At 46.8% G+C, this 143,321-nt stretch overlaps 2 protein-coding genes across 16 annotated transcripts; one reads left to right on the top strand and one right to left on the bottom strand.

Moving 5' to 3' along the window:
• The first annotated feature begins 22,583 nt into the window (after nucleotides 1-22,583).
• TUB (TUB bipartite transcription factor) lies at nucleotides 22,584-85,885 on the top strand. Of its 6 annotated transcripts, XM_072725699.1 has the most exons (13): nucleotides 22,584-23,035; nucleotides 23,541-23,588; nucleotides 71,623-71,674; nucleotides 72,179-72,341; nucleotides 74,254-74,397; nucleotides 75,583-75,750; nucleotides 76,743-76,864; nucleotides 77,286-77,483; nucleotides 77,811-77,923; nucleotides 78,787-78,904; nucleotides 80,411-80,509; nucleotides 80,720-80,891; nucleotides 81,363-85,885. In XM_072725699.1, exons 1-13 carry the CDS (start codon nucleotides 22,968-22,970, stop codon nucleotides 81,494-81,496), a joined length of 1,599 nt encoding a protein of 532 aa, XP_072581800.1. In that variant the 5' UTR covers nucleotides 22,584-22,967; the 3' UTR covers nucleotides 81,497-85,885. The 6 variants fall into 6 exon arrangements, with proteins under 6 accessions (XP_072581800.1, XP_072581802.1, XP_072581803.1 ...); XM_072725701.1 differs by lacking the exon at nucleotides 74,254-74,397; XM_072725702.1 differs by lacking the exon at nucleotides 75,583-75,750.
• On the bottom strand, nucleotides 85,692-142,076 carry RIC3 (RIC3 acetylcholine receptor chaperone). Of its 10 annotated transcripts, none has more exons than XM_026008313.2 (6): nucleotides 137,712-142,076; nucleotides 117,453-117,679; nucleotides 116,069-116,144; nucleotides 113,732-113,825; nucleotides 101,205-101,350; nucleotides 85,692-90,234 (listed from the first exon to the last, which is right to left on the bottom strand). In XM_026008313.2, exons 1-6 carry the CDS (start codon nucleotides 138,550-138,552, stop codon nucleotides 89,762-89,764), a joined length of 1,857 nt encoding a protein of 618 aa, XP_025864098.2. In that variant the 5' UTR covers nucleotides 138,553-142,076; the 3' UTR covers nucleotides 85,692-89,761. The 10 variants fall into 10 exon arrangements, with proteins under 10 accessions (XP_025864098.2, XP_025864100.2, XP_025864099.2 ...); XM_026008315.2 differs by having other exon boundaries at nucleotides 85,692-90,195; nucleotides 137,712-137,933; XM_026008314.2 differs by having other exon boundaries at nucleotides 85,692-90,195; nucleotides 101,205-101,353; nucleotides 137,712-137,890.
• Between the last annotated feature and the right edge of the window lie 1,245 nt (nucleotides 142,077-143,321).

Raw genomic sequence — 143,321 nt, 5'->3', positions numbered from 1 at the left:
CCGCCCCCCTGCCCCTGGTCTCCAGCCTCCCCTACAACAGCTGCACTGAAAGGTCCTTCTTAGGCTTCCACGACCTCTGCAAGAAGATTATACCTGTAAATCCCCGCAGCCAGCAGCCCAGCGTGGGGGAAGGGAAGGCAAGGAGGGGCCGGCCCTCCCTCCCTCCTCACCTCTCAGCCTCTCTCCCCAGGGCCTTCCCCGGCCGCCCTCTGCCAGGTACAGATGACGAAAACACGCTCCGCTAGTTGAGCCAACACAGCTGGATTTTTTCCAAAGTAATTTTAGTAGGAACAAAGGGAAAGCACAAGGAAAATAAACTGAGATGGCCTAGAAATGGGAGTGTTTTCAGAGCTTGGTCCTCCCAACCCGAGGGCGCCACTACATGCTAGATAGTGGGGCCAAGGGAACCCGGCGAGGGAATAGGGAAGGGGAGTGGGTTTTCACTTGGGAAACGAGGGCTGAGTCTCGACACCTTCAGAAGAGGGGGGCAAAGGTAAAGGCCGTAAGTGCTAGGGGGAAAGGGGCTGGCAGACGGCGGAAGCCCTCAAAATTCCGGGGGTGGGCATTCCCATTCCTGAGAGGGGGGGGGTAATTTAAGTGGAAAATTGGAGGGAGTGAATGGATGAGACTCCAGCCGGGAAGGAGGAGGCGTCTGTGCAGCGGGGGGCTGAGGCCGGCGAGAGGAGGGACGGCCTCTTAGCAATCCCTGTCCCGGGAAGGTTTGAAAGCAGCGGTGCCCCAGTGACGCCGGAAAAGATGGAGCAGTTGCCATGGCGACGCGGAGCACACATCGGAAATAAATAAATAAGCCGTCCCGGCTGCCGCAGCCGCGCCCCCGCGGGACTGGAGCGCGGGGGAGGGGGCCCCGCGGGCCCGGGTCCCCGCAGCCCGCGCGTCCCCGCCATTGGCAGAGCCGGAGGGGGGGTCACCCCCCCGGGGGGGCGAATGGTACAGTCCTGCGCCCGCGCCCCGGCCTGGCCCGCAGCGAGCGAGGAGCGCCGAGCCCGCCGCCGCCGCCGCCGCCGCCGCCGCCGCGGGGCCGGGAGCCGAACCCCGAGCCGGCGATGGAGGGAGTCAGCAGCCACCGGACCCTGTCCTACAGCCGCTGGAGCTACGACAGGTAGGGCAGCCGCCTGCAGGGTGGCCCCGGGCCCTGCCCCGCGCCCTCCCCCGCGCGCACCCGGCGGGAGCAGCGGCCCCGGCTGGGAGCCCGGCGGCCCGCGCCCCGACCCCGGGCGGCCCCCGGCCCCGGCCCCCGCGCCCCCCCCCCCCGCCGCGTCCCGGGAGCAGAGGGGAGCGGGAGCCCGAGCCGGAGCCGGAGCCGGAGCCGGAGCCGAGCGGCGGGGTCCTCACACCCGCGGGGCAGAGCCGGCCGAGGAGGGCTGCCCCCCGCCCTGGGTGGCCCCGGCGCGCGGCCGCACGGGGGAGCGTGGAGGGGCTGGGCGCGGGCCGCGCGGGGGGCGGGCGAGCGCGGCGGGGGCAGGCGGAGCGCCCCGCCCGCTGCCCGACCTCGGGCCCCCGCCCGGCCCCAGGCTCCGCGCCCGGCCCCAGGCTCCGCGCCCGGCCCGCGGGGACCCCGAGCGGCTGGCGGCTGGCGGCAGGCGGCGTGGGCGGCGGGCGCCGCGCTCCCCACGCACGCGTCCTGCGGGGAGGCCGCATCCTTCCCGGTGAAGTGAGAAAAACGAGGACGACGGAGTGAGTTGGTCATCGAGCGGAGATTTATTCTGAGATTTTTGTCCTTTCTACCTATTTTTGGTGTGTGTTAAATGTCATCTCGCTTTTTAAAGTGACACCACGGTGATGGTAGTAGATAGGTGGTTGTTGTTGCTTTCAAAGTTCATAACCCCATGAGGATCCCTGGAGCTAGATTTTCTGATCCATGGCCCTAAATGGTGAGGACCGGAGGAGAAGCTTGGTGAACTGGGCTGCTCTCAGCTCCCTCAAGTCCGGCTTCTGGCGCTCTCCTTCCCTCCACTGCTGAAAACCTTCCTGCGTCTCTGACAACAGGTCTCGGAGATTAAGAGGAACAGGTGGCCCTCCTGCCCAGCTGCATCCCCCTAGGACCCTATTAACTCTCCTCCAACTGATCCCATCTTTCTCCCTTTTCACCTTTCCCCTTACTGTTGATCTTTCAGCCTGTAAACCTACACTGGCTTGCCAAGGCGAGTGCAACTGGTCCATGACTTTCTTTGCCTTCAAGGCCTTCTTTGTGGGGATAATGTGATCTGCATTGGTTGACTTTGTTCCCTCCTGAACCCGGCGCTGCACAATCCTAGCCAACTGGTTGCTGTCCACCCTCCAATTCCAGGGAAGGGACCCTTCTGAAAAGTAGTGTTTCCTGTGGAGGGGAACTCTAAAATGATCGGAGTATGAAACTTAAAATTACAAACCCTCCAAGCTTGTGTTCAGATCCCAAACCACACATTCATTCACTTATTCAACAAATATGTATTTACTGCAATCTATGTGTGGGGCCCTGAATATAAGGAGAGAAGAAGACATAATTCCTTCCCCCCAGATGAGTTCACAGTCTACATTCTAGTAGAAACCAGTGGTAGCATATGCCAAAGCCCTAATACATATATAGGAAGAAAATTTCAAATTGACATAATTCTGTGTAGTAACTAAACTTTTTTCCTGCAAAAACAAATAAAAACAGCAAGACTCTGGAATCAGCCTGGGTTCAAATCCTGACTCCACCTAGCTCACCTGGAACAGGTGAGCTACAGGTTACTTTCCCTCTCTAGGCCTCAGTTTTTTTCTGTGAAATGGGAAGGATTATGAGGATTAGAAAAGATAATTTGGTAATAAATGGTACCTATTGCTGTTTTATTCATAAATATTGTAAATGTCTCAGAACAGAGAGGCCGAGTTTGTAAATCATTGTTCTCTTTTTTAGACTCCTAAAGAAAGACCTTTCCTGGGGTTCTGTCCTCAGCATGCTTTTCTTCTTACCCTGACAGTCTCAACACCTGGGAAGCCATGGAAAGAAAGTCACTTTCCTGGCCTGTGTCCAAACTAACTGAATCCAAATCTCCAGACGTGGAACTCTGGAGTCAAGATTTTTGTAAACCTTCCCAGATGATTTGGATATGGCTGGCTTGGCTTTTCCTCTGGAAACATTGATCTATATGACCTACCCCCACTCTCCAGTTAGTACTTAGTTTTTAAAGGTTTTAAAGAATTGAATTATTTAAAATTGCACAGTTTAATAAACTGTTAAAAATACTATATAAGCAGCACATGTAGTAGTACCCGGATATGAAAAGTGAATTCTGTGATCATGCTGCCACCATCCCCATCCGCAGCTCCTAGAAGCAAACTGCTTCATCAACAGTTAACGCTCTGTTCTCTGGCTTCTGCCCCCACCACATCTTAGAAGCCAGGAAACCGCTCTCCTTCACATTCCCATAGAAGGTGACCTCTCTGCATTATATAATCTGTTCTTATCATTTTTTTCCCCCTTTGCTTCTCAGGCACGTATAAATCAGTTATCTATTGCTGTGTAACAAATTACTCTTAAATTTAGTGTCTTAAAATAATTTAGTTAGTGCAAGATTCTGTGGATCAGCGATTTGGGCTGGGCTCAGCTGGGCAGCTTTTGTGGTCTGGCCTAGGCGTGGCTTTTCTTGGCTGCATTTGCTTCCATGTGTGGTCCCTCAGCTATCTGGAGCCTCTTTCCTGAGAGGTCAAGAGAGAGAAATGGTCTCTCATCTTCCAGCAGGCTAGCCCGGGTTTGTTCACATGCTGGTAGAAGATTCCCAGTGAGAAAGCAGAAACTACAAAGCCCCTTGAAGCCTAGGTTTGGGACATGCACATCACTCTGCCACATGGTATTGGTCAAAGACAGAATGTCAGCCCATGTTCAGGAGAGAGGAATAAGCTTCACTTCTTGAAGGGAAGAGCTGTAAAGAATTTGTGGCCATTTTTACAATCTACCACGATATGAGGCCTACATTTCTCTAATTGCTGACTCCTCTTGGTCCTCACTGCCCCAGTGTGAGCACACACCAAAGCTCCCCTCTCTTCCCTTCTATCCTATTCCATTCTGTTCTTGGGTTACACCCTAGTCCCAAGTTATCACCTCAGTGCTTTTAACATAGAAATTCATATCTTCAACTCCAATCTTTTTGCTAAGCCCTAACCACACATCTCTAAATGCCTGTAGACCTCTCCATGTAGATATTCTAAAACCCCTAATTCAGTGTATTCAAAGCCAGACCCTTTGCTGATAACTCTGTTTTCTCTATTCAGCATCCTTCTAGCCAAATTAACTCCAAACTTTGACAGTTTCCTTGAACTCTCAAAGTCTAACCATTTCATCTGTCCATTCTTGTCTATATCACTGAGTTTTATGAAGACAAAATGAACCAACGTATGAAAAATGATCAGAAATGTACCATCAAGTCCATGTGTCCTCAAGAGCTTGGCACTTGGTTAACGTTCTTGCCTCCATTCGAGCTCCAATCATCTATCCCAGAGATTTCAGGGCTTAGTAAGTTACCAACTAGAATGGACCTTCCCATTCTAGAAAATTCCCTTTAGTTATTCACAGGATACATTCCTAGATGTTGCCCCCTGAGATTGCCTCACTTTTGATACCTTACACACTAATATCCCAGCCTCTGGCCTCCTGCACCTCCCTCATACATCCTTCCCACCATATTATCGAACCGTCCAGTGCCTTGGTGTCTGCATTTTCTCCTGCCAGCCTTTTCCTGACCTCTCTTCTTCCTTTCCCAGCCCGGACCACATGGGAGATTATCTGACTTACACTACCATCACTTTCTGTTTTCTTGCACATGCTCACCACAATTCCAGCCCTGGGTGAACCAGCATTAGAATCCCCACCTCCTTTGTCGTCATTGTGTCAGAGCACTACACAAAAAGTACACAACCCTCCTGATTTGTCACCACATTATGGGGCTTCCTCTTCAGCTGTGCTATCAACAGTCTTCCCCTTCTCCCTGCTAAGAAGCTTTACTCCCATTCCCCACAGAGGCTCTTCTTCTGCATCATACTCAAGGCCCCTCTTACTTGACCCTACTCCACACCCCCAAAGCCTAAGCAGATAATTGTGTCTCCTGTTCCTTTGAGAAAAACTGATCACACTGGGCATCACCTTCTGCAACTTCCTGATTCCAACATCACTGCCATGCCACCTCAGTCACTTGTTTTGGGGAGTCCAATTCTTTCTTATAATAAATAATTCCATGATAAACATCCTTATATGCATAATATTCTTCCCTCATGTCTGGTTATCTGATTAGAATGAACTCCTTGAAGAGGGGTTGCTGTTTTTTTTTTTTTTTTGAGGGGTTGCTGGTTTCACATTTGGGTGATTGTGGCCATATGACCCTCCAGAAGAAGTGGATTGATGTGTATTCACAGTCTGAGGCTCTACCTGCATTGTTTCATGGTGATCTCTTTGGAGGCTGGCCCCCCAGACTCTGAGACAATGATGTACATAAGTGCTTGCAACTTGGATTCTGGAAGACACAGTGGCTTGACATTGAAGCCCAGCTCCCTAGTAATTAGTTTTGTGACTTTTGATAAGGAACTTAACATCTACCTGCAGAAAGATAGTAAGAATGGTAGCTGCATTTCACCCAAAATGTATTTTTTGAGCACCTTCTTCTGTATGCTCCACAACGTTATAGGCAGAGCAGCAAACAAGACAACTCTCTAGTCCCACAACTCTTAACTGTCTACTCAGGGGGGATAGACACAGACAGAAATGTGTGTATATGCCATTGCTAAGTGACTTATATGCTAAATGCAAAGAAGAAAAATAGAGCTGAGCAAAATGGAGAGATTCTGATGACGTGGAGTTGGGGTGGGGGTGAATATGTTGTATTATATTGTCTGGTTGGGGAAACCCTTTCTGATAAGGTGATATTTCAGTAAGGGAGTGAGTGTTCCATGGAAGGGGAACAGGAAGTGAAAAGATCCTAAGGTAGGAGTGTGCTTAAGTGTATTTCAGTACAGCAAGGAGGCCAGTGTGTCCTCGTGTCCCTTTATAATACTTATAATACTTCCTTCCTGCTCCTCTGCCAACCCCTACTCTCCTCCTATCCTCAGGGAACCACTGATCTGATTTGTTTGCATATCCTAGAATTTTATATAATTGGAATCATTCAGTGTTCTCTCTCTCTCTCTCTCTCTCTCTCTTTTTTTTTTTTTTTTGGTCTGACTTCTTGCATGCAGCCACAGTTATTTTTATATTTCTCCATGTTGTTGCATGACTGTTCATTTCTTTTTATTGCTAAGTAGTATTCCATTATGTGGAGATACCATACTTTATCCATTTTTCTATTTATGGGCACTTCAGTAGTTTCCACTTTTTGATTATCACAAATACAACTATTATGATTGTTTTATGTACAGGTCTTTGTATGGACATATGTTTTTATTTCTCTTGGATGAATACCTACAAGTGGGATGGCTAGATCACCTGGTAGGCATACATGGGGGGCTTTTTGGTAGGTATACATTTAACTTTTTAAAAAACTGCAACTTTTCCAAAGTGGTTATACCATTTTACATTACCCTCAGCAGTGTATGAGAGTTCCAATTCCTCTATATCCCTGGCACAACTTGGTATGGTCAGTCTTCTAAATTTTGGCTATCTAATAGGTATGTAATAGTGGGTCATTGTGAGTTTATTTGCATTTCCTTAATGATTATTGATATTGAGCATCATTCCATGTGCTTATTTGCCACCCATGCATCTTTTTTGGGGGAAATATCTGTTAAAATCTTTTCCTCATTTGTTATTGGGTAATTTGTGTCCTTACTATGGAGCTTTGAGAATTCTTTGCATATTCTAAATGCACGTCCTTTATCAGACATGTGACTTGCAAATATTTTCTCCAAGTCTGTGGTTTTCTTTCCAGTCTCATATATTTTGAAGAGCAGAAGTTTTGCTTTCAATGCAGCCCAATTTGCCAATATGTTCTCTTATGGACTGTGCTTCTAGTGTCTTATCTAAGAAATCATGGCCTAACTCAAGGCAACAAAGGTTTTCTCTTAGGAATTTCCTAATTTCAGGCTTAACATTTTAGGTCTGCACTTCATTTTTAGTTAACTTTTGTATGTAGAATGAGGTTCATTTCTTCTTATTATTATTTTTTTAATTTGAGAGAGAGAAGGTTCATTTTTTAAAAATGTCTAATTGTTCAAGCACCATTTGTTGAAAGGACTTTACTTTTTTTTTTGCACTTTTATCAAAAACCAATTGTCATTGTATTTATATCTATACTCTCTATTCTGTTCCATTGATCTATTTGCCTTTCTTGTTGCCAATACCACACAATCTGGTTGACTATAGCTTTGTAAAGCGTCTTGAAACCAGGTAGTTTAGGATCTTCAACTTTGTTGTTGCTGAATACCCATTTATTACTCTAGAGTTGTGATGATCTCTTTGCAGTTATTGCAGTGTTTATGGCCCTGCCCAGGGCCCATCCCCAATCCTCAAGCTACTTGGGAAGTAAAATCAAAAGGTTACTTGATGAGTGTGGAATCCAAGCAAAATCAAAGGAATGACAGGGAGAGGCTCTTTCACCCAAGCCCTGACTTCTTCAAAGCTGTTGGGCTTTTCCGGGTCCCTGTTAATTTTACATTCCTTTTACAAAGAGATTTTCAAGCTCTGCAAAAACAAACTAAACAAAAGCATTCTGGGATCTTGATTAGGACTGTGTTGAATCTACAGATCAATTCGGGGAGAGTTGACTCTTGGTCATATTGGGCTTTCCAACCTATAAATGTGATATATCTTTCTGATTATTTAGATCCTCTCTCATTTCTCTCAGGCATGTCTTATAGTTTTCAGAGTATACGTCTTTCACCTCTTCTATAAGATTTATCCTGAAGTATTGCATATTTTTCAGTGATACTGTAAATGATATATTTTTTATTCAGTTCTCAAGAATTAATTGTCAATGTATAGCAGTCAGGTTTTTTTTAATTGTAGCAGTGTATATAGAACAAAAAATATAGAACATAGCAGTATATATAAACATAAAATTTTAAATTAGCCATTTCCTTGATTTCTAAGTGTACATACAGCTCAGTGGCCTCAAGTATATTCACAGTGTTGCATAGCCATCACCACTATCTCCAGATCTTGTTCATTGCTCCACACAAAAACTTTGCACTTAGTAAGAAGTAACTCTTCATTGACCCCTCTCTCTAGGCCCTGGTAACCTCTAATTTCCTTTCTGTCTTCATGATGTTGCCTATTCTAGATATTACATACAAATGGAATCACATGGTATTTTTCCTTTTATGTCTGATCACTTCACTTAGCACAATGTCTTTCGGGTTTCTGCATGTTGTAGTGTACATGAGTCCATCATTCTCCTTTTGACACAATAATGCTGCGCTGTATGCATTTACCACATGTTTCTCTGTTACTCTGTTGATGGCATTTGGGCGGGTTTTGCCTTTTGGCCATCGTGAAAATGCCGCTGGCAACACTGAGGTACAGGTATCTGCTCTAGTCCCTGTTTCCAATTATTTTGCGCATATAATAGTTGTGAAATTGCTGCACCAGGCAGCCTGGGTGGCTCAGTGGTTTAGCGCCACCTTCAGCCCAGGGCCTGATCCTGGAGACCCGAGAACCACGGATCCAGTCCCATGTCGGGCTCCCTGCATGGGGCCTGCTTCTCCCTCTGCCTGTCTCTCTCTCTCTCTCTCTCTCTCTCTCTCTCTCTCGAATAAATAAATAAAATCTTTAAAAAAAGAAAGAAAGAAATTGCTGCACCATATATGGATTCCCTGTTTAGCTTTTTGAGGACCCCGTCCCTCCCGGAGCTGTTTTTCACAAGAACTGCACCATTTTATATTTCCATCAGTGCATGAGGTTCCCATTTCTCTACATCCTTGCCAACACTTGTTATTTTCTGGTTTTAAATCATCCTGGGATGGGTGAAAGGGTTTCTCACTGTGGTTTTGGTTTACATCTCCCTAATGAATAATGTTGAGCATCTCTTTTCATGTGCTTCCTGACCATTCGTTTATCTTCTTTGCAGAAATGTCCATTCAAGTCCTTTGCCTGTGTCTTTTGTTTGTCTTTAGATAAGCTTTTTATTGAAGTATTTAACCTGCATATGAAAAAGTGTACAAGTCATAAGTGAAGAGTTTGGTGAGTTTTCACAAAGTGAATATGCTCTTGTAATCAGAACCCCTCCTATCGATGCCCTCTCACACAAGGACTACCTCCATCCTGACTTCCATTATGCTGATTTCTAACTGGAGAGATTAGTTTTGCCAATTTTTAACTTAATTTAACAGTACAAGAGTTACTCTTCTGTGTTTTTCTTATTTAGTTTAACAGTGGAGTCATCTGTGTTTTTGCATGAAATTGCAGTTTGTTCACTCTCATTGCTGTGTAGTATTCTGTATGGAGTTACCATAACTCATCCATTCCACTGTGATGGGCACTTGAGATGTTTCCTGGCTTCGGTTATTATTAACACTGGACATTTTAATGCATGTCTTTTGCTTGGTCTTTCTTGGTGGTTGATTTTTTTCAGCTTTATTGAGATATAATTGACACATAGAAATTATATGTATTTAAGGAGTACAACTTGATGTTTTTTTGTTTCAACTTGATGTTTTGATATGTGTATACATTGTGAAATGACCACAATCAAGCTAATTAACATACCCATCACCTCACGTTGCCGTTTTTCTTTCTTTCTTTCTTTCTTTCTTTCTTTCTTTCTTTCTTTCTTTCTTTCTTTCTTTCTTTCTTTTCTCTTCTTTCTCTTCTTTTTCTTTTCCTGTATATGTGTGTATGTGTGTGTGATAAGAAAACTTAAGATGTATCCTCATAGCAAACTTCAAGGATACAATACAGTATTGTTGACTACAGTCTCCATGCCATACATCTGATCTCTAGAACTCATTCATCTTGCATGACTGACACTTTGTACCCTCTAACCAATATCTCCCCATTTTCCACATCTGCCCAGCCCCTGGCAACCACAATTCTACTCCTCGCTTCTGTGACTTTGACTATTTTAGATTCCACATAAAGTGAGATCATGCAGTATTTGTCTTTCTCTGTCTGGTATATTTCACGTAGCATCATGTCCTCCAGGTTCATCTGTGTGGTCCCAAATGGCGACTTCTGTATTTTTTCAGGCTGAATACTGTTTCATCATGCATATATACCATATTTTCTTCATCCATTCCTTTGTCAATGGATATTTAAGTTGTCTCCATATCTTGGCAATTGTGAATAATGCTGCAGTGAGCATGGGAGTGGAAATATTCCTTTGAGATCCAGATTTCATTTCCTTTGGAAATATACACTGAAGCGAGATTGCTAGATCATATGGTAGTTCTAGCTCTATTTTTAAATTTTTGAGAAATCTATAATGTTTTCCATAACAGTTGCACCAATTTACCATCCTACCAACAGTGAATGAAGATTCACTTTCTTGATAATGCCCTTTGAAGGACAAGCTTCTAATTTGGAGGAGGTTCAATTTGTCTATTTTTTTCTTTTGCTTATGCTTTTGGTGTCATATTCAAAAATTCATTGCCAAATCCATAGTTGTGACAATTTACCATTTTCTTCTAAGTTGTTTTACAGCATATATTTAGGCCATTGTTCCATTTTGAGTTCATTTTTATGTGAGCTGTGGGTCCAACTCCATTCCTTAGCTTGTGGAAATCCAGTATCCAGTTGTCTCAGCACCATTTGTTAAAGACACTATACAATGGACTTAGCACTCTTGTCAAAAATCAGCTGGCCATAGATGTATGAACTTATTTCTGGACTCTCAGTTGGTCTGTATATCTATCCTTATACCAGTATACCTCACCGTTTGGATTACTGCAGCTTTGTAATGTGTTGTAAAACAAGGTTTTTGTTTTTGTTTTGTTTGTGTGTTTGTGTGTGTGAGCATGGTCCAGGAGGGGCTGAGAGAGAGGGAGAGAGAGAACCTTCATGCTCAGTGTGGAGCCTGACACAGGGTTGAACAGGGGGCTCGATCTCCTGACCCTGAGATAATGACTCTGAGATCATGACCTGAGCCAAAACCAAGAGTCAGAGACTTAGTGGACTGCACCACCCAGGTGCTCCTATAGTAAGTTTTGAATATGAAAGAAGGGCAAGGAAGCAAGATGTGACCTGTACTAAACATATCTAGGGAGAGCTGGGACTCCCAAGAGACTGGGTCGCTGAGATGCCACAAAGGGGGCAGTAGAAAGAGCTTGAGTTTTGTTATTAGACAGAGCTAGTTCATATCCTAGTTCTACTTCTTACTAGCTGTGTAAATGTAGCACAGGGTGGGAAAAATCTTTACCTTTTTTAAAAGATTTTATTTATTCATGAGAGACAGAGAGAGGGAGGCAGAGACATAGGCAGAGGGAGAAGCAGGCTCCCTGTGGGGAGCCCGATGCAGGACTCAATCCCAGGACCCCAGGATCATGACCCGAGCCAAAGGCAAACACTCAACCACTGAGCCACCCAGGTGCCGCAAAAATCTTTATTGTTTTGGTGGATTATAAAAATCATGTGTGCCACTTACAGATCTAAAAGAAGCAATGTCTAAACAGTTTAGAAGTGTATCAAGTAGATAGTTTCTTAATATAATTTAGTCTCAGTTTCCCCATCTGTAAAATGGGGTAATGATTTCCTTACATTGAAAGGTCATTGTGAGAATTGAATTGTGTATTCTTTCAAGTAGGCTGTGAATTAGAAACAGACCATGTGCATATCCACTATAGGATTAGGTTAAGTGCAGTTCCTAATTTAATTGGTCTGGAGTTCATTGGTGACCAGGGACCCACACTGGCCAGGAGTCTCTACAGCACATCCTGGTGCAAGTTTCCTTTGGGCCCTTGGTTTCCACACAGGGCATGTAGTGCTGACGATACTCTCTGCAAAGGTAGGTTTCTGCAAAGTTGAGAAAGTAGCCAAATTCTTATAGTCTAGCCCTTTGTCCTTAGGGCTCACTTCACCATCCCCAGAGTACTTGACATTAACAAAACATGTGCTTCGGTTTTCAAAATATAGGCTCTCTTGTCACAAGAAAAACATTTTTAGGCTTTTCTGGTTGTTAAACCCAACTTGGTGCCAGCAAAGCCACCTACTTTTGGCCGGGGGGGGGGGGGGGGGGGGGCTAGAGTGGAAAGGGAAGCGAGTCAGTGTCTGGCTGTCCCCAAACAATGGCTCTGGATTCTGTTCCCTAATGTTCCAGAAGGCTGTTCCTTCACAGTATTCAAATCACTTGCACAGTGTATGTGTGACCTTGAGAAAGCTACTTAACTGCCTTGAGCCTCCGTGGCCTCATCACTAAAATGGATGTAATAGTACCTGTAGGAAATAGTACCAATATTGTTGTAAGGATTCAATGACTTAAGATTTGTAAGGCTTAATAAATATAGAGTGCTTGAGATAGAACCTGGCACATGGTGAGTGGTGAGTGCTATTTAATGTGCTGGCTGTTTTTATTATGAGCTGGAACAGAGCAAGGCTCCTCTACTAATATTAGGACTTTTCTATCCAGTTGAATCCGAAAGTTAGATCACTCCTAGAACAACAGGGAAAGGTTCAGTGGCCCAGGCAGGCCCTGCCCCAAGGTGGAGCTGTGTGAGGAGAGTGGGCAGGTGAGGGGAAGAGGCTGAGGCACCTAGGCAGGTAGTCCAGGGACTGAAGAAACATGGCTGATGAAGACCTGGCAGGTACCAGTTGGGACCAGTCGGGTGAGAGTGGCACAATTGCAGGACCTCCAGGCTAGGGATGAAAAGCAGGGTCAGTTGGGAACTTGGGGACTGGGGAACTTAGCCAATGCCTGTAACGTGGGTGACAAGGTTCAACCTTCTCCAGAGGGCCAGGTATTTAGCCCCACTGAAGAATTCACGAGTACATCAGGACACTGAACAGATTGTTCTCTTAGGACTTGGACTCAAGTCACAACTGTTAAGAGATCACATAGAGGGAGCCATGGGATGAGCCAGCTAACTCTAGTCCCTCCTGCTAGTGGGTCAGAACCAGCAGAGAAGCTGAGAGACACTGGGAAGTAATGGGGCAGACCGGGCCTGGGCGCAGCCAGACTGACCACTGTGGCAGGTAAGTTCACAAGCAGCTTATTCTGCTATAGAGGTGATGCTTTTTACTGGATTTCATGAAGCAGGGATATATGTTGGAAAGAGCACTGTGGGGGGAGTTCAGAACTCAGGATTTTATCCTGGCTACTCCACTAATTCCCATTCTGGCTCTGGGGAGAGTCACTTGGCTCTCTGGGCCTGTTTCCCCTTGAAGTTGAAGAGGCTGGACCCCAAACACTCTTGGGGTTCTGGTGTTTTGTTGAGTACCTGACCCGTAGCCTTGGCATGTGTTCTGTGATTGGAAAGGCCAGCATGGATGAATGAGAATGGAGCAGGCTGGAATTGAAGGTCCTGACCATGGCAGTGCCAGCCTCAGGGTTGCTGGCAGGGGAGCCTGGGGTGGACACCGAAGATAAGTGATTGGAGGTCCTGCCTTGTTCCAGAGCTTTGGGAACAGAGCTACTTTTCTTTTGACGGATTTATGCCAGTATCGGACCAAAGTGACTGTACTGAAAGTGATGGTACAGGGTCAGTGGAGTAATAGCTCTGGAGGAGGGTGGTATGTGAGGGGTGGTCTGTCTCTCATGCAGTTGATGCGATTGGGGCTCAGGGTGATAAAGGAGTATAGAGAGGAGTAAGTCATGGAAGTGAAGTAAGGATATCTTGCCCACACTGAGGCTTGCAGTCATTAGGCAGTCTAATTTCCCAGGCAGGATGCTTTTTTTTTTTTTTTTTTGGCAGGATTCTTTTAAACAAAAGCAGAAAGACCCTGGAGGAAGGGACATCATTTCTGTGACCAAAGGTGAAAAGAAGGGCACAGCCTGGAGGACAGTTCTAAAGCGGGGACTCACAGGAGCCCCTTGATATCTGACTCCTTCATTCTGAAAAAATCCTGTGGCCTGATGACTTGGGCAAGCCTGGGTCTCATCTGGGGCATTCTGACCCAGCACGGGATGGGGAGAGGTGCACACTTTTTTCTCCATCCCAAGCAGTGTGGGCTGTCCTGAAGTTGGAGCCGTTAGATCTCCTAGCTCAGGTGTGCATTCCAAATTAGTGCCTCCCTTTGAAATTTTGGGCAAATTGTTTTGGTCTCCTCTAATCTGAAAATTAACAAAGAAAACCCTAGGTGTATGTGGGGTGTGTGTGTGTGTGTGTGTGTGTGTGTGGTGGGTCTGCTGATGAGTGCCAGGCCAAGCTGTGAGGAAGTCAGTGGGCATTAGGGAACAGCTTGCCCATGCTGTTGCCAGAGGAGGCTGATTTCTGCACGTGAGCACTGCTCTAGAGTTGTGCCAGCTGACTAGAAGCTAGTGTCAGAATGAGGGGCACGGAGTTCAGGCCAGGAGATGAGGGCCCAGCATCCAAGAACCTTTGGAATCAGGCGGGGCCTGCATCAGGGTAGCAGGGACCCAAGTATTATCTTCTTACAAGGTCGCATTCCTCAGCAAAGATTTAATCCCAACCTGGCTTTACCTCTGGGCCCTCTCCAGCACTGCAGACCCACTAATCACCATGCCAGGAGTGCAACATACACCAGGAGGGCACTGTCCTTGCACTGACCCCCCCCCTCCACAGTCTGGTTCCCCACGCCCCCTCCGTGGAACAGTCTGGCATTCCCTTCTCTCTATCACCCAGTGTCAGAGAGCAGATGCAGTAATGGTTTGGGCTCCTCTGGGAGAAGGCTTTGGAGAATGTGTTTTTCATGCAACTGAGAGTGTGCACCAGTAACTGTGTATCTGGGGTATGAGCATGTTGTGCCAGGGTGTGTGTGCACCCCTGAGTGTATATATGGGTGAGTTTGTGTGCCTCTGCAGGGAGGTGCATGTGTGCCACCTAGAGTGGCTGTGTGGATGTGTGTCCTGTATTGGAGGGGAAGCAGGTGTGGGGGGCAATGGGGAGGAGAGACTGGGTTGCTCTCTCCCTCTCTCTTCTCTTCCCCTGTGCCTTGGGAAGTGGGGGGAGGCAGTATCTGTGCTTCTGGGGGGCTGCAGAAGCCCTGGCTCAGTAAGCCGGGTGCTGGGGTGCAGGAGGGGCCCCTTAGTTATCTAACGGGAGCTGAGAGACCATCTGTGGGACGTTAGGTGATGAAGCTGCAGGGCAGAGGACCCTGCCCCACCCCCATCCCAAGGGAGCAGGGAGCGGGAACCCTGCCTCTGCCACGAGGGGCTCTGGGGCTGCGGGGCAGTCCGGGGCCCCATCAATGTTGGATGAGTCCCTGCTGCCTTCGCGTGGCCTTGATACCATCTTCCATGGTCTCACTTTTAGTGTAACTGGAGAGCCCAGGCTCAGCCCCAGCCTGCAACTGGCCATCTTCTCATCACGGCGCCACCCGAGGGGGACTCCAGGGACCACAGCTGGGGTGGGGAGGCCGGCGCTGGCTCCCGGGGACTGTCCCAGGACGGGGTGGGGGCCGGCTGGCCCAGCCTCTCTGGGGGCAGGGCGTCGGTTCCAGCCTGGACCCTCTGGGGTCCCGGTGGTGCCAGGTTACACCTCCACCTGCCTCAGGCCGCCTCACCCTCTCCGGGGTGTCATCTGTCCAGCGACAGGGCTTTGGGGCAGTTCAGTCCCATCCGCCCGCCTGGCTTTGGGGATTTCCTGCTTGGGAAGGGGCTGGAGGGGCATCAGCTAGCCGGACAGAGACCCCCTAGGGGAAGGAAGGGGAGTAGTGGCGACTGCCCAGAGCCTCCCACTGCAGGTGAGTGTCGGAGCCCTGAATGCTGGGAAAGGGGGAGGGCAGGACTGAGGTCTGGGGGTCCCAGCTGGCCATGCTCCTCACCACCCTGACCTCTTCTGCTCCAGCCCCTGCACCTTTTGCCCTGTGACACCATACCCAGCCTTGCCCTGAGAGACCACACTGGTGAGGTGGGCTGGTGCTCCGTCGAGCATCTGGTACACGTTGGCATGTTGGGCTGTGGCCTCGGGTGGTCCAACATGGACAACCCCTGTGGTGGGCAGTAGGTTGGACTGGATCACCAGCCTGTTTTTTGTAAATAGTTTATTGGAACGCAGGCATGCCTATTTGTTTACATATTGTCTTTGGTGGTTCTCGCACTACAGCCTCACGGTTGAGTATCTCAGCTTGCAAGCCTAGAATATGTACTATCTGGGCCTTTAAGGAAACACTTGCCTCCCCCCGCCCCAAGATACTCCTCAGTCCTTGCTCCTTTTTGCCCTACACCTGGGCTGGTTTCTTCCTGCCTTCCTCCACGTTCCCCAGCCACTGGCTCACCCAGGCCAAGTGCTCTCCAGACCTGGGAACACAGACTTTGGGGACCACCACCTCACATCTGGTCACTACTACTTTCTCTGGCAAGAAAGGAAGAAAATAACAGGGCAACAAGTATTCCCAAATCAAATAGGTTATCTGAGAGCTGCGAGTTGAGCCCCAGCAGCACCCCTGCCTGACCCTACACTGAAAGGCAACCCCCTCCTAAGCCATAGGAGCAAGGCAGGTTAGCTGATGGTGAGCACGGTTTTTCTGAGACCCCTAAACCAGGCACCTGGGAGGCTGGGCAGGTCAGTTCCTAGTGTGGGCTTCCTGTCACCTCTTCCTGTGGGCCAGGCCAGGAGCAGGTGACAGCTGAGGTCCTAGTGGAATGGTAGGGTGACAGTGCTGTGTGAACAGATAAATTATAGGACACCAGCATGCTCTGAGGGGAGCCGGGGAGCTCCAGAGGCAGGGCCCCTCCCCGGCCTGCTGTCCTATAGCTTCCAGACTCTGGGCCCATTGTGCCCTCTCTACTCCAAACCTTCAGCCTTTGTGAACAAAACTAAACCCTTTTCCTCAGTTCCTGTTCACACAGCTGAGTTCAGGGGAGGGAAAGGAGCCAAGGGAAACCCCAAGGCCTGACAACGGAGCTGCATTCCTGCCGTGCCATCACTAGGTGGCACCCTTGAGGTGCCAGTTTCTGCTGAGGAGGGTTCTGGGTGTTGACAGTCACCTGTAGTCTATCTAATCACAGCCTGCGAGGCTGTGCTCCCCCACATTCTGAATCCTGCCAGACCTGACCAGCTCTGTGCCTACTGAGGCAGCTCATCAATACCTCCAGACTCCAGGGCATTTTTACTTGAGAGTCAAAAGGGGTCACTAGGGATGACCTGCAGTCCTAATGATCATTACCTACTTACTTCTCCTCGTCCCCAACAGGGCTCCCCTGAAGGCAGGGACTGTCTTATTCTCTGGACCACAGGGCTCGGCACAGCAGAGAGGGTGTTTGGTGGTGAGTGATGCACAGCAGAGAGAGCATTGCCATCACTGCTCACCACTGGAGCAGGTGTGCTGGAGAGGATTGACTCTGGGCCTGGATGGGGACAGGGGGCGAGAGACTGGCTTGCTTTTTCCCTTCCTCTTCTTCCCCCAGCCTTGGGAAGTGGTGGGGGTGGGGGGAGGATGGGTACACTGCCCCTTCCCCTTGTGCGAGACCAGGTTCCATGGGGGTCCTGAGCCTGCTCTGCCTCGGCCTGGGCAGTTTCACTGTGGCTGTCCTGCTGGGAAGCCCGGTAGGAGCCAGAGATCCAGGCACACGTACCCTAGGAGGGGAGCTGGCTCAGAGACAGGGGTAGCTTTCCACCTTCTGGCCTGCTTCTGTTGGTGCCAGTGTTCTGGGGGGCCTCTAGAGAGAAGGAGGTGCCCAGGCGACACAGGCTCGGGCCATAGGATGCTGCTTGTTCCCAGGGAGAGTTTCCAGGCACACCTGGTGTTGTCTGGCACTGGGAGCAAGCACATACTCACCGGGAACAGAAATAGGGAGTGGGACAGGCTCTAGAATCTATCGTGGCCTTGCCCCTCTCACTTGGCCCCAGCTTGGGCCATTCCAGGAGCTTCCCAGTCTAACAGGGCCCAACTGTGTGGCTCTCCTAGTGTCCCAGATGGAGGGTGGAGGGCTGCATCAGTGTTAGGCAGTGTTAGGACAGCCGCCACCTTACCAAGCGGTGGACAGACAGTGTGAGTGAGGTCTGAGGTCTGGACCCCACCTAGAGACTAAGGATGATTGTCAAGCATCCTTGCCCACTGTAGTTCCTAGGAAGAAGGTTGGAGGCTGTGTCCCATTAAGTCCGTGGAGGCCAGGCCAGCTTGTGCTCTTGGGTGTGACCCTGGGAAGGGACCCCTTGCAGAGTCTCCTCCCTGGTGGACTGACACTGACACACAGGTGCCATTTCCCTGCGTGGAGCAGGCTCCACGGTAAGACTGGCATCGTTCACTAGGGTAATTACTGGTTTGGGTTCGATTTCCATTCAAAACAGTAATCCCAGCCTGAGCTGGGTGTCAGATCTGAAGGTTGATTATTAGTAACATTTATCAACAGCCTCTCTCAGCTTCAGGCAATTACAGCTAATCTGCTGTTCCTGCTCCGTAGCGCGCAGAACTGCCAGCCTCTTCCCTTCCCGCCCCCTCGCCCCCTCCATTCCCTTTTCCCCTCTTTCCTCCTCCCCCCCCTCCCGCCGTGTCCCCCCTTTCCTCCCCTCCCGTCCCCTCCCCTCCATTAAGCAGCCAGCCTGAGGGAGGGCAAGAGATGGGAGCCACCTTCTGAGTCACTGTCACCCCCATGCGTAGGGACCCGTGTGCACGTCGGGCACCTTGCTCATCAATGGCAGTCTTCGTGTTGCAGAATCTCAGGAAATCTGAATCTGATTCTGTCAGAACTGACAGGAATCCCTGCAGTTTGCAGACGTGAACGCTTGTCTCCTGACTTCTTGTCACGTGATGTGTTTTCATCTGCAGCAGAGTCTCTCTTGCCCCTGACTCCTCTGCCCTCCCCTTCAGGCCTGAGACTAGTGTGAGGCACGTGGGGCCTTTACCTCAGGTACAAATTTAAGCAACCACCAAAAATCTCAGTAATTGACACAGCTTATATTTCAGTGCAATACTTTTTAAAAATCAAAATTAATGCAAAAACAGGGGGATCCCTGGGTGGTTCAGCGGTTTGGCGCCTGCCTTTGGCCCAGGGCGCGATCCTGGAGTCCCGGGATCGAGTTCCGCGTCGGGCTCCTGGCGTGGAGCCTGCTTCTCCCTCTGCCTGTGTCTCTGCCTCTCTCTATCATAAATTAATAAAAAATAAAATTTTAAAAAATTAATGCAAAACATCCATAATGAACAAAACCAAAATGTTAATCGAGAAGCCAACCCTCGATTGCAGGATTTGGCCTCACTGCCTCACACTAATTCCAGCCCCAGAGAACCCTGTCTCAGTTTAAAATGTGGATGTTTTGTGTATGGGAGTATTTTTGCATTTAATTTGGCCTAAGTGCTCTCCTGATGGCTGAGTCTTTTGGCCCCTCACGCAACTCCCCCTCACTTCCTGTGGGGCCCTAACTTCTGCCCCCTTCCTTTCTTCCCACCTGCTACCTCTGGTCTGGGCTCAGCTTCTGTCTGAGAGGGGCCCCACCTTACCCTGGCCTTCCTGGTGCTCACCCTCCACGCCAGCCCCCCAGGCCTGCTTCAGCCATCAGACCCCTCCAAAGGCAGCACGTTGCCATGGTAACTGCTGTGGTATGGCCAGACAGAAGAAGCAGGCCTCCCTCCTGCCCCACGTGATCTTGTCCAGCCAGGGCTGGGTGAGTGCCCACGTGCCCAACAGAGTCTCTGATGCATGAAACTCAAAGCTAACACAGTGCCGCGCATGCGTGGACATGGAGAGCGTCCCATCTTTCTGAATCCCTCCCAGGGAGAGGACAGCGTGGAGCTCAAGGAAGCCCATGATGATCTGTTTGTGACAGGGAGGCAACGAGCTGAAGTAAACGTGGGTGCTGGCTGGCCAGCCTCCCGCAGAGGGCAGGTCTACTCCCCTGAAGGGCTTTTGTTCTGCTGAGCAGAATCTGTGAGCTGAGGTGCACCTGCACAGAAGGAGGCCAGCCCCCCTCCCCGCCCTTCCCCCCTGGCCGGCTCAGCTCACCAAGGGGTTAAACCAACATTTCAGGAAGATCAGTGTGGACGGGGTGCCCAAGATGCCAAATCGTACCCAGGACTTAGGGCATTGTCATGTCAAGGTCCAGGCGCTGTAGTTTGGCCACTCAGTGTCTGGTTGCCGTCATGGTAGGAGGCCCGAGGGTCTCAGGGGAAACAGGACCGAAGCACTCCGGCTCTTACCACGCTGCTCCGCGAGCTCCCTTCCGAGGCCTCCACGGCACCAGAGAGCTGGCACGCTCTCCGTCACCCGGCCTGGCAGCCATCCAGGGCCCGCTCTGCCACTTACAGGGCACGACACTTCCTCCCTGGGCCTCAGTTTCCCCTTGTGGGAAATACTGTCGATTATGCCCTCCCAGAGAGTCATGCTCACCATTAAGAGCTAACACATGTAAAAGTGCTTTGAACTGCAAAGCACCGTGACAGACTGAAAAGTCACACTGTGGGGCTCGGGAGGACAGAACTAGAACCAAATGGAAGCGTATTTGGGCTTGAAATGAAGAAGCAATTGAATTGCCAGCCGCTGAGATGGAGGGACAGCTCTAGAAGGAATGAGCTCACCTATGCTGGGAATGTGCATAGAGAGTTTTCATAATCACCTGTCCATCAGCTTAGCTTCCAAAGGACTTCTGACCCCCGGATGTGGCCGTGATGGTGACTTGTCCCAGAGTGTCCTGAGGCTGCTCCCCATTCTGTACCCCACCAGCCTGGAGGTGAGGCAGCTGGCTTCGCTTACAGTGGATGTGGCTTTCCCTGGTCCACATTCCCTGCCTTCTTGTATGGGCCTAAGAGCTTGAGCAGGAGGGAGAACAGGAGCACCTTGCCTTTGAGAAAGTACTGACCTGAGTATTGGTTTGAGACATCCTCTGACTGGAAGGTTCTGTTCTGCCCGCAGTCGGACAGAAGACACTTGCAAGAGAAGTTATGAGAGATGGAGGGATGAGGTCTCTAGTTCCAGGTGGGCACACACTGATGCTCCCCTACCTGGAGCCAGCCCCATGCAGCACATCTGCACACGAACCCTTTGTGCTGACGTCCCCACACGGGCTTTGGAGCTTTGCGGCACATGTCAGAGTGGAGAGAACCACCAGCAGAGTTAGGAGACCTGTCTTGGACCTTTCCTCCCACTGAGCCAGATGTTCCCATCTGACATGAAGGGGTGGGGTTGAGGTGCCCTTGTCAGCTGATGGTCTGTGATCTCCTGCTTTCCGGAAGCCATGAGAGTTGTCTCCCATCTAGGCCATCTACACTGTCTCGATGGGTCTTTCTCTGTCAGCTTCACAGACCAAGGGGCTGAGGTTCTCAGATCTAGTCAGAGCGGAGTCAGCAATGTCTGGTTTTGCATCTAGATGTCATTTTCCCCTCGGAAATTTGAAATTACATCCCAGAGATTCCTAATCATTGATCTAGGCACCTCCTTGAAAGTCTGGGTATCATTTTTGCAAGAACATGGCCAGGACTGGGCAAGAAAGGGGAAGAAGTGGAGTGGAGGTAGGGGAGAGAGGGAGAGGTGATATGACCCCAGAGTTAGCATGGGCACCTGGTCGCAGGGGGCTGGAGGGGCTGCCAGGACTTGGGTGGAGTACATCGGCTTAGCTTCTGTCCTGATGCAGTGGGGATCCTCTGAAGGGCTTCAGCAGGATCAGGAGACAGGACCAGATTTGCATTTAGAACACCTACTCGGGTGCCAGTGGTGGAGGGCCCCGAGAAGAGCACATTGGAGGCGGACAGCATCCTGATGCCATATCCGGGTAACAAGGGTACCAACCGTACCAGGGATGTGGACCTCGGGAAGGGAGTTGACAGATGCCTGCTGGCTGACATCAAAAGGGCTTCATGATAGCCTGCCTGGGCAGGAAAGGTGGACAGGAACAAGCAGGAGGCTATGCTGGCACCTTGGGAGCCCAGTGTGTCACTCACAGAGACCGAATAGATAAGATAAATGCTCAGACTCACAGGAAGTCCCTAAGCTGCATACTTCAGTGTGAGCTGCTGTGAGGGACACTCAGGGGGATGTGTCCAGAGAGCAGGTGGATGGAGGGTTCCGAAGATTAGGAGAGAGGAGTGGGCCCACGATGCAGGCGTGGTTGTTCTTGGCTTGTGGGAGGTGGGAACGTCTGGGTGGCTTGATTGAGCATCCAACTCTTGATTTCGGCTCAGGTCATGATCTCAGGTTGTGAGGCTGAGCCCCACATCAGGCTCTGCACTGGGTGAAGAGCCTGCTTGGGATTCTCCGTCTCCCTCTGCCCTTCCCATCCCATGTGTGCTTGCGCTCTCTCTCTCTCATTTTCTCTCAAAATAGCGGGGGTGGGGGGTTGTGGGAGGTGAAGCCCTGTGAGGGGGAAGATCACTCAGGTGCCCTTTAGAAGGAGTGGGAGAACAAGAGGCTGAGGACACAGACAAGGAAATCCTAGACCCGCGTCAGTCTCTCAACGACCCCATGTGGGCGTCCACTGGCACAGAGCCTGCTACCAACATGGACAGACCACAGAGCAGCAGGGAGTGTGTTTTCTGGCTGTGGCTCCTCCAGAGGGGGCTTTGTGCTCAGTGCACCTGGCCCTGCTGGGGTTGCTATAGTAACCACAGATGCAGGCATACAGGGTCTCTGTGTTCCCGTGGAAACGAGCAGTTGGGTGTCCCTGAGTGGCATGGCCACTGAGGCCTTGGGGACTCAGTCTGGTCCTGAAGGGTTTGGGAGGGGGACCATGACCAGCAGAGAGGGTTTCTGTGTCCTAGTGAATCTGTGGTGGCAGTTGTTAGTGTGACAGTTGCCGTGGTAACAGAGGGAGCCACCCAGGTGGCTTGTGGCAGCTTCGGTCAGGAGCTGAGGAGTATAACTGCAACAGGCTCCAGGTCTTTGTGTGCAGCCTGAAGCAGCACCAGCCTCCAGACTCACCCCAGCCTTTGGCTGCCATGGAGGGCAGGACCCTCTGCTTTCTTCCGGGGTTTGCACCCTTTTGCCGAGACAGGGGTTTTGTTCCCAGGAGGCACTCCCCAGCCCATGGGATCTCAGCATTCAAAGCGACACAGGAAGCCTGGGCCCCTGAAACGGGGCCACCGAAGAGATCGGTAAGCATTCGGCACCCCTGCCTTTAGCCCAAGGACCTCACCCTTGGGTCCCCCCCACCCACCCACCCTCACAGACCTCACCCCTTCCCCATCACTACATGGGGTCCCACAGCCCTCCCATAGCCTCAGGTTCTAGACAGGTGAACAGGGAGGCTCTGTTCCTCCACCTGCCCCAGATTGGAGGGGTTCCCTCTACATGGGAGCAAGGCCTCTGCCCGTGGCAGCTCCGCACTCCTGCCCTCTGTCTCTTCTGGTGGGCTCCTCTTCCCAGTCTCCACCTGGCCCCCTGCTTCGTCCCAGCTCTGCTTATTACTGTCCTCATCCTGGGCTGTCTGCTTGCTGTCCCAGGGCCCCTCCATCCTGATCCCATTGGATTCCCAACTGAAGTGGCCAAGACCCAGGCCCTGAGAGAGGCCCTGACTGACCATGGTCTGGCTAGGCAAGGGGTAGGAATGAAGGAGTCAGGTGACAAGGGCGTGGAGTCACCCCTTCTTTTCCCCCTCAGGAGAACAACCAGGAGGAAGTACTGGAAGGAAGGAAGGGAGATCGCTCGGTGAGCTGCCAGGGGAGGGGGAGTGCTGTCTGGGAGAGGGCTGTTCGCAGGAGCCTGCAGGGAGGTGGAGGGGAGGACATGAGTGAGCAACTCAGTGGCCATGAACCCCATATGTGCTGGGGGTGTGTGAAGTGGGTCCAGGGGAGGGGTGACCCCAGGCAAAGGCTGTACTTGCTGTGGCTCCTGTGGCCTTGGTTTGTTCCTCTTAGATCCTTTGGTGGTCCTTCTGCCCTACTCCAGCCAGGTGGTGCTGCCAAGAGTCCCCAGAGTCCCGGGCTCTGCCCCCCAGCCTGACACGAAACTCTTAGCCAGGCCTTTCCCAGAGAGGAGGGTCCTCAAGCTGTGACCCAGGACCAGTGAAAGAATTCCTTCCCACTGGCCACATACCCAGACCCACACGCTACCTGTACCAGGCTGGCAACCCAGGCCTGTCTTCTGCAGTCAAAAGCGGCTGATGTCAGAGGCCCTAGGATGTGTCACTGGCCCAAAGGATGGACAGAAACAGCTGCCTTGTGAAGGAGAGGGCTCAATCCTGGGTACAGATGAGGCAATATGATGGGATCCCTTCACCAGCTGCCCCATGGGGTGCTGAAGGTGCCTGGTGCCTGAGGAATCTGCCTGCCCTCCATGGACCAGGCCAGAGAAATACGGGGGCATCTGGAGCTCTTATGGATGTTGGTCCTTAGTCTCAGATGGAGTTTGTGATCAACGTGCCCTAAAAGGGAAGCTCTGGGGAGAGCTATGGGTCACTGGTATGGGTCCTGTGTTCCCCTTTTCAACACAGAGCCTCAAAAGGCTCACAGGTTGACTTTTTAGCCTAAAGAAAATCTCATAAAGAGAAAGATGGGGGGCATGGAGGTGCCACTTGAGCTTACTTCAGAGGCTCTCAGGAAGGAGGAGGAGGAGGGGTACAAGGAGTGAACCCCAAGGGGATGACTCTGCATATGACTCTCATGCAGGTTGAAGACTTCTCTGCTCATTGATCTTTTGCAGCTTGTGCATTTTGGGCGCTATGAGCTGATGAGCTTCTCCTTCCTACAGCCATGGCCCATAGACCATCGAGGCTGCAAGAGTCCTTGAGCTCTCATTGCCCTTGTTTTACAGGCAAACTGAGGCCTTGGGGCAGGGTCACACTGCAAGTTCATGGCAGAGTCAGGACTAGAACCCAGGCCCCCTACTCAAGGCTCTTTCTCTGCACTGCAGGCCAGGGCGCCAGCCTCGCTGTATGGGAGTGTGTGATCTTTAGGTTATGACCTTGCTTTATGTGAATGGAGGCTCTGGTCACACTGTGACTGTACATCTACAGCTCCTGGGCCTCCTAGGTTTCTGGGATGACCCATTTCTGGGATCTGGTGCCTCTTACACGGGACTCTCACCACCACTCTGGCTCTTCCATGTTTAAAGGTTTGCCAGTATCCCTTAAAAATTGTGTAATTCAAGATGGTGCCAACGATCATGACGTTTCACCTGTAGCCAATCCTGTAAGGGCACACAAGGCTGTAATTAGGTGGACAAAGGAGGCAAGGAGCCAGGCAGCCTCAGGGATGAAGGCTGACTTATAAGGATATATCTCTGCAGGTTGGGAATAGTCATAATTAATGGCAAAGTTAGATGATCCAGCCATGCAGGGACTCAGACACAGCAAGAGAATCTTGTCACAGTGTTTTTATCCTAAGTTCTACCATCATACCAGGAGCTTCCATGTCTATGAAGACAGCTCCTCCAAATTCTGGTTTCCGAGTTACTTGCTGTCTTCAGCTCACTGACTGTCACCTCTACTTGGGCAACCCATTACCATGATGTTGTCATCATTTGAAACCATTCCACCTCTGAAGTTTTAATCTCCATGTACCTCCTATGTCTCTGTCTCCCTCGCCTCCACCGTATCTGTTCATAGAGACCTTCAGGCTCCTGCCTCTTTTTGCCCTCACCCTGCATCAACTCTTATTCCCCTCCAATCTAGATGCTACTTGAACTGCTCACCATTCACCACCTGGCCCCTTAGCCTCCCACTCCACCTGTAGAACATGATAACTGCCTTCTCCAGTCCTGGCTAATTATAGGGCTGAGATGGGGGGGTGGGAATCCCTTCATGAATTGACACTCATCCAGCTTCATGGTCCATGGCCTCAACTGTGCCCCCAACAATGGCCAGCAGTCCTGTTGCCTATGTCTACTCCAACCCCTGCACCCTTGCCCAGCTGTTTCAGAGCTCTCACATACCCCTCTGCATTTCCATCACCACAGCTTCCCCACTCACTCCTAGCAGACTTTCTCTTTGAAAAGTAAAGGAAACTTGTCAGGAGGTAATTTCTTTAACGTCAGGAGGTAATTTCTTTAACCTCTGCCCTGGGCTCCAAACTGACCTGCATCCATGCGCATCCATGTCTCATACCCATCTATGCCTCTCACCACCATTATTACACTGAGAGATAGGTGTAGCTCTTCCAGTTAGCCTCTCCACCAGATATCTGGTAACCTTCCCCTTGACCCCTGCCCGAGTACCTCCTCTGTTGCTCATTCCTTGTACCCTGTGTCTTCATCGTCTCCACTTTCCTGGCTCCTTCCATTGTAACCCAGTTAAGAAACAAACCAAAATATCTTGATTTTACCACCTCTGATTCTACTCTTCTCAGCCAAGCCTGTTGAAATCAAAATTCGTGTTTATTATCTCATCTCTTCAATTCCTGCTCAGTCCACTGACTTCTGTTCCCAGTATCCACCGGTGCTCCTCATGCCCATGTCTCCATTGATTCTTTCTATAAATCCTGCTGCAGCCTGTGAGGCCCTAGTTTATCTCAGCAGCATTTCATGTAGCTAAGCATTAGTCTGCCTTTTGAAGCACTCTTCCTCTGAGTTCTATGGCCTCACACTCTTGCCTTTCTGCTTCCTATTCTGATAGTTATTTCTCTGTTTGCTTCTTGAGAGTTTTTTCTCTTCACCCTGGCAGTGTTGAAGTGGCCCAGCATTCTGTCCTGATCTCTTTTCTCCCTTACACTTGTTTCTGCTGATCAAACTGATTGCCTTGGCTTCAGCTTCCATCTCTAAGCTGATGACTACAGCTGCTGCCTAGGCATTTCTCTTTCATTTCATTTTTTTTCTTGTCAGGTCTGTCACCTTTTGCATCATGTATTTTGAAGCTCTGTTCTTAGGTGCATAAACATTTAAGGCTGTTGTCTCCTCTCAAGAAGTGAACCCATTCATTTATATGAAATGTTCTTTATCTCTGGTAATATTTCTGATTGGTCTGTGTAATCACTCTGGCTTTCTGTTGATTAGTGTTTGCATGACATATCTTTTTCTATCCTTGTACTTTTAATCTCTCTGACTTTATATTTCAAAAGGGTTTCTTTTAGATACCATGTCATTGTGTCATTTTTATCCAACCTGACAAATTTGACTTTTTAACAGGAGTGTTTAGACCATTTACATATAATGTTATTATCAATATGGTTGAATTTAAAACTACCATCTTGCCATTGGTATTCTATTTGTCCTACTTGCTCTTTGTTCCTTTGTCTTCTTTTTTTTTCCTTTCTTTTAGATTGGGTGCTTTTTAATGAGTTTTGTTTTATCTCCATTCTTAGCTCATTAGTAGTAATTCTTTTTTTGTTAGTTTTTATTAGTGGTTGCTCTAGAGTTTACATTATACATCTTTAACCTTAAGATAATGTTATACATACATGAATTACTAAGAACCTTACAACAGTATACTTTATTCCTCTTTCCTTTCTTTTGAAGTATTGTCATGCGTTTTGCTTTTAGCTATGATATAAACCCAACAATACATTATTATTTTTAAAAATTTTAAACAACCAATTATCTCTTTTTTTTTTAAAATAACATCTTTCTTGGGATGTAATTCATATAGTATACAATTAATCCATATATATTGTACAGGTCAATGGGTTTTAGGTTGTGCAACCATCACTACAATCAGTCTTAGAACATTTTCATTGTCTCCCCCCACCACCTTGAAAAAAAGCTGCAAGCCTGAAAAAAGCTGCAGTCACTCCCCTTTCTTCTACCCACCCCCAGGCCTAGGCAACTGCTATTTTCTCTACAGATTTGCCAATCGTGGACATTTCATATGAATGAAATCATATAATATGTGATCTTTTGTGACTGACTTCTTTCCTTAGCAGAAGGTTTTCAAAGTTCATCTATGTTGCTGTATTCTCAATAGTTCATTTCTTTTCATTGCCAAATAATATTCCATTGTATGGACATACACATTTTGTTTATCCATTCATCAATTGATGAGTATTTATCTTCACCTTTTCGCTGTTATAAATGATGCTACTGTGAAAATTTTGTGGACACGTTTCGTTTCTCTTGAAAATGAAACCTAGGAGTAGAACTTTTGGGAATCTAATGTTCAGCATCTTGAGGAATAGTCAGACTGCTTTCCAAAGTGGCTGCACCATTTCACATTCCCACCAGCAATGTATGAGGTTTCTAATTTCTCTACATCCTTGCCAATAAATGTTTTATTTGTGGCTTTTATTATAGCTATCCTAGTGAGTGTGAAGTGGTATCTCATTGTGGTTCTGACTTCTATTTCCCTGATGACTAATAATGACAAATGATGTGCCTATAAGCCATTTGTATATCTTTGGAAAAGTGTCTATTTGGATCCTTTGTCCATTTTTATAATGGGTTGTCTTTTTATTACTGAGTTGTAACCATTTGTTAGGTATTCTAGATACAAGTCCGTTATCAGATAATGATTTGCTAATGTTTTATCAAATTCTGTGGCTTTTCACTTTCTCGATGTCCTTTGCAACACAAAAATTTTAAATTTTGATGAAGTCTAACTTACTTATTTTTTTCTTTTGTTGCTTAGGCTTTGATGTCATATCTAAGAAATCATTGCTTAATCCAAGGTCACAAAGATTTATGCCTACATTTTCTTCTAAGAGTTTTATAGTTGTAGCACTTACATTTTGGTCTTTGATTCATTTTGAGTTAGTTTTTGTATAGAGTGTGAGGTAGAGGGTGCCAAGTCCTTCTCACTTTAGATATTCAGTTGTCCCAGTGCACCATTTGCTGAAAAAAACTTCTTTCTTCTATCACATGGGCTTGGCATGCTTGCCAAAAATCGATTGTTTTATAATGTGAGTTTATTCCTGGAGTCTTAATTTGCTGCCTTGATTTATATGTCTGTCCTTATACCAGTGCCGCACTATCTTGATTATAGTAGCTTTGTTGTGCGTTTTTGAAGTCGGGAAATGAGAGCTCTCCAAATTTGTTCTTTTTATTTTTTTTTTAAGATTTTATTTATTTATTCATGAGAGACAGAGAGAAAGAGAGAGACAGAGAGACAGAGACACAGGCAGAGGGAGAAGCAGACTCCATGCAGGGAGCCTGATGTGGGACTCCATCCCGGGACTCCAGGATCACACTCCAGGCCAAAGGTAGGCACTAAACTGCTGAGCCACCCAGGGATCTCAAATTTATTCTTTTTAAAGATTGTTTTGTCTCTGCGGGGTCCCTTGAATTTCCATAGGATTTTAGGATCAGCTTGTCAATTTCTGCAGAGAAACCAGTTGGGAAAAAAAAAAGGGGTGGGGGGCATCCCTGGGTGGCTCAGCGGTTTCGCGCCTGCCTTTGGCCCAGGGCGCGATCCTGGAGTCCCGGGATGGAGTACCGGGATCGAGTCCCGCGTTGGGCTCCCAGCATGGAGCCTGCTTCTCCCTCTGCCTGTGTCTCTGCTTCTCTCTCTCTCTCTCTCTCTCTCTCTCTCTATCATAAATAAATAAAAATAAATCTTAAAAAAAAAAAAAGAAAAGAAACCAGTTGGTATCCTGATGCAGATTGTGTTTAATCTGTAGATAAATTTGGGAGTATTGTCATCTTAAAAATATTTAAACATAGAATGCCTTTTTATTTATTTGGGTAGTCTTTCATTTCTTTCAAAGAAGTTTGTAGTTTCCATTGTAAAGTCTTGCACTTCTTTTAAAAAATTTGTTCCTAAGTATTTTACTCTTTTTGATGCATTTATAAATTGTTTTCTTAATTTCATTTTTTGGATTGTTCACTGCGGGTGTAAAGAATTATAACTAACCTTGTGTCCTGTAAGCTTGTGGAACTTGTTTATTAGCTCTAATAGGTTTTGGGGGTAGATACCTTAGATATTCTTTATAAAAAATTAAGTCATCTATGAATACAGATAGTTTTACTTCTTCCTTTTTAATCTGGATGCCTTTTATTTCATTGTCTTGCCTAATCATCTTGGCTAGAACCTCCAGTTTGATGTTGAACAGATTTGTCAAGAGCGAGGATCCTTGTCTTGAACTTAGGGGTGGGTAATGCATTCAGTCTTTCACTATTAAGTATGATTTCAAGGCAGCCTGGGTGGCTCAGAGGTTTAGCGCTGCCTTCAGCCCAGGGCTTGATCCTGGAGACCTGGGATCAAGTCCCATGTCGGGCTCTCTGCATGGAGCCTGCTTCTCCCCTTGCCTGTGTCTCTGCTTCTCTCTGTGTCTCTCATGAATAAATAAATTATATAATAATAAGTATGATTTCAGTTTTTGGTTTTTCACAGGTGCCCCTTACCAGGTTGAGGAAATGCCCTTCTATTCCTAGTTTGTTAAATGATTTTATCATGAAGAGGTATTGAATTTTTTCATCTACTACACAATGATGTAGACTTTGTCCTTTCTTCAACTGATGCTGTATATCATATTAAGACTAATTTTTAGATAAGGCAACTTTGCATCCCTGGAATAACTCCTACTTGGTCAAGATATATTATTCTTTTGTATATATTTCTGAATTAACTTTTGTGGGTTTTTGGTTCTTTGTGGTGTTTTTTATTTTTTTTTTTTTTAAGTTTTATTAGAGAGAGCATGCACAAGCTGCAAGGAGAGGCAGAGGGAGAGGGAGAAGCAGACTCTCCCCGAGCAGGGAGCCAAAGGTGGGGCTCAATCCCAGGACCCGGAGATCATGACCGGAGCCAAAGGAAGCAGCCCAACGGAATGAGCCACCCAGATGCCCCTTTTTGTGTGTTTTTTTTTTAGTGAGAAAAAAAAATTTCATAGGCACCTACATAGTTACCATTTCCAATCCTCTTCGTATGTATATGCAAATTATCCTGTAGCATCATTTTCTTTTTTCCTTGAAGGACTTATTTTAACATTCCTTACAGTGCCGATCTGCTGGTGATGCATTCTCTCAGATTTTTTTTTCAAGATTTTATTTATTTATTCATTAAAGACACATGAAGAAAGGCAGAGACATAGGCAGAGGGAGAAGCAGGCTTCTCGTGGGGAGCCCGATGTGGGTCTTGATCCCATGACCCTAGGATCACCACCTGAGCCGAAGGCAGATGTTCGACCACTGAGCCACTCAGGTGCCCCGCATTCTCTCAGATTTTATTTGTGTTTTACAGTCTTTATGATGCTTTCATTTTTGAAATATACTTTGACCAGAAATAGAATTAAAATGGACTAGGCTTGTTTCCCCCAAGTACTATAAAGATGTTGCTGCACTGTCTTCAGTTTAGTGTTGTTTCATGAGATGTGTGTTGCCTTTCTTTTCTTTGTTCCTGTTTGCAGTGTGTCTTCCCTTCCCCTTTTCTGGCTGCTTTTAAGATTTTTTTCTTTATCAGTGGTTTTCAACAATTTGATTATGAGGTATCTCGGTGTTGTTTTCTGTTTCTTCTGCTTGATGTAGTTTTCTTTATATTTCTTCTGCTTTATATTTCATCTTTGAAGTTGTTGAAACTATGGGTTTATAATTTTCATCCAATTTGAAAAGATTTGGGGCATTATTTCTTCCAATATTTTTTTTTTTTTTGCGTCCCCTCCCCAGGTCCTTTTCTCTCCCCGGAATTCCAATTACATGTATGTTGGACAACATGGTACTGTTCCACAGTTCACTGACAGCTTTTTCCTTCTGTCCTTTTTTCCTGAGTTTTATTTTGGAATATTTCTATTGCTGTGTCTTTGAGTTCATAACCTTTTCTGGGGTATCTAGTTCTACGCAGTGTTATCTTTTGTTTTCAGCTTTGTATTTTTCAACTCGAAGTTTGATTTGAGTCTTAGCTGCATCTTCCATTTCTCTCCTCATTGTAGCCCTATTTTTTTCTGCCTTCTTTCCTATGTGGAATATGTATATAACATCTCTTTTCCCATTCTGGTTTCTGCTACTGTTACCAACTTGGTCATCTCATCTCTTGGTATTCTCCTCGTGACTGGTTTTTCTTCTCATTATGTGTTTGATCCTCCTGCTTTTTTGCATGCCTGGTAATTTTTGATTAAAGGATGGATGCTGTGAATTTGACATTTTTGGGTGCTGGACTTTGTTTTATTCCTTTAAGGAGTGTTGCACTTGGATGCCTGCGTGGCTCAGCGGTTGAGCATCTGCCTTTGGCTTAGGTCCTGACCCTGGGGTCCTGGGATCGAGTCCTGCATCAGGCTCTCTGCAGAGAGCCTGCATCTCCTCTGCCTATGTCCCTGCCTCTCTCTGTGTGTCTCTCATGAATAAGTAAATAAAATCTGGGGGGAAAAAAGTAGCGTTTAGCTTTGTTCTGACACAGTCAGAGATTATTTAGAATTTGGATCCTTTTTGAGGTTTTCTTTTAATCTTTGTTGGGGTAGGTCCAGAGCAGCCTTTAGCCAAGGACTAATTTAACCTCACCACCAAAGCAGTACTCTTGTGAGGACTCCATCTGATGTCCTGTGTATTAGGAGGTCTTTATACTCTGATAGGAACACAAAGTATTCCCAGCCTTCCATGAGTTTCTGGAATTCTTCTCCCTAGGCCTCTCTGGGAATTTGTTACCTAGCCTTACACAGTCTCTTTATATGCAGGTCAGCCACTCAGCCGAAAACTTGATCTCTTTCCCATCTGCACCCATCCTGCAAACTCAGGCTCTGTCTTCCGTTTTAGGACTGTACCTGTGGTTCCTTCCATATCTTCACCTGGTAAACTCCCTATCATCCTCAGAACTTAGTGCCACCTCTGCCAGGAAGCCTACTCAGTCATCCTCAGTCACACTCTATGCTAAAAGTGCTAAACTCTATCATAAGTCTTAGTCAACTTTATATCTAATCATGGGTTATATCTAAATGTGCTAGTTGGCTATGACTCTAAGGGTAAGGACCTGTCTTGCTTGGCTCATACCCTTAGTGGAGGGCCCTGCATAGAGTAGGTGCTCCATACAAGTGCAGTGAATGAATGAAAACTGGGTATGGAGGCATGGCTGGTGGAAACAAGGAGACCCAAGGCCAGCTGCCTTCCAATGACTTGGATGTCTCCAGGGCTCTCGGGCCCAGAGCAGAGGGGCTTAGTGCAGCAGAGCCTTCCTTCCAGAGGTGGACAATACTGGACTTGAGGGTTTATACTATCTCTTTGCTCTGCTGTGTAGGGGCTAGACTTATGTGGGCTTTCCAGTGGCTACATTTATACCTGCTTCAGAGAGAGCTCTGTGACATCATCCCCGCAAGTGTGAGCTAAGCTTCATGGAGAGCCTTAGGGAGACTAGACTTTTGGTTCCTCTGCAGAGCGTTCTCCTGCATGCTGGTCATAAACTGTGCCACAAGAAGCTTGATGTGTCACAGGAAATTCTTATTGGAGGCGATTTTTAGAACAGAGTGTGATGAAAGGCCTTGATGACTGGGATGTGCTGCCATAAAATGTAACTACCAGGAAAGGTTCCACTTGCTCAGCCACTTAAAAAAAAAAGTATATAGTTTACTGTGATTCAGTTATATGCTCCATGAAGGCAGGGGCCATGTCTATCTCTTTTGTTGCTGTGTCCTCAGCTGGCAGTGTATACAGTAAGCACTCATAAATAACTGTTGAAGGGATAACAAGAGCTGAAGTTTACTGAGGACTCACAGCACACCAAGATGGTTCTAAGCCATTTACACGTGTCGTGTGTTAACTCCTACGATAGTAACAACCTCCTTCCAAGGTGGATAATATTATCATTCTCATTTTGCAAATGAAAAAACACTGGGACATGGAGTGGATAAGTAAGTTCTCCAAGGTCAAGATATCACATAAGCAGTAAGGCAAGTTTTCAAAGATCGTACTCTTAACTTCTGTTGATTGAATGAATGAATGAATTTTGATTTATAGCATCTGCAAAAGGAGACTGTGATGGATAAAAGTATATTTCCTAAAACCATCATTAAAACATCAGATTTTCCATAACTTGGGCTATTCATACTCAATACATTTCTCTATACTATATATATATGTCTGAACTGTTGCAGCTTCAGCTCCCCTTCGGTGTGTGTGTGTGTGTGTGTGTGTGTATACAGTTATGTGTATATAGTTGTGTATATAACTATATACACAACTATATAGTTGTGTATATAGTTATATAGTTATATATAACATATAACATTATATAGTTATATGTAATATTAAACATACATATGTAGTAATGCTATAAGTATTGAATATTTCATAATCCTCACACATAGCATATATCATTACTATTAACATTGTGCTGTTACTACATGCCAGGCTTTATATTAAGTATTTTACATACATTATCTTCTTTCATATTGGTAATTTTCTGAAATAGGTGTCAGAATTCCCGTGAGACAGCTAAGGCTCAGAGAGGTTAAGCCCAAGGTCATGGAGCTTATGACAGAGCAGGACTTGAGCCCTTGTCTATTTAACTCCATGTCTGTGATCCTAAGGGCTTTGCTATACCCCTGTCCTGTAGTCTGGCTCAAGCTGGGCTACCTTGGGCTTTCCAAGCTTTCTCTCTCTCCCAGGGAGCCCCCAGATCCTAGGGCATAGTCCTCATTTCCCATCCCTACCAAGGAGGACTGTGGGTGCCCATGCAGGCTTTCCCAGCTCCTGTCCAGTAGGGGGAGCTGAAGCTGCAACAGTTCAGACACTGTGGTGTCGTAGTCCCAGTATTTTAGAGCTTGAAGGATGCCATATTGGAGCCCATCCTAGACCAGCTGAATCCCAGTCTCTGGGAGCGGGGCCTCTGATTGGAATTTTTAAATAGCTACCCCGTTGACTCTGGTGTTGGACAGATTTAGAAACCTTCTTGTCCAGGCCAACTTCACACCATTTTTAGAAGTATGGTGGCATCATGGGATGTGAACACATATTGTAAAATAACATTAAAATATTTTTTAAAACATTCTAGTAAATTTGGAATACATGAAACAATATAAGGAAGAAAAATAAGAGTACCTATAATCTTCAACACCTAGAGATAACTCCTGTTAACTTTTTGATTTATTTCTATCTTTTAACCTTTTTAAAGATTTTATTTATTTATTCATAGAGACACAGAGAGAGAGAGGCAGAGACACAGGCAGAGGGAGAAGCAGGCTCCACGCAGGGAGCCCGATGCGGGACTCGATCCCAGGACTCCAGGATCACACCCTGAGCAGAAGGCAGATGCTCAACCACTGAGCCACCCAGGCGTCCCTATCTATTAACTTTTTGAAGTAATATAGAATATATAAAAGCACAGATCGGGGCACCTGACTGGCTCAGTCAGTGGAACACACAACTCTTAATCTCAGGGTCATGAGTTTGAGCCCCATGTGGAGCCTAGAGTTTACTTAAAATGAAAAATAAATTTTTTTAAAAAGCACAGATTTTTAGAGCACAGCTTATAATGTATTTTCACAACTGAATACAGTCATGTTAACAAAACCAAGACTAAGAAACAGAATGTTGCCAGCACCCTAGAAGCTCCCTTTGAGCCTCTTCTGTTAACTGCCCCCTCCCAAAGCAGTTATCATGACTCCTAACATCATCGATTAATTTTGCTCGTGTTGAGGTTTTATATAAGTGGAATAATGAATTATTTGAGTGCGTCTTATGTTGCTCAGTATTATATTTGGGAGATCTACCTGTGTTAGGTATATAGTTACACTGTAGTTCACTTATTGCTACTGTATAGAATTTAATTGTGTGACTATAGCACAATTTATATATCCATCCTACTGTTGATGGCATTTTGAAATTTTAAAGCATTTAGCGATTGTGAGCACGTGCTATTAGGAATAGACTTGTCCGTGTCCTTTGGTGCACACGTGTGTGCCTTTCCATGGGGCATGTACCCAGGAGCACAATTGCTGAGTTTTATGTTCAGCTTTAGTACATGCTACCAGAGTTTTCCAAAGTGGTTCTACCAATACCATTTCACCAGCAGTACCTAAGGCTGGTTTTAATCTTTTATTTGTACATCCACCCTGGTAACCCCTAGTTCATTAATAGAGAAAAAGAAAGAAAACAAGGTAAACCGTAAAGCAAAAATGCCCAGGTGAAGTCATATGCCATTTTCCCTTTCAGTAAAGTTTGTCATCTTAAAAGTCAATTCTATCTACCTAGACTTTAAAGAAAGTATATGCTCTGCTGCTGTTCTTCTGTCTCTTAGCTCTTTCTTCCTATGCTTTTCTCACCCATTTAATTTTTACTTGTTCCATCAATAGCACTGATATTTTGGGGAAGGATGCGTTTTTAGGAACTTTGCATGAATAGTCTTCAAAGGAAGGCTGCTGTTACAGAGGAGAAGCTTCAACTCAGGGTCAGGAAGGAAGCCTCAGGTAGCTCGTGCCCAGAGCTTATCACTGGCGCTGTGCTGCTGGGAACGGTAGGGAGCTGCTGCACAGAGTAGAGTGGAGTTGTGAGCTCTGCAGAGTAGATGCCAAAAGTAAGGTTGTTTTGTGTTGTTACTTCAGAAAATTGTTCATTAGGAAAAAAATGGGTTTCAGGGGCGCCTGGGTGACTCACTTGGTTAAGTGTCTGACTCTTGATCTCAGCTCAGGTCTTGATCTCAGGGTTGTGAGTTCGAGCCCTTATTGGGCTCCATGCTGGGTGTGGAGCCTACTTAAAACAAAAATGGGTTTCAATTCTCATAAGGTACTATTTTGGAAAAAGATCTCTTTGAGTGTTATCTGGAAAAATGTACAGTATGAATTTGTTCACAGGTGGCAATGACATACGTTAGTGCATGCCTACCTCAACGAAGTTGTGTGGCTGTTTTGTTGTCTAAATTTTTCATGGAGCATTTTACGTATCATTAAACATTGTTAGATGAATATTGTTTTAATGGCTATATATCACGGTTTTTTTATGGACTTATTGGAATTTGTTTAACCATTTTCCTATTTGGGTCATTTCAGTAATTTCAGAATCCTTCACAATGAACGTCTTTGTACATAAATTTCTATACTCACCTGACAACTTCCTTAAAATAGCTTCAGAGAAGTGAAATTCTTGGCTCAAAAAGAATGCCTCAAAGATATCCATTAAAGGTCTTTGGTGCGTTCCCAGGATCACATTTCCTTTCAGAAAGACTGCCTATAAGGACACACCGCCCCCCCACCCCCCTCACACACTGCCTCCCTCAGTGCTGTTTGCCACTTTTGCATTCAATTCCATTCACAGCATCTCTTGCCACACAGGAGACTATTGTTTTTAACCTAATAAAATCTGTATGGCTTCTGGATTTAAGAACATCCTTAGGAAACCTCCTACACACAATTAGAAAAATATCCTCCAACATTTTCTACTTGAAGTCTTCTTGTTTTGTTTTGCTTTGTATAAAAAGTCTTTAATCCATCTGTTACGTGTTCTTGTGTGTGACATGAGGGAGGGATATAACTTTTGCCCCCCAGGTGGATAGCAAGTTGACCTGGAAAACATTTACTAAACAATGCAATGTTTCTTCAGCATTTTGTGAGGCCGTCTTTGTCATAACCCAATTTCTTGTGCAAATGTGGGTGTGTTTCTACATGGCATCGGTCTGTTGGTCAGTCCTGAGCCAGTGCCACTGTTCTGATTATTTCAGGTTCATAGTACAATCTCATAGCTAATGCAGCAAGTCCTTATTCTTTTTCTCTTACCACATTTTCTTGGTTATCTTGGAGAATTATTTTTCCAGATGCATTTTGGAATAAATGTGTCCCGCTGAAAACAAATAAATCCTACTGCGCTTGTGATTAGAATGTTATCGAATCTGTAAATTCATTCAACAAAATTACAGTACCGTACGGGAACAGAGGGGGCGTCTCTTTATCGTAGCTGTTTGCATAGGTAAGATTTCTAGTTTGTTTTATTAGCGTTTTAGTGTTTTCATGTCTGTCTGGGATGCTTCTGTGAGGTTTTCCAGGATCTGTTCTTTCTCCTCTTGCTTTTGTGAGTAAGATCTCTTGTTGTTATCTTTTTAACTAGATGTTTCTGATATGTTGGAAGATTATTTAGAGTCTGTGTGTCAGAGCTGACAGGGCTAGAGTGTAGCCGCGCCCTCACTGAGCCCCGGGGACACCCACACCAAGGATGTGTCATGGCCAAGCCAAGTGTGGAGCCCAGACCTAGAGGCCCAGGCTTTGTCCCCGGGAGACTCCCCAAGCTAAACAGAGGGAAGGACTGGTAACTCATCAATCAAGGACCCAAGTGCTGTTGCCATGGAAACCTGGAAGCAGTGTTTTCTGGGAGGACCAGAATGAGGAGTCCAGAGAGAACATGCTGCACTAGGGTGGGGCCCATCTAGGATGGCCTGTCTCTAGGCCCTGTGTGTGTGTGTGTGTGTGTGTGTGTGTGTGAGAGAGAGAGAGAGAGAGAGAGAGACAGAGACAGAGACAGAGTCAGAGTGCAAGCGTGTGCGCAAGAGCGAGAACAATCACACACTTTCTAAAGAGGAAGGTGCCCACCCCACTACCATCCTTTCAGGCCTGGTCCATTACTCCAGATCATTGCTGGGTGGTTCTGTAAGAAGGGGCAATGTGCCACTGAGATGGCTTCCCTGTGTCTATCAGGGCTGCTCTCAGGGTGAACTGGAATTGCTCTGGACAGAAGTGCTGGCATCTACCTGTCATGGGCCTTGGAGCCCAGCTGGCATCTGCTGGACTCTGGCTCCTTCTCCCTCAGATGATGAGGTGGTCCAGGAGAGAGACCCTCAGCCCAGCCACATGGACAGTGGGGTTGACGGGAGCAGACACAGACCCCTCACCCCAGGACTCATCTCTGCTGCTGATGGGCCAGGAGGCAGGGACAGAACAAGAGTATAGGATGGTGGCCAGGGAGACTGGATGGCTCCTAACCTCCAGATGGAGCTAGAAGTTGGGACAGCAAAAAACAGGATGTGCCTCTGCCACAGTCTCAGTCTGGCATGATACAGAAAGGGGTCATGCCCTGGGGTTCTGAGAGTATCTGTGGGGTTTGTAATTCGGAGCCTTGAGTTCCCTGTTTGCCTTCCTACCAGCTGCTCTCCACCAGGACCCTGTGCCTCTTGCCTTCTGGTCCCTTCCACAAGCCCAGGAGAACTTGAGCTGAGCATTTACTGCACCCTGAACAAGGCCCACATATCCCCATAGAGGTCTCCTGTTGCTGAGTGTGAGAGGAACTTCCAGAAGCAGGGCGGCTTCTTTGTTTGAGAGTGGGGATTCTGGGGAAAGCAGCAATGGGGTGGACTGCTGGGCCCCCCCCCACCATGGTGCCTGAGGTTGGGCCTACAGGAAACCAGGGCATTTAGCCAGCAGGTCATGTCCCATTCCTCCTCCCCACCCCACCTCCCGGTCCTCTTATTTCCCCCTGGATCTCAGACCAGAACCTGACCTCCAGGGAAGCAAGCTGTCACCCCAGGGAAGCTCACTCCAGCTCTCCCAACTCCTGCTGCCTGGATCCTCCTCATGATCCTTGATCAGGGAGTAGGTTTAGGGGCCGGCAGAGGGGTCTTCTGTCTTGGAACATGGGGGTAATATGGGAATGTGTTGAGTGTGAGAGCTCAGTGTATGGGGTGGCATGTGTGGATGCCTGTGTGATACATGAGTGAAGAGAGAAAGAGAGGTAGGTGGCGGTATATACGTATGCATGGCGTGTATGTATGTTTGTGGAAGGCAGGAACTCTGTGTGGTATGTCTGGAGTGATGGGAGCCATGTGCTGGGTAGGGTAAGGTGTCCGCTGATGTGTGAAATGCCTTGAATTGAAGGGTGATAGGTACTTGGTGGGGGACGTGCATGTTTGAAGTATGTAAAGGAGTTTCAAGTACACATGCATGTGTGAATATGTGTGGTGGTTTGGGTGGGTGAGTGTGAGATGCAGTTGGAAGCAAATATGTTAGTGGAGTGTCTGGGGTAATATATGGGAGGGAGCTGTGTACATGTGAACTTGTCTGTGCCTGCTAGAGGAGGGGCTGATATGTTAGTGTATGTGGGTTCAAAACATGTGCATGGTATGTCTGAGGTGCTGTGTGTATTTGGGGGAAGTGATGCAAACGAACTGATGCATGAGTGTACGGAGTATGTTGCAGAAGGGACATGTGGGCATAATCCTCCCTATACCTTGAGAGTTGGTGGGCATGATTTTCCCCCTAAAAGTTGAAGAACCTGAGGCTCATAGAGGGGACCCCAACTCTGGCAGCCCACAACCTAGACTCTAGAGGGCAGGGGGATAGAATTGGCCCGCTGGTGGCTCAGTGGATTAAAGCAGGTCGTGTTCAGTTCTTCTGGGTTCCTGGACTGAAGCTGGTCCGCATGGTCTCAGGGGCAGTAAAGAAAAGCTTTAGTGAGCCAGTTGTTAAATATAGCTGCTATTAGGAATTAAACTCTAGGGCAGCCCCAGGTGGCTCAGCGGTTTAGCACTGCCTTCGGCCCAGGGTGATCCTGGAGACCCAGGATCGAGTCCCACGTCAGGCTCCCTGCATGGAGCCTGCTTCTCCCTCTGCCTGTGTCTGTGCCTCGCTCTATCTCTGTGTCTCTCATGAATAAATAAAATCTTAAAAAATAAATAAAAATGATTTTTCAAAAAAGGAATTAAACTCTATAAACTTAAATTTATTTTTTAAAATTTTAAGATTTTATTTACTGGAGAGAGAGAGAGAGAGACAGAGAGAACATGAGCTTGGTGGGGAGGCAGAGAAGAGGGAGAAGCAGGCTCCTTGATGAGCAGGGGGCCTGATGTGGGGCTCAGGGTCCTGGGATCAGGACCATCTGCAGATGCTGAACTGGCTGAACCACCCAGAGACCCCTTAAATAAATTTAAAACAAAGGTAATAAATACACAAAACTCACTCACTTTTTTTTTTTTTTAAACTACATTTGACTACGTCTGTGTTCTTGAGGTGTTTCATGTCTGTTGTATCCGTGCGGTAGAAATACTCTTTCCAGCTCCATGTTGTGTCACAAAACTGGCCAGAGAGGGTGTATTTATTCTGCCCTAGTCAGGAAATGCTACAAATCAAGACTTGATTTATTTTGTTAATTGTTTAGACAATAGTCGTATAGCTAAACTTCAAAGCTGGTCATGTCTGTGGCTGCTGTGTTGTGTTCACTTGTGTTGAGTGCAGCTCTCTAGCACAAAATATTGAAGAACTATTCTCCCAGTATGCAAAAGCTGTTAACCAAGTCAGCAGAGAAGTCACTCAGCTCACTAATGAATGAGTGAAGCTCTGACATACTTTCCTTGTTTTGCTTTCATCTTAAATGAAAATATCAACAAACGCTCAAGTTGGAACTACACTCATTTGTCATTGCAACCGTAGGTGGGCTCCAGATAAACAGGCAAAAATCAATGAACACATTGATTGCTGGGACAGTTAATGGGCTATGTGGTATTTTTATTTGTAAATTATGTGCTATCCATTCTTCAGATTAGTAAAATTTATAATAAACCTGCATATGTATGACTGCAAACATTATTTGGAGAGCCGGGTATGAAGCATCACTGTTTCTTTCTTTCTTTTTTTTTTTTTTTTTAAGATTTTTATTTATTTATTCATGAGAGACAGAGAGAGACTATCAGAGACACAGGCAGAGGGAGAAGCAGGCTCCATGCAGGGAGCCTGATATGGGACTCGATCCTGGGACTCCAGGATCACGCCCTCAGCCAAAGGCAGACGCTCAACCACTGAGCCATCCAGGTGTCCTAGCATCACTGTTTCAAGCTCTCACTAGGCCCTAGTTACCCACAACTCCCGAAAGGTCTCCTTTATCCTGCAGGAGAGGAGGCAAAGGAGGGCAGGTACAACTTAGAGGCATGGGAGCAGCTTCTCAGATTTCCAGAAAAGCTGTGGCTTGTTACCCCAGCTCAGCTGCGACTTCCTCCCTGTCCTGGGCCAGGTGTGCAGGGCTCACCCTTCTCTGGGCCTGGTGCTAGGGATTCATGGGTAGGGGAAGATGTGCTCACTGCCTGCATGGAACTCGTGGCCCAGAGGAGGAGACACCCAGTGACAGCCAGTCAATCCCTGGAGAGTGTGGGGCAGGTAGGAGATGCTTTGCCCAGCTGGAGAAGGAGGCAGGATGGGACAGAGACTTGGAATGGATGTGTTCCATCTGGAGCAGTCATCCTTGGCATTGAGTGTGCAGCCTCTTTGGGATCTCTGTTAAAAATGCAGTGACTCTCTCCAGGCAGGGCAGTGCCCGGGAGTCTGCAGTATGCTAGGGGATGGGGAAGCAGGTGGCCCTCAGGCCACAGTTGGAGAAACACTGTTCCATCGAGATGAGAAAGATAATGAAGTTGCGTTGGGAGGTCAGGGCGGCTGGAGCAGAGTTGGGCCAGCCTGGTGGGTGGGCAAAGAGGAGCAGGTGGCGGAGGAAGGCGGCTCACATGGCCTCGCAGCCCTGGCGAAGGGGGTTGCATTCTATCCTGTGGAATGAGGGGCTGTCGAAGGATCCTTGTCAGCGGACAGATGATAGGTTCAGATTGACTTTAGAAAGTGTGTGCCCTTGGAGAGGGCAGGACAGCACAGAGGAGCCAGGAAGAGGCTGGAGACACAGGGCCTCTAAAGCCAGACAGAGGTGGGGACAAAGGGAGGGGCCCAGAGAGGGGGCTGCAGGTCCAATAAACTGGGCTAGGAGGAAGGGGAAGTAGGGTGGATCTGGGCCTCTGGGCTAGTGACAGAGTGCATGGCGGGGCTGTAATGTTGCCAGAAACAGGAAGAAGAGCAGATCTGGAGTGAGAAACATTCTGGTTTAGACCTGGAGGAGGAGCCCAGAAGCCTTAGGAACTCAGGGGAGCCACCAGGAAGTAGATTTGGGAGCCCCTGCTGATAGGTGGGGGAGCTGTGGGGTGGACAGGTCACCTGGGAGAGCACAGAATGAGAAGCGTCTCAAACAGCTGTCCAGATTTGGTCTCAAAGGGCCAGGAACTCAGGTCTGTCTTGGTCTCATTTCTGGAAGGGGGCCCCAGTTGCCAGGTCCCTGCATGCAGGAGAGCCAGAGAGTGGGCTGGAGAGGGTCGAAGGAGTTCAGAACCACGGGCAGGCGGCGGGCTGCCTTTAGTGAAGAGCTGGAAGCCACGGTGGTTAGGAGTCATGGGGCCCCGTTTCTAGCTCCAGTCCTGGCTCTGCTACCAACTTGCTGTGTGACCTTTGACAGATCACTACTCACTCTGGGCCCCCGCTTCTTCATCTGCAAAAGAGAAGGTTGGACCAGACCAGTGACTTTGAATTGACATTTAGAGTCCCAGGGTCACCCAGAAGTACCCATGGGGATGTGCTAGGCAGGGAGGGGTGCAGCCAAGGGTAGGGTCCTCCAGCCCCTGCCCCACCCACAGCTTCATCCCAGCTGCTTGCTTGCTTTCTGTGTTGGCTGCCGGGCTAAAAACCCCTGGGTCAGAGGATGCCAAGTCTGTGAAGCCTTGTCAGCAGAGACACTGATGGAGACGGAAGAGTAATAAGACACAGTGAGGAAGCCAAGTGCCCTCCTGCAGACTCTCGTGGGCCTCAGTGCTCCTTGCCCATGTAGCTGAGTCCAGGGCAGACCCACAGTCACAGAGGACCCAGCTCTGCCTGCTTGTAGAGGATTTCAGTGGTTGTCACTGGTGGGTTCTGTGTGACACGTCCGTGCTTCACTGCTCCCCGGGCACATGCAGTGTGAGGCTGGCTGTAAGCAGCGAGTCAGCCTCACTCCCTTGACGTTCTCTGCCTGCGGTCTCTACAGAGACAAAGCAAAGGGTCTCAGAACAGGACATGAAACACATCAGTGTCTCAGTGATGATGCCCTCTGTGTGCCGGAGGCCTTGGCAGGGTCGCACCCTGGCTGCCCTCCAGCCCCACCAGGCTTCCGCCAAACATCCCTGACAGCCAGGCACTGTCCACATGCTAGAGGCACGGCTGCGTCTGGACCAGAAAGAGGAGGCCCCGAGGTGGGAGCAGGCCTCCAGAGTGAAAACGGGACCTTTAGGCTTGGGTGACTTCACATCTGCAGGAAGCCCATGTCTGGTTCTCCTCCCTCTGGGTGGGACCTCGGAGCTGTGGGAGGACAGCCTTGGGGGGTGGGCAGCCCGCTCTGCCATCCTGCCTCCTGCGATGAACTCACAGGGGCCACAGATCCCATGACCACTTCGGCCCAAACTCATGTCCCACCATATATGACCCTCCCTTTACTCGGAAGGTGGCTCTGCCCCTGCCCCTACCCCCATAAGGGATCCAGTTCCCTCAAACCAGGGCACATGGGATCCCAAATCCCAGGTTTGAAGTGTGCCTTTGGGGATCCCTAGGGTCTCTTGTGCCTTAGGAACAGTTTGGAGAAAGATCTCAGCAGAAGGGGCTCCCACCCTGTCCTCTCCCCAGTATCCTATATGGGCTCAGAAAGTTTCTCCAAGGCTCCTGAGAGGAGCCCCCTCCAGGAGTCCCTCCCCTGTCCCCTCATGTGCTCTGGGTTCCCCAGGACCGCAGAGGCCACATGGATGGTTCTCACTTGGCAGGGTGTTTGCATGGGGGCAGGGGTGACGACTCTCGGTGTTTCCTGACAACAGGCTGGGGGACTCAAGCACCAATGTGAAGCTGAAGAGTGTCGTGGAGACAGGGGGCGGTGACACCGAGTCTGCCCAGGCCATGCCCGTGGCCGGGGTGTGGCCCTGGGCCTGGGGAGGGTCGCTGTTTGAGAGGAGGACGCAGCTTTATAAAATGACTCCGTAAGTATGGCCTGGGCAGGCGGGCCCACAGGCCCCCACTGCTCCCCCCGGGACGCGGGCACAGACCAGGAGCACCTGCAGCAGGCCACCCTGCAGCGGGCAGTGGGGGACCCCAGAGAGCTGGGAGGCTACCAGTGTCAGGGAAACACAGGTGCTTGGGCCCAGGCAGAGCCTCTGGGCCTCTGGGGAATGAGGGACCTGTGCTCTTAGGGGCCTGTGGCAGACCCTCCCTGATATTCTAGACCACCAGGCTGGGGTCTTCCCTTGAGCACTGTGTGTGTGTGTTTGTGTGTGTGTGCACGCACAATGAGGGGCTGTGGTCTCTGCCATGATTACTGACTTCATTGGCCCAAATTAAGAACTCTGTGAACTCAGGAGCTCAGGAATGCAGACCCGTGTCTTCTTCCTTGGGCATCAGTGTCTCTAGAAAAGTGATTTGTCTCATGTGAACCTCTGGGGAGATTTTAAAAATACATATTCCCAGGCCCGACCAGCAAAGAGTCTGGGATGGGGCCCAGGATTCTCTTTTTTTAAAACCCCCTCATGATTTAGATAGATAGTTTAGCTGGGTGAGAAAAAAACCCTCGTGATTTCAATAGACAGTTTAGCTGGGTGAGAACAGCATTGCTGTAGGGGGACGCCTATCCCGGGCCAGTCTTATCGTAGGCGTGTGGAGGGCCAGAGGCCCCTGCCTGCAGTACCACCATTAGGCACTCATGCCTTGACCCTTCCAAATGGTTCTGACCATCCGGAATCTCATGCAAGGGGAAGACCCAATGTGCTCTGGGGCATGAGAGGAGAAAGGATGGTGAACCGGGTGGGCCCTTGAGGGAGAGACTCCAGAGGGAGAGGGATGCAGGCCTAGAAGCCTAAGGAGGAAGGGCCCTTGCACATCCCGGTGTATGGAATCCATGCACAGGCCTGTGGCTGAGTGTGAGACAGCAGGAGCCACCCCCACCCCCACACTACCCTGTCCAGCCCCATGGGTGAGCCTGGCTTTTCTGTACACACGTCATGAGGAAGGAGAATAGGGGTCAGAGAGCGGACTTCTTGGAAGGCAGGCATGCCAAGGGTATTTGTTGATGGAGTTGCTTTTTAACATTTTTGATGTATTTTTAAAGAAGGATCCACTTAATTTAAAATGACCCTGAAGGCCCTCATCATTACCACACAGGCTACTGATTTAACTGACCTGAAGTGACTGCGTGGGCCTTTATGCGATGCAGCTGGAGTCTGAGCTGGCCCAAGCCAGTTCCTTTCCAGTCCGGCTGGGCGCCCCTTCCCTCTGCCTCCTGGCTGTGGAGCATCCGCGGTGCTTGCTCGACCCAGTTCGCTGCATCAGTCCCCAAGTGCTGAACCTTTGGGCTCTTTCCAATTCCTTGCTATTATAAATATCACTGCTATGAATATCTCTGTACAAATTACTTTCTTAGTGTTTTACTGGGAAGCATTCCCCAAGTGGAATTACTAAGTCAAAGGGCATGAGCAATTTTATAGCTCTTGTCACATCTTACTAGATGGTTCTTCAGAAATGTTGAACCTGTTTACCACGACACCAATTATGTACGGCTGTCCCTACAGCCCTCCAAGAGTAAGGTCCATTGTTTTTCTTTATTTGGAGCTGCATGATTTTGTTTTGACTTTTCCCATTGCCATGTTGGTCAGGAGTGGTGCTCTAAAGTTGTTTGCAGCGTGAGTTACTGTAATGACTGCTGAGGCTGAGTGTCCTCTGAAGGACCCCAAGAACCTGATGGGCATCATTTGCCCCATGAGGATTATGGTGGGGTCAGCTCTGAGTCAGAGGGCTGGGCCAGCGCCAGGAAACAGAGTTTGGGTACTGTCAGCATCCTCAGTCCCTAGCCCCCGCAGTAGGCCAGCATGCATCTGGGGCCACTGTCCCAAATGCTCTGATCCTGAGTGCACTTTGGAAGCAGAGGCACTTATCCAGGGGAGAAGGCTGAAATGAAGGGGAGAGGGAAACCCTGTGGCTCCTCACTCCTCCCTGGCCTGGCACACTCTGCTGGGGGACTCCACAGCCACCTGCTCAGCTGTGGCCTTCTGGGCACACAGATTAGCCATGCTGTGCTTGTGGCTGTGGACATTGAGGGAACCCAGATTTGAGGCTTTGTAGTACACTTTAGCTGTTGTCTTGATCCTGAAGATCATTAGGGTTGCTGCACCAAGAGTTTGCCCATTGCCTGTCAAACCAGGGCTTTGACTAGAGGCCAGCTGGGTCAGACCAGGAGTGTTTATTGAAGTCTGGGCCCTTGTGTCTTCCTGGGGTCCAAGCATGGGGAGTTTGGAACAAGAAGGGTGTTAGGGAACATTGCCTCAAGTCAGGACCCAACACAGTGGCCTGCAGATCATGCAGAGAGGGGCCAGCAATGCAGTCAGGGACTCGAGGCAAGTGGTTCAGGGACATGGTACCCAGTCGTGAAACCTGGCTGCCACGGCTGTTGCAGGCAGGGCTCTGATCTCAGAACAGACCGGCCAGATGAGGGAGGAGAGTGCAAGCAGACGTGGCTGGTGGGCAAGGGGGAACCAGCAGAGCAGGAGCAGGCTGAGGTAACAGGGCCAAAGGACTCGGAAAATTTGAGAATGGAGAGGCAGATATGGACATTCTAGGGTGTTCTGGGCAGGATGGAGCAGTTTGTACAACCAAAGGGATTTAGACTTTCTGTACCAAGAGCCTCTCCGTGTGGAAGCAGGCTGCTGGGGCAGGGGTGGGTCAGTATGTGGTGCAGACAGAAGGGCTCAGCCTCTTGGAGGCGAATTGGCAGAAGGGGATCAGGGGATCTACATTCCAGCCCAACAGCTGCATTTGGCCAGGGCTCGTGTGTGTGCGGAGGGCAAGCCCAGACCGAGGGCATCAGGCTGAAGGTGAAGCATGCATGTTGTTCGGTAGCGGGGAGCTCCTATGGACCCACCTAGGTCCCCCAGGCTTCAAGCAGGCAGCAGATCCCCTTTCCCTCACATTCCTGGCCTGCTGCTCACGGGGCCAGCTTGGGAGGGGCTGGTGCAGGAGGAGGAGGAGGAGGAGGACGGAGGAGACAGGGTAGATGCCCGAGGACCCCCAAACGGCAACTAGAGAGAGTTGAGAAGTGGCTTGGTGCAGCAGAAGCATGGGCTTGACATTCACACGACCTGGTCCCGTCCCGGTGCCACCTGTTACTGTGTGACCTCAGTGCAAACATCGCTGAATCTCAGTCTCCTGTTCTATAAGATGGAGATACTCAGTGTAGCGTGGCCGAAAAGATGAAGTTAGAAAAGAATATGGGAAAGCGCTCAGCAGAGTTAGCTGTTGCTCAGCAAATGCCAGTCTCCTTCCCTCTGCTTCCACAAGCGCCCAGAGCAGAGTCGAGCGTCTGTGTGCGCCCAGGTATCTTCCTCCCCGGGTCTCCACGGTCCCTGCGCTGGGGAGTAGGGGGGCAGCATGCCGTCTGCTAAGCTGGACTAGAACCTCACTGTTGGGTTAGTTTGACCTGAGGGTCCTGGTAGGTGCACCACACGGGAAGCAGCAAGTTGGTGAGTTAAATCCTAGCAAGTTTCTGAACCTCTGTTTCCTTATTTTAAAAAATGGGTATATTCAGCCTTCACTTCCAGAGGTTGTGTGAAGAATAGAGACTACATGGAAAGCACTAGCACCTCTCATGCACATACTCTTGTGACGGGGTGGTTTCTGTGGCTGCTGGCACCCCTGTTGACTGCGGAATCATATCCATGTGGGGAGTTTCCCTCTGTGACCTCAGAGTCCAGCTTGGGGTTTGACAGACATGGAAGAGGGCATATGCTGTGGTTAGTGCTCTGGTTCAATCGGTGCCTGATGGTGTCATCCTAGAGTTGGCTGAGGAGGGAGGGCCCAGCAGGAAGCCACCCTGAGGGCCCTGGGACCTGTGGGTGTGTGCTGGGGACACACAGTAGTTCTTTCTTACACAGGGCCAGGCGGGTGTTGGACAGGGGCAGGTGCCTGCCAGTCTGCTCAGGCACCAGGCTGGATGGCTTTTTCCCTGCAGGAGCCATTACCAGAGGCAAAGAGATGAGAGATTCAGGGGGTGCCCAGCCTGGGTCAGTAGTGGGTGAGGATGGAGGGGCCTAGCAACTCCATGCAGTCCCAGGGGAGCTGGCTCCAGGTTCGGTCCCTGGACAGGTCAGCTGCCTGTGGCCCAGCCCTGATCCCAGGCCTGATCCATCACCATGCATAGGGGTTGGACCTTAACCCTCTCTGGGGGCAGGAGGACCATGCAAAGGATGCAGACACTGGGGTAGAGTCAGGCCCTAGCTGCTTCAGCCTTTCCCCAGAGCCACCTGCTCTGCACACCATAGCTGTGGGCCCAGAGTCTTCTTGGGTTCTCAGTCCCATTTTGTCCCCTGCAAGCTGGAGACCTGGGCTGCTCTAGCTTTCTGGAAAACGCCCTCATGTGTTAGGTGCTGTGCTTGTGCTAGGCGTGCAGCAGGGGGCAGAGTTGGACCTGTCCCGTGGAGTTTGTGCTCTAGGAACTAGACTACTTGTTAACACCAATGATGCTGGGGGTGATTGGGGACTTTAGCCATGGTTAGAGAAGCACTCTGAGGTGGTGTAAAGCCACCTGCACAGGCCTCACCCCTGCCCGGCATACAGTCCTGCATCTTGCAAATGGCTGAGGACCACCCAGACAGACTGCCTGGATCCCCTGGGCAGCCCCCACCCCTCCCCAGCATGTGCACACCCATGCACACCCACACACTACCATCACAGTGTGAGGACGGGCCTCTTCACTCTCCTTCTGTTGCCAATGTCCATTCTGGACCTCAAACCCCCACGATATTTTCTCCCGCTTCATCTGCTCCCCATTCTTCCAGCAGCAGCCTCACAAGACACTGGTCTATCAGCAGCCCCACTGAGTCTGACACTAACTAGGTCCTGCTTCTCCGGCTCATGCTTCTGGCTTCTTCTTCCACCAACAAGATTAGTAACACTCACTCTTTACTGAGCACTGGGGCACTAGCACAGCGGGATTGTTCAGGAGCTGTTTTGTTTTTGATTTTTCCCAGTTTCCTTCCTGCTCAGCCAGTGTCAAGGAGAGCACCTCCAGGGATCACAGAGCCCTGGGTTCGGACCCTGGCTCTGCACCTTACCAGCCATGTCAGAACTCCGGGAAGCTGTGACACCTTTGGGAACCTGTCTCCTCATCTATAAAATGGGAACCTTCCCTGTAGGGCTGCCCTAAACATTAAATGAGACCTGGCACGTGCAGCTTTTAGCACATAATAGGTGTTCAGTACACGCTAGCTTCTGTTATTACTTTGTGCCTAATATTTGGAGTAGATGACTGCAAGAAAGATGCTTATTTATTCACTCAGCAAATTTGTATCAATCTTCTGCCTTGTTCCAGGCACCATCCCAGGTCCAGGGGGACATAGCAAGGAGCAAAACAGGGGAAAGGCCTGCCCTCGGGGGAGCTCAGATTCTTCTTGCTTCCACAGCTACAAACTCCAGCCTCTGCCGTGAGCCCTCCCCTCCTCCTAGTCTGCACCTTCCCTGCAGGACCCCTGAATTGCTGTCTCCTAACCCCTCCTCTCACTGAGCTCTGAGGGCCTGTTGAGCGTGTCCTAGGGAGGCTGGAACCTAGCACCACCAAGCAGGGATTCAAAGCTGCCCCCCAGAGGGGGTCTCAGTGCCCTCCAGTTCCCCCCACCCCCACCCCGCACAAGTGCAGACACCCTGCATCACCGTCTTTACTGCGGCATCACTGCTCTCACCGAACTCAGGCCCCGACAGGCACGGTTCTGAAGCCTTTCGTTTATTAATCTCTTGACATGCCTAAGAAATAGTTCCTTTTATTTGCATAGGAGGACACTGAGGCCAGGATGCTTAAATAAATACCTCAAGGCCCTGCCACAGCAAAGGGCAGAGCCAGGGCGAGAAGCCCAGGCAGTCTGGCCTCAGAAGCTGTCTCCAAAGGCTGTGCTCTCCCTGCCCCCGGGTGCTCCTGCCTTGTGTCCTGTGGGCTCACCTGGACCCCTCACCCTGTCCCCTTCTTTGCCATCGGCCTGGCCACCCTGGCCTGGGCTTCTGAGGAGCCCTCCTGCAGCATCCCTGCTCCAGGTGCTGCCTGTGAGCTCCTCCCTCACAGGGCGTGACCCTGTCCTTTCCCCAAAGCCAGCAACCCCAGGACTTCCCTTTTTAGGAGATCAAGGCCAAACACTCAGCCTGGCACCAGATGACCTCCCCTCCTTCCCCCCACTCAGTTCCTGCTCACTGGCAGGTCCCAGTCAGACCACCCACCTCACACGCTCCTGCCTCCTGTGCCACCCCCTGGACCTTTATAAACCAGTCCAGCCTCAAATGCCAGCTCTGCTGCAGAGCCCTGCCCAGCCCCTCACCCCCACCCCAGCCAGGCCAATCCCCACTGTCCTCTCCCCTGCACCCTCTCCCCTGCACTTCCAGGCTGAGTGCAGAGTGAGCCTCAACACTGAAATGACCGGAGCCGGCCTACAATGTCACCTGGTGATTTGGGGCAGGAAAGGCCCGAATGTCTTGCTGTTCTCCCGTGTCGTCCTGCCGCAGGAACCAGAGGTGGGGAGTGAGTCCCGCATTGTCAGATCCCAGAATGACTGAGCTGAAGGGCCAGTGGAGGTCATCTGCGTCAGTCCTTTATCTCTGAGGCATTGGATGGAGACCCTGGAAGGGGAGAGCCATGGCCGAGGAGAAGCCGAGACTGGAATTCAGACCCCAGCCTCGTGCCCAGAGTCCTTGTGTGGTCGCTGAACTGCTCTGTCTTCTCTTTGCTCTTTGCCTCCATAAACTGCGTGCTGGGCTAACAGTTACTGCAGATCAGCCCACGGGCTCCTAGCTGTGCGTCCTCCTCCTCTCCAGATCACTGTGTGCACACTCCACACCTTTGTGATCCCCGTTCTGCATTCTCATTTTCTTATTTAGCATTCTTTTTTGGTAATTGACATTTAAATTCAGTTCTTGTGGAGAATGGGGCATATTTCTGGGTCGCTTATTTTCTTCCCTCAATGTGTGATTCATGGCCATCACCACACAGTTTTAGTTGTGGTAGCTTTATAATATGTTTTACTGTCTGGTGGGACTGGTCCTCCTCTCACTAACCATCATTATCAGAATATTCTTTGTTTTCTTACCTACGTTTGTTTTTTTCTTCCAGAATATCTTTACCTAGGTTACCTAGAAGAATGAAGGGCAGTGAATAGTTTATCCCAGGCTGCCCTTATCGTGGCTGTTGACATAGGTCAAAGGAATTGACCATTCTTAACTCCTGGCTCTGACAATGGAAGAGGCCCATTGATGGGGTGAAATAGGCAAACAGGGAAGTAGTGTCACCAACTCTTTGCCCCCCCCCCCACCTCATCACTGTCCCCAGTTCTGCTGTCCCGGGACTGTGGCTTTCCTGAGACTAGGGCCCCTTGGGCAGCTTTGGGTGTAGGGGCCAATCGGGGAGCAGGCCTGGCTCATGGGTGCTCTGAACCGGCACCACTGTGCCCGCCACATTTCCTCCTGCCATCAAGGACCCAGGCTTCCCAAGGAGTCTGTCTCCACCCCTAGATCTTTTTGCTTTGGTGGAAGAGTCTGCCTCTCATTGGCCACTCTCCCAGAGGGTTGTTACCTCAAACATACCTTACCTCTTCTTAGCCTATTTACTCCTTAGAAACACTCAGTTGAGCTACAGAGTAGACACGTCATCACATCACTGACCCAACTACTCTGTGAGACAAAATTTAGGAACACTGTTGACTGATGTCTGCAAGTCAGGGTGGTCCCTTCAGCTTTCTTCTCTTAGAGCCCATGTTCACAGACCAACTTGTGCACCTCCTTTCTTTAGATCATCATCCCAGGGAACCTTATGAGATCCCTGTACTTTATCAAGTTTCAGAATCCCTGTGGTATTTTGCTTTGAACTAAATGGAATCTAATTTAGGAAGAATTACTGTCTTTAAAATAGTCTCCTTATCACATAGGAATATACTAGGAATCTCCACTTATTCAAGTTCTTTTTCTAAATCTCAAGTATTTTATCATCTTCATATGAATCACAAATAAGTCTCACTAAAATTATTTTAAAACACTTCACACATAGTCTTCCCATTGTAAGTGAGATATCTTCTTCATTTGCATTCTGTAAAACATTATTATTTTATAATAATAACAGAAATGTTACCGGATAGCTCCTTTTTATCTTTTTATCTGGCAATTTCATTGAACTTTCTGATTCTAGAGATTTTCTCATTGATCCCCCTTATGTTTTCTCGATCCTCCATACAGTGAATCACTTATAATATAAATTGTGGCTCCTCCTTTCTACTATAGCAGACTAATGACTGTTCATCAGTGTTGGCCACAGGAACTTTTTAAAAATGCAGGTAGTGGCGCCCATTCCATCCCCATGGAACTCCAGCAGTGGGCTCTGCATCAGGGCTGGGGACTGGGAGAGGCGGGGTGGGAGGTAGCTTCCAGACCAAGGAGATGGCACCCGCAGAGCTGGAGAGGGCGTGAGCATGCCTTGTCTGAAAGCAGACCAGTGGGGAGAACAACCTGATCGGCTTTGTAGACACTTAAAAATTTTTGGTCTATGAGCAAGTGAAGTTTTGAAGTAGCAGGTGCAATGGCAGATTTGCACGGTGAAAAGATCACTCTCGCTGCCATGTGAGAACAGACTGCAGGGCGGCCAGAGGGAAAGGGGGTGCACGTCATTATGTAACAACAGCTAAGTCATACACCTCCTCCTGGCGTACCAGGTGCTGTTGGCAGTGGCTCATGTATATTAACTAAGGAGGCCCCAGGCACACAGGTAGTTTGTGGTGGAGCCTGGCTTGGAACCAGCAGATCTGGCTCAGAGGCCCCTCTGAAGCACCCCAGCTCATCCCATGCCACAGATGGAGTAGTTAGGAGCATGGTGTTGGCATTGGAGGTGGGGAGAAGGGGACCAATTAAAGATACACTTAGTCTTTAACAGGACCTGGCGATGGATTGGAAACCAGGATGGGGGAGAAATCAAGGTACCCATTTTCCCACACAATTGTGGCCATTTGGAATTTCTCCAGGACTTGTCTCTTCCATTGGGCTGTTCATATGTGCACATCACCTCTATTCTTGTTCACATGGAAGGTGGAGGTTACTTCAGACTCACCCACTCAGGTGCATTCTGCACCTTCCATCTGTCCCCTGGGTGTGTGACTGGGTAAGGGATAGGTCTCTGCTCATCATACCTTTTGTTTGGGGTGTATGAGAGCAAGGTGAGCCTGATCCGAGTGTCCTCCACTCTGTTCTCCAAGGGCAGTTGGGGTAGGAGGTGTGCTTTTCGTGTAGATTATCTGATAAGGCTCTAGATAATGGAACTCTAGTGATACTGGGGGCCCCAGACATTAACCCACCCCTCATCCTATAAAATGAGACATTGAGCCAAAGAAAACTGGGGCAGGACTTGTCTATTGTCATGTAGGAGGCCAGGGACTGACACCTGGCTCTCAGGTTTCCCAACATCCAGACATTAGTGGCATCTTCAGTGCCAGGGAGGGTGTGGCCAGCAAGTGTCTGGCCTCCTGTCCTGGTGGGCCAGGGGAGGATCCTGCTGTGTGTCACAGCCCAGAGGTGGGGTAAAGCAGAGCTAAGAACAGGCTGGGGGAGCTAGAGGAAGGGGTACGGACAGATAGCTGAGTTCGGGGAGCTGGGGGATTTGGGAGCAGGAGGCTGAAGCAGAGTGGTTGAGTGACTGGGCACGCCCAGGGTCCTGGGCCCTGCAGAACGGAGGCCTCCGAAGTTCATCTGAAGAGTAGGCCCAGCTTGCCCGTCTCCAGGGAGACTCCAGAAGTCCTGACAAGCGTGAGGGCCAGAACAGGGCCAACTGGCCTCCGATGACCAGTTCGGAATCCAGGGCCTTGTCCTGCTGAATGGAACCCCTGTCCCCAAGGCACCCCTCACTGGCAGCCTCAAGGTGGCCCCAGGGAGAGCGGTACCTGCAGAGGAGCCGTGCAGGAAGGTAGGCTGTGATGGGGACCAGGAATCAGAGAGATGCAGAGAGGTCCGAAGCAGCCCAGAGCTGGAGAAAGGCCCAAGTGGACCCCACCTCGCCCCACTGACCGGCCCAAGGCTCATCTGGGGAAACCCAGACCCGGCTCAGCAGGGCCTCCTCCCTGTGCCGGAGCTGGCGATCTCTGCAGGGGCCCAGGCGGGCGTCCTCCCTCCTAGAGCCCAGGCAAGGCAGTGCCCATCCTCAGCCAAGACGGGGCCCTCTGGCCGGGCCTGGGGAAATCCTGGCTGTGGGGGCCGGGGTGCTTCTGCCTCCTGCTGCCTGCTGGCTCTGCAGGGCGCTGTGAGCGGTCAGTGAGATCACACTAGATCCCCGTGCTAGGCGCCACTCACCCGGCAGAGCTCCACTTGCTCATCCTGTCACCTCCACGGTGCTCTGGACTTCCTACAGGGGGACACAGGTCCACACGCCCCCTCTCAGTTCAGCCACACACACCCCACATATTAGGCAAGACGCGCATTGTCCCCACTTAACAGGTGAGGAAACTGAGGCAAGTCTGGGCCAGTGGTCCCTGGCCACCCAGTGAGTTGGCAGCAGAGAGCACAAGAGTTCAGCTCTCCTCTATTTAGCATGCTTTCACTCTTGTGTGTTTCTTCCAGAAAATACAAGACTTCTATCCTTATTTCAGATTTGAGCAAGCCGTAACTGTCTCTTATCTCCTCTAACAGCCCTGCTGTAAAGTCAAAATACCAGAGAAATTTAGTGCTGGGAGGGAGCCTTTAAGATGGTTCCACCCCTGATTTCCATGAGACACAGAGGAGGCTACATCCTCACTCAAGGTCACACAGCAATTAGTGATAGAACCAGCCCTGGAACCTAGGCCTAGTGTCCTTTCCTCTATACTGATGACTGTTAGAGGCCTTGGAACTTCTGTCCCCATTTCAGAGATGGGAAAAACTGAGCCAGAGAGGCAAACTATTGACTCCAGTCCCATAGCACTGCCTTTCAGGACGCTGCTTCCTCAGTGACCTGGTGGGTCTAGTGTGACATTTATGAACCATCCTTAGCAAAAGGGAAGGGCAGGGAGCGAAATATTGGCATATTGGGAATAATAACCTTGCAAACAGTTTGAATTGCTTTTCAGGGTCTGATTCCTCTTGCTAGAGAGATTGGTTTATGAATTCAGAGTAGGATTGTTTAAAATGCATTTCACATTTTAAATAACCACGGTTTTCTTGGGTGAGGAAGAGTAACAGGTCAAAAATGCACACTCATAGGCTTTTCTGAAAGGTTACAAAATAAAATGTTCTTTGCTGGAGGATATGAAGGCCCTGGCTCTCTGTTTGACAAAGGAGAGGACTCTGCTAGATAAATCCTGCATTATGAACAAATGAGAGCTCTGTCCCTCTCTTCCTGATCAGCTTAATTCCTTGTTGCTTATCTGCAAATCCAATAATGCTGGTAAAACAGACCCCTCCCGCAGGCTGAGCACAGGCCTGGCCGCCCATCCTCAGAAGCCTTTTTGTGTTTATAACCTCGGCCCCACTCCCTGGAGAGCAGGGCCTGGAGCCGGGTCTGGAAGTGGGCTGGAGGACTCAGTCTGGGAGTGACAGCCTCTCCAGGACAGGGCCTCTGTGCTTTGGCACCGGGCGTCCCTGCCCCCAGTCCGGGGCCCTCCCACCTGAAACTGAGCAGATTCTAGAGTGGAGCCCACGAAGGGGGCGCAGGGCAGGTGTTAAGATTCAGCCAATGAATTATTGAACGCTACACCTGAAACTACTGATGTACTATATGTTGGCTAATTGAATTTAAATGGGAAAAAAAAGGTTCAGCATCCTTCCCCCACATCCCGTGTGCCCCTCCAAGGGGAATAACCTGGCCCCAAATTGCAGGTGTTTTCCAGCTCCCACACACGTTACAGTGTGGCCACTTGGGTATCGTCTGGGTGTCGTCTTGGTGATAGCTCACACTCCACTAGGTGACTAAAGATATTTCAACTGCACAGCCTTTACAATATTTATTTGCTTACTTACAAAATCTGTACACAGACAGTATTTGTTTGCTGGCCCCCTCCCCCGACCTGGGGTCAGGGGTGTGGTCTGGGCTCTTTAGGGGTTACTAGGCCCTCACAGGAGCCGAAAAGGAAGAGGAAGCCCAGCACCTAGAAGGAGATGCCACCTGCAGAGGGGATGTGGCCCTCAGGTGGCCTGGCTGATGACACTGAGCCATGTCTCCCTCATCCCAGGCAGCCTTTTATGAGACCACATGTGCATGTGCCAGCACGTCGGGCTTCTTGAGAGCACATTATTTCCAGCAATGTCGTATTCCGGCTCATAAACCTGCTCCTGCCTCGTTAAAACCTCCCCGTAAAGGATGCTTAATGATCCATCCTGTGAACACAGAATTCTTTACTTAAAACCACGTCCCAACAGATAGACATCCTGTACCCCCTACTCCTGCCAATTTCTCCTGCTAGAAATGAAGCGATGGGGATGATCTTTGTTCGTAAACTTCTGACTCTGTTGTGTATTTCCCTTGGTTAGATTTCTAGAACAGGAATTAATGAGTCAAAGGGCTAAGGCTCTCATCTGGTTTTCTCTAGAGGTTTGCAGTTAGGCCTGTGGCTAAAGAACTCTCTGGTGCCTGAGATTGAATTTGAACTCTCCCACTTATTGTCTGTGTGACTTTGAGCAGGTTATATAACCTCCCACTTCACCTGTAAAATGGGGGTAATAATAGTACCTACCTCATAGTGGTGTTGTGAGCAGAGCCGTGTGTAACTGTTAGGTTGAATAGGCATGACTCATGAGATATAATCATAAAGCAAACTTTATTTTTGTCTCCCATGGTCTCTTTCATTTTATTCTGTGGGGCTTTCTTCTACCCCCCACCCCTCAGACCTAGATGAAATTGAGGGGAAGTTCCAGAACTTCTTTGGCCATTTCCAGGTAACCAAAGGTTATCCTGTCAATAATTAATGTGTTTTGTCTATTGTAATAAAAAATTTTTAAATTTCAAAGTTATATCAACTCTTCTTTCCTATCATGGTGTGCTGTGAGCCAGCTGCCTGTGGGAGAGGGGCCAGCTTATAGTTCTGACCCTTTCCAGGGTCCAGTGTAAAGGGAAGGAGGGGAGGGGAAGAAGAGAGGAGAAGAGTGGAAAAATCCTACCTCTCCAGTCATGTTGGTGCATTTTGAGGTTCTTGGAGACCACTCCATCACTTGGGGTATCTCCATAAGCTCAGTTCCCTTGATGTGGGTGATGCTTATTCTCCATAGGACACTGAACCCTGAGGCTCTCTCTAAAATTCTCAGGCCCTGGGAATGGGAAGCCTGGGCTCATCTCCTCTGCCTACTGTCACCTCCTCCCACAACGATTGCTTCTGGGTTAAGATCTAAGATAACCACATCTAGCCCTCATGCTGGGACCCACATTGATCCAGAGGAAAAACTCACATTTCTTTTGCCCACAGACCTGACCCTGAAACAGCCATCAGGGCAGCCACCTGCCACCTGCTCTTTGGATTTGTAGGCATGGATCCTTTGCCTGTGCCCTATGACCTCAGGACAATTGTGGCCACATACTAAGCCATCCTAGGGGGTCTCTTTCAAGCCCCACTCTCTGGATTTGAGGCAAAGGCCATGTCCCCTTCCACGCTTCCAATGAGGGACCACTGGACCCTGAGGCTCTCTCTAAAATTCCTCTTTAACCTCTAACAACCAGCAGTAGGTGCCTGGCACAGAGCATGTACTCAACAAGTGATGGTCACGTGTGATCCCATCCATAGCCCCCCACTTGCACTCACTCCATCATAATTATATTTGGCTTTAGCCCAATTTTATGTTTTCTTTAGATTAATGCTTGTTGTGGTGATGGTGGAGGTAGTAGAGATTTAATTTTTTTTATTTTTATTTTTTTAAGATTTTATTTATTTATTCATAAGAGACACAGAAGAGAAGCAGGCTTCATGCAGGAAGCCTGATGTGGGACTCGATCCCGGGACTCCAGGATCACACCCTGGGCCAAAGGCAGGCGCCAAACTGCTGAGCCACCCAGGGATCCTCGGTAGTAGAGACTTTAATTTGCTATTATCTCCTGCAGTTATTTGGAAAATCGATGTATTGCTTTTAATTCTGCGAGTGCTTAGCCTACATTTTTTCAAATATATCAGTAAGCCTATGTATCTCACTTGAGTCATGTAGAAATGGGGCAGTGGTCTTTGTATTTTCTGCAGTTCTTTAAATGGGAATTTCAGTGGGCACCGTCTGGCCACTGACACTTATGTTACCCTTTTGCCATCATGTCTGCTCCACAGCTTTGAAACAGCACTGAGCTCTGGCTTACGGCCTGCTCATCTCTGTCCTGGACTTTTCCAAGAGCCAGCCAGCAGCTGTCAATATGTCTGGCCTTGTCTCCCTCTGTCCTCCATTTCGTTCCCTATTTATATCTTTCTACAAGTACATCTGGGCAGGTGACTCTTGGCTTGAAACCCTTTGGTGGTTCCCTGGTGGTTATAGATAAAAATCAGACTCTTCAGCCTGGTGTTCAGGGTGCTCTGTGATCTGGCCCTACCTTAACATTCTAGGCCCTTCTGCCACTTGGAACCATTCACCTACATGCTCTCATATGGGTTTGCATTTTGGTTAGCAACTGCATTGGTCACTTGTTCTCATATCCCCATGGCTTGCTCACGGCATCTTCTCTGTCTAGAATGCCCTTGGTAAGAGAGCCCAGCTTGGCACTGGGCCAGTTGTAGAATCTCAGTAACCGGTAAGCTTCCCTCTTCCTTTCTTATCAGTCTATTAAGATCCACTCATCCTTCAAGAACCAATTCCAATGTCGTCTTTGTCACTCTCAGGAGAGACCTGCCCTACCCTGACTTCCCTCCCGCTGGTACCACTAGCTGTGCCTCCTCTGTGCCCCCAGCACGTTATACACCTGTGTTGTAACCCTAGCACCTTGGAGTTTTCCATCTCTCCTGCCAGGCTGAAGGCTCCCTGAGAGCAGAGCTGGGCCTGATGCCTGCCACAGCCCTGTGCGCCCAGGCTGGTCTAGTCCACGTCTGATTGACTTGAATCGCCTTCCTCGGCCTGCAGAGTTGCAACACTAGGCAACCAGGCAGGGCTTCTTGGGACTTGGTGCCCAATCTGAATAGATACTTATTATCCATATACTGCTGCTTCCAAAATGGATTAGAGGTGGGCCACACTCAATAAAACTGTTAAATTAGAAACGGAAAAATCTAAGGCTCCACGTGGAAGTAGCAAGGTGCCAAAAAAAGGTGCTAACCTCCTTCCTTGGGTGAAATAGTCTTGCTGAGAGGACCTCAGGCGTCCTCTAGCTGGGGTGGCAGATGTGAGGGTCTCTTTTGGGCTAAACTCTTGCACTCCCCTCACAAACTGTGATCATGTTTGAGAATGCTAAAAGGCAACAAGGAGAATTTAATTCACCCTTGGAGGATTTGGAGAGGTGGTGAGGTGGGCGTTGGGTTTGCCATGTGGCAGCACTTTGGTAGAGATCACCTCATTCTGCAGGCTAAATTTGAAAAGCTTAGGCCCTTTCTCAAGGGTCACTGCATAGCACAGCTGTATTTTAAGCATGGCCTAGTACAATATACCTCATGTGGCTTTCTGGAGTGGCTTTTCGATGGACACCAAGGGCATACTCTTAAAATGTCAACCACGGAAGCTATTGGAGCAGGAAAACCCATCGCCAGTTCTGAGTTGAGTGGGAACACTTACACACCCCTAGAACTCATGGAAGCACATACTTAGATCCTCCCCATGCACACCAACACACCATCCAACAAATGTTCTTGTGCAGACCCATTCAGATGCAGGGACGCCCCTCACACACATGCTCATGGGTACATGGCACACAGTCCCAGTGGCTCTCATATATCCCATGGGCACGCACAGCCTCTGCAGGAAGAGACATGGGGAGCTGTCTTATTTCTGCACCTCACTCTGCCTCCAGATTTTGCTCCCTTAGGACAGAGCCTAAAGTTTCTATTTAATAGATTCAATTACTTTAGGCTCCTGAGACCTTCCAGCTTGATTCTGATTGCTTTAAGGTGTCAGATCATTTGGGAAGAATTGGGGAGAGCAGCCTCAAATTCTGGAAGGGGAAGTCTTCCAGGCTCTAGGTGTCACGGAAGTGGTAGCTGCTGACTGCAGTTTGGGGAAGGATGGTCTGGAGTGTGGACCAGCCTCTTGTTGCTAAGTCCTAAAGGACAGAGGCCCTGAGGGTAGTGCTTTGGCCTCCAAGGCAAGAACCAGTCCCTTTCTGCTGATCTTCCTGGGAACCCGACAAGTGGAACCAAGGCCCATGCCAAGTGTCCCAGCAGGCAAGGAAACAGCTCTGTTTTCTGCCCTCTGCACCTCATTCTGGAGTGATTTCTTTGGTCTGCTCTCTGTCCCCTTGACAGTGATAGCTCTTGGAGGTTGATAAATAATCTGAGATAACAGCCTTCAGAGAGTATGGATGTTGTGCCAGGCAGAGGTGGATCTGTCCTGTCCTGCGCTCCAGAAACCTGCAGAAAGAGGCATGTGCGCTACGTGAACCATGCTAGGCAGAAAGGAGGCTAAGGGCAGGGGCTGTGGGCCCAGACTGTGTGAATCTTAGCTTCACCACTGGACAGCTCTATGACTTTGGGCAAGATCTTTGCCTTCTCTGTGCCCCAGTTTCTTCTGCTATGAAATGGGTATGATAATAGCATCCACCTCCTAGGGTGGTTGTGGATGAAATGAGTTATAGTGTAGAGAGCACCTGGAGCTCAGCAAATGCTCCAGACATTTTGGTTATTGTTTTTACAGTTAATAGCAAAGGCCAGGTGGGAAGGCAGGGAGAGTCCTGGGGTGGGGAGTCCTGGCTGTGGACCTAGGGCAGCAGGATGGGGCCTTCCCTCAGCCCAGCTGGTTCTTCTCTCACCCTCTCCCACCCGGTCGTGCAGTCATGCTGGCCTGTTTTGCACCAGAGGATCCCCACATGGACCCTCTCTGGCATGGTTGCAGGGGGCGCATGAGGACACCCACCTGGAGCATGGGGACTGTGCCCCTCGGCAGATCCCTGGCCCCTTTCCTGTCCTCTCCTCCCCAGCTGGGGATTCTCTATCTCTCGGCTATCATCATGCCATAGCTTGCTTTATAAGTTGGTGTGAGTCACAGCCAAGACCTCCTTAGTACTCAGAGACTTTAAGATGACCTTTGTTAAGAAGTTTTTGCCTCCTTTTACGTATGGCCTCTAGAAAGCACTTTGGAGGACAGAGACCTTGGTTCCGTTTCAGCTCCATCGCTTTGTAGCTTTATGTCCTTGGGCATCTTAGCATTACTGACGCTTTATTCTCCGGAAGTAGGAATAAAATACATGCCTCTCAAGGCTGTTGTGGAGCTTAAATAATATGAATTTATGAGGGCTGGGAATTCAATAGACAGCATATGTTATTCTTCTCTTGACTGCTACGGCTTAGAGGGGGGAAAAACCCGCTGCTGCGAGGAAGCAGCTCCCTTAACCAAAAAAAAAAAAAAGCCAAAGGTCCCCGTCCCCCCCCCCCCCCCCCCCCCCCCCCCCGGCCCGTGAAGACGGGGGTGGGGGAGTGGAAGGGGCAGAGCGGGGAAGGCCAGCCCAGCCTCCAGGCTTCGGACCTGCAGGTTTCCCGGGACCTCCCTCCGGGTCCTTTCAGGCCTCAGCCCCTTTCCGCACCGAAAGATCCCAGCCCCGCTGCCCCGCCAGCCCCCATCTGCGCCGCGGTTCCCATCCCTCAGGGGCGCTAGGTAAGCCGGGAGGCAGGTGGGAGCTAGAAACAGCCCCGCTGGGCGGGGAAACAAACTGAGGCTGGGCGGTCGGGGCGGCCGCCGGGGCCCAGGGTGGGCGCGGGCGCGGGCGCGGCCACGTGGGCGGGGCGGGCGCCCCGGGGTTGGGGGGGCGGGGCGGGGCGGCCCGGGGGGGGTCTCGGCCGCAGGCGGGCAGGGGCGGGGCGGGGCGGGGGGGGGGTCTCGGCCGCAGGCGGGCAGGGGCGGGGCGGGCGCCCCGGGGTTGGGGGCGCGGGGCGGGGCGGGGCGGCCCGGGGGCGGGGTTCTCGGCCGCAGGCGGGCAGGGGCGGGGCGGAAGCCGTCCCGGGGGCGGGGCCTCCGCCGCCACGCAGCGCTCCGGCCCCTGGGCGCGGGCTCGAGCCCCTCCGGCGGCGCCGGGCGGTGCGGTGCGGTGCGGAGCGGGCCGGGCCGGCCGCCTCCCGGGCCTCCCCCTGCCCCTGCACCCCCCGCCCCCCGCCCCCGCCCCCACGCGCGCACTCGCCCGCCGCGGGCCCGCGCACTCCGCCGAGTCGCCCATCGCGCCGCGCAGGCAGCCGCTCGCCGAGCCCGCGGCCGGGGCCCTGGCGTGCAGTGCGGGCCTCGGCGGGGCCCAGCGCCCCGGCCCGGGAGGATGCGGCCCGGGGCGGCCCGGGAGCTGAGCAGGGCCCCCGCGCCGGCCCCCGCGGGCCCCGGCTTCCAGAGCCGCAGCCGCCCCGCGCCCGGGAGACATGACTTCCAAGCCGCATTCCGACTGGATCCCCTACAGGTACGCGGGCGCCCGTCCACCTCCCCTTGAGCTCCGGGGCGCGGGCTCGGGGCCCCCGCGCAGCCCACACTGCGGGCGCGGGCTGGGGGCGCCGGGCCTTCCCTCCCCAACTTTGGGCCGCGGGCGGACCGGGCCGGGGGCGCCGGAGGGGCCGGACGCGGCCTGTGTGGGCCGCGCTGGGCCGGGCAGCGCCATGTGGCCGCCCGGGGAGCAGCGCGCAGCCCCGAGCCCCCGGGCCCAGCGCGCCGGGCCACACGCCAGTGCAGCCGAGCAGACTCCCTTGCGGCTGCAGGCGTGCACCCCCCCCCCCCCCCGGGGTGCGTTCGGGCCAGGGATGCTCCTGCTGGTCTGTTCACACCTCAGAGCGTGAATTCCTGGAGACCGTTATTCTGAACCAAGGGCACGGGCTGCTCATACACACATGCGCCCTGCACGTCCACACAGACGCCTGGGCGCACACAGGTGTACTCCTGCTCTCTGTGCACGTACACGACCTGTGTTCGGACAGTAGCTGACGCCCCCTCCCCACTCACAGGTACCATTCACATCGGAGACTCCGGTGCCCTCCATCTATCCCTGGACGCATACCAACTCCCCGCGCCAGACTGCCTGTGCAAGCACAGGAGCACTCACGAAAGCTCGGCTGCCCTGTGTTCCCAGACTCCGTGCTCTGTCCCAAGGATAGATGGGCCTTGCCAAGTGCCTGGGGGCCGGGGTGGGGGAGGGGTGTTGGGGGGCTTCTCACATAGGTGCAAGCCTTTTCCCCATCCACTCTTCATTCTCTCCATTACCCCTGGAATAGAGCTCATCGTCATGGCAGCACCAGATCCTTGGCCACCTATTGGCTCCTGGTTGCCACGGGCTACGGGGCTGTCGCTAGGCCTCCCAGAGAGGCATGTGTGTAAAATGGGTGCTGAACTGCTAAGGGCCACTATGTTATTGCCGGCAGAGGTGCACATGCCTGTGGGTTGTAGGAACAGACCCTCAGGACCTGCCCTGTAACACAGCCAGCTCTTGGGAAGGGACCTGATTCTACTCACGGATGGAAAATACTTCTGACAGAGCTCCTTGAGGAGTCTGTCCAGACAGCATCCAAAATGGAAACCGGCCGAAACCGCCTGAAGCTTGTTAAAAGCAGATCCTTTTGCAAACAGGCACCTGCCACTGACCTGAGGATTCAGGGTTTCTCTTGAGAACTGTTGTCTCTAAGCTCTTTGGGGGTTTTAGGGCTTCCTAAGTTAGAATTCGTGGGTGCCCCTCCCGCCAACATGCACACGTGCACACACACACGAGTTGCCCATAGGGTTTCCAGCAGACATCATGCAGTCACATTTCCCGAGTCTCCCATAGATCAGGGAGGTATTCCCATCGGGAGACTGGGGCTTTGCTGACTCAGAAGAGCTGCTACCCTGCCCCCGGCATCTAGGGCTAGGGGCGCAGGTAGTTTCTGGAGCATCCTGGCTTGACACATCTGTGCTGAGGACCTCCTAGAAGACCGTGCAGCCCCATGGGGTTAACCTTTCCTAGCCACCCAGCAGAAGTGCCTGTGTGGCGCCTTTGGGCTGAGTAGCCTCCTATGCTGTGGAAGTGTGAGTGTGGGGGAACACGTGGCAGGGTGGTGGCCACAGACTGACTTAGAACAGAGGGAAGGGACGGCACTTGTGGCTGTCGATACGATGGCGTGTTTAGGATTTGGCACACTAGGGGCCAGGCCAGATCATGGTTCAAGGAAGCCTCTTCCAGGAGCCAAAGACCAAAACGATGTGTAGATTAAGTGCACAAGTCTTAGAGAAAGCCTTCCTCTAGGAAAGGGGTCCCTTGGGAGGTAGGGTGGTCTCTGGGAAATGGCTTTGTCCTTCAGAGGTGCCCAGTGCACTGGCATCCTTGAAGGGGGTGATTTGGCACTTGCCTCAGCCTAGGCCCAACCACCTTGTCCCCCCATTCCTTTCTTGGGCCCATACATGCCCCCTGGAGCACAGAATCTTATCACCATGGAAGCCCATCCCTGAGGAGCAGCTTGGCACCCTGTGATCCTACCTGCTTGCTTTCCCATTGCTGTCACCCCTGCCTTCTTGCTCTATGGCAAGGAGGATGGTTCTCAAGCGGGGGGGTGGGGGTGGGGGGGGGTGGGGGGGGCAGGCCATGGTCCGAAGTTGCCAGAATCTCTCCTGCCTTGCTGGGGTCTTTCTGAGCCTGCACTGGACTTTGGGTGTAGACTTTCAGAGTGGGGAGACCTGCCTGAGCTGAGAAGAGGAGATGCAAATTGCCTCTCGCATGAACTGGGCTGCTGATTGCAGTAGAAGCCACATGCCTGTGTGATCACAGAAAACTGGGGCAGAAGACAGACAAGGCCGTTTACTTGCAGCTGAGGGGGATGGGCACGTGTGCATGTGCTCTGGTATGAGGTGTCCCCAGTGTCACAGCGTGTCAGAACTGGAATGTGGCATTTGGTTGAGGGGAGAGAGGTTGGTCGATTTCTCGTTAGCTCTCCTGGTGGGGATTTCCCTCCCTCTGGGGTGGCTGCACCTGCGTTCACTAGGCCTGGCTCATTTTCTTTGAAGCAACTGCCAGTTGGTGATAATCTTCTTAAGGGTAATTGTGGCTCAGTTTATAATGATCATGGATTAATCTCACATTCTGACTCAGAAGGGAGGCATTTAGTTTATAAAGTTGAACAATTGGAATTTTGTTTTGCCTTTTGTTTTTTTTTTTTTCTGTTATTACGACTGTTAATAATTTTCACTTTTGCCATTTTTCTCTTCGTCCGAGTTCTTCTTGCGTGTTAAATGCCCCTCGTTCCTGGCTTCACAGCCATTTAGGATTTGCAGGTGGAACGTTAAGAGCAAGGGAGTGATGGGCGGCCCTGTCCTCAGTGCTCTGTCTCCATGATCCTGTGGCCATTGCCCCCCATCAGGCCCTGAACTCCTGGAGAGCAGGGACCCCCTCTGGTCCTTGGCTGTGTGCCTGGCGTGACCCAGCATAGACAAGATGCTTACTACTTTGAATCAAAGAGACATCCCCAGATAGCTTTGAGGGCTTTCTGGCTTTCCCGGCTCCACACCTGGATTCTCAGCACGCCCAAGGGATGTAGTACTCTGCCCTCAGAAAAAGGAGTACTGCTAGAAAAGCATGGGCCTCGTCAGAGAATGAGAATCTCAGCTGGAAGGGCCCTTCCAGGCTGCCAGGCCCCATGTGAATGCTCTCTTCCATCACATGGCTGTGACCATGAGGAAGCTCTTCCTTGGGGTGAGCCTCAGCATGCCTCCGGGTTTTCCCTCCTCTAGGCTCTTGTTAGGGTCCTCCCACCACTTCAGACTATGCTTTGGGGGAGTAGAAAGACTGCTGACCAAGCAAGACCTGGCTCTTTCAGTTCTGCTGTGTGGGAAACCTCGGGGTACCCTGGATGCAAGGCCGGCCGCTTCTCCTCTGGCAACAGGGAGGAGGAGCAGAATCACACTACTCCCGTCCCAAGCCTGCTCCTTCCCGCGGGAGGAGCAGGAAACACAGGGTTGGTAGAGAGGCCTCGGGGAGCAGGGGCCCTGTGGGTACCCTCGGGTTGGTCTCTGCCCTTCTCAGGCACTGGTCTGGAGCCACATGCAGCATGGGGGGGGGGGGGGCAAGGGGGAGGCTATTACTTCCTTGCTTGGCTCCTGTTGTTGACCTTGAGTCCTCAGTGTCGTGAGGGACGGCTTTGGCTCACTGACTAGTCACCTTGAGGCCTCTGTAAATAGAACCCCAAAGCCTCATCAGGCTGATGTCAAGCCCTGTGTCCCCCACTCTGCCTGTGTAGGGAAGACCTGGGTTTGGGGACCCATATGTAAGACAATGACCTCCTCCTTTTAGGTTTCCATTGGCTAGACTCTGCTAGCTCTCCAGTGTTGTCTGAAGTTGTACTGTCCTCATGAATGGCGGTTTAGTATCGCTTCTATTTCGTGTCACCTCTAAGTCTGCTGAGAGACCTGCCTTGTCTTTAGGTCATCAATAAACACACTAAGCAAGGGTTGCTGGAAACCTCTGATTATGGCATGCTTTATTGTTGCAAAAATCTTTGAGCGTCATCTCATTGGAGGGGCGTGCCATTCACATTGCTTTATCTTGCCCACAAGTGACTGTCACTGGTCCTTGCGATTCCCTATGGAAGCCTGGCCATGCTGTCCTCCCAGTTTCCCCAGAGAGGTCTGAGGGCATGTGCCTGGACTTGCTGGTGGACTGGGCTTGCTCCTGGGGACCACTGGGTCTTCTAGCTCTTCAGCTAACCTGTCTTGTGATCTTACCTGGGGCCTACTAAGACTGGTTGATCTACAGGCTATGATTTCTTCCCCCATCCGAACAGAAGGCTGCATTTGCATACTTTCAACAACTCTCAAGTTTCCTTTTTGTTCCTTAGAGAGCACCAGCTGTGGCTCATGGTCCTCATTTGCATGACTGAACATTAAAATTATCTATGTTTCTTGCTTTAAAAGAGAAAGTGAGGTGAGGGATCAATTCTGGGATAACTTCCCTAGCAGTTCTGAGTCACCAAGTCAGGGCTGAGAGCCCAAAGCAGTTGTAATGCACTGGTTTGGGAGCCCGTGGCTGGAATGGGCTCATCTTGGGAGGCGGGGACTCCTTTCAGCACTGTGGGCCTCTTCCTTCTGGGGTGCTCCTGTTTTCACACCTGCTGTGTTCCCTGATGTTCCAAGCCGTCACTAGGCACAGATCTGGGCGTGCTGGGGTGAGGAGGGGTCTGGCACGGGTATGGGTCAGGTTGGGCCTGACCCTTTGGGTGGCCTTCCCTGCTCTGACAGGACATTTGCTTGCCTCCCTGGGTCCAGCAGGGGCAGAATCTTCTGTGAGTGGAAAGAATGAGGGCCTGAAAGGGTAGGGTGAATTGGGCATGAAGTCTGAGCCTGTCTCTAGGTAGCCTGGCCCCCAGGCTTCTGGTTGGTCAGCTCTTGTGGCCTAGCCGAGCTCACAGGGTGGAGTCTTGAGAGGCAGGGACCCGGCTTCCTAAATGTGTTGTCTGTGTCTGGCTTTTCCATCCCGGGAGAGGAGTGCCTCTGCTCTCATTTGTTTTCAAGCATGGTTTTCTCTCCAGACATCTGTTGGGCAACTTGGTGGAAGCAAGGGGATACGGAGTTGCTGTCTGCCTGGGAGGCCAAGGGGCCACCTCGTTGGCCCTGGGCAGGGTGGCTGGATCTATGGACACAGCAGACCGAGTTTCTGTGACCCCACAAGCCAGTGGCCGGTGCTTCCCTGGATCTCCCCGGTCTGGTCCCCAGCAGGAGGCGACTGTGATGAAGATGCCGCCAGGGTCAGCTGGAGGACCCATCCATCAGTGCCCTGTCTCCTGTCCGAGTCTCCTGGCGGGGCTGCAGCTGGCAGCCTGGGCTTGGCAGTGATTCCATAATTGGAGCCCGAGTTGTTAAAAAGCCATTACTGTCTCCTCTGTGGTTATCATTTAGTGCTGCCCAGAACGGTGCCCATCGGGCAGAGACAGGCGGGAGACAGTGTCAGAGAGAAAGGAAGGTGCTCCAGTGGGAGCTGAGGGGCAGGGCCGCCCGGGGGAGGGGGGCTGGGGCGGGGGCCTTCGCAGCCGGTTCTCCGCAGCCAGCCGCTGGGGCTAGCGGGGATTTGTTATCCGCCGGGGACAGACGTCCGCTTCAGACACGGTGCTGACAGGCAGGCCAAGCTCGTCCCTGCTGGGAGACCGTGGTCTCCTCGGACTCTGGCCGCTTTCCTAGAAACCAGGCCGGAGCAGGAACCTGCCCCACTGTACGGGGCCAGCGCACGCAGGTGCATGGACTCCCGGCCCTTCTGCGTGGGGCCTGCTCAGGCACGTTCTTACTCCCTGGGCACAGGTTGCTTCTCCCAGCTGCGCCCCCCCAGCCTGCATCCCCCCAGCCTGCATCCCCCCACCCCCAACCTTGCTGCTCCAGTGTGCCTGGGGGTGAGCGAGGCGGGGGTGGCTCTCTAGACACTTCTGGGGTCTCTTAGTTTTTGGACTCTCACCGGAAGCTTACCCCTTGTTCATCCATCTTTCTGTGAAGGCCATTGGTGAAGTCCATTCCACCTAAAATCCTTCCGGATAACCAGCAGTACTGAAACCTGCGGCTCTAGGTCTTTCTGCCCCACCAGCGAATGGGGGTGGGGCCAGAGAAAGAAGAAAGCAGCCTTCTTGCCTAAGCGTGACAGGTGGAAAGTCCATGGCAGTGGGACAGTAGCCTGGAGTAGGAATGTGCCCCCCACCCACCGTGCAGATTAGGACACTAGAGGCACTGGGCAGCAAGGCCACCACGGCTGGAGCTGCCTCTGTCCCATCGAGCTGCCACCGTGACCCGGCAGTTCTGGAGGCAGCTCTGCTCATGTCAGTGTAACTCTCAGGTGGATGTCCCCTGTCCTGCATGCCCCTAGATGTTTGCGTCAGCACCATAGAAGGCGTCGTCTTTGCCCTGCTCACCAAGCTCAGTACCGGGATGACCCAGACGACTGGCCCTGGCCCTGCCCTACAAAAGTGCAAGTGACTCACATGCTCCCAGTGCGCCCCGGAGCGGCCTCCTGCTAGCAGGAAGCGGAGCTGGCAGGCTCGTGGAGGTGACATGGGCTCCTGTGGCCCGGCCACTAGCACATGACTGGGATCACAGGCTACCGTGTGTGTACCCAGCCCCGGAGCTTGGCAAGCGGAGTGCAGTTGGCTGTCAGGCCCCGTCCTTCCTGTCAGCCAGGTGCCGCGTGGAGTTCAGACGGCGGTTCCTGTCCATGTCCTGCGGGTTTTAAATGCATACGTGTTGCTCGTGCAGCAGACCCCGGCAGACGGTGGTGTTTGCAGAGCCTCTGAAGTCTGTGGGAGCAGATGATTTGCCCTGGCGTCACTCAGTCGGGCCAGTGACTTGAGGTGCAGACACCAGTGGCAGGGTTACAGCCCTCAGACCTGGCGGGGCCCCCGGGCATCTTGCTCCCTCCAGTAAATGCATCCTTCAGAACTCTGGCTGCCGCCCTCCGGCCTGTGGCGTCTGCTTTCCCTGATGTGGCACTCACTAGCCCAGCCAGCCTGAATTTTGAGGAGCTGGTTCCCTGTCGCCTGGTCCTGGCAGTGCCCTCGGGGTCCCTCGTGCAGCTCTGGACTCTTTAAGGTGGACTGGAACCTTGACTTAGAAGCACGTCTGTTTAGTAGCATTTTCTCTCGTGTTCTGGCAGCCAAGCATTTTGGAGAATAAGCCTGGGAACAGCCCCGGATCACAGGCGAGGCTCCTCTTGAATGCAGAGCAGCCCGTGGGTATCGGGGAAGGTGTCCAAGTCGGCGGCACAGCTGCCAGTTACAAGCATCCAGTTGTCCTAGGTGGTGGCCCGGGAGGCGGGTGGTGGGCTGAGTAATCCACCGACTTCCTGCCACCCTCAGCTGGCTCCCCCAGCACGCGGACACACAGCTAGTTTGGATGAGCTGAAGGGACATTGCAGGTCAACGATCCTTCCGGCCAGAAAGAGCCGCTGTTGTCAGGAGGAGGCGGAACTGGCCATTACCTTGTCTTCAGGGCTGCTTGCCCTCATCTCTCCTCCTTACACACATACCATACTCACCTGCTCACAAGCACACCCACCTCTTGCGCAGGTGTTCGTATGCATAGACATGCAGGTGTGTGCTCACAGGTTGATGTACTCCTATATCTGGACACCTCCCAGTGTGCGCGCACACATGAGATATACTTAGGGCTTCACGTGCAGACCTCATGTACTCCGGCTGCCTATGCAGGTACCTACACAAGGCCTGGTTCAGAGGCAGGCTTCAGTATAACTGGGCCAGGGGTAGTCTGGGGGTTCCCAGGGCTCAGATCCTCAGGCTCCATCCCTACTCCCTAACCTTGGCTTTTTAGAATTTGGGCCTACGTGTCTCGTGTGTGTGTCTTGGACTAGAAGGAATGCTAAGTGGTTGGAGCTCCCTAATTGCGCTTATCTTCCGGGGAGGCAGGTCCAGTCTATGTGAGATGACACTGCCCGTTCCAGGACCTTTAGGGACTCAGGAGTTTAATGCCCTGGTGCCCCCACACCATATTGGCTGGTTGCTGGGCAGTGCACTGAGGTGCTGCGTCTGCCTGCAGACATCCCCACCGGCCCTAGTCCTGCCCGCAGGGACTGGCTGGTCGTTTAGCTTCACTCTCCCAAATGAGGGGCCCTCTTTTAGAGGGGACATTCCACTACCTGGAGAGCCAGGAGGTTGACTACAAAAGAGTCTGCCTGAAAGGATCCAGCCTCCTCCAAAAAGGATGGAAAGACAAGGGAGGAGCTGGTGAGATCAAGAGGGCCTAGAGCAGATAGGCACCTAGGTCTGAAGCCCAGCCTTGGGGCTCGCTTGCACCTGATGCCTCTGGACAGGCTTCCCTGGGTCTTAGTCATGTCCCTGCTCGTAGGCCCAAAGGGAAAGTCTACTCCTGTACTTCCGGGCTGAGCTAATTCCGTGGATCAGTGGGGTTCCCAGCAAGAGAAAGCTCCTAAGGTGGCAAAGATATAGCACACACCTCTGTCTGTAGCCGGATAGTGGCTCCACCCTTCTTGCCTCTCCTGTGTACCTGGGAGTCATGATGAGAGAGGTTTAAAGAACCCAGATGTGCCAGGGGCGGGCTCTGGACTCCTTCCTGGCAGCCTACGGGCAAGTCCTGAGTGCCCCCCTCTCCCTCCGCAGTGTCTTAGATGATGAGGGCAGCAACCTGAGGCAGCAGAAGCTGGACCGGCAGGTGAGTGGGGCCGGGGCCACGTGGCCGGACAGTCAGCACTTACCATTCTGGCCAGAATCTCCAAGGGTGAAGAGGGAGGACTGTCTCCTTTCCGGGAGGTGACCCAAGCTAGTGGGAATGGGGGTGGGGGGTGAGGACAGGCTTTTGCAGAAGAAAGCAAGCTCTCTACCAGCTCAGCATCAGCACTGCCCCAGAAGCCAGGGCTTTTCCGGGCAGGCAGCTGGGTCCCTGTAGTCAGAGCACTGGACGTCTGTGCCGTGGTCCTGCCAAGGCAGCTGCCTGGGCCGACTTCTGCCTCCTTTTCCTGGACCCTGAGTCTCCAGGTGCTGAGGGCATGAAGCCGTGGCCCATAGAGGGCCGTGGACCCCATTGCAACCTCTAGGACCGAGCTGAGTGAGCAGGGCCTTCTCTTTGGTCCCCGTCGGGAGCCTGCCCTCTGGGTGGAAGTGACAGGCTGCCCTCTCAGGGCCCGCCAACTTCTGTGCCTGTCCGGTGCCTCTGTAGCGGGCCCTGCTGGAGCAGAAGCAGAAGAAGAAGCGTCAAGAGCCCCTGATGGTGCAGGCCAATGCGGACGGGCGGCCCAAGAGCCGGCGGGCCCGGCAGTCGGAGGAGCAGGCCCCCCTGGTGGAGTCCTACCTCAGCAGCAGCGGCAGCACCAGCTACCAAGGTACGGCCTGCCCTTGGGGCAGCCTGGGGAGGCCCCGGTGCCCTGGCCTCACACCCTGACACTGCTTTGGGGCCCCCCGGGGATTTCCTGCCGGCCGGGGCAGGTGAAGGGCTCCTCCATTCCCCATCAGAGAATGCTCGGGCCCAGAACCCCCTCCAAGCCCAGGCAGAGGGCTGCGGGCCCAGGGAGGCTGGGGCCCCTGCATGCGCTCGGGCATCCGGAGGCCTTGGGAGTTGCAGAAGTAACTGCTGTGCAGTTGCTTTGACAGGTGTCTCTTGAGCACCGACTGTGTGCCCGGGGCAGGGCCAGGCCTGCAGAAAGACTGCAGCCCCCCTGCAGAGTGGGTACCACCCAAGTCAGGAGACTGTTTCTGGTCACGCCCCTGTGGGGCACCTGCTCACTCGTGACTGTGCGCAAGTCTCCTCCCCTCTCTGGGCCAATTTTCTCCCTTTGTCAAGTCGAGGAAATCTCTGTTTTGGGGCTTTGCAAACTGAAGCTGCCATGGTGTGTTCCGCGGTCCAGTCAGCTGAACGCTGATCCCCGCCACCGAGACTCCAGGCCATGGGGGGTTAAGGGGGCTGGGGGGCTTGGGGGGGTGGTGCTGCTCCTGCTCCGGGGCTCTGACCTGAGCACCGCCCACCCCCACCTGCGGCTTTAGCCGCCTCTGCTCTGCCCTCTGCTGGCTCTTGGCGTTAAACACAAGGGCACCATTTCCAGAGGATGATGGGGGAGTTTGACCTGAGTCAGAGCGGTTTACCCCGGCAGGCAGTTTTTCATTGACCATGCTCGTTCATATATTCACTTCTTAAATATTTGTTGAGGGGTCACTTTGTGTCAGGCTCTGGATTAGAGGCTGAGGGTCCTGGGTAAGCACAAAGTGTGGTCTCTGTTCGTTCAGGGACCTGAAGGTCTGGGGGGGCGGGGAGTTAAACAGGTAGTCACAGGTGTGCTTTGCAGGAAGAAACCAGGCTCTGTAAGTGAACAGCAGAGAACCTGCTCCCAGACTAGGGCCAGGGAAGGCCTCCCTGAGGAAGTGACGCCTGAGCTGGAATCTGCAGGTCGAGTGGGAGTTTAGTTGGGGCCAGAGGGCCGACGTCAATAGGACAGCCCAGGCAGTGGGACAACTAGAGCAAAGCCCCGGTGGCAGGAGGGAGTACAGTGTGAAGAGCCTGGTGGGGCTGGGGCTTGGAGTACTTGAGAGATGAGGGGTGCGTAGTTAAGGCCAAGTGGAAGGGAGCTGGAGGGGCCAGACTTGCAGGAGAATGTTGGTTTTCATCTTATGAGCAATGAGAAGTCGTTCAAAGACTTGGAGCAGGTTGGAGTTCTGATGTGTGGAGACTTTGGAGGCCACCCAGCTGTGACTCTGTCAGTGTGTGCAGCCCCTTGTAGCCCGGAGTTGGTCTCCTGCTTGGGGGCGGGGGGGGATAGCGGGGCATCCCAGGCTCCCCTGGGCCTGTCCCATGTGGGCCAGCACAGGCTCCCTGGAGTGCTGGCCATACTAGTTCTGGCTCTTCTAGGAGATGCAGCCTTGTCTGTCTTCACCACCGTGAGTGGCCCACATTCTCCCAGGCTTAAACAGTTTGCTGGTCCAGAGTTTTGACTGTAGTGCTTCTAGGTTGATCCTGGTGTGGGTCAGCCTTTTGACTGGATCACACCGGGCTGGGGGAGCCACCTCCTTCCAGCCCGGCCTGCCTTGGGCGCCTTTGCCTTGTGGAGATGGGTGGTACAGAGGCCCCTGTAGGGCTTGTGTGGTGGTGGGGCCCTCGGAAATGTGCTGAGAAGTGAGTTCCACTGGAGTTCTGGTCTCACCTTGGGCCCATGTCTGTCTCTCTTTCTATCTCTCCCTCTCCTTCCTCCCCCCCTTATCTCTCTCCCCCCTCCCTCTCCCTCCTTTGGGCTCTCTCCTGAGCAGTTCAAGAGGCCGACTCGCTTACCAATGCACAGCTGGGAGCTGCCCGCCCAACAGCACCAGCCTCAGCCAAGAGAACCAAGGCAGCAGCGGCAACGGGGGGCCAGGGCGGGGCCTCCAGGAAGGAGAAAAAGGGGAAGCACAAAGGTTGGCTGGCCTCCACTACAGCCCTCCTCAGGAGGCCTGGCTCCCACTGGAGGGTTGGGGGGAGGTTTCCCCTCCAGACTTGGAGGTACAGGATGGAGTGGGAAGCCTCAGTGAAGGCACAGATGGCACCCAGGCCCTCACCCAGCTGCCTCAGGCTTCATGTGGCTCCTGGGGTTCCTGGGCTGGCTCCCCATGGTGCCAGGAAGTGAGGTGCACTTGACTGTATACGGCCCAGGAAGTCCCTCTGCCACCCCACCTGAGCACCCCCCTCCCTCTGGCAGGTCTCCCTGCCTCCCTAACAGCCTGCCCCACACGTGTGCGGTTCTCACCGTGGCCATGTGGGTTTTCTTGACTCTGTTCTAGTCCTAAGTCTGCTTGCTGGGCCCCCAGACCAGTCTATTCTCTCTCTTCCTCTCTCTCCAGCAAAGATCCCTAGAGATTAAGGTGGCTCCTGCCACAGGTCCTGTTTGTGTCCCCATCCCTTGGGCATGGGCAGTGACTCCCAGGCCTCTGGGACTTGGTTGGACAGTGCTGTGTCAGGGTTCCTGGGCTTCTGGAGCTCCCTGCAGCATTTGGGGCCTAGCCTAGCCAGGCAGGGCGGCTGCCACCTGTGTGGGCCAGGCCTTCTGTTACGTGGGCACCTTGGGCAGACGGAGATGGGATGAGCGATCTTCCATTTGGGAAGGAGCATGGATGCCGACCCCCGTCTTTTTGAAGAGGCCCCCATATGTTTTGAACGATGTCTGTGAGTTACGGTTTGTGTGTATTTGTCCGTGTGAGAGACGATCAGCGCTGACAACCAGGAGCTGGCCGCGTCTGCGAGCGAGTGGTGGCCTTGGCCGTGGTCGTGATCCATCCTTGTTGGCCGTCTTGTCTCTTTCACCGTGCAGTTGGCTTTGTAGATGGCTGTCTTCTGCCTGGGGATCGAGGCACTGCGACCCTCAGCGACTAATCTGGGGGGACAGCAGAAGAAACGAAGCCCGTGTCCCTTTGTAGCTTATCAATCATTAAGAGGCTGACGGCAGTCATTAGTTTTTTAAAAATGTTTTGCAAATAAAATTTTGCAGAGGATTCCCCCCCCATCCCTCACCCACTGCAAGGGTGGGTGTCTGGGAGTCCGGGCTCTCCCCCCTCCCCCACCCCACCCCCTCCCCCACGGGACTCAGGAGTGTCCGTGGCCTGCAGGCACCAGCGGGCCAGCAGTACTGGCAGAAGAGAAGTCTGAGGCCCCAGGCCCGGTGCAGATCCTGACTGTGGGCCGGTCGGACCACGCCCAGGACGCGGGGGAGACGGCAGCCGGTGGGGGCGCGCAGCCCAGCGGGCAGGACCTCCGTGCCACGATGCAGAGGAAGGGTGAGCCCCGTGGGGGTTCAGTGACACCCCCAAAGCTCAGTCCCAGATTCTCAGGTGCACCCCTCTTGGGAAACATGGCCCTGGTAGGGGGCACAGTTGGAGATCCGTGAGCAACGGGCATAGGGGCCCCTGATAAGGCCACATTAGGGAAAGCGTGAACTAGGGAAAGCAACCATTGGGCAGCCCGGCCCTGTCTCGCCGCCTCCGTCTCCTGTTCCCGGGGACGCGCAGGTTTGGAGGCAGAGTTCCTTTTCCTTTAGTTTCTTTGAGAAAGGTCCTCTTACAGAGTGTTTCCCCAACATCTGCTGAGCTCGGGGAGCCAGGCCAGAATGCCAAGGGACAGGGCAGGTCCTCCTGGGAAACCTGCTGCCCAGAGAGTTTCCCCACCATGAGCCCTGCCCCAGGGACCCACCAACACAGGGTGGCAGGGCGAAGCCCGGCAGTGCCACAGGTCCCAAGAGGTGAGGTCAGGGCCAGCTTCCTGGAGAAAGGGCCATTGGGGCAGCGTGAGGCTGGGGGCAGCATTCCAGGTGGGGAGACCTGTGGAGCCGAAGGCTGCAGGCAAGCTGGGGAGGAGCCCGTGGGCCATGCACTGCAGGCTGGGCGCGGAGGGAGCTGGCGCCTCCAGCCGGATTGCACGGCACGGGCCGCCGGAGCCTCTACTAGAAATGAAGCCTCCCAGCGCAGGGTCCGCTCCACTCACGCCTCGCTACCCAGGAGATGGGCACTGACTGCTGCAGAGGGGGGTGTCCTGGGAGGACTGAGCTAAAGCTGGGGAGGGGAGAGGGGGTTACCCCCTAGGGATGGTGACCCACCTCAGCTCATGCATGCCCTTGAGAGAACGTGTCCTTGCATATATTTGGATGTGTGTGTGTGTGTACGCACGTGTGTACATATGGCCGTGTGTGTACGGGTGACTCAGGGCTTCTGAATGGGTATCTGGGCATGTGTGTGTGACCACTTGTCCCTTCCCATTCCTCTGCCTGGCCCAGGTGTCTCTAGCAGCATGAGCTTCGAAGAGGAAGAGGAAGAGGAGGATGAAAATAGCTCCAGCTCCTCCCAGCTAAACAGCAACACCCGCCCCAGCTCGGCTACCAGCAGGAAGTCCACCAGGGTGAGGCACTTCCCTGCCCAGCAGGAGTGTGGACAGCAGGCTTCAGAGGTCCGATCGTCCAGGTTGGAGGGGAATGGGAGTGAAGAAATGGAGAGTTGGCTCTCTCAGCACCGGGCCTAGGTACTCTCAGGAGCTTTTCTGGGTGGGTCCCTCCTGTCCTCCTGTCCTGCCTCCCCTTCTCTTCAGCCTGGCCAGGAGTGGACAGGATGGCCCGGAGAACCTGCTCACGTCCTCCATCTCTGCCCAGGGATTGCTGAGGTGGGGGGAGGGCCAAGGAGCTAGCTAGCTAATGGCTGACCCCAGGGCCAGGATGGCCAGACCCACGCCCCAGGAACCCTGCAAGATGGGTTCCCACCATATCAGGGGGCAGCTTTGGATCCCAGACCACCAGCTGCAGTTGCTCGGGGTCTCTCCCCTGTAGGAGGCAGCCTCGGCCCCAAGCCCGACAGCCCCAGAACCCTCGGCAGATGTTGAGGTCCAGGATCTCGAGGAGTTTGCACTGAGGCCGGCCCCCCAAGGTATCACCATCAAGTGCCGCATTACGCGGGACAAGAAGGGGATGGACCGGGGGATGTACCCCACCTACTTCTTGCACCTGGACCGCGAGGATGGGAAGAAGGTGAGGTTGGCTTGAGCCTGCGGTTTCACCTAGGCAGGCTTGAGGTGCTGTGGGCTGGAATGTGACTGGAGGCCTCAGGTCCAGCACTGTCCTTTCAGTTCACCAGAGGGACAGAAGTCTCCGTGCCTGGCTAGGGCATACCTTTGTGTTTACTGGGGCATCCTTGTTCGTGTAGCACACGTGCATACACTCAGGAGCTGAAGCAGGGAGAGGCGTGGGTGGGAGTGGCACCCAGGATGGTACCTGACCAGAGGCTGGGCCTGGAAAAGAGGTCACCTTTGGGAGGCAGCCCGAATCTCTTCAAATGACCTTGCTCCATTCCCCAAGGTGTTCCTCTTGGCGGGAAGGAAGAGAAAGAAGAGTAAAACTTCCAATTACCTCATCTCTGTGGACCCAACAGACTTGTCTCGAGGAGGGGACAGCTACATCGGGAAACTGCGGTACTAGTGCTCCCCCAGGAAGCTGGTCGGGGGGAAGGCAGGGCCACACTCCAGAGAGGGCATGTCTTGTCCCTGAGGGAGATCTAGGTCGGGGTCAGACCCTCTCCTAGAATCCTCTCTGTCCATCAGCTCCAACCATAGGCCCAGGTCTATGCCAGCCTAGAGCACACTTGGAGATGGAGCTCACATACCCTACCGAGCTGCTTCTAGACAAGTAGGACACAGGCCCACCAGGAGGGACAGGTCAGACCTCAGGAAGTCACTGAAGATGTAGGCCACCAGGGAAGAGCTGCCTTGGCCTATGCCCCACGGTCAGTGCCAGAGGGAAGGGCTGTGAGTGAGCCCTTGAGGGAAGAGAGAGCAAGCTTGGGGTTGAGGGAAGGTTCTGAGTTAGGCCTCGGGGAACAGAGTGCCAGATTTGGGGAGCATAAGTCCAGTTTGGAGGCAAGGATCTAATGCTAGAGATGGGGCTGGATCAACAGTCACAGGCTGGACCCGAGACAGGAGGTCATCTCCACTTTCCATGGGATGGTGAGTGTCCTCTACGGTCTTGCCAGATGCCCTTCTGCTTGCTCGCCTCCCAGGAGGGGAACGCTCCTGTTCCTCCAGGGAAACCTGTGGAACCCAGATTTATCTCCTGGAATTTCCTTCTCTGAACTAAGATGCCCACTGATTCTGTTCAGAGCAAGTCCAGGCCTTCTGCCCATGAAGCACCTTCAGAGATGGAATTCAGTGTGCAGTGGGCTCCCGGTCTGCTCCTGGCCCAACCTAGAATTTTGCAGGCTTCTCTTGGGGCAGACTGAGCTGTTCCCTGCCCCAGGGCAGAGGGTGCATGATCATCTATTGATTGCCTGTCCCTTCAGGTCCAACCTCATGGGCACTAAGTTCACTGTTTATGACAATGGAGTCAATCCTCAGAAGGCATCATCCTCGACTGTGGAAAGTGGAACCTTGCGTCAGGAGTTGGCAGCCGTGTGCTACGTGAGTTGTGCATTCCTGGGTCTCTGGTCTCCCAAGTTAGACATGACACTGAGGACTTGCCCACTCTGTGAGCTGTCCCATCGGTCTTTGTGAGTAGACAGCACTTTACAGAGTTGGGCTGCCCTGTGTTGGAGTGGCCCATGCGTGTCCTCAGAGCTCAGCCCACAGATGACCATCTGCTCCGGGAGCTCCGGGGAACCTGGCTGAGCTCTATGCAGCCCAGACTGGGAGTCTCCAGGAAAGGAAGCAGGAGGCCTGAGTTCTTGTTGGTACATCCTTCTACCCCTCCCTTCAGTGCCTGGGCCCTGCGCGTAATCATCTCACGGAATTCCTGACCTGAGAGCTCAGTCCTATTTCCTTCTTTCATATAGATGAGGAAGCTGAAGCTCAGAGGTTGGGTCACTTGCCGGTGTCACAGCTAAGTGACCAAACTGGAATGTAAATGCAGGGAATTTCTCTACCTTATTTTAAAGTGAGAGATCGGTACCCCCATTAACCTGGGCATGGGTACTTCTTAGGGGCCAGTTGGAGAAGCCATAGCTTGTTCTGTGTGAGCCTCTGATGCCACCTGCTGGTCACCTTTGGGAGGCAGCCCGAATCTCTTCAAATGCTTGTTGAGCCCCGAGGCACCGAGGAGAGGGGTAAACAGGAGACATGGATTTATACCCTTATGGGACCTAAACCCCTAGTGAGGGAGACAAGCTAAAAAAAAAAACAAAACAAAACATTTATAAGCAAAATAACGTTCCTGATAAACATGAAGAAGAGACCGTAAAGCAAGGGTGTGAAATGTTCAGGTGTGTGTGAGCTTTTCGTGCAGATGGCAGGGAGGGCCTCCCTGAGGTAGCACCTGGGTGAAGCCCAGGAGGAGGGGAGAGCCAGCCACGGAGGCATAGTGGGAAACACGGCCAGTGCTGATGGCCTGTGACTGGCATGCCTGGGGAATCTGGGGCGGGGGGGGGTGGCGAGGGGGGCAAGTGCCGGGGAGAGGAGAGGGGCTGTACCACAGGAGCCTCACAGTCAAGGTAAGACCTTCAGTTTTTAACCTGAGTGAACAGTGGAGGCAAAAGCTGTGACAGCGGGCCTCCTTGCTGCTTTGTGAACAGACGGGGCCGGGGCAAGGTCAGAAATAAGGAATCCCGGTGATGGCTGTTACTGTGACCTCGGGTGGAGAGGTGCTGGTAAAAAAGTGGTCACATTCAAGAGAGTCTGAAGGTAGAGTTGACATCATCTTCTGCTGGGTCAGAAGTGGGTTGTGAGAACGACTCAAATACATCACCTGAGCACACAGAAGAACTGAGCTGTCAACTGAAGCCAGGGAGACTAAGAGGAGCTTAGAGATTCGGGAGCTCGGTTCCAGACAAGTAAACTTTAGAGATGCCGGTTAGACGTTCAGGTGGCAGTGGTACAGACTAGCCCATCAGCTTTAGTCCCTTCCACCTGGTAGGTAAGTAGAGTCCCTGGTAGGTAAGTAGGGGCACCACTGTTGCATTCTCTATTTCCCAGGAGACAAACGTCTTGGGCTTCAAGGGGCCACGGAAGATGAGCGTGATTGTCCCAGGCATGAACATGGTTCACGAGAGAGTCTCTATCCGGCCCCGAAACGTGAGTCTCCCCCCAACCCCGCCTGCTGCCGCCCCGGCGTCTGGGTGCACGTCTGGGAGCAGAACTGAGCTGCTGGGGGTGGGGCGGGGGCACATGGCATAAGAGCCCGAGCTCTAGGTGGAGGTCTAGGGAAACTAGGGATCCTACCCCGGGTGGTGGTGCTGCCCCGGCTCGGGGCCGGGCCTGACTGCGGCAACGCTGCCTTCCCAGGAGCATGAGACGCTGCTGGCCCGCTGGCAGAACAAGAACACAGAGAGCATCATCGAGCTGCAGAACAAGACCCCGGTCTGGAACGACGACACACAGTCCTATGTACTCAACTTCCACGGGCGCGTCACGCAGGCCTCTGTGAAGAACTTCCAGATCATCCACGGCAATGACCGTGAGTGCTTCTGCCCTTACTCCTTACGGTCCCCGTGACACCCAGGGCCTTTAGCTCAGGGGTCAGGTCACCCAGCCCTGCCTTTATAGGCCAAGCTCAAGGACGTGGGTTATACGGCTTCCATCGCAGGTCAAGGACTCTGACCCTGGGACGGTGGGGGGCCCCTGGAAGAACCTTCCTTAGAGCCCTGACCCTGGATTCCGTGGACTCAGCAGAGTCTCAGGTGTGGGAATACCCTCTGAACGGACTTTCTCTCTTCTCTGTCTCCTGATATTCCTGTGCCTCTTGTTCTCCTTTGTGTTCTCCCTCTTTCCCACCACTTCTCCCACTTGTTTGACCTCCTTTGGGCATCTCTGCTCCTCACCTTCGCTTCCCACTTGTGATTTGAGTGTGTGTGTCCCTCCTCCCCTGCACCATCCCTGCTCTGTCCTGTGTGTGTGTGTGTGTGTGCATGCCCGTGCCTGGCTGCAGCGGACTACATCGTGATGCAGTTTGGCCGTGTAGCAGAGGACGTGTTCACCATGGATTACAACTACCCACTGTGTGCACTGCAGGCCTTTGCCATCGCCCTGTCCAGCTTTGACAGCAAGCTGGCCTGCGAGTAGAGGGCTCCTTGGGCCCTTTGGGGTTGCCCAGCCTGGAGTGGAGCTGCCTGCCTGCAGAGACAGCCCTGCCTACCCTCTGTACATAGGCCTCCTGCCAGATGAACCTTCGGCTCTCGGTGGCTCCCTGGCCAAGGGAGATCTGGCTCCTCTGCCTCCACTGCTGGGACAGAGGACGAGCTGGGGGAGGTGTGTGTGTGAAGGGACCAGAGTGCATTCTTCCCATGCCCCAAGGTCTGCACACACATCCCCACTCTTGAGTTAGTATCTTGCTGCGATCATGTTTGCCAAGCTGGGCAGCCTTTACACTGGGAAGGTGGGAAGTATAGAGGGAGAGGAAGCACAACGCAGGGCTGCTGTGGCCCAGCCATCTGCTCAGCCTAGGGGTCCGGGACGGTAGGGCCCCCACAGTGCAGGGCACGGTGTGCATGTGTGTGTTGGGTACATCAATTTTACGTAGAAGGGCTAGGATTAGCTAGCAGGTCCTTTGCTAACTACAGAAAGTCTTCTGATTTCAGAAGGCCTCAGCCAGGCTAGGAGAAGTTATGGGGGTTTGGGAAAGGTAGATGAGTGGCAAGACCTTGTCAGGACCGTGGGGGCCTGGCTCTGGCTATGGGAATTGGTCGGCAGCCGAGGGTTCCCACCCATTTGATTCTCTAGGTTTTCTCTGCACAGAGGCAGTTGAAGCCAGAGGTTTTAGAGGACAGGCCCTGCAGGACACAGGCTCAGCATGCGGAACAGGCTCCTGGAACAGGTCCCCTGGACCAGGGCTATGTCAGGAGTCCTGTCAGCTGCCTGAGGAGCTTTCTGCTGAGCGACTCCCACACAGTGCCCGAGTCACCAGCCTCAGAGTGCACCAGGTAGGCGTGTCTGGGCCTCTAGCTGGTAGAGCACTATCCCTAGGACGTAGCATGCTCCAGGAAGAAGTTCTAGCTCCTGGTGCTTCAGCACCCAGGGTGGTCAGCCTGGGTCGTGGCTGCTGAGGATTTGTATATGTGGTTCTTCCAAGGTGGCAATGGAGCAGGGTAAAGAAGAGCAGGGAATATTTTAGAAAGGAGAGGTGGCAGGAGCCTCACAGTCCAGTGTGTCCTGTTAGGTGAAGCACATTGAGAAAACTGGGACTTGCACCGCGTCACGTCACTGGTCAGTGGCAGAGTTCAGAACTTCCGCTCCCTCAATTTCTTTGTTCCTTCCCTCCCCCTGGGAAACTACTCTCTGGTTCTCTGGCCTTCCTGGGACCTGGTCTGCATGCCCTCCCCCTTTTGCCTGATGACAGAGACTTAGAAATGTTGGAGTTGATGTAGGAAATTGAAACCATTTCGGTGGGAAATGAGGTAGTTCCCTACTGAAAGCTTCTTGAGCATGTTTGCTCAGAACTGCTCTGGGTGTGGCTTCTCCTCAAGGGCCGGCCTTCCCAAGGCTGTGGTCCCTTTCTCTATTTGGGTGTGATGGGTGAGGTGCCTGACCTCTCCCGTCCATCCTCTTCCTTGGGTGGCACCCTCTACCCCAAAGATGTAGGAACGCTAAGCCCTGGCTGGTCTGTCACTTACCCTGGCAGAGGCTCCTTGCCCAGACAGAGGTCAGAGATCAGTGGGAGGCAAGCAGTTGTTCCTCCTTTCAGAGGAGATATACTTGGAAAGGCTGTGTGGAGACTTTTTCAAGTCTACCTTAAACATTCTGTTGAGGCTCTGTATTGAGGTGGAGTTGTTTTGATCTAAGTAGAAGTAGTGTGTTCTCATTTCCTTATAATTGAAGATTTGCTGTGTTGAGTGCTTAAAGCAAGGATCTTTAGGATCTGTGGAGAGGCCCCTCCACTGGTCTAGACTCTGGACCACTCTTGGGGTCATCTGAGGGCTCTAGACTTTCTTATGCTGGGGCCAGTCCACTTCCCGGCGAGTGTGCCATCCTCCTTCTCACAGCCCTAGGCTGGCTTGCTCTCTCTTCTGACTGGGAAGAGACCTGAAGTTTAGGATGATGGAAAGTAGATGTCTAAAGTCTGGGTCTATAATTTTAAAGTGGGACAGGCTGATTTTAGAGTGTAGTGACAGGGAGGTAATCCTGGGGCAGCATGGAAAAGGTAGAAGCACAATGGCAAACTTTTGGACCCTGCCCTCTGTCAAGTACGCAGGAGAGCAGGGCGGTTGGATAGCTTGGTGGGATCAGGAACATGGGTTGAGCTTCCCGGCCTGGCTATGGGGAAGGCAGCTCAGCAGCAAAACTCTGTTGGGCACTGAGTGACAGGCAAGAGCAGTTGAGTCACCTGCTCGAGACCCATCTTCACAAGGTCTGTTCTTCAGACCCCCTTCCTGGTGATGCTGGTTTTGCCTGACCACTGGCCTCCTAGCCATGGGCCCAAAGACTCAAAAAGCTGCCAGGGCCCCTGGAGACCACCTGGGCTCAGCCTCTCCCTAGGAAGAGCTCTTACCCTTCATACCTTCTACTCAGATGCTCCTTGAGTGGGCAGGGGACTGGATGATGGGATGAGTAAGCCCTAACGGTGGCGGGCAGCTGGGGCCTGGGCAGCTCCTCTGTCACTGCCCCCTGGGGCCACACTCCAAAACTCCACACCCTTTTTGCCCAAACGGCTCTTCTGTAGAGCAGTGATGTTCACTTCCCCACTCTTCTCCAATTCTAGCTTTTCTTTCCTTCTGGCTCCAAGGTGCTCTGTGTCTGTCTGTGTGTCTATGTGTCTGTGTGTACTTGGGGAAAAGGGCAATCTGCAAATCACCAACTGAGGTTTCTTATTACGATCTTATTTCTAAGGATGAGTAGGAAAGGAATAAGGATGTTATGATCACCTGTGGATTTTGTTCATTTCATGCTCTTTGATCAGAAAGTAAACGTGGGAAAGTACCAGTTCTTTCTCCCAAGGATTCTGATTAGGAGGATACCATCCAAGAAATTTTAGTTTTTCAGTTTCATTTTGCATTACCTGAAGAAATTGGTGTGTTACACATGCATGCTTTTGGATGGATTTGAACATACTCTAGTGAATGTGCCTTAAAAATCACAACACTAGTTCAGAAGGAGCAGGTAAAGGTCCAGATCCTGCTGGAGACAGGTGTGAGAAACCAGAGAATGTGAAAATCACTAGCTGAAGAGAACCTTTGGAGCCTGTATCCTTCAGGAACAAAAAGGGCAACAGCACTACAGAAGCAGAAGCTTGTCTGGAAATGGAGCATTTACCTCTAAGTAAGTCTGCATTTAGAGGCCGTTCTAAATTTAATAAGCAATGGTGAGGATTTCAAACCTAGTAAGTGCACGCTTTCCTCACAGCGGGGTCTGCAGTGAGCGGAGATGCTGGGCTGGCCAGGGCTGTTACGCAAGCACAAATTCTATCTCCTAGCTGGAGTCCCTAGTTTTCCCTTACCGCAGTAACACTGGCCTTCCCCCTCCCTAGGATTCTTTGCCCCAGCTGAGACCTCAGGATGCCAGGTGGCCCTCAGAGCACACTTTTCCAGATAGCTGAGTGCTGTGTTGTGGTGCCCAGTACTGAAACGTAGCCACCCCCAGGAACAGGCTGAGGGATGGGCTCTTGTTTGAGTGTATTGGTTACCTGTCTGTCTGTACCTCCAGTTTGCAATTCTGTCATCTCAGGATATGGGGGGAGAGGCATAGCAGAAGTGTTGGGATAGATATAACTTTCTGACCAAGTTGAGAGGCAAGTTGTCTTATAGAGAGCACTATTGCACTTAGTAGCTATGTGATTCTGAGCAAACCACATGATTTTTCTAGGTTTTCTAGGTTTTTTTCATCTACAAACTTGAGGAGGTGGGGCTGTCAAAACTTTCAGTAAGAATCAGGGTGAATGAAAATTGATCCTTGCTTTCATCACTATCTTTTCTGGCTCATCACTGTGCCTTTTTTTTCTTTCCTAAGAAACACATCACATCTCTTTCTTCTGTCCTCCTGCCCCTTTCCCTATCAAGGTCCAGGCAGATTAGGCCAAGATCCAGAGTTTCCTGGAGTGTAATTTCGAGTTGCTTAGAAAGGGAAGCCTGACTCTGGCCTCTTTAATCCTGCAGAGTTTCAAAGGGGACTTGGTCAGGGTGGGCGGCACTTCTCTTGCTGGGAGCATCCATTTAGCCAGTTTTCCTAACGCCTAGAATGTGTATGTCCATTTGCACAAGATTGTCTTTTCCTATTCTGGAGTGGTCATTTTATTTTTGTTCAAAATTATCTGGAGTTTTAGACAAACTTGCAAAACTGTGCTTTTATTAAGTGACTTTTTGAATAAACTCTTTGGTATTCTTGAGCAAATGTATTTATTTACTGGTATGTGCAATGACAAAATTGGTATTTTCCCATGTTGACATTACGTATGTTGTAGAACTTAGTGTTTGTCTAAGTACAGACCATATAGCAACAAATTAAACTTGAACTGTTTCAACACTGCTGTGCACTTTTTTTTTTCTCCTACAAAAAACATTTCTTACCTATAAGTTTTTCCTATACCATTCATTCCGTCTGTCCTAAGAGCCTGCAAGGGGCGGGGGGGGGGGGGGGGGCGGTGATTGGAAGGGTTGACAGCTTTAGAAGCACTATCACGTGGGCTGAAGCTGTCCTCCCTCTGGCCACATACCAGGCTGAGAAGGGCTGAAGAATAGTTAAGGATAGAAGATACTTAGGAACTAAACTACGCATTCCTGCAGAGGGCTTCTCTAACCGAAGTATGCCTGGGGGGTGGGGACTGGTTCTTAGGAACAAAAGTAAGCAGAGTTTTTTTTTTTTTTTTTACCCTCAATTTGGAGGTTTTATGTGGCCAAGATGCTGCCATTACCATGGCCCAAGTCCTTGGCTCTGCCTCTGTGGGAAACCATATGCAAGTTCTTATCAGAGATTTTTGTTGGGTTAGTGGCCAGGTTAAAGACAAATCTTTTAAATAGTCATAGCCAGGGTGACCATATATCCAAGGCAGTCCTGGTTTATACCTATTGTCCTGGCATAATTATAATTAAAGTTCTAACCTTTTCTCAAGGTGTCTTAGTTTGGACCATGGGTTATTTGATCACCTAAACCATAGAAAGTAGAGAGTGGTTTTCATAGACCACTTCTTCTAACAGTTAAAAATACCTCCATTCTTCAACATGCCTTCCTTCCTGGGCCTAGTTTGTGGGTTTTTTTTTCTTTTCTCTAAGATTTATTCATGAGAGTGAGAGAGAGGATCAGAGAAGCAGGCTCCATACAGGGAGCCCAACTCGGAACTCAATCCCGAGTCTCCAGGATCAGGCCCTGAGCTAAAGGTGGTGCTAAACCGCTGAGCCACCGGGCTGCCCCTGGGCCTAGTTTTTTAGAGCATGTGCACCGCTAGTCCTGGAGTTCACAAGGCACTTTCCTTATGCTCCTATTATGACCAGGAAAGAGGCTCTCCTGACTGGTTCACCCACCTGACCAAGCATGGTTCCAGGAAAGGACCATGGACAGGAAAATAAGGTGAGGCCCTTAGTTCCAAGGCTATTTATCCCAAGAACTAGGACAGAGCACTGTGCACGGTGCTCAAAGATCACTGAGGACCTAGTACCTGATCAGGCTCACAGTTCAGACCATTTTTGAGAAGAAAGACATTAAGAAAAGAGCACACATGACAACAAAAGCCAGTCCTATGATTTTGGTCATCCCAGGTTGTATATACATATAATTGTTCTCTCTGAAGGACAAAATAATTTTGGAAAATCCAAAAAGTACTAATCTAAATGACTGATGAATACATCAGTCATTTCTGAAATAGAAATATGCTAATATATCCCTGCTGTATAAGCCAGCCAAGAGCTTGGGCAGTGAGAGCCATCCAGAGCTCTTAGTACTTCTGGAAGGACCTAGTTCCATAAGCCAGTTTCTCCCAAAGATCAACATTCAAAATAAAGACTTGGTTATACAACACCTTATGTACCAGCCTCATAAAAATACCTGAACATCCATATACTTTTCACACTTGTCACTGTTTCATCCAATACCACCTTTTCTGCCAAGAATGACCATTCTGTTCCTCAGCCACCTGGAGAAGTTCTTAGCATGCCTGAAGATCCAGCTCCCCAGGAAAGCTTCTTGGAAGTACTTTGGCAAAAATGATCTTTGTGTTCTTGTAGATCTGGGTCCAAATCTCAATTACAATGTAAAACTTTGCACAATAAGAGTAAATTAGCTAACAGTGAGTAGTTACCACGTAGGAGGGTAGGAGGGCAAATGCTGTTTTACTGGCACTGATGATTCACATTCATTCCTCCTACCCACCGTGTGAGAGCTGGACTTCTACTCTCCTGCATCAGATGGGAGAAAGCCAAGGCTCAGCACAGGTAAGGAGCCGACAAGAGTCTACAGATAGAAAAGGCAGGGATGGAATCCTGACCAACATTTCTCTGCCTGCAAAAGTCACAATCTCAAGCCCTTTTATAGTTAATTCTTCATTTAAACAAATTGGACAAAGCTTCCACACTAAACTTTTGTTTCTTAAAAGGAGGAATTGAGCCTCTGTTCCTACCAGCTAGCTCTGGACAGTGCCTGCAAAATGAATAACTGAATGCATAAGTTAGAAACAAACACACATCTCTAATAAGGAACCATACATACTAAGGCAAAAAAAGGAACGAGGGACCCAGGACTCCTTACAAATCAACCGCTTACAGTGAATGAAGGGGAAATAACAGGGAAAACAATTTATCGAAACAGTAAAGAGCACCTACATTATTTTTTTACCTTGGGCATTACATTACATCTAGATCATTTCCAGTACATTTTAAGCTGTACTCTTTAAAATGAATCAAAGGTTCTACACACAGATGCAATATACTTCTACAGACTCAATCTTCAATGACTTTTCTCTGTAACAAGAAATGTTAATTTTATTAATAAGAAATGCCTACTAGTCACTGATGTGTTATCTTAATATGATCCTGTACCTTCTGACAGCAGTCTCTATGCTTATGTGTGGGATTTAAACTTTTCCTGGCATCTCAGTCGACCAGGAATAATGGAATTCCAAAAGCCCTTATCTACCTTTACATCATTTCTTAGTTTTCAAGTTTTCCACATTTCATGACTAGGGATGATCTTGGAAATGTGTCCTCTTTAAATTCTCAGGTCTTACATGTAAACTGAATTCACTCATCCTTACTCGACAGGATATATGGGTGCCATCTTATCTCAAGAAGACACATGACAGGTGGCACCTTACAGATGAGGCCTTTAGTTTGGTCAAAATCCTCCCAGTCTTAACCTAACTCCTGCTTCCCTCCAGCTTTCTCAAAAGACCCAGTTACCTGAATATAGAATAGTCTCTTCCCCTGGGAACTGCTATATTGGTTCTCTGCAACAGACATACACTGCAACTTTCCTTGCAGGCTGGTGCTTTGTCTATAAGCTCAGTCCTCATTTCTGTTTCAGTTCATGTGGTAAGAATAGATTTCCCAGAGGGCACAACATTTAGAAATTGCTTCTAGGCAAGGCTTGTGATTAAGTACATGGATTCTCTCCCTAGCTCTGACCCTCTGGCCTGAGGGTCTCACGGAGGAGCACCACCCTTACACAGGCTTTCATGTAGCCTTAACAGCCTCCAGCACTGGCTCTGCAGGGCAAGGACTGTGTCTATTTAAAGCTCCCTCTGGCCACTGAAGGCCAGAGGTACAAAGGTGCTTCTGGGCTGACAGTTCTGTGAAACAGAACAGGGATAAAGGAAGCTAGAGATCCAGCAATACCAGAGTAACAGTCTCCCAACAGGTCTCTGGACACATTCCCTGGTGATCGGGGCAGCAACAGTGCTCCTAAAAAGGCCCTCACTGAGAAGGGGCTTCAGTTCACACAGCGGAGGCTTACCCTGCCTCTGGCCCCATCATACCCACTAACAAAATGTTCTCTTGAATCAGGGGACCACTAACCTGCCCAAGGCCTGCAGAGTAAGGCATCTCGGACTCTGAAACCTTCACTTTTGCAACGTTAAGTCCTCATGATGTATAAACTGATGTTTGTTCACAGGTAAACCATCTGCTATTCCTGGCATGAAGAGTCAGACCTCTGCCCCTGAGTGTACAATAGCTCAAACATATTTACTCAGTGGATCAACTCTGGTGGAGGGAAAGCATGAAGAGACAGTGAAGCTGTACTGTATTCATACTAATTGCTATGGTGTTTTACAAGGTGACAGGTGTGTGAGCACCAGGAAGGATATATGATATCCATGGTAGTGGCCTGATTAGCTAAGATACTTAAACACAGAATGAAGTTCAGGGCACAGGGCCAAGGATGAAATCAGAGGAGAGAGAGGTCACCTTGGGACTAGAGTAATGGATACTTCCCCAAACCAGTAGTTTTCAACTCAAAACCCTGGGGGTTCCGCTTCCTCAAGGTGGCACCTGTATGTGCTTTATCAGGGCTGATGCCTAGGCCTTCATCTCTGAAGTCTTGGGCCCATACTTCCTTGGTGATTTCCTCTTGCTCAGTGTAAGTGTCTGCACTGAATCCAGCATTCTCTGCCAAGACTGCGGGATCCTCTTCTTCATTAGAACAGCAGGAACAGGTTTCTGGCTTTGGGTCACATGAGGTAAGAGAATTCTCCTCATGGGCTCTGGGGTCAGTGGGTATTTCCCAACCCAAATGGTCTGATTCTTCACCTTCTAGGACTCCCATTCTTTCCGCTATTTCTTCAGCAGAGGGCTCCCTGGGGTCAGGATAATCCACCAGGATTGTTTCTTGCCTACGCTTGATGCAATCTGAAAGGTCATAAATTGGATAAGTCTCTTCAGGGTAACCTAGAGAAAAAAGTAGCACAAATTTTTACAAAGAACATCTCTTCAACAAAAAGTATCAGGCTGTAAGAGGCTTCTCAGGCAGCAGCTATCCTATCCCAACAAATCTAGCTAAGAAACCTCTAAGATGACTCTAGCAGTTCTACAGTTTTACTTGAGTAAATCCTTAGTGCTCTAGAACACTATCCCAGTGTTTTCTGAAATACAACAGCTCAGAAGAAAATTCCTTCTTAAGTGCAGGTTGGTTAGGGCAGAAGAGACATCTCACCCCTCTGGCTTCTGCAGTAGTGATGAAGATTAAACAAGCAACATGAGTCTTCAGTTAAAAAAAAAAAAAAGTACTGAACACCAGATGGAGAGAGCATAGCTCAAGGCTAATGTTTATAATTTCTATTTGGATCCATTTCCAAATCTTCCTGGGGCAGGGAGAAGACGACGACTAAGCTCTTTGAAAAGAAATACCATGAAGGCTTCTACTAATCGAAACAACTGAAATGGCTCGCAAGTGTCAGAAAGAGCGAGCACACTTCAGCAAGACCTGCCCAAGGTCCCGAAAGACAAGCCCCATGCTTCCATAAGACAGAATTCCCATTGTTGGCTTCTTAGTCTTCACAAAATGGGACAAAAGACGACAACAAACCGGTAAACAAAATGAGTAATACTGGTGCTGAATCCCAGCTATGATAATGAGGAAAAACGAAATGTTGCCAAATTAAAGAATGAAATGAAATAAATCTGTGTCAGCCAAGCTACGCTGGAGCAGCAGATGGGCCTCGCTGGAGCTCATATGCCAGTGCTGGCAACAGCAGCTATGCATCCTACACAATGTAAAAGGCAGGAGAATTTAAAATCCATTTGCGCATTATGATAATTGGCAAGTTCAACCCTAACGCAAACTACTCTTTGCCTGCAAATTCTGAAAAGCAGAAGTCTTTTTTGATGCAGTGTAGTGTGTGTGGAGAGACATATTTTAACAACATTTACAGTTTTTTTTTCTGATTATAAAAGTCATACAGACTCATTGTAAAAAAAATTTTTAAAAACAAAGTTTTAAAAAGAAAACACAAGTCACCCAGAATCCCATCACTGATAACAATTTGTCATGTTACTTCTGGCCTTTTATCATATATAAACATACTATGCATAAAATGTTATACCCTGATTTTTTTCATTCAGCTTCTATCACGAGCATTTCTCCATACCATTAGGCATTTTAAAATTGGCTGCAAAATATCCCATCATACGGCTACATAACTCACATGACTGGCCATGCTTCTTATATAAAACATGTAGATTGTCTCCAATTTCCCCTTATTCTAAATAACATGGAAGTTAAGATCTCTGAATATACATCTATGTTCATTTCCCTATTTCTTTAAGATATACCACTAGAAATGTAAGAACCAATGGGACCAGACCTTTTCAAAGCCTGTTTTCACACTCCACCAAATTACTTTCCAGAAAAATGTATACTTTTAGTCTTACCAGTGATGTAAAAAACTGTCCATCTTATCACACCCTCATCATCACTGCCAGTAGCATGTGAAGAATCTCGCTGAGTCAGTCTCAGTTCACTTGCTTATTAACTCACTGTGGACAGAATGCTAGGTAAAACAGAGCTTAGTCACCCAAGGCCCTCACAGCCTCCGTGGTCTCCAGCAGGGGCTGGAGAAGCTTACTTGCTGGACTTGCTGCAAAATGGACTGAATACTTAAGAGAAGTCCATTTTCTGACATGTTCCTGCCTTCTCCCCACACCAAGGACAAAGCTTACCTTTGAAGTCCCATGGCTATCTGCTTTGGCTTAAGAGGGGAAGATCTGCTGAAGAAAACCAGTGACTCACAAATGGGCTGCTGAGGTATCCCATTTTCAGCCAACATCACTGGTTATTCAAGAACTTCATTAAAAATATGAGCAAGCTACAAAACTCATTGATCCTATGAAGAAGTCAGCAAGGGAACCAAACTAAGCAAACTATGTAAACAGCCCCTAAAAAAAAAAAGTCAATGTTGGAAACAGGAATTAATATCAATCAACTTGTAATTGATATTCCCAGCAATCAAAATACTACCAATACTGATAAAACCCAACCAGGCTTCAATATAAAAAGGGGAGCAAATAGAAAATGAGAGTTATTAGAAATAGAAAATCTTTAAACTTGAGAAAGGGAGAAAATAGATTAAAATGAGCATGGATTGCTAAAAGCCAAATTAGTATATTAGAAATCCAACTACAGAAATTCTTTTTAAAAAAAATAAGAAATAAATAAAAATTAAAATTAAAAAAAAATTCTTTTAAGACAGAGGTAAAAATGACAAAGAAATGGAAATTGTGAGAAAAAAATAGACTATACTGAAAACTGTTCCAGGAGGGATCCCTGGGTGGCGTAGCGGTTTAGCGCCTGCCTTTGGCCCAGGGCGTGATCCTAGAGACCCGGGATCGAATCCCACATCGGGCTCCCGGTGCGTGGAGCCTGCTTCTCCCTTTCCTGTGTCTCTGCCTCTCTCTCTCTCTCTCTCTCTGTGTGACTATCATAAAAAAATTAAAATTAAAATTAAAATTAAAATTAAAAATAAATAAATAAATAAATAAAAACCACTGTTCCAGGATATCCAATCTCAGAGTTACCGGAATTCCAGAATGAGGGCATAGTGGGTTAAATGGAAGCAATAACCAAAAAAAAAAAAATAGAAAAGATCCTTTAGCTGAAGAAAAACTCGTCTTCACATGGAAAAGACTCACTAAATGCTAGGCAAAAATACTATGAAAAATCCACACACTCATACACACTCAGATATAGGCCAATGAACTTGCCCAAATTCAAATGTTTAAGTATTAAAAGATTATAAGTTTCCAGCCAGAAAACAAATTAGCTGACTAAAAGCAGATTGCCTATTGAGAAAAAGAATCAGACTGCTAAGATTTCTCATTTTCAACATCAAATGAAAGATAATATAGCAATGTTTTCAGACTTATAAAAAAATTGCATGATCAAATAATTATTTGTATAAAAGTGAAAAACGGTATGTGTAGATATCCAAGTACTCAAAGTACACCAATCTATAAGGGGTTACATGAGAGGGTAGGAAGTGGAGGTACTTAAGAACACTGACAAATACAAAAAAATAAAATAATTTGAGAAAAAACATACCATATGTGAGAAAGTGGTGAACAATGAAGAATTACCAATGTAAACTAATTATTGATAATGTGATTAGAACTTTGATGCCACTGTTGAATACTTAAAATAGGCTATATAAAATTCTATATAATTTCAACAACCTTAAGAGTCAGACAGAAAATAAATGTGATGAAGATTTTACCTTATTTGGGAATAAGGTTATATAAAAAGATTTGCAATTTGGAGGAGAAAAATTCCAAATTTCCATTTCTTTGATTACTAAGAGAGACTGAAAGACTTTTTAATGTTTTACAGTAGGGTGCATTTTTTTTTTCTTTTCTGTACTGCTTACAAAGGAGGAGATCAGTTTATAAAGTATAGAACTCCTTATATACTAAAGATACCAACTTTTCAGTCATTTGTCACATATATTTTTTTCTAGTTTAGTGTTGGCTTTAAATTGTATGGTATTTTCTAGTCTATAGAAAGTAAAGGTTTTATATATTCAGGCTACATTATCCTTTCCCTTAAAATTTTCTTCATTGCTTTTAAAAAATGTAATTGTAGATTCACCTATAGTTGTAAAAAAAAAAAATCCTGCATGCCCTTTACCCAGTTAATATCTTTCTAAACTATATGACAGAACCACAACTAGGACATTAATATTGATAGTTAATACACAGAACATAGCTATCACCACCACCAGGATCCTGTATGCTCTTTCACTGCCACACCTACTCTGGCCTACCCCTATTTCCTCCTTAAACCTTTGGCAACTACCAGTCTGTTCTCCATCTCTATTTTGCCATTTCAAGAATGTTATATAATTGTGCAGTATGGAACCTTTTGGAATTAGACTTTTTCACTCAGTATAATTATCTGGAAATTCATCCAGGTGGTTGCGTGTATCCATAATTTCTTCTTATTGCTGAGTAACCGTTCACCTGTTATAGGATGTTTGGGTTGTTTGCAGTTTGGGGCTACTACAAATAAAGCTGCCATAAATATTCATGTTCAAGTTTTATGTGAACCTCAGTCTTCATTTCTGTAATAAATGCCCAGGAGTGCAACTGCAAGGTTGTATAGAATTGGAGGTTTATGAAACTGCCATAATATTTCACAGAGTAAGTATACATCCCCACTAGCAATGTATGAATGGATCTAGTTTCTCCATATTCTTGCCAGCATTTGATGTTGTTACTGTTTTTTATTTTAGCCATTCTGATAGAGATGTAGTGGTATTTCACTGTTATTTTAATCTGTATTTCCCTAGTGGCTAATGATGTTTAGATCTTTTTGTGTGCTTATTGCCATCTGTATGTCCTCTTTGGTGACAGTCTGTTCATATCTTTTGCACATTTCCTAACTGTTTTCTACTGTTGAGTTTTGAGAGTTCTTGTATACTCTTAAAAAAAAAAAAAGGACTTATATCTAAAGATTTTATTTATTCATGAGAGACATAGAGAGACAGAGGCAGAGACATAGGCAGAGGGAGAAGCAGGCTCCATGCAGAGAGTCTGACGCAGGACTTGATCCTGGGACTCTAGGATCATGCCCTGGGCTGAAGGCGGCGCTAAACCACTGAGTCACCCAGGAATCCCTAGATATAAGTCCTTTATTGGATATGTGATTTGCAAATATCTTCTCCCACTATGTAGAGCTTGTCTTTTTATTATCTTAACAGGGTCTTTTACAGAGCAAAAGTTTTAGATTTTGATGACATCCAATTTATCAATTTTTCCTCTTGTGAATTGGATTTATGATGTCAAGTCTAAAAATTCTTTGCTTAACCACAGATCCAAGATTTTCTATGTATTTTTCAAAAAAGGTTTATAGTTTTATCATTTACATTTATGTTTATGATCTATTTTTAGTTAATTTTTGTGTAATATGTAGAACTTAGTTTGAGGATTTATTTTTTACTACAAATATCTGATTGCTAGAGCACCATTTGTTAAAAAGGCTATCTTTCTTCTGTTGAACTGCTTTTGTACCTTTGTCAAAAATCAGTTGTACATGTTTGTGTGGTTCTGGGTTCTCGGCTCTCTTCCTTTGATTTATAGGTCTATTCCTATACCAGTATCACACAGTTTTGATTACTGTAGCTATATATAGTAAGTCTTGGAATCAGATAAGCTAATTCCTCCCACTTTCCAAATTTATTTAGCACTTCTATTTTCTCTGCCCCTCTCTCTATATTTTAGAATAACCTCATCTGTATCTACCCAAAAAAAATGTTGCTGAGATTTTAAAGGGGTTGCATTAATGCATTTGTCAATGTGGGAATGGATATTTGTACTATGTTGAGTCTTCTAATATATGAACATGATAGATCTCCCCCTTTAGACCTTTGATTTCTTTCATCAGGGCCATATAGCTTTCAGCAAACACGTCTCATACATGTTTCACTAAATTTATACCTAAGTCTTCCATTTTTTTATTAAAAATTTTGAATCAAATTTACAATTGATATCAATGCATTCATTGCTAGCATGTAGAAATAATGATTTTTGTATATTTATCTTGTAACCTACAACCTTGCTGAACACTGGGAGTTTTTTAAGTAGGCTTCACACCCAGCATGGAGCCCAACACAGAGCTTGAATTCATGACCCTGAGATCAAGACAGGAGCTGAGATCAAGAGTCAGATGCTCTTAACAAACTGAGCCATCCAGGCACTCCAACTCTGGGACTTTTAAAAATGGATTCCTTGGGGTTTTCTACATAGGCAATCATGTAATCTTCAAAGATGAGCAGTTTTGTTTCTTCCTTTTTAATCTGTATGCCATTTCCTTTACTTGCCTTACTGCATTACCTATAATTTTTAGTATTATGCTAAATAAGAGTAGTCACTCTTGCCTGTTCCCAATCTCAGGAGGAAAGCATTCATCTTTGACTATTGAAAATAATGTTAGCTATAGGTTTTTGTAGATTCTCTTTACCAAGTTGATAAAATTCCTCTCTATTCCTATTTTTCTGAGAGTTTTTATTATGAATGGATCTTGCATTGCTTTTATGCTCAAGAAATCCTTTCCTGCAAAGGGCCAGTATATATTCACAACCATTTTTCTATTTTTTAAAGGTTCCTCTTCTCCATCCCTAGCTACTTAGTATATCTGGAATTATTTCACTGTTAAATGTGTAAGTTCTTACTTCTGCTCAAGCAATGATGGAAACATGGGGACCTCTTTCTTTAAATAACTAGAAAACCAAATGAAATATAGGAAGCACCAATTTTCAAACATTAATAGGTAGTATAGCATGGTCCCTGAGAAAAGAGAAAAGAGCCCAGTGGTCTCATTGAGTTGAGACGACAGACTAAAATTAAAATGTAAAGGAGGCCAGGGCAGCTAGAATTTGCAGGGAAAATACTAGAAAGAAAGGAGCTTTGTAGAGAAAGAGTTCCAGGGATCTTCAGATAGAATTCTTCATATTTTTTTTAGCTGAATTCTGCTCTATGCATATATATATGAAAGAATTACCGAAGGCCAGGAAAAGAACTACTGAAAGCATTAGGCCTAAATATTCTTGGAGTTCATATATAACTGGGAATAGCTCCCATTTCTACTAGCCAGAGTAGAAAAACACCATGGAGCATCAGGCTGACTCCTAAGAAGGGTATCGTCTTACTAGTGGGGCTAACTTAGCCAGATTAAAGGCTGCTCTGGACCCAGTCTCACTAATCTTAAAATTAAGCCTTAAAGGAATCCAACTAATTTCTGGTAACCTAACTGTGTGTTAAAAAGAAGTCCGACAACTACTTATAGTACTAAAATAAAATCCAGAATCCAATAATGTAAAGTTTGCAATATCCATCATCCAGTCAAAATTTACTAGGCATGCAAAAAGGGCATGAAATTATGGTCCACAGTAAAGAAAAAAATTAGTCACTACAAATAGACCCAGATGATAAGATCAGCAGCTAAGTCTATTAAAAAGCTATTACAAAAAAAAAAAGCTATTACAAATATGCCTATTTTTAAGAAGGTATAAGAATATATGAATATAGAGAAATGAAATATTTAAAAATGAAAGATATAAAAAAGACCCAAATAGAACTCTAGAAATGACCATACATGAGTTAAAAATACATTAAATGAGACTAAGAGCAGATCATATACTGCTGAAGAAAAGATTAAACCTAAAGACACAGCAAGAAAAATTATCCAAAATTAAGCATGGCATGAATAAAAGATCAGACTATACATGACCTGTAGGGCAATTTCAAAGGTCTAACAAATGTGTAACTGGAGAATCAAAAGTGGGGAGGAGGGAAGACAGAGAGAGAGCGAGCGAAAGAGAGAGAGAAAATATATCATTAATAAAATAGTGGCCAAAGTGGTTGAGGGATGGAAATCAATCAAGGATCTAGGCTTGTACCTTGAGAAACTAGAACAAGAAATAGCAAATTAAACCAAAAGTAAGCAGAAGGAAGGAAATAGTAAAGAACATAAATCAAGGAAATAGGAAACGGAAAAGTAGAAAAACAACAAATAAAGCCAAAATATAGTTCTTTAAAAAGATATAAACCTCTGGCTAGTCTGATCAGGAAAATATTCAGAGAAATAACAAATTACCAGTATCAGGAACAGAACCAAAAACATCCCTACAGACCTATGCATGTTAAAAGAATAAGGGAATATAAACAACTTTATACTAATAAATTTGATGATTTAGATGAAATACATAAGTTCCTTGAAAAGAAACAATCAAAGCTCAGTCAAGAAGAAATAACTTGAAGCACTATATCTGTTAAGAAAATCAATTAGCAGTTCTGTAAGTCTTACCAATAAGAAAACTTTAGGCCCTGACAGTATCACTGGAAAATTCCATACTTAAGAAAAAAAAATAGCAATTCTATACAGAGTCTTCCAGAAAATATAAGAAACACACTGCAATGCATCACCATGAAATCAAAACCAAAAAGATTATTAAAAAAAGCAAAATCACAAACCAATAGCCTTCATAAATGCAAAAATAAAGTCCTTAGCAAACTAGCCATATACAACATCATGACAAAGTAAAGTTTATCCCAGAAATGTAAAATTGTTTAAATATTCAAAAAGGAAATCAATGTAATTCACTGGGTTAACAGATGAAAACAAAAATATGATCTCAGTTAACAAAAGGCCTTCTCCAAAATGCAATATCCATTCATGATTGAAAACTCTTAAAGTAACACTAGAAGGAAGCTTCCTCAACCTAAAAAAGAGCATCCATGAAAAACCAACAGCTCACATCATACTAATGGAGAACGTGTGAGTGCTTCCTCCTATCAGAAAAGCAAAGATGTCTGCTCTCAACACTTCAGTATTGTGTTAGAATTTCTGACTAGTGCAATAAGGCAAGAAAAATAAAAGACATATAGATAGATTGGAAAGTTAGAAGTATATCTGTGTATTCACAATTTGACTATATAGAAAATTCTCTGAAATTTAATCATAAGAAATCCAAAGAAAAAAAGCTACTAGAACTAAGTGTGTTTAGAAAGATGACTGGAAATGAGGTCAGAATACAAAAATAAATTGTATTTCTATATATTAGCAGTAAGCAATTAGAAATTTAAAAATAAACACATTGTCTTAAAAATATGAAGTACTTAAGCATAACATGTACATTACAAAACATGTACAAGACCTATATGCTAAAAACTATAAACTGCTGAGAAATTAAAGATCTAGTAAGTGGTGATATATAAAATGTTCATGGATTGGAAGATTCAATATTGCTATGATGTTAATTCTTCCAAACTGATCTATAGGTTCAATGTGATGCCAATCAAAATGCCACTAGGCTTTTTCATAGAAACTGACATACTGATTCTACATTTATGTGAAAATAAGGGCCTAGAATAACCAAATTATTTTGAAATAAAAGGAAAAATAAAGTTGAATTTGTAATACCTGATTTTAAGACTTAATAAACAGAGTGACAAAGACATTGTGTCATTGGCGTAAGTAAATATAGACAGGATTTCACTCCTATGTGAAATTTAAGAAACGAAACAAATGAAGAAAAAAGGAGAAACAAAAAAAACAGACTCTTAAATATAGAGAACTGGTGGTTGCCAGAAAGGTGGGTGGGATGGATGAAATAGGTGAAATCAAATTAAGAGTATACTTATCATGATGAATAATATATAGAATTATTGAATCATTATATTGTACACCTGAAACAACACTGTATGTTAATCATACTTGAATAAAAAAATTTTAAGAAAATCCAGAATAGACCTACACATACATGGTCAACTGATTTTCAATTAACATGCCAAAGTAATTAAATATAGTCCTAATGCCTCACACCATATATAAAAACTAGTTCAAAATGGCTCCTAGGCCTAAACATAAGCTAAAACTATATAACTCTTCTAGAAGAAGAAAACATAGGAGGAGTTAGGCAAAGATCATAAAAGAGAAAAATGATTAAACTTCATCAAAATAAAACTTCTGCTCTTTGAAAGATGCCACTAGGAAAATAAAAGAGAAAGCCACAGTGTAAGAGAAAATATTGGCAAAATACATAGCTGATAATAAACTTCTATCCAGAACATATAAAGAACTCCTGTAACTAAAAACAAAACAAAACAAAACAAAAACAAAACAACAAAAAACACCATAATCAACCCAATTAAAAAACTGGCAAGCAATGTAAACAGACACTTCACTAAAGATATATAGATGGTAAATAGGGACATTAAAAAATGACCCTTGAGACGCCTGGATGGCTCAGTGGTTGAGCACCTGCCTTTGGCTCAGGGTATGATCCCAGGATTGAGTCCCACATCAGGCTCCCTGCATGGAGCCTGCTTCTCCCTCTGCCTGTGTCTCTGCCTCTCTCTGTGTTTCTCTCCTGAATAAATAAGTAAAATCTTAAAAAAAAATTCTCATTAGTCACTGGGGAAATGCAAATTAAAATCGTAACTGAGATACCACTATACACACTAGCACGATTAAAAGTAAAAAGATGGACAATACCCATTGTTACCAAGGATGTGGCATAACTATAATACTCATAAGTTGCTGGCAGAAGGCAAAATAGCAAAGCCACTCTGGAAAGCAGGTTGACAGTTTCTAAAAATGTTGAACATACACTTAACATAAAAGCCCAGAAATAAATCTCACTCCTAGGTATATACCCAAAAGAAATAAAAATATATGTCCAAACAAAGATGTGTATGCAGAAGTTCATAGCAGCTTGATTCGTAATAGCTCAAAACTGGAGACAACACAAATGTTCCTAAAATAGTGAGTGGAGAAACAACATATCCATATAACAGAATACTACTCAGCAATTAAAAAAAATACTGATACATTCAATGCAGGACTCTCAAAATCATTATGCTAAATCATTAGAAGCCAGAGACCAAAAAAATGTGCAACATGATCCATTTATATAGAAAAGGTAAAATTGTCAGGGCAGAAAGTGGTTATGTTGATGCCAGGGCATCAGGAAGGGATTCACTGTGAAGGGGAAGGGAACTGAGACAGTGTAAATGTTCTAGATATACCACTCTACATATCTGTCAAAACTCATCCAACCACACACTTAAAACTGGTTAATTTAGGGCACTCAGGTGGCTCAGGTGGTTAAGTGTTTACCTTCAGCTCAGGTCATGATCCCAGGGTCCTGGATTTGAGTTCCACATTGGGCTTCCTGCTCAGCAGGTGTCTGCTTCTCCCTCTACCCCTCCCCCTGCTGTGATATCTCTCTCTCTCTCTCTCTCATGCTCTAATAAAATCTTTTTAAAAACTGGTCAATTTTATTATATATACATATAACTTTTTAAAAGCTTGTAAGTTCTCTTTTCTGGGCTGACAGCTAACTAAGAAATGACAAGACACTGTTTACCTTCCCAGTCCTCCATGTAAGGGGCCTCTTCAGCTTCTTTCTCTGGAGTGGGTCTGTCTGTGAATTTTCCTTCTTTCATGACCCTGGTGATTTCTCGGAGCTGATGCAGCAACCGTTTTTCTTGGTCAGAAGTCACAGTCTGTGCTCTGCTTAGAAATATCAGACAACCCAGCCATTTAATAGTAAATGAACTCCTGGGCAATGAACACAGACATCACTAAGATCTGTCTGGATCCTAGAAGAGGAAGTCCAACAGCAGCAGGTAAGTGTTCTAGGAATTGGTCCTGGGTATGCATAGCTGATAACTGGATATGTTAATTCAATGTTCTGATTTTATAAGGTGGGGAAATGAAGGCCCAGAAAAGATCAAGTGATTGACCAAGGTCGCATAATGAATTAAGGTCAATAATGGGACCAGACCACAGATGCTTACGCTGTTAGTTCAGCGGTCCTTCAGTATACCTCACTGCCCTGATTGTCTCATCTCCAAGAGATTTCACTATTACTCTTATTACCCATTTACTATAGGCCACTCTTCTCCAAAGCAAGGTCATCAAAAGAAAATATGCTGAGCTATTAGCCTCAACTACAGAAAAATATCCTACTAGCCCAACCCTGGAATTGCCAGACTACATCTACTTCTGCAGAAATAAAGAAATACCCTAAAATTTCAAAGCTGGATCATTCTGACAAATCAGTCATTTAAACCAGAGAAACTGAGGTCCATAGAAGGGCAATTCTACATTTATTCCTATTGCTAGTTAATGTCAGCACTTGAACTACAACTAAAGTCTGACTTCTGATGGCAATTCTTAAAATGCTCAAGTTCCAATTTAGAAAACCTGGGTTTGAGTATCAATTTAGCTGGAAAACTGGGCAAAATGTCTACAAAAATAAGATGAGGCTCAAGATTAATGGTAGGACTATTTTGAGAAGCATGGCATCTCAGTCACAGGCAGAAAAAGCTCTACTCAAGAGACTGAGAACTGGTTTTATCTAGTGGCAGGATTTAACAGAAGCTACTTCTGCACCTCTTAGAAATCCAAAACATTTGAAGGCAATGTAAATTCATGAAGGAAAAAAGACATTTAATATTAGCCTTGTGGAGATGCCATCAATTTTTCTAAGCAGCCGGTCTCAAGCCTGTGTTCCTTTTTCTGCTTAGCCTACAAACTTAAGCCTTAATGACTAACAGAGGAAAAACAGAGGAAAGAAGTATTCCTCCCTCCAATGTTAAGACGGTAAGTGAAGAAAAAGAAGGTACAACATTTCTACAGATTTCAGTGAGAAGACAACAAAAGCACCTCAAATGGCCTCAAAGCCATAAACTGAAGAAGCTGGTCTGTTCCACATTCAGCTAAAATCTTACATATATTGGGCCTCTTATAGTTCTGTTTTTCCTATCAGTACAGGAGTCCTGCCTTGTCACAACTGTTCATCTGCTCTCTATAATTCCTAATTCTTACTATTATAACAACCCACCTTGTGCAGGGCTTCTGATGCAGCTAGGGCATCCCTAGATAAAACAGCCTACTTGCTAGTATCCAATATATATAAAGAACTTATCAAACACCCAAAAGATAAATAACCCAGTTAGAAAACATGAAACAGACATTTTTCCAAAGAAGATGTATAAATGGCCAACAGGCACATGAAAAGATGCTCAACATCGCTCATCAGGGAAATGCAAATTAAAACCCCAATGAGATAGGACCTCATATCTGTCAGAATGGCTAAAATCAACAACACAGGAAACAAGTGTTGGCAAGGATTTGGAGAAAGGGAAACCCTCTTACACAGTGGGTTGGAATGCAAACTGGTTTAGCCACTTTGGAAAAAAGTATGGAGGTTCTTCAACAAGTTAAAAATAGAACTAATCCATGATCCAGCAATTGCACTACTGACTACCCAAAGGATACAAAAATACTGATTCAAAGGGGTACATGCACCCTGATATTTATGGCAGCATTATCACCGATAGCCAAATTATAGAAAGAGCCCAAATGTCCATTGACTGATGAATGGATAAAGATGATGTGGTATATGTATCAATGGAATATTACCCAACCATGAAAAATAATTTAATCTTGCCACTTACAATGACATGAATGGAGCTAGAGAGTATTATGCTAAGCAAAGTAAGTTAGAGAAAGACAAATACTATATGATTTCACTCATATGTGGAATATAAGAAACAAAACATAAACATAGGAGGAAAAAAGACAAACCAAGAAACAGACTCTTAAACTATACAGAACAAACTGAGGGTTGCTGGAGGGGAGGTGGGAGAGATGGGTTAAATGGGTGATGAGGATTAAGGATAGCACTTGTGATGAGCTCTGGGTGTTGTATGTAAGTGATAAATCACTAAATCCTATACCTGAAACTAATATTACACTGTATGTTAACTAACTGGAATTTAAATTAAAACTTGAAAGGAGGGGATCCCTCCCTGGGTGGCTCAGCGGTTTAGCACCTGCCTTTGGCCCAGGGCGCAATCCTGGAGTCCCGGGATCGAGTCCCACATCAGGCTCCAGGCATGGAGCCTGCTTCTCGCTCCTCCTGTGTCTCTGCCTCTCTCTCTCTCTCTCTTTCTCTCTCTCTCTCTGTCTATGATAAATAAATAAATAAATCTTAAAAAAAAAACTTGAAAGGAAAAAAAAAGAACCTACTACATGTTTATCACAAAGCTCTGGCTTTGGGCTGCACATGTTACTTCTCTGGGCTGTCCTCAGTGCCTTCTCATTTTTACTGAATGAAATAGTCTTGACTCTGTTTCCTAACTCATGGGAAACCAGAACCCCTGATTTTAAAAGGGATGGCTAGGAGAAGCAGAAACAGGCAAGTGAAGCATTCGCAGAGAATTCTAAGTTAAAGCATCCTCCTTTACCTCTGAACAAGCATATTCCCATTGTCCATATCATACATTAGGCAATTAATCATGGTCTACCTTACATCTTCTGGATTTATGTAATAAATATTTTTTGTAGATTCCTTATTGTCTCAACTTGGTTTGATAGTCCTTGAGGGCACTTATATAAGTTCAGGACAGTACAGGCACAGTGCCATGAACATTACAAGTGCTCAATAAATATGTGTTAATTTAATTGGTCCCTATTTCTTTACCATCTATTTTCTCCCACCTCTCTGAAATCTGGCTTCTACTCCATCTTTACCAAAACTTTTGAAAATCATCAATAAAGCTTTACTCTCAAGTCCAAGAATCTTTTTTTTCCCCACATTTCATTCTTCTTGACCTCTCTGTACTTTGGGCCATCCTCTCCTTAAAATGTTCTCTTCCCTTGACTATTGAGACCTTTGTATTCCTCCTACTTCTTTAATCAATCCTTGGATCTCTGATCCTGGCTCACTTTCCCCAATCTGCCTCCTAAACACATGGTTTTTCTGAAGGCTCAATCCTTGGGCTCTTACTGGTCCATTCTTACAGTCATGCCCTCAGGAAGCTGACCCAGTATCACAAATTAAACCACTACTTCTACACTGGTGATACCCACACTCTACCTGTAATCTTGACTTTTCACATGAAAACCAGTCTTATAACTCCAGTGATCTAGGCATTTCCACTTAGAGGCCTTGCCATTACTGATGGTAACCTTAAATTCACTCTTCAAAACCAGATCCCAGTTGGCCCAGGATGAGGAACAGCTGCATGAGCAGCCACATTTTGTAAGGTTGGGTATGGCAGATTCCAAGATGCTAGAAAAATAGAAGGTCAAGTTAGAAGATTTCTGATCAGACTTTTGAATGCTATAAACCCAGAGGAATCATCAAGTTCTGAATCCAAAAGTAAAGTATAGAGAGAATGAAATAGTTTCTTTCAAACACTATTCACGATTGGAACAGAATTCAGATCAGCAAAAGATTGCAGGCTACTGCCATACGGTAGGATATGCCTCAAGAATTTGATCTCACCTTTCTACGTGGCTCTGACCTCCAGCCGAATAACTTCCAAACTTGTGTCCTTAGTCCTGACTTCAGTACCCCAATTTCCTATTATTATTTTTTTATCATACATGGATATTCTGATGGCACCTCAAACATACTCAAAGCTGAACTCATGATCCTTATACCAAAGCCTTATCTTCTTTCTCCTATTCTGTGTTTTTATCTTGGTTGATATAATCTTGTAGTCTGGGCCACAAATATCTAACTCATCTTTACCTCTTTCTTCTCCTTCAATTGCTCTTACCTAGCTTTCCTTTTGGGGGAACTAAACCCTCTTCTGCTCATAGTGCAGAGGTTAGAGTGAAGCTATCCAACCCTTTACCTCTCCTTCAAGAGTGGCCATGGCCCATAGCCAATCATCACACTCCATCCTTTGGCTGGAGTGACTGATTCAGTGATATATACAGGATCCAAACTGGGCCAATTGTACTTTTTCCTAAAACTGGGTCTTGAATGCAGTGAAACCAGATCTGAAAACTTTTCACGTTAATTCATTCTGACAGTAGTCCTTGAAGAACCTGTCCATTTGTTTCTCTCCTCTGAATCCTCAGAGCTGCTCTGGTTTCCCCTCTTTCTGAAACCTGGATCTTTAGCTATTCCTTTGATACTGTGAGCTATCCCATAAATGCCTCAAGAATTTGATCTCCAACAAATTTTCCAATAAATTTTGTCTTCCAATAAATTCTGTCACCTTCTCCAAATTTCTGCTACCTAGAATCGGCTGTTTGCTACCAAGGAATCCTGAAAATAGCCTGTGATTTTTAACTTTATATTTATTCATTTATTTAAACCTCTATACCCAACATGGGGCTCAAACTCACGACCCTGAGATCAAAAGCCACATGCTCTTCTGACTGAGCTAACCAGCTTGCGATTTTCTTCCTCTTCCATCAAGTCCCCTTGATTTGGCCCCTCATTTCCACTCTCACTAGCCTATTTATTACCTTTTGCTAGAACTTTCCCTGTAATCTTCTAGCATGTAGCCACTCTGCATATCACACTAGAAGACTTACTTTTCTAAAGTACAGCAGATCATGACATTTCTCCTCAAAAGCCTTTAGAGGCATCCCACTATAAAACAATGAATTTCAAACTTCTCAGTCTACCATTCAAGACCTTCCAGTCTAGGCCAAGCTTACTTTTCTAGTTTTTCTCCCTTTACCTACCTCCCTATGCATTTATCCCAGCCCTGATACGTTCCATTCCAGTGACTCATGACTACCTGCTGTTCCAAAAACATGCCATGACTTTTTTTTTTTAAACCTCATTTGCTGCTTGTGCTACTCTGAAATGTTTTTTCCCTGCCAAATTGTGCCTAAGGTGTCCTGCAAGGCTTATTCAAATCCCTGCTTTTCTACAGAGCTTCTTTGGTAGACAGAATACGCTCCCTTCCCCACTCCCCAAAGAAATGCACATCTTAAGTCTTGGAACCTATAATGTTACCTTACGTATAGGAGACTTACAGTTGCGACAGATTTAAAGTACAGATCAGCTGGTCTTAAAATACAGCTTACCCTGGATTATCTATGAGCGTACATGGAATTACTAGGGTCCTTAAAGATGGAAGACAGAGGCAGAAGAGGTCAGAGTAATAGGATGTAGGAAGGTCCCAACCCACTGTCACTGGCCTTGAAGATGGAGGAAAGGGTCCGCTGAGCCAAGGAACATGGGTAGCTTCTAAAACTTGAAAAAGGCAAAGAGCCTCCAGCAGGGAATATAGTCCTGCCACCTTGATTTTAGCCCAGTGTAGGATGTGTAACAGAGAACTGTGAGATGACAATTATGTGTTGTTTTAAGGTAATACGTTTGTGTAATTTGTAACATCAGCCACAGAAAACTAATACCATCTTTGGAATACACTTGCTCTGAGATACAGTTTCTTAGAGAGAAAATAATACCTGCCATTGACCTCCACACAGGGCTACACAAAGCAAAATCAAACTAGGTGCCAAAGAAGATATTCTTATTGCTGAAACAGCCTGCATTATCTGAAGTACTTTCCTTATATCTACCTCATTCATTCTTTCAACATGTACTGACACTGTCAATGTACCAGCACCAGGAATACAAATTTGAACGATGAAAATTTCCTATCTTCAAGATTACAGGGTGTTTGAGTGCACAGAAAAGTTAACAGAAGATCAGAAAGTAATACGATGCTTACAATATCAGTGAATGCAGGTGGCATGGGAGCACATCAGAGGAACACCTAACCAAGTCTGAAGTTCAGGCTAAGATGTTAAGAGAAGATAATGTCTAAGGGATACCTACAAGAAAGAGTTAAAATAAGGGTGTGTGGGATAGGAGTCAAAGAGACAGTCAACAAAGGAAAAAGTTATATGCAAAGTCCTAGAAGCAAAGGCAGATGGGCATTTTAGAGAAGTAGTCCATGTGGATGGAGCACAGACAGAGTAATGAAGATAAAGCAACAAAGGTATGTAAGGGCCATGTCACCCAAGACCAGGTAAGCCAAGTTAAAGAATTCTATACTTTACCAAGAGTAACAGAGACCGGTTACAGGGTTAAAGCAAAACAAAACACCATAATCCATTTGTTTGGAAGAGAAAATGAATTGAAGAGAGGCAAAATTAGAGAAAAGAAAAACACATGAGCTACCACATGAGACAGTCCTGACCTAGGTCAGAAGTAAAGACCTCAGGGTAAATATCCCTGATGAACAAAGATGCAAAAATCATCAGCAAAATATTAGCAAACCAAATCCATCCATACACTAAAAGAATCATTCACTATGATCAAGTGGGATTTACTCCAGGATGTAAGTCAATATCCACAAATCAACATGATAAACCATATTAACAAAACAAAGGATAAAATCCATAGGATCATCTCAATAAATGCAGAAAAATTATTTGACAAAATTCAACATCTATTCATGATAAACTCTCAACAGTGAGCTTAGAGGGAGCATAACTCAATATAAGCAAGGCTATATATGATGAACCCATCATATATAGATGGGTTAGATGTTAGCTAACATTCTCAATAGTGAAAAACTGAAAGTTTTTCCTCTAGATCAGGACCAAGACAAGGATGTTCTTTCATGCCCCTTTGTTCAACATAGTACTGGAAGTTCTAAGCCAAGGCAATCAGACAAGAAAAATAAATAAAATACATCCAGACTGGTAAGGAACAAGTAAAACTGTCACTCTTTGCAGAGGACATGATACTATACAAAGAAAACTCTAAAGGCTCCACCAAAGAACTATTATACCTAATAAATGAATGTGGTAAAGCTGCAAGGTACAACACTAATATATAGAAATCTATTGTATATAGATTTCTATATACATTTGTATATAGTAATAATGAAGCAACACAAAGAAAAATTAGAACAGTCCCATTTACAATTCCACTAAAAGGAATATATACCTAGGAATAAATTTAGCCAAGGGAGTGTGTGTGAACATGACTAATACTATCTTGCACAAATCCACCATGATGACCACTCTGTGACCTGAAGCCTCCTTCAGTATAGCACTCCCCTCAATGCATGCTCTTTTTTGTTTGACCACACCCTTAAATATACCTTTGGGGTATAAGGTCCTTGATCTTCTCTGGAGCTATGACTGTGATTCTGAAACATTTCCTCCCAGGTCTCCCAGTATGTATTCCCCAATATCTAGGGCTATAAAAGCAGAACTTATGACAGGTGGGGTTATGGAGATCTACTTGTTTTGCAGATACCCACAGCACACTTCTGCTCATAAGTCCCTTTATTAAGTCACTTGTTGACAAACAGGATTCTTCAGCCTTTTTTCTTCTATCTTATGGCTCTTTAGGGCTTTAGAAATCATTTTGCGTTATACCCCCCTTTCAGAGAACAAGGTAAAAGACCCATACTCTGAAAACTATAAGGCAGCAATGAAAGAAACTGAAGATACCACAAATGGAAAGATATACCACATTTGTGGGCTGAAAGAATATTATAGATCTACAGATTCAATGCAATCTCCATCAAAACACCAACAGCATTTTTCACAGAACTACAACACATGCTAAAATATGTACAGAACCACAGAACACCCCCAAATAGCCAAAGGCATCTTGAGAAGAAAGAACAAAGCTGGAAGTATCACAATTGCAGATTTCAAGATAAACTACAAAGTTGTAGTTATATACTTTGGTACAGTAAGGTACTGGCACAAAAACAGACAAACAGATCACTGGAATAGGAGAGAGAGCCCAGAAATAAATGCACACCTATGTGGTCAATTACTCTACAACAAAGGAGACAAGAATATACCCTGGAGAAAAGATGGTCTTTTTAATAAATGGTGTTGGGAAAACTGAAGAGCTACATGCAAAAGAATACAACTGGAACACTTTCTTACATCATACACAAAAATAAACTCAAGATGGATTAAAGATAATGTGAGACCTGAAACCATAAACTCCTAGAAGAAAACATAAGTAATGTCTTTGACATCAGCCTTAGTGACATTCTTCTTGCTATATCTTCTCACACAAGGAAAACAGAAGTAAAAATAAATTATTGGGATGACACTGAAATAAAAAGCTTTTGCACAGTGAAGGAAATCATCAACCAAATGAAAAGGCAATCTACTGAATGTGAGAAGATATTTATAAATGATATTTCTGATAAGTGGTTAGTATCCAAAATATATAAAGAACTTCTAAATTCAACACCAAATGGCCCCCAACAAATAATCCAATTAAAAATAGGCAGAGGACTTGAACAGATATTTTCCAAAGAAGACAGACAGATGGCCAATCGATACATGAAATGATGTTCAACATCACTAATCATTGGGGAAATACAAATCAAAACCATAATAAGGTATCATCTCACACCTATCAGAATGGCTAGAACCAAAAAAACAACAAGTGTTGGCGAGGATATAGAGAAAAAGGAACCCTTGTACACTGTTGGTAGGAATTTAAATTGTTGCAGCCACTGTGGAAAACAGTATGGAGGTGGTTCAAAAAATTAAAAATAGGACTATTATATGATCTAGTTATTCCACTACTGGGCATTTACCAAAAAAGAACAGCAACACTAATTCAGAAGTATGCACCCTGTGTTTATTGCAGCATTATTTACAGTAGCCAAGACATGGAAGCAACCCAAGTGTCATCCACTTGGGAAGAATGGATAAAGATTTGTTGTGTACACACACACACACACACACACACACACACATGCATGTGCATGCACGTGCACTGGAATGCTATTACTAAGCATAAAAATGAATGAGATCTTGCCATTCACAACATGGATGGACTTACAGGGTATCATGCTAAATGAAATAAGTCAGACAGAGAAAAATATTAAAATACCATGATATCACTTACATGTGAAATCTAAAACAAACACACACAGAAATAGACTCAAATACAGAGAACAAGCTGATGGTTGCTGGTGGGGAGAATGGGAAAAATAGGTAAAGGACAGTAAGAGGTACAAACTTTCAGTTATAAAACAAGTAGGTCACATAGGTAAAAAATACCACAGAGAATATAGTCAATAATACTGAGATAATGTATGGTGACAGATGATAATTACACTTATTGTGGTAAGCACTATGTAAGATATACTGAAACTAACAGAACACTGTATGTCAACTATAATTTTTTTAAAAAGGCATTCATTCTCTAATGCATTCTTCCATTTCAACTAACACTTTTTTAGAGCCTACTGTTGGCCTGTGCTAGGCTCTGGGAATAATACAGATAATCCCTATCCTAGCAGAGCTTAGAGTCTTTTGCAGGGAGACAGACTTATTAATTAGGAAGAAATAACAAGACAGGGTGATTGATGAGATATAGGAAGTGAAGAAAAAGGTAAATCAAGGATAATATCAGATTTCTGCTTTGGGCAATTAAGTAGATGGTGGGAGCCACTTGCCAAGATGGAGAATATTAAAAGTGGAGTAGAGTCAGCTGGAGATAGATAATGATTTTCATTTTGCACATTCTTTCAAAAGACATTTATCAACTGAAGAAGGGCAGATAATCTATGAGACATAGGACCCTGAATATAAAGGTCAGGAAATGAAGAGAAGGATCTTAGCAAAGAATGCCATGATTACCTCTTCTACCCATGATTCATGTACAAATGCTTGTCTCAAAAGTGACTATCTACCCTTTTTCAACAATAAGAACTTCCTTAGTATCTATTATGTGAACAATGAACTAAACGGACTAAGTCTGTCCTCAGTAAGTTTATATCCCAGGAATGCATGCCATAAATCTACAGTTTCATATGCATCCTCAACATGCCTTCTCTGGCTGTTTTCTGCCTGGGTTGCACCCCACTTCTCCCTCAGGCCGTGCCATGCTTCCAGGAGGTGAATGATTACAACTAGACATGCTGCTTCAGTTGTAATTCCTAGGTTAAGTTTCAGAAACCACATATTTCTGGAATTTTAAGAAAACCTTATAATTATGGAATTAACATTCCCTAAAAGGACTTAGAAGGTTGTAAATGAACATGGTTTCTGTGTCTTTAATCCCCTCCTAGACTCTCAGAGCCTGGAGATGTGTTAAATTTTGATCTACTAGAAAAATACCGGGGTATTTGAGGCTCTTCTAATAATCACAGAAACACAGAGAAAAACAAATGCCACAGACACTAAGGTTAAAGGATATAAGCGTAAAAAAGGAAATCACGTAAAACATGGGGCTAGTTAGCCCTTTGAGTTTGAGGGTGAAGTCCCATAAGGCCTACCTGTAAGGATAGAAGGTACTAGATCATAAGTGACAGGGAGAAAGTCATCTTTTTAGAACTGGAAGATGAGAGATTTGAGAAAGGGAGCTACAAGCTATTTTCTCTTCAGTGGAAGGAGAGTCAATCCACAGTTTCTGAGAAGTACTGTAAAATGTTTTACAATCATTGCCATGTGGCAAGCTGGATTCAACAGGCAAGGAGTTCATACCTTACTTAGCATCTTACAAAGAGTAAACATTCTGAGCTAGGACCTGTGGCCCCAGAAACAATGAGATGGCACAACTCTAGCTGCAGGGTGGGGACCACTCATCTACCTTACAGAGAAGTAATCCTGGCACAAAGCATAAAGTAGTTAGAGTCACAGTACTACATCACTGGCTTACGCAATGGACAGATGATATGCACAGGTTGGAAAGCAAAGCTATATGATTTGAACTAAGGGAGTGTGAACAGCAGTAATAGAAAATATCTTCCTCTTGTTTCTTACTTCAAGGCCCAGGGGCTTAGTCTCCCAGATGGGAAGCCCTGCCCACAGGTTTTCATCTATGGTTTTCATGACCCTTAGGTGTGGCATGGGTCTTCAAATGGACCAGGGAACAGATACTCTTTGAGGCTTGAGGGTCCATAAAAGGCTGGTAGTTCCCCACCTAGACTGCGAGTAGTACAAGTTAAGGGCAGAAAAGACCAGAAAAGTATAGCTGTACAAATTGGTTTAGTCACACTCCGACAAATACTTCTACATTAGATAATGATAAGGTATTTCTCTCAGAGCTTTGTTCTTCATAAGTGCTCAACAAGTATCAAGTTTTATTACACACTTCCAGAGATATACTCATGTGTAAGTATGTACACATTCCTCTACCTCTATGGGAACAGTCCGGATAGTCACTCTGCCTTCTGAACCAAAAAGTGAAGCCTCCTGGGTGAAGACAGGCAAGGTTCATTCTCATCCTCATTTCAGCATCATTTTAGATGTTGTAGGAAAAAAGTCAAGCCAAGGAGCTGCAATCTGAGAATGTTTACTCTTGCCTTATCTAGCCAAAGATGCGCAAGGCTGGATCCAAGGAGCGGAGAAGGATATGAGGCACTAGCACCACCAACATGGCAAACAGAGGCCATGGTGCAACAGCAGTTTTCTTGGATGCAGAGACTCCACAGTGAGCCCACAGGACGGACCTCTTAACACCTGGGATTCTGCCACTCAACCTCAGTTTTTCCTTCATCTTTGTCAGAAGGTCTTGCTAAGACTGAATCCCTCTCCTTTCTCAAGCTGACATTCTGGCTTTTCCTCCGTGGCCTTCCTACATCTATATTTTCTTAGTTTTTTGCCCACTTTCATCAACCTCCTGAAGTCACCTTTTCAGATTCTCAGCCAGCCCAGTAGCAGGAGGGTGGTCTTCCCTGTAAGGCATCCTAAAGGGCTAGCTGAACTTTGGACCCCACTTTACATGTCTAATCCTGTTCTGGAATAGAAAACACAAAATACAAATGCCTAATCACCCTTATCCTCTTCTTTTTGTCTCAAGCAGATTTAAGAAGGCATAATTTAAAGTAAAACCAAATTATTAGACAGCTATGAAATTATCTTCCTTAGAACCTGGTTATTTCACTGGGCAAGACTGCTCATAAACTTCCCCTCACAATAATGATAATGTGTACAATACTCAACAAAGACTCTTGAAAGCAGATGGTATGAAAATGGAAATACTTAGTAAAAACTAATATGTAAATGACAAATAAGTTGACAGTTATATAAAATGAAAATAAATGGTCCAGAAATCAAAGTAAAGCAAAATGCTAAATGGATTCTCTAAATGGGAAATAGTCTGAGTCCTGTTATGTGAAAACCTACCTCTCACCATTAGGTCCCACTCTGTTGATTAATTTTTCCATGGCTTCCTCTGTCTCTTTCAGTTTTTCTTGCAGTTGAACAAGCTCGAAATTGGCTGAAAAATAAGCATCAATCTAAGGAACCATTATACATAACTCCCAAAGCTCTTTTCTGAAACTGTCTGGCTGTGATACCCTACAAATAATCCTAGCTGGTTTAGAGATTCAGAGAAGAGCCTCATGTCTCTCCAGCTGGTCCAATCAGGACACAAAAGGTACCAAGGTGTGGCCACTGAGATCTAAAGGATATAGGTTTTGGGAGTAATAAACAAATCACTCTCTCTTACATGGAAACACAGCAGGACCAGCTAAAAAAAAAATACCTAGGAGAAGAGAAAACAAATAAAACACCCCACTCAACATGATCACCCAAGAAGAAATGAAGAAGATAAACGTATCCTTTCTAATCCAATGATGCTTGAGGGGAAAAGTACCAAACACACAAGGTACTTTAGAAAAGGAGGTAACACCCTGAAATGAGCAGTATTTCACCTGAACCCAAAGTCTGAAAACATATCTAGAGGATCATGATTTTAATACTATCCTTTCTTCACAGAGGAAGTCTTGAACTAGGGCTGAAGCCTCCCTGACCAACGTTTCCTACCCTCATCATTTGGGATGAAGTGGTGTACTTGGTCCCCAGTATTCTCAACAAAGGTCAACAGAGATCACATCTATCTACTGAAATTAAGACCCTAAAAGTAGAGTAGAAAAAAAAAATCAATTAGTACATGAAATGAACTTTAAGGCAGCAGGAAAACAAAATGCTGTTCACTATGCAGATAATCCAGTTTTTCTGTTTCACACACGAGTATCCTTCTAACCAGATATATTTAGAAGGCCACCGTAAAATATAGTATTTCAAAGGCCTTTTAATACTTTTAGAACAAATTCTTATGCATGCGGTTAACATCTGCAGTGTCTAGAGGACTGTGCCACATAAATGCTTAGGTTATTTTAATTGTCTGCATTATTCAAAATTGAAGGATAAGAAGCAGATATAACTGCTATATTACAAGATAGCTGTTCTTAAGAATTCATTTTATTTATATCTGTTTTAAATGCATTATGTGACTGGATACAGAACTTGCTATTCTTTGAGAGTCCAAAAATCTTTTCAAAATTATTTTACTGATGCATTTACCATCACTGTTGGTTAGACATTATCTCAATTAAGAACGCAGGACCTAGGGGATCCCTGGGTGGTGTAGCAGTTTAGTGCCTGCCTTTGGCCCAGGGCGTGATCTTGGAGTCCCGCATGGGGCTCCCTGCATGGAGCCTGCTTCTCCCTCTGCCTGTGTCTCTGCCTCTGTGTCTCTCATGAATAAATAAATAAAATCTTTTAAAAACAAAACAAAACAAAAAAACTCAAGCGCTTTCTTTAAGAATTCCTTGAATATTTAAGATTTCTAAAAAGGATGCAGACTATGACTGGGATATCTACTTCCCAGAGAATTCTGAGTATATCCAAAAAGCGGTTATGGCCAAAGGCAGATGCTTCAGTGGCTCAGCCTCACTTCACTTTGCTGCTTTCTCTTAAAAACTTCTGATGAGGCTTCATTATCCACAGGATAAAGCCGTTTCGCCTCCAAGGCCTTCAGTGACATGGCTTAACCTACCTGCTCCCCCAGCCTTCTTTCCCACAGCCATCCTGTATCAGGCTGTGTCTTCCTTAAGCCATCTCATCTATCTGACAGGACCCAGCTTCGTGTCATTTCCCGTAAGGCCTTCATCAAGTCCCCTTCTAGATAATAAACTTTGCACAAGTTATTTTTCCTGACATTCATCCTAGACTATGGATTCTTAGAAGAAAGAGCCATGCCATACACATTTCATTTCTCCAGAAGGCACAGAATACTCCACTTGGTCAGTAAATATTTGATGACCGTGTTATTTCATGAGTCAAAAGTGTTAAACACTGTCCCTAGATTTAATAACCTATTTTGGCCATGACTTGATCTTTCTTCCTTAGTTTTCCTGTCTGTGAAATAAAGGTATCTGCTACAAATATTCTAAAGTCTGGAATGAGAAGTAACCCATTCTAAATGTGAAATATTAATTTGCTAATATAAAAAAAGTAAACAGGTAGTTTTATAGTTTTTGGAACTCTTTCTCTTAAAAGCTCAACATCAATTTGGAAACTCAAGACTTCCCAGAGCTTAGGTAAAAATGGCATTGGATTAATTTGGGGAAATTTTTAAGAAATTATTTTAAGACTTTTCCATAAATTGCCCCTCTGACCATATTATGGCAGTCTGACTCAATAAAACCTGTGCATATACTGAGAAGGGGCACTTACTAATTTTCCTGTGGGTGTTTCCAGCTGTGGCAGTAGAGCATTTCCGATCCTCTGCAGTAGTTTTCCCCTTTGAAAGCTGAGAATTGAAGGAGGTACAGCACATCAACAGCAGCTCAGAACCTCAAAGTCATGGAACCCCTCATATTAAATGAAAAAAAAAGATTGGGAGATAAAAATTAAGTCAGAAATCAAATCAAATACCAATATCAGAGAAACATTTCAAAAGAGAGAGGGGAAGGGAGGGGAGGGAGACAGAGAGAGAGAAAGAGAGAGAGAACCAAAAGAAGGCCCCCAAATGAAAACCCATCAAGTCACAAAGACAAAAAAAAATCTCTTTCCAGGTCATCTGCCTTTCCCACACTCATCTAAAAGGGGATGTACAGCCCTCAGGGGTGTTCTTACAGAGGCAACTCGGGTCCCTTACAGAGTTCCTGAGCAAGAAGAAACTTGTTTCTTATTCTGATTAGAAGGGCACAGTGAATATTTAAGATTTCCAAAAAGGATACAGAATGTGACTTCTGTTCCACTTCAGTGTCTAGGCCCATAGCTCACTGAAGTCCACCTGGAGGGGGAACTTAACTGGGAGTTGCTTTTGAAGAACCCAAACCATGTCTCCCCAGAGCTACGAGACATCAGGCTTAGTTTCAGGATTGGCAGTTTTGTTTCAGCAAACTACAGCAGATGTTAAAAACATCACTTCACACTCCTGGAGGGGGAAAAGGAGGACAAAGTGGTGTTGGTATGGTCATTATTTGGTCTCACAGTGGGCTACTTGGAAATCACTGTGCCAATCCTAGTAATAAAGTTCTCCTTAAAATAGCTTTACACCTTTTAAGCTTGCAAAGGCATCCAGTCAAAGAAACAGAAACAAAAAAACTGGAGTGGGAGGAGCTTTGATCTTTATTGCTCACTGCATTAGCAACTAGAAGACCCAGGCTCAAGACGTGATTCTACAGTTCTAGTTGTGACTTCTAGGACAAACCATTTAAGCTTTGAGCGAAAATCTCCTCTTCTATAAAACAGAGGTAACAATTATCCTAAATACCTCATAAAGAGCAAGCAAGGTTTAAAAAGAATTTGAATAAAGGTTATGAACTGTAAAGAGTTTTAATGCCGGGGATCCCTGGGTGGCGCAGCGGTTTGGCGCCTGCCTTTGGCCCAGGGCGCGATCCTGGAGACCCGGGATCGAATCCCACATCAGGCTCCCGGTGCATGGAGCCTGCTTCTTCCTCTGCCTGTGTCTCTGCCTCTCTCTCTCTCTCTCTGTGACTATCATAAATAAATAAAAATTAAAGGAAAAAAAAAGAGTTTTAATGCCAACAAATGATTTTTATTAGGATACCAAATTTTCTTGATATAATATGATCAAGGTGATTCCACTTACCTTAAATAGAATATATAATATATATAAAAAAATCCCAAAACCATAGATTGGAATAATCTGTCCCATCAGGCCTCTTCCACTACCTCCTCCTCCAGTGCCTCCACCAGATCCTTTGGCCTTTGCAAATGCCTCTGCAAGGTGAGACCTCTGGAAACGAGCCCCAGGGGTCTGGCCATCTGCGGGTGGCTGGTGATGATGCATCATCGGTGGAAATCGACCCAACTTTCCTGAGAAAATAATCAGTATTTATTTCTTCTACTATTTTAAAGATAGCTCTTATGAAACTACCTCATACACTGAGGCATAAAGAACAGAAGCCAACTCAAACAAGTTAAGAAAAAAACAGGAACTTGACTTTAAGGATACAGAGGTATCACACAGATAATAAATATGACGTAGCAATCTACCTGTTCTCCAAACCCTTTTAGGTCCATAGCCTGATAAGATTTTTCAGCTTCCTATGCAGTTAAAGGTAGTCATGAGATAGAGTTCTAGCCAGAGGAATGGGAGTGGTGTGTGCTGATTCAAGGCCTGGCCTATAAAACTTCTCCTGTATTAAACTCCATTCATTTCCCATCTGCAGGCTTCATACTGACCTAGGGAGACCTTTGAAGTCATGTGATAAAAATGGCAGAGCCTCCATTAGTGTAGGTTTCTGAATAACTGTGTGGCACAGAGCCCTCCAATGCTGCTACTCCACCAACTTAGAACCATCTGGATCTGTTTATGTGAGCAAGAAATAAACTTCCATTGTGTTAGAGCCATTAAACCCTTTCGAGTCTGTTACAGAGTTAGCCACCCCTAACTAATACAGAAAAGGAAATGCAATCTGGTCTCAGAAGAGAAAAGAACCAGAAGCTGGAAAGCCATCAGGATCCAGGACAGCTACTCTCATGTTCTACAGTCTCCCTCTCCATGGGGCCAGAGGCTTCTTCCTGTGCTTCTCCATGCCTATTTCCTTTATTCTCCCTTCTGTGCAGACCATTTCTCTAGCTTCTTTGTGAACATGGAGAAATATGGGTCACCCCAAAACCCCTCAGTCTGCATGTCCTTCAAGAGGCCAACAGAGACTAGTCACAATTCCAAGTTCCTTGGAAGATTTGATCACTCTGCTTGGGTAGGTATGCATCCCTTTCCCCACTGGCTATCGCTTGTGCAGACAGGATTCATACAGCACAAACAGGGTCACCGGGTCCTGTGAGTAGAAGCATAAGGCTTAGAAAAGGAGTGTGCAATTTTCTTGCATCTTTTTCCTCCATCAGGGGCAGTCAAACATTAATACCAACTGCCAAGCCTCCTGAGAGCCATAGGTGAGAAGGGAAAGCCCTCTCTTCAAAAGGCCATGTAAACAGGTTTGTGGGGGAAAACCACTGGGAGCTAACATTACAGAGAAGAAAGACTTCATAAAATCAGACTCTAAAAATACAAATTATACAGTGAAATACTGTTAGATTTGACTTCAACACAACTGTAGATTTCTGTTCAATACAGAATACCACAAAAAGAGTTTTAAAATAGAGGACAGACAAGGAAAAGCTCCTGAAACATCTAAAGTTGCCAAGAGACTAAATGTCTAGAATAGATAAGGAATCTCTACAATTTGATATAAAAATCACAAGAAACCCGACAGAAAAATAGTCAAAAGCTACAGGAAGGGAACCTACAGAAAGAGAAGGTGAAATGATTAGCAAGTAAATGAAGAGATGACCAAACTCAGAGTAAAAGCAAATACAAATTCTAATAACCAGATAGCATTGTTCATACTGTTCAGAAGGGCTTAAAAGTTAGAATAGTGGTTTCAGTAAAGGTTGGCAAAGATGTAAAGAAGTTAAGTGGATATAGCCATTTTGCTAAGAGTCCTTAGTGACTGAAGTATGTCTGTGTCCTATGTGATGCAGTGATCCCACTCTGGTGGATAAATTCAAGAGACATTCCAAGTAGAATGGTCTAGATGCAAGTTATACACATTAGAGACCTATGTAAGAATGTCTGCTGTGATGATAATGTAGTAGGGAATATTGAAGTAACTTTGATTTCAATAACTGGAAAAATGGAAACTCAAAATGGAGTGGATACAAATATGGAATTCTATGTAACTTCTAGAAATCACTTTAAATGTACTTACAGCAATACGAATACATCTTAAAAAGCACAGCACTGAGTAAAAAATAGACAAACCACTACGTAAGCTGAAGGCACCATAATTATGCTACGTATTTCTCAAGCAAATCACAGTAGGCACATATAAATGGGGAAGGGAATGGGCATGTGGATTGAAGACAAAGGGTTAAAAAGAAAGGAACAAGAAAGGAAACTTGCGTTAACAATGTTAATAAGGTGGTATAAACTGATGACTACCTTTAAGTCAACTGTGCTCCTGAGCTAAGAAAGAAGACAGGAAGGTAACATAGCTAGACACAAGGTCTGGAAGCTGCCTTCTGCCTTGAATCCCCTCGCTCAGCCAACTCCACTCCGGTAATCCTCCTTTCCCTCCCATTACTGACTTTGAAGGACATGGAAATTATGGGAAGAAATGCTTTTTAAGAGTAGGTTAGCAACAAAAGCAGAGCTTCATACAGTAGAAGGAAATCAGGTCAACACTCTTTATTCTTTTATTCTGGGTTCTGGTGACTATATAGCTATTAAATTGTCAAGGATCTTAATATATTAAATGGTGAGTAATGGCTTTAAGGCCAAAATGCACCTTCAAAAAATGCCCAGCCAGCATCCAAGAAGCTAACCTTTCTCTTGAGAGAATCTGATATATCAGATGGCTAGTGTTCAATAAATTAGATTTAATATTTTGTAGTAGTATATGTTGTTAAACTTCATTTTACTGTTGTACTGAGAGCACAGTCTCCAAAACTTGGTATAAAACAAAAAAATTAAAAATCAGGTAATGGCACAAAAGGTATTATTTTGCATTTCTAAAATTAAAAAATGATGACAATGCTAAACACTACATTTCTCCCCAAAACTTTTATAGTCTATCAGCCAGGAAGATTTACTGGACAACTATTATGTCCAGGACTCTGCTATAGGTAGGAGTGAGCTATAAATAAAATAAAAACAATAGTTCCCACATTGAATGATGCTTTTAAAAAGCAGTATACTCAAAACAACAAAAAAGGACAGGGTATCATGGACCTTATTACTAGACAAACTAAATCTCTAAGCATTAAAAGAATGCAAAGAAGGAAAAAAAGGAGTCAAATGGGATCAATCACTGAGGGGAAGGAGACACAATAGCAAAGAAGCAAAAGCATGGCAGGAGGAAAGAACACCTCTGCAACAAGAAAGAGAGGAGAACAAAGAAACAAGAACAAAGAATAAAGAAGGCTAACTACCAATTAGTTTGGCTCCATTTAGGGAAATAAGAGATAAGGAGAGAGAAGTGGAGGTGGAGGGTTTAAATGCTAATTTGTGATGTATAAATTTGATACTGTGGGTCTAAGATCAGAGAAATGACTTCATGAGAAGGGTGCCTGAGAAGGATTAAATCTAGTATTTGAGTATAGGGTCTAATGCAGAGAGAAACTAGGGTTTAAAAAAATCAGCAAGAAGGCAGTAATTAAGCTCAGAGATGAGGCGCTGGCTCTAGCTATAAAGAGGAAGCAACAGATCCAAAAGCCCTTGGCATGGAATGATCAGCAGCATTTCATACTGGACAGAACATAGAAATAATGAGGAAAGGGGTCAGAAAACTCCAAGGTTAGGAGTTTAATACACTAAGAAAAGATAATGACAAAGACATGACAAGGGGAAGACCGAGTACCCATTTTTCACACACATTCAGAAGAAATTTTTATTAGAGACTACAGTTAGGCTTGGGAAGAAACTATAAGCTACCTAAATGGAAAAGCTAGTTCAAAAAATAGAGTGAGTGAAGTATTCCCATACTAGAAGTATTGGTGGGATAGGTGTACTTATGTGCAAAAAGAGGGAGAAAAATGGAACTGTCAAAGACCAGAAGCAAACTAGTATCCTAAAAAAGAAAGGCAGAACTGAAAGCAACTGAGAAGTCTTGAAGAAACTGATAAAGGACTAATGGCAATCCCTGTTTTTAGACACAATGTATTCTTGGGAAAAAGATGGCCATCCTATGAAATCTTGACTATCCACCTATTTAGACAATAGCAGAAACCAATGTACTACAAAGCATCATATAATCTTCAGAGTAAGAAGAAGCCTTAAAAATCATCCAATCTTCTAACAAATAGTATGGAGACAACTAAATATCTACCTGTAAAAGAATGCAGTTGGACCCCTACCCACACTATTTTTAAAAATTAACTCAAAATTCATTAAAGACCTAAATGTAAAAAAATTATACAACTCTTAGAAGAAAACAGACATAAATCTTTGTGACCTTGGATTAGACAATGGTTTCTTAGATAGGACACCAAAACCACAAATAGACAGGAAGAAATAGGTAAACTAAACTTCATCAAATTTTAAAACTTTTGTGCTGCAAAGGATACCACAAAAAAGTTAAGACAACATACTGAATGGGAGCAAATATTTGTAAATCATAGATCTGATAAGGTTCAAGTATCCAAAATATATAAAGAACTCTTGCCACTCAACAATAAAAAAAATAACCCAGGATGCCTGAGTGGCTCAGCGGTTGAGAATCTGCCTGGCAGTTCTTCAAAAGGGTAAACACCTTTTGACCCTATGACCCAGTAATTCTACTTTTAGCTATATACCCAAGAATATGCTCACACAAAAATTTGCACAAAAATGTTAATAGTAGCATTTTTCATAATTACCGAAAAACTCCATCAACTGACAATAAATGGGTAAGTACAATGTGGTACACCCATGCAATAGAATATTACCTGGCCATAAAAAAGAATGAAGTACTGCTACATCCTATAGTAGGGATGAACTTTGCAAACATTATGCTAAGTAAAAACACACAAGAAAAAGCCAATCATACAAGATCATATATTACATGATTCTATGAACATGAAATGTCCAGAACAGGCAAATCTTTGGAGACAAAAAGTAGATTACAGCTTGCTTGAGGCTGAGGAGTGGGGTGGGGGGGTAACTGCTAATGGGTATGGAGTTTTTTGTGTGTATGTAGAAGAGGTGATAAAAAGGTTCTAAAATAAAAAAAAAGGTTCTAAAATTGTAGTGATAGTTGCACAAATCTGTGACTATATTAAAAACCACTGACTGTACATTTTAAGTAGATAAATTACCTAGTATGTGAATTACATCTCAAAGTTTTTTAAAAAGTCATCCAGTCTAACCACCTGTGTTCAATATCCTCACACCTTCCTTAAGTGGAGGTCCTGACCTTGCTGAATATCATTTATCATTTATTTTTCCTTGCAGGAAATTCAGTATTGTCCCCGGGAAGCTCATGCCACCTCTGAACAGTTCTGTTAGAGTAGTCTTTATTTTTTTGTTTTATTTTATTTTTATTTATTTTTTAAGAAAGATTTTATTTATTCATGAGAGACACACAGGGGGCGGGGGGTAGAGACTACAGGCGAGGGAGAAGCAGGATCCATGCAGGGAACCCGACTTGATCCCAGGTCTCCAGGATCATGCCCCAAGCTTAAGGCTGCGCTAAACCACTGAGCCACCTGGGCTGCCCAGTAGTCTTCTTTATATTGAGTTAATGAGTGAGTGATGGGAGTAAGAAAGGAAATAAAATGTAGGGTTTCAAAAGGCAACACTGAATGTGACATGGTAAGAAGTGGGGAAGCATGACTGATAAAGAGCTTGTCAGACTGGAATCAAAGAGGAGCTGAGGGGATCCCTGGGTGGCTCAACGGTTTAGAGCCTGCCTTCGGCCCAGGGCCGCATCAGGCTCCCTGCATGGAGCCTGCTTTTCCCTCTACTGGTGTCTCTGCCTCTCTCTCTCTCTCTCTCTCTCTCTCATGAATAAATAAATAAAGTCTTTTTAAAAAAAATAGAGGAGCTGAGAAGTAGAGGAATGTACTATTTTCAAAGGTAAGAAAGGAATTGGAGAGCAATGGAACAGATAGGGTAGATGGTAAAAATAGGTTTTATATCCTAGGAGAAAGCTCAGCATTTTTTATTTGGTATAATACTTTACATATTTACTACCAAACAACAACTTAGTGCTAGACACCAATTAAAATGATAAAACAGGGGCGCCTAGGTAGTGCAGTCTGTTAAGCATCCAACTCTTGGTTTCAGCTCAGGTCATGATCTTGAAGTCGTGGGATTGAGCACTGCAACCTTCCCCATCCATGCCCAGAATGGAGTCTACCTGAGATTCTCTCCTCCCTCTGCCCCTCCCACTCATGTGAGCTCTCTCCATCCCTAAAATAAATCTTTAAAAAATAATAATATAAAATAGTCCTTGTCTTTAAAGAGTTTACAGAGGAGCAATATAGTCCCAGCAATGACTTAACTGTGCCTTAACCATCAAATCTGATAGTTTTTTCCCCTCAGGTCTCACTCTTAAGACTATCTCTGAGGTGCCTGGCTGGCTTAGTCAGTTAAGTGTCTGCCTTCAGCTCAGGTCATGATCTCAGGGGTCCTAAGATCAAGCCCCGGGTCAGGCTCTCTGCTCAGCAAGGAGTCTGCTTGTCTCTTTCCCCCTGCTTGGGCACTCTGTCAAATAAGTAAAGTCTTAAAAAAAAAAAAAAAAGGCTCATCTGCAACACAAGAAAGTGATTTATCACTTATTTCCCATTTAACAAATATGGAACTAATCTGAAATCCCTGCCAAAGTCTCCTGCCTTAATTTCAGGCACATTACTCTCCTGAGCATTCTTTTCCTACTGACTGGTCTTTTATTTATTTACTTTTTAAAAAGATTTTATTTATTTATTCATGAGAGACACAGAGAGAGTGAGAGAGAGGGGCAGAGACACAGGCAGAGGGGGTAGCAGGCGCCATGCAAGGAGCCTGACATGGGACTCGATCCTCGGTCTCTAGGATCAGGCCCTGCCCTGAAGGCGGCACTAAACCACTGAGCCACCCAGACTGCCCTGATTGGTCTTTTAATCTATTCTTTCTCAGTCCCTTGCACGGGTTCTTCATTCATCCCCTCCCTGAGATTTTTATATCAATGTGTTTCTTCTTTATACTTTTTCCTTTCACAAATTCATTCATTTTCATGGATCCATTATAAGTTCCAAAATGTACAGCTCTACTTCTGACCCTTCCTCTCAAGCTCCTCTTATCTCTAAATTCCATTAGTATGTATGTCTCTTTGTCAGACTATCATGTCAAATCCAAAAATTAAACTCATTTTCACTTTACAAAACCTGCCCTCCTCCTGTGTATTTTTTCTTATAGAGTCATTCTCTCAGACTGTTAGGCTTGAGACCTACAACCTCAGCCACTTGTGACCGAGGAAGTTCTTGACAGGGTAGGCTGGGGTCAGAATGCTCAATTTGGAAGAGATGTCCCCCCCCCCAACAAAGTTAACTGTCCTCAACAGGGAAAAACCTCACCTCTTGGATCTTGGTACCATATTTCTTAGAACTGAAGCCAGGATGTTTGAAAATTCAATGGCTATAAAACATCTGGAAGTGTCTAGTTGAAAAAAAATTTTTTTAATTATTTCAAGTGAAATACTTCAAGTGTACAAAGAAGTATAAATGATAACATAGAAGCACTTGTATACCTCTCAACCACATAGATGTAATTAGAAGACCTGTGTCCTCTGTCTCTCCCTGAGATAGAGCTCTGAATTTGGCGATTATCAGAATATGCGCTTTGTACTTTACTAAGTATGCATTTATAAACCATGGATATGGTCTTTGAGTTTTAAAATTTTATATAATGGATAGTAGTGACAGTTGTATAGCAATACAAATATACTTAATGCCACTGAACTGTGTACCTAAGATTAAAATGATAAATTTTATAACAAAAACAAAAAAAAACCTGGGCGGCTTAGTTGGTGAAGCGTCTGCCTTTGGCTCAGGTCAGGACCCCAGGGTTCTGGGATCGAGTCTTGCATCAGGCTTCCTACTCAGCGCAAAGCCTGTTTTTCCTTCTTCTTCTGCTTGTGCACTCTCTGTCAAACAAAACCTTTAAATAAGTAAATAATTTTAAAAGTCTTTATATTATGGTATTCTACCGCACTTATTCTTCTGCAACTTCCCTTTTCTGCCCTTTTTCTGGGTAAGGATTAATATTTTGGCCTAGAAATGTAACATGTTGATTTGATATATGTAGCTTGAGTTCATTTACTCAAATTGTTACGTAGCTCCTTGTATTTCCATTATCACAATTTATCACCTCTGTAGCTGATGAGTATTTAGGTTATTTTCTCTTTCATTATTATAAATGTTTTACTTTATAGCTACATTACAATGAAAATCTATGGTTTTTAAAAACTTTGCTTAAAAAACAGCTCAAGAGGGGTGCCTGGGTGGCTCAGTCAGTTAAGTGTCTGCTTTCAGCTAAGGTCATGATCCCATGGGCCTGGGATTGAGTCCTGCTTCAGGCTCCCGGCTCAGGGGTGAGCCTGCTTCTCCCTCTCCCTCTGCTCCTCCTCACCACCTTGCACTCTGAAATAAAATTTAAAAAAAAAATCTCAAGAGATCAGTCTATTAAAGTTATTATAACATTAAAATTGTGCTTTTCAAAATAAAACACAGCTGTGTTCACTATCTCTATATACACTTAAGTATTCTCTAAAATGGGACTTGATAAATCTAATTGTTCAGTGAAAGCTTTCCCTATATTTAGAATTATTAAAATTTCATTTAGCATATCATTTAAGCTTGACTACAAACTTAATGGACTTTACAGAGTGAAGCTCTACTTGTCCTTGTCAATAACCATCCTTACTGCTAAAAACAAAAACTCTAGCACTGTTAACAAAAGAGCTTTCTGAAAGCAGCATTAAACCATCTGCAACACTTGATTCTTAAGACAAATCAATAGAGAACTGTATGTGTTTATATTTGATTACTGCAGCTTAAGAAAGATCCTTATGGGCCAATTCCTTAAGATATATACACTTCTCCCTAAATACTGAGGAAATTCTACAGGCCAAATTTAATTTGGCATTACTTAAAATGGAACCTGGGACCACAGCTGAGTGGTCCTCATCTGTCTCCTCCAAGGGCCCTCGTCTCGTTACATTCCCCTCCTACCTGTGCTCTGCCTACCACTGCTTTGATGTTTTCTGCTAGTTTAACCATATCTTTTCTTCACCTCCCCACTTCCAAATCACCCTACATACTACTAAGAGATACTTACGTGTCTAAGTTGCTTAACACAGAGCCTAGTCTATATACTCTACGCATGTTAATTACTACTGTTTTGTTAGGAGTCATCTTCCTAAAGCATTATTCTAACTGGTCTTGCCATTTCTCTGATCAAAAGCTTTCAATGGTTCCCACAGAGGACAAGAGACTTGTTACACAGTAAGGCAGCAGAGTAAAATCAGTACTATCTTTTTAGTCAGTTATTAGTTAAGATACTGGCCAATACAAAAAAAAAAAAAGAGAGATACTGGCCGGGCCTCCAACTATTTAAGTGGATGTTAAATGAGCCTTTCTAAAGTTCATTTTCATCATCTGAAAAGTGGATATAGATGGGATCATTAAAAGGACTGTTCAGGGTTGTTACAAGGATTACAGGTTAAAAATCATATACAAAGCACCCTGCATGCACAATGGGTATTTAACAAGTTCTGGTTTTGCCTTTCCTCCAAACTGAATTTCTAAACAACTGAACTCTATAATCTAGCCCAAAAGTACCTCTTCACATTTCTTTCTCATTATATACTCCTGATTCAACCTAACTAGACTTCTCACCATGCTCTGAGTCAGCCTTGTAATTTCTTACTACCAAGCCTTTGCTTTTTGCTGACTCCAGTGGTTTTGCTTTTCTCTCCAACTCTACATGTTTACATCCAGCTTATTCAGGGCCCAGGCCAAATACTGCCCTCACCCCCAATGCTTTTTCTCACGTCACCCCCATGCACTTAGAACATACTGCTTGAACCTCTTTAATTGCACTTATCACAACTGGCCTTATTCAAGAGTTGTATTTATGTGCCTTACAGCCTCTACTTGAATGGACTGAGAAACAGATGAAATCTTCCACTAAGTACCATTTCTACCCCATTTTATTCAGTGCTGACCAAAACTTATAAATCCTATCAGAGCACCAGAAAAGATGCCTGTGACATCAGAAGCTGGCCTGGTACTATCAGCTAGGCCTTAGTGTTGGTAGGAGCTGGCTCGGCACTCACAGTTAGGTTTTGGTATCCTCCTGTTAAACGTCAGCAATTTCAGAGCATTAACATTAGACAAGGCCATTCTGTGACTACCGTGGATCAAGACAAAGAGTCAGACCACTCTGTAATCTGTCTGAACACAGATAAAACATGAATATTGTCTAAGGTAAAAAGTTCCAAATAGCCCCCATTCCTGGATAATGAGTGACTGCTGCTTCTTCACCAACTATAGCTTCAGCCTTTCTGTAGTCTGCTCTCCCTTTAGATAAATTCTATTAAGATACTCAGCCATAGAATTTGCCTCCCTACCTGATGGCATCCAATCCAGAGTGAACCCCCACATCCTTAAGCCTTCTTCAAATTCACCTAACACATTTCCATACCCTATAATAAAGCTTTTCTCACATTCTTAATGTGATGCCACATGCTTCCTCATGCTGTGCATTCTCCCTTGCTACAAATAATAAATCCAACTTATTTAACTATAGGTATTCCTTGTGCTCTGTGGCTGAAGTTCAGTGTTTTCTCCATGCTTGCGTCCCTTCAGGGTATGCTCTGGGTCTTGCATGCTATATACTCTGCTGAATTGATGTGGATGACTTGTACAGGGCCTGCTGGCCTTTACTGGAATCTCAAGACCCAGCACAGTTAGTTATGCTCAGAGCTAAAAATAATTTTTTACATCATTATCCTGAATGGTTTTTAGTTTTAAGAATAGAAAATGACATTCAGGGTAACTGGTAAAGGTGCTCTACACCCACCACTCTGCTCCATACTCTCTCCTCTAAAAGTTTCTGAACTTGAAAAAGTACCTAATCTTCATGCACTCACAGGCTCTCAAATGGTCTTCTCCCTTCTCTGACATGCTTTCAGAGCAGATACTTGAGGTTTCATTACGAGAAAAGAAAAGGTAAGGGACCAAAATAATACACTCATCCTCAAGCACTTATATATCAAAACATAAAGAGCTAAGATTACAAAGAATTACATATATGTGTCACACACACACACAAACACACACACATATATGGACACATAACTATACATATAGGAGTACATATTTCCATATCTCAGATAGCTCAAGACCCAGTGGGCAGAACTCACCTGAGGAGAACGTGGTGACATAAGAGTCTGAGCTATTTCGGAGGAATGGGGCCACTGGGAAGGTACTCATAAGGAACACTACCTATAATACTCAAAGTAAGCCACTCACTGGAAAATATGGGCAGGTAGGATCAGGAGGAGAGATGCCAGATATCACATTATCGTGGAAGCACTACAGGATCCAGCTATGGAAGTGCTGAGCAGGGCTATCCTGAAGCTGACTCAAGCACAGAAGCAGCATACAGTTGTCATCTTGGAAGGCTTCACCTACTCTGGCACCTGTCCAAAGCCTCAGTAAGCTAACTTTGGAATGGCTGACAAGTTCCTCATCTCATATGCTGGTATTTTCACATTACACAGGTATATATGGTAAGAGTAGGGGAACTGCTACTTTGGCCAAAGAAAAAACTGGTTGGTGTAATGAAGAGAACGATAGGAGAAAGGGACCATGCCAACTTAGTATTTGTGGCATCCAGGTAGGGGTTGTGTGGCACAGGCTCCAGAAAGGCAGAATTAAGTTCTGAAAATAGCCCCATGGCATGAAACACTTTTTAAGAGGAAAGCTCTTAAAATGCAGTATTGCTTGGGCATTTCAAAAATTGTCAAGCAGGTAGGAAAGGCAGAGTGGGGGAAAGCAGATGTACAGGTAGCTCCTCTAAAAGAGAAAAGATGAACAGAACGACACATACGTGAATGAGTGGCAAGACTTGGAAGAACCACTTGAGGCCAAGGTCCAAAATAAATTAAGAATTACAAAAAGGCTAGCCAAAGCAAAAAGGGTATTTTTAGAGTAAAAAAAGGGGGGGGGGGATTTACCGGATTATAAAATGTAATGCTAAGGAAGCAGAATTTCTGAACTTCTATTTTGCTTCCATACTGTCTTTCAAAGGGTATGAATTTTGGGTTAAATGAAAGAGAATCAGCAATCCTAAGGATAAATATAAAGTCCCAGATGGGTGAGGAGGATAAGTCCATCCACCAAATAATTTCTACTCACACTGGAAAACTTGCAAGAAAGGTCATTAAACTAAAATTTTAAGAAATTATGTTGATAGAGGAAAATTTTAAAGAATGGAATAGGTGACTATTGTTCCAGTTTGCAAAAGGTGGATGGTGGACTTTTCAACTACAAAGAAGTGAGCACACTGTATAGCTCTTGGGCTAGATTCTAAGAAGGATTCTTCAGGAGATTGTGAGGAAGATGGCAAAGTAGGAGAATCCTGACCTTAACTCATCCATGCACACGGAAATAACAGCTGTAACTGTGCTACTAACTTTGAAAATGCCCAAGAACTGGCAGAACAGTGCTTCCACATTTATTTTTTTTTTATTTTTTTATTTTTTTTTATTTTTATTTATGATAGTCATATATATAGAGAGAGGCAGAGACAAGGCAGATATAAAGGCAGAGGGAGAAGCAGGCTCCACGCACCTGGAGCCCGACATGGGATTCGATCCCGGGTCTCCAGGATCGCGCCCTGGGCCAAAGGCAGGCGCCAAACCGCTGCACCACCCAGGGATCCCAGTGCTTCCACATTTAATCCTAGGGAGAAATTAAGGAGGAAAGCCACAAAGATAAAGGGCGGAGGCACAGAGCAGAGATTGGGAAACAAACCCAGACAGGACTAACCACAAATGGAAAGATGCCACAAGTATCCTTAGAGGAGACGTTAGAGGATGACACCCCACCCCAGGCTATGGGGACCCACACTGGGAAGATGAGTCCCCATTAACATCTATCTGGCTTTGAAAAAAAATCAGTGGGGCTTATTTGGCTTTAAAAATCAGCAGGGTTTAACTGTGGGTACTTAAAAAAAATCAACTGGGCTTAACTCAGGAGAGCTGAAGGGAGATAGGAAACGGAGTCCTCACCCTAAAGCATAATAAATAACCCGACTTTAAACACAGCATAGAAACAAGTTTGAAAAGTGCCTGAGGTATATGTGAAGAAGATGTATTTACTACTCTCAGAACATGTGCTGGAGGCGCAGGAATCTTCAGGATACTTCAACAACAAAAGTGCTGGCAAGCGCCATTTCTCTTCCCTTCCCTAAACCTAGAAAGCCAGACACTTGGAAAAACCAGCATAAACGCTCTCCACCTATTTTGCTAGCACCATGTACACGGCACCAGCTTCCCCTGCACAACGTTGGCAGACGTCTCTGTAAAGAGGCTCCAGCCCCACCATATTCTGTAAACACCCCCAGCAAAGACCAGCACCAATCCAAAGTGAATCCTGTGCTGGAGAGAGTGAAAGATAACCCCACACACCAGCACCCCCGCAGTTCCAGCAACCAAGCCTTTTCACTGGCCACAAAAGAAGAATCCCCCACCTTCTGTTGTGTCTGCAACTGTGAGAAAGAGACTAAGTGCAGAAATTGAGGCTGATTGCTAAACCTCCCCCCACCTATGCTCCAAAACAAAGTGAAAAGTACAAAATGGACAAAACCTAGATGAGCAGCAATCAAAAAAAAAAAAAAAGTCAGCTTAGGATTCTAATATATCACAAGGTCAGTAAGTAAAATGCAAATTATCTAAAGTAATCCTCAAGATGCACAAAAAGAAGTAGAGAGTTTTTAAAAGGAGGATGGGGGAGGCAACAGGTTGCTCTTTCATGATTTAATAGGCTTCCACTTGCTATCATCTGCCTTCTAAGAAGGCTGTGTTGAGATACTTGAAACTAGGTCATAGGAGGAATGGATGAACTCCTAGAGAAGTCAACAAAGAAAAAAGACTGAAGAAAGGGACATGCTGCTAGTCTTCATTCCTGAACTCACCATTTTTCCCTTTGATCTACTGTTCCTCCATTCCTATTGTGATGAAGGGCATTACCAACTGCCTACTCACCCAAGCCAATAACCTGAGACTAATCCAAGATGTCTCCCTCCCCTTCACCTTCCAATTCTTCTTAAAAATGGCTCACATGGGGTACCTGGATAACTCAGTTGGTTAAGCACCCAACTCTTGGTTTCAGCTCACTATCTCAGGGCCATGAGATGGGGCCTTGTGTCAGGCTCCACTCTTAGCATGGAGCCTCCCTCTCCCTCTGCTCCTCCCCCCACCCATGCATGTGCACACACACACGTGCATTCTCTCAAATCCTAAAGAAATAGCTCTTAAAACTGAAATTTCTGACAATGTTAAATACATCTCAAATCATTAAACATGAAAATAATACCAGAGAAATATAATAAAAATAGCTCTTAAAATTGTTCTTACCCGGGCAGCCCAGGTGGCTCAGCGGTTTAGCGCCACCTTCAGCCTAGGGCCTGATCCTGGAGACCCAGGATCAATTTCCATGTTGGGCTCCCTGCATGGAGCCTGCTTCTCCCTCTGCCTGTGTCTCTGCCTCTCTCTCTCTCTCTCTCTCTCTGTCTCTCATCAATGAATAAATAAAATCTTTTAAAAAAAATTGAAGACAGCCCCCCTGCTCTCCTTCCTCCAGTACCCCCATATCCCTTCGGGAATCATTATCAACTTCAGAGTGATTAATCAGCATATTCTTTCTACCCAAAACACTGCAAGTAACTTAATTCAAGCTATTAAGATGCATGGATAAGTTAGCTGGAACTACTAGGGAAGAATAAGGGGGTAGGGGTACAGGGTGGATAAGAATGAGGTGGGAGTGAAGGAAGAGTTTAAAAGAAAAGATATGCTCCTTCTCTGAACCATGGAATGTGAGAAGTGATGTCTTGTACTGTTGCAACCATTGTTGCTATCCTGAGAGAGCAGTCAGAGGACAGAGCCAACTTGAGAAGGAACTGGGAAGTTTGTTTTTTTAAAGATTTTATTTATTCATGAGACACACACACACACACACACACACACACACACACACAGGGGCGGGGGGGGGGGGGGGGGTGGAGGCAGAGACATAGGCAGACATAGGCAGAGGGAGAAGCAGGCTCCAGGCAGGAAGACTGATGTGGGATCACGCCCCGGGCTGAAGACGGTGCTAAACCTCTGAGCCACCAGGGCTGCCTGGAACTAGGAAGTTAAATGAACACAGAAAATCAGAGCTGGAGCCCAGATGAGATTGGGAATCTCTGGATTAAACAACACTGAAGGCCAGTTCTAACACAGGGTCTTTTCATTTATACAAAGCAATGCATCCCTTTTTTGTCATAATGCCACTGAGATTAAATCTTCTGCCATTTGTCACGAAGATCCTAACTGATGAGCTCAACAACACTGACTTAATGATGCTCCTGTGGTCCCAACTGGAGTACTGTAACTATCTTCACCGTAAAGAAATCCTCACAATGCATCTCCTATACTGCTGCCAGGATGTCCTTTCTAAAACCACACTGGATGGTTCTCTTCTACTTACCAACTTACAATGGCCTCTTCTACTCTTGGAATAAAATCCAACCTCCTTAAGTATTTTTTTTAATTTTTTTTTATTGGAGTGGAATTTTCCAACATATAGCCTAACACCCAGTGCTCATCCCGCCAAGTGCCCCCCTCAGCGCCCATTACCCAGTCACCCCTGGACTGGGTCCACCTCCCCTTCCACTACCCCTTGTTCATTTCCTTTCCCAGAGTTACAACCTCCTTAAGTATGAGAGGGAAAAACAGTTCCTCACAGTTTGGCCCCTGCCAACATCTCTGGTCTCCTCTCTCATCACAATGAAAAATTCTTCTTAAAGGACACCAGCATGAAAACGAAGACAACCCACTAAATGCGAGAAAATATTTGTAAATTATGTACCTGAATAGAGACTTATCTGGAGAACTCTTAATAAACAATAAACTCAAAAATAAAAAGTAACCCAATTTAAAAATGGGCACAAGATCTGAAGACACTTCCCCAAAAGTGATATACAAATAGCCAATACACACACAAGAAGCAGCCAAGGACAGTAGTCATCAGGGAAATACAAATAAAACTACAATGAGGTGTCACTTCATACCCACTCAGATAGCTATGATCAAAAAGGCAGGCAATTAAGTGTTGGCAAGATGTAGAGCAACTGGAACGCTTATACACTGCTGGTAGGAATGTTAAATGGTGCAGCCACTTTGAAAAACAGTCTAGTAGTTCCTCAAAAGGTTAAATATAGAGTAATCACATGACCTAGAAATTTCACTCTTCATTCCAGCCACTAAAATGCTCATATTTCCGAAATGTATACACCCGAGAAAAATGAAAACATGTCTACATAAGTTTGTATTCAAATGGTAATAGCATTATGCATAATAAAAAATATAAATAATCCAAATGTCCATCAACAGATGAATGAATAAAATATGGTACATCGACACAATGGAATATTATTCAGCTATAAAAAAGTAATGAAGTACTGGGATGCCTGGGTGGCGTGGCTGGTTAGGTATCCAATTCTTGGTCTTGGCTTAGGTCATTATCTCAGTGTCATGAGACTGAACCCTGGGTCGAGCACCGTACCAGGCTCTGCACTCAGCATGGAGTTGGCCTGGGTTTCTTTCTCCTTCTCTGCTCCTCCCTCTCACTCTCTCTTGCTCTACAATAAATCTTTAAAAAAAAGTAATGTAGTACTAATACATGCTACAACATGGATGAGTCTTGAAAACATACAGAGCAAGAGAAGCTAGTCACAAAAGATCACATGTCCTATGATTCCATTTATATGAAATTTCTGGGACAGAAAAACTTATATTGACAGAAAGTAGACTAGTGGTTACCCAGGGCTGAAGGGGGTAGGGCAGGTTGGAGGGTGATAGCTAAAGAATATCGGGATTTCATGAGGGAAATGTTCTAACATTGACTGTGGTGATGGTTGCACAAATCTGAATATAACAGACTCCACTGAACTGTACACTTTAAGCAGGTGAACTGTATGTGAATTATATCTCAAGAAAGTTGTTAGGGAGGAAAAAAAGACTCTCCTGTTCTAGGACACTTTTCTTGTCCCCAATAAAACTGACTGTTCTAACCATGAGTCCCCATTGTTCCCTGCAAAGACTTTGAGTACATGCAACTGACACACACTTACTGTCAGTCTTCCTCTACTAAACTATGAATCTCAGGCAAGATTTGGTTCATTTTTCTTAGAATCCTTGGTTATCTGTATACTGTGTATATACTATGTGAATACATCATAAGTATTTACTAAAAGAATGTCTTAACAACTGTCACGTGGAAAAGGGACTGTAGTTGTTTCACATATTCCAATGGGCAGAAATGAAAGTTACAATGACAGATTTCAAGAATTTTCAAGTAACTGAGGCTGTCTCTTTCTCCAAAACAAGGGTTTCGGGTTATGTGAATTCTCTAAATTGATACTCAAATTCTGAATGTCAGCATAAATGGTATGTGAATTTTTCTAGGGAGAAACTCCATAACTTTCATCAGATTCTCAAAGGGGTAAATAACCCCAAAATGGCTAGGAATCACTACTTTTAAAATGTCAGCATACCAGCCCAGGGATTTTAAGTAATTTGGTTTTTTTTAAAGGTTTATTTATTTATTTATCTATTTATGAGAGAGAGAGAGAGAGAGAGAGAGAGGCAGAGACACAGGAGGAGGGAGAAGCAGGCTCTATGCGGGGAGCCCGATGTGGGACCCGATCCCCGGACTCCAGGACCGCGCCCCGGGCCAAAGGCACTAAACCGCTGAGCCACCCAGGGATCCCCAAGTAATTTGTTTTTATTGAAGATACTTGGCATACAATGTTACTTTAGATTTAAATGTATAACATAGTAATTCTACAGCTCTATACATTATTATGCTCACAATAAGTACAGCTACCATCTATCACCATATAACGTTATGACAACACCATATACTCCCTATGTTGTGCTTTCATCCCTGTGACTTATTAATTTCATAACTGGAAGCCTGTATCTCCCACTCCTCTTCACCCATTTTGCCCATTCCCCCACCACACCTCCCATTTGGTAACCATCAGTTCTCTATATTTATGAGTCTGTTTTTGTTTGCTCATTTATTTTTTAGATGCCACACATAAATGAGATCACATAGTATTTGTCTTTCTCTGTTGGACTTATTTCACTTAGCATAATACCTTCTAGGTTCATCCAAGGATGAAGAGTTTAGTTAGCAAAATTTCAGTTACTGAAATAAACCATACAAGAGAAGTTTTTCCCTAGAGTATCTTCCTTTGGTAACTAATGCAAAAAGAGAATTCCCAATATTAATAGCTTCATAAGCTTAAATTATTCATTTAAAAATATCTGTCGACTGCCATTTTAGACAGGTGCTCAAGAAACAGTGGAAAACTAGACCAAGTCCCTGCCCTCATGAAACTTCTATTCTCAAAGGTAGAAAGAGAAAAAAATAAGAACATTTCATATCATATAGTAATTTCTTCAAGAAGGGAAACACAACATGAAGGAATAGGGAAGGAGGGTGAAGTTAGCTAGGGTCTGTAGGGACAATCTCTCTGAGGTTACAGCTGATCAGGAACTTGAGTAACCAGAAGGAAGCTGAGGGAAGAACAAGAACAAGGACAGAAAGTGCAAAGATGCTAAGATAAGAACATTGAATATCAACTCTTGAGTTCTCAAGGGAAAGAGCCACATTTAATCTCCATACAACATTCAGAAGAGTATCTCCCATGCACATTCAATAAAGCTTAGATAATTCAGCATAGGGTATCCCTGGGTGGCTCAGCGGTTTAGCATCTGCCTTCAGCCCAGGACATCATCCTGGAGTCCCAGGATCGAGTCCCACGTCGGGCTCCCTGCATGGAGCCTGCTTCTCCCTCTGCCTATGTCTCTGCCTCTCTCTCTCTTTCTCTCTCTCTCCCTCTCTCTCTTTGTCTCTCGTGAATAAAATATTAAAAAAAAAAAAGATAAGTCAGCATAATGGAATTGAATTCAGTAAAATACTGTTTTAAAAAAAATCTTTACTGTTAAGGTCATCATGAGTTAATCTTCAAGGCAGACAAGGCGATATCAATTAGACAAAACGAGTAAAACCTTTGGCATTCTGTAATAGGAAAGAAAATAAAAACCCCACATTTTTCCAGGTAGTTTTCCAAGCATAAAGTTTTGATCAAGAGAATTCTGGGTTCGATCTGCCCTCTATCCCTAGAGCTTGGTGCCTTGCATCTACAGGACTCCTATCTACGACGCGCAAGAGAGGGGAACTGGAGTCGGTGCGCACGAATCACAGGGCGGTGGATTCCAGCTCGACAGGAGCTGTCCAATCATCAACGTGCTGAACATTAGCGGAAGCGCTTGGGGACCGTAAAACCATCCGCAAGGGTCATTATCAGAGACAATTTACAGGCGAAAGTTACCAGTGGAACTTCAGGAGCTACACGGAACTGCTCTAGTTCCTTCTTTCGGCCTGGACATCCATCCCTTTGGACTCCTTATGTAAAAGCCCCTGACCGCGCCAACAGGGTGGATTTGTAAACACCACGTACACAACCACACGATAACAAAGGACTGGCAAACACTTAAGTACATGGGGGAAGGAAACGTAGCAGTCTGTTCATCTCAGTAATTGAAACCGGAGTTAAAAATCTTCAGATTCTATTTTAAAAGGCATTAAAAAAAAAAAAAAAAAGCCTGAAGTGGGGGCGCTGGAAGTACACAATGACTCAAGGTTAACCAATACCAAGGCCAACGGACTTCGCTTCATACAAAAAAAAAAAAAAAAAAAAAAAGCACGACACGAGGCATCGGGGAACCCCGGAGAGGGGAGTCCAAGTGGGAGCCCTCCGGACCCGGCCCAAAGCGCCTGAACAGAGGGGGCAGCGGAGTGAAGGGCTGCGCCCGAGGCAGGCGTGGGGGGCCACCCGGAGGGCGCCCGGGCACCACGCACGCGCGCGCCGGCATCGCGGCCCTTCCTGCCGAAGGGGTCTAGAGTCGCCGCGGCTCTCCCAGACTCCAGGGGAGCCGCAGGGCTTGCCCCCCCCCCCCCGTTTGGAGGAGACGTCGAGTGCCCCCCGCCCTGGAGCAGCAGCGTTCTCCGTACGCTGACGGGGAGCTCGCTAGCCGCCGCCTACCTTCCGGCGCAGGTGGCGGCTCCTGCCGCTTTCCCCGAGACAGGAAGGCCTTGGGCAGCAGCAGCGACGCGGCCAGCACGAGCCCCGAGGCCAGGGCCACCCTCCGCACGGTGGAGTACGCCATGGCCGCCGCCCTCGCCGCAGGTGCCGACGCCCGCCGGAACCGGAACCGGAACCGGAACCACTGCGCCGGCGGCCGAACCGCGGGCTGCGCGGACGGCGACGCGCGAGGGACAAGCGCGTGAGGCCCCCCGCACCGCGACCGCGGCCCGCCCCGCCCCCACCCGCTGCGCGCGCCCTGGGGTCTGGGCCGCCTGGAAGCTCCTCGCTCCCCGCGCCGAGCTGCTGAAGGTGGTGCCCCCGCTTCCCGCACCCGCTGGCGGCGCTGCCCGCCGCGCCCCCAGACCACGCCGGCGCCCCCCTGCCCGCCCGCCGCCCGCCGCCCGCAGCCAGGCCCCTCGGCCAAAAGCGCGCGTGCCGTGGTCTCGCGCCGCGGGCCCGAAGCCTTCCGCGAACACCCCCTTCCCTCCCCCAGCCCGGCCCTCAAACTTCTTTCTAGGACTGGGGCCCGGAGTGATGTCTTCGCAGTGCCGCGTGCAGACGGAGCATTTGCCCCTGCCCTGGCGTAGTCCTCGCCTCCAGGGAAGCTTGGCTCGTCCTGTTCCCTCCGCCCGGGAACTCCCAGGGCCGCCTCCCCTGGCGGGAAACTTGGAAGAAACGAAAAATACCGACCTTCGTGAAACCTCTCCAGACAGCCCTCGCCTTCCTCCGTATTCCCACAGCCCGTCCTTCCGGTCTTTGTTTTATGGACATTAAATAAGAAACGTTTAGTTCCTTCCATGCATCAAATCCTGAAATGGCACGACAGGGTTTGATGAAGAAGAGGGAGTTTCCTACGGGGCAGGTAGGTATCTAAACAAGAGAATGCGGGGCAGCCCAGGTGGCCCAGGTTGTGATCCTGGGGTTCCTGGATCGAGTCCCACATGGGGCTCCCTGCATGGGGCCCGCCTCTCCCTCTCTCTCTCTCTCTCTCTCTGGGTCTCTCATGAATAAATAAATAAAATCTTTTAAAAAAATAAAAATAATAAAGAAAATGCAGGAACTATTCTGGACTCTGGAGCAGTCAGCTCAACTGGAAGGAGAGGTAGGTCAAGAAAAAGCAAGTAGGTGAAATTTGAGATTTTGAAGAATAAGTCACTAGACAGGTGGGAGGAGTTATTCAAAGGATGCAAAGAAAGCAAAGGCATGAAAGCCCGTGTGTCTTCCAAAGATTACAAGTGACTCATTGTGGCTGGGCCATAGGGTTGGTGGCAGGACTGAAAGTGGTAAGACTACAAATATAAGCAGGAGCGAGAGTGTGAGAAGCCTGGGTATAACTTCCAGTTCAACATGGCAGATGAAACACACCCATTTATCTTTCCTTTTCCAGACACCTCACAAAAAAATGAAAATGAAAGGGTATCCACTAGAAGACTAAGGAGAAGGAGTGAAAATAACAGCAGACAAGAAAGGTCAACAGTAAGACGCAACATTATCCAATAGAAATATAATGACAGTCACATATGTAATTTAAAATTTCCCACTAGCCACATGAAAAGTGAAAAACGAGAGACATTCATTGAATACATCTTATTTAACCTAATATATCCAAAATATTATTTCAACATGTATAGCACTCATCAGTCACATTTCAATGGCTCATTAGCCACATGTGACCAGTGGCTACCATATGGGCAGTGCAGGTGTAGAGCATAAAAAGTAAAGTTACCTACTGAGGGAAAGCCCAGAAAAGGCAAACTAATTTGCCCCTCAGAACCTAGGAGGTCTTAAGAATTGGAGGCATAGAGTTCCTTTAAAGGCAGAGATGTGAGACTGAATAAAGGATGGGCTGAAAATCTAGTTAAGAAGCAGATGCTATCCTCCAACTCTTGTTCCTCAATTATTGCAGCTGGGTGGTTGCCCCTACCAGCATTGCTCGGGCATCATCATTGTTGATATCATCAGCATCACCAAAGGTTATTGAGTACTTACTATGTATTCCAGGTATTTTACATAACAGTTAATTCTAACAATTTTATAAAGCAATATACTCATTTTACAGATGAGAAAACCAAGAAACAGCTTACAGAACCCCCCAACAATTACGTAGTATCAGTTGAAAGCTATTATTTGAACCCAGGCATGCTTACTCTAGAGCCCTCTTAACCAGCAGTTTTACTCTCTGGAATCAGAGAGTAAAGCTCTGGACTCATGGACAACAGGTGCAGCTCATGGAAGTGGTGACTGATGGGATATGGCTTCTAAGAGGTGCAGAAAAAAAACTGATGACCCCTGAAATTCTGGCTTGGGTGACTGGATAGGCACTGATTCCATATAGCAGCATTTTGAGAACAGAAGAATCAGGTTTGTGAGAATGACAAGGAGTTCAGATTTTGAGTAGTTAGATTTGGGTCCCATGAAATATCCAGGTACGGCTATCCAGTTGGATATAGGGGTCTGAAACTCACAAGAGATGTGTGGGCTGCAAACATGGAAGCAATCGGCCCTTCAATAGTAAGTGAAGCCCGGGAGAAGATAAGATTAGCAAGAGTGCTCACATAGAGTGAGGAGATGCCACGCGAGGAAATCTAGATTACACCATTATGTTGAAGTTCCAAGTATGAGGACAGAAATGGGGTATGAAAGAAGATGGGATCTGAGTGTTAAAATCTCGAATAAAGAGAAGTTAGAAGGTGACAGAAACAGAAGGTGTAATGAACAATCAGAAGGCATGCTCTTGTAAGGAGTGGTAGGTCTTGTGTTTGCTTGTTTTGAGACCAGTTGTGCTCGCTTCGGCAGCACATATACTAAAATGTTTTGAGACCAGTTGTAGCGGTGGTGGCAGGTTCTCCTTAGCATACTTCTAAGTCCTTTACATACAGAAATGCATTGATGATAATACAAAACTCTGAATAAATGCCTGCCCTTGATCATTAAATGCTTAATCTCATTATATTTTTTTATTGTTCTATACTCAAATAGACCTTTATTCCTCTTGTCTGCCATCCCATTGCAGTGAAACCTGTAAATTGCCCCCTAGAAGCTTTCCCCCATGTTGCTGGCATTCTCCCTATGCTAGTTGCCTTCCCAACATTCCTAATTTACCTTTGTTCCACTTATCTTGGCATTCAATTTCAGCCCAGAAACAAACTGCTCATGGATCACAAGACCCAAAACAGAGAACCTGCCTTTCTCTAGTGTGCAGTAGGAATCAGAGAAAGGCTCTTCCAGCCTTAAACACCAAAGAAGAGAAAGACCTCTCTTTGTCTCCTTCTCCTTGGAATCTATTTCTACTCTGCCTTTTAATGACCAGCAGGGCACCCTGATATGAGGCCCATGAGGGCCCACAGCTGGAGCCACTGACCTGCAGCTGCTGCCAATAAAGTCCTTCCCTCCACTCCTTTCACAGCTGACGTTGCCTAAGACAGAAGGCCAAATAAACCTGAGCCCCTTCCAGGAAGCTCTGCAGGTCCAGCTCATGCCAATTCTCCTTTCATTGAATTGCTGTGGACATTGTTTATTATGGGTTTATAGGTTTGTTGGGTCTTTTAATCTGGGTGGGAACCCCAAGAGGATAGGGTTATAGCTTCTTTCCATAACAAGACTGAGCACAGAACTGATTCACGGTAGGTTCTTACTGAAGTATGAGGCTGCTGGTTTCACACACACACACACATCGATTTTGTCACAGCTCCAAGAACTATACATTTTCCTAGGAATCAATAGAGTTTCCTTGACAATCACCCCAGAAGATATATAAAATACCAGTTATAAAAATAAATAAGTCCTGGGGATATAATGTACAGCATGGTGACTATAGTTGATAATAATGTGTTGTATATTTGAAAGTTGTTATGAGATCCTAAAAGTTCTCACTGTAAGAAAAAGCTTGTAGGGCATGTGGGTGGCTCAGTCAGTTAGGCATCTGCCTTCAGGTCAAGTCATGATCCCATGGTCCTGGGATGGAGCTCCATGTTGGACTTCCTGCTCAGTGGGGAGTCTGCTTCTCCTTCTGCCCTTACCCCCTGCTCATGATCTCTCTCTCAAATAAATAAATAAAATATTTTTAAAAAAGGAAAAAAATTATGTGTAGTGTTAGATGTTAACTAGACTTATTTTGGTCAGCATTTTATAATACATGCAAATATTGAATCATGTTGCACACCTGAAACTAATGTGTTCTTTTTAAAAACTAATATGCTGGGGCACCTGCATGGCTCAGTATATGCCTTTGGCTCAGGTCATGATCCCGGGGTCCTGGGATTGAGTCCTGCATCAGGTTCCCCACAGGAGCCTGCTTCTCCCTCTGCCTATGTCTCTGTCTCTCTCTCTGTTTGTGTCTCTCATGAATAAATAAGTGAAATCTTTTTAAAAATACAAAATAAAAACTAATATGCTCTATGTCAATTTCAATATTCTATATTTATATTTTAATTTAAAAAGACATGGCTTAAAAAAAAAAAAGTTACCCCAGAGAGTCTCATTTCAACAAGTCACTGATTTTGCCTGCCTACCTCATCCACCAAATCTCCTAGTGACCATGATAGTTAATTTTATGTTTTCAACTTGACTAGGCCACAGCACCCAGATATGTGGTCATACATTATTCTGGATGTTTCTGTGAGGGTGCTATTTTCTGACGAGATTAAATCTGTGGAATTTGAGTAAAGCAGATTGCCCTCCATAATGTGGATAGTCCTCACCCAATCAGCTGAAGTTCCCGCACAGAACAAAAGACTGATCTCTTCTAGGTTAGAAAGAATTCTGCAGCAGGAGGTCTTCTGACTTGAGCTGCAGAATTGGCTCTTCCCAGATCTCTCAAGTCTGTCAGCCCACCCTGAAGATTTTGGACTTGCTCAACTTCTATAATCACATCAGCCAATTCCTTAAAATAAATCTCTCCCTTGCTCCCTTTCTCTTTTTCTCTCTTCCTCTTCCCCCATCCCCACTCCCCATCCTGACCATACTCACACATCCAATTGGTTCACATTTCCAATTAGATTCCCCCTGTGACTGAAGGTTCTCCATCCCAGAGGAGATTCCAAGGATGCACCTTGGTCTCTGAGAACAGATTTAAAGAAGAGCCCAAAGGAACTATAGTCAAGAGTCATGGACACTGAGCATCCCCAGTGGCTCAGCAGTTTAGTGCTGCCTTCAGCCCAGGGAGTGATCCTGAAGATCCGGGATCAAGTCCCACTTCGGGCTACCTGCATGGAGGCTGCTTCTCCCTCTGCCTGTGTCTCTGCCTCTCTCTCTCTCTCTCTCTCAATCTCTCTTAATCTCTCTTCACTTTCTCTCTCTCTCTCTCTCTCTCTCTCATGAATAAATAAGTAAAATCTTTAAAAAGAAAAAAAGAGTCATGGACCCTCAATATAGGCAGGAAATTGGGCTGGTTCACAGGAAATTAAGACCCAAATATCCAGAACACTGAGCATAAAGGAGCATGGCCTGTAACTCCAAAGCCCAGATTGAAGAAGCTAAAGAAGGAAGGAAGGAGATGGCGCAGGATAGACTCAGAGCAAATACTGGACCTAGGCCTTGAAAGAAGGGTGAATTTCCATCGAGGATGAA

This window comes from Vulpes vulpes, chromosome 11, assembly GCF_048418805.1.
Source record: "Vulpes vulpes isolate BD-2025 chromosome 11, VulVul3, whole genome shotgun sequence".
Taxonomy (NCBI): domain Eukaryota; kingdom Metazoa; phylum Chordata; class Mammalia; order Carnivora; family Canidae; genus Vulpes; species Vulpes vulpes.
This window is presented reverse-complemented; position numbering and strand designations above follow the sequence as displayed.

Coding starts and splice junctions, on each gene's coding strand:
- RIC3 (XM_026008313.2), bottom strand. CDS start 138,552: ATGGAAGGAACTAAACGTTTCTTATTTAATGTCCATAAAACAAAGACC. Junction 117,680..137,711: donor GCCGCCACCTGCGCCGGAAG/GTAGGCGGCGGC, acceptor TTATTTTCTCAG/GAAAGTTGGGTCGATTTCCA. Junction 101,351..113,731: donor GTGGGACCTAATGGTGAGAG/GTAGGTTTTCAC, acceptor ATTTCTAAGCAG/AGCACAGACTGTGACTTCTG.
- TUB (XM_072725699.1), top strand. CDS start 22,968: ATGGGATCTCAGCATTCAAAGCGACACAGGAAGCCTGGGCCCCTGAAA. Junction 23,036..23,540: donor CGGGGCCACCGAAGAGATCG/GTAAGCATTCGG, acceptor TTTCCCCCTCAG/GAGAACAACCAGGAGGAAGT. Junction 72,342..74,253: donor CGGCAGCACCAGCTACCAAG/GTACGGCCTGCC, acceptor TCTCCTGAGCAG/TTCAAGAGGCCGACTCGCTT.